This window comes from Oncorhynchus gorbuscha, linkage group LG07, assembly GCF_021184085.1.
Source record: "Oncorhynchus gorbuscha isolate QuinsamMale2020 ecotype Even-year linkage group LG07, OgorEven_v1.0, whole genome shotgun sequence".
In the NCBI taxonomy this organism is placed as follows: Eukaryota; Metazoa; Chordata; class Actinopteri; order Salmoniformes; family Salmonidae; genus Oncorhynchus; species Oncorhynchus gorbuscha.
Window position 1 is genome coordinate 59,847,107 of NC_060179.1, and position 144,179 is coordinate 59,991,285.

The window sequence follows — 144,179 nt, forward strand, 5'->3', positions numbered from 1 at the left end:
TTACTCCTCACACTGACAATATGACTAAAGTATAGCCACACCAGTAGCCATAATCATGTCAAGTAGCTGTAGACAAAAGACTATACACAGAACATTTCCCCCCTCTGATCCATGTATATCCATCTATCCCCTGTGCATGTGAGCATTCAGGGATTTGCAGGGTGAGTCTGGTAGCACTGCTGACAAGTGTGGCCATATAAAGAGTGTCTGAGGAAGACAGCTAAATATAGTCTGGGCCAGACCAACCTGCCTGTCACCACTAAATGCCTTGCACTGTGTCACCTCCAGGATAGTCACTGGATATGCCAGCAAATGTGGACACAAACATAGCCTACTGTAGGCTATGACCTTACCCGCCTTATACAGTAAGAAATATAACTTATCGTAACACCAATTCTCATAGGCAAAAGGGATATTTGAGCTCTGTATGCAGGCACCACAGGCACACAACAGCACAGTCAAGGCATTGGTAGCTTGACAAGACCTAGGGATCTGTCTGGGTTATCACCTGGTTAACAAATAGACGGCTACAGCACACACACAAACAAATACACACACACTTAATCTGGGTTATTCTCGGATCACTTACAGCGTGCGTAAGGAGCTAATCTTCTGTTGTTCTCCAGGTTCAGTTAGATAACCGAGAAGTATCCCTTCTCTCGCCCTCTCTATGCCTCTATCGCGCCGTCCATTCACACAACTCCCCTCTGTGTTTCTGCCGGACCCACTGCTTAGGTGTGGGAGCGGGTTGCTTATAATAGCATGTGGCGGAATCAGCCATTAATACTCCTATGTGGTGCCCATAGGATCTTAGACATGCCACCATGTTGCCAAAACGAATGGGGACAATTGGTGTGTCCCCCCCAATATACTTAAAATAGGACCCTGGTGAACTGGCTGTGGCAAAGCTAGAGATTAATATAAAAAACAGAAGAGGAATTTGACCAACCAGTAGCAATATGTAGTCATTCAGCAGGTTAGGAATAGATTACATAAAGGTTACAAATTAATCCCGCTTACAATAAAGGTTTGTATCTTAAAATGGTTAAATATTTGTAAGTGTATTATCTCTGTCTAACAGAGTTAACACAACAAAATAATGAGCCATGTTTTCAGAATATAACATTTTAAAATGTTATAGACACATTTCATGGGAACGTTGCAAGAACATTTGTTGTCAGGACATTTGTTGTCAGGATGGTCCCAAAGAAACGTTCCCCAACAAAAGATTCTAAAATGGAGTAAATAGCCCCTCCCCCATCAATCTAAACACATACCCCATAATTCCAAAGTAAACAGTTTTTTTTAAATGTTAGCAATAAAAATATAAAATAAATGGAAATATGACATTTACGTAAGTATTCAGGCCCTTTACTCAGTACTTTGTTGAAGTTCCTTTGGCAGCGATTACAGCCTCGAGTCTTCTTGGGTATGGCGCTACAAGCTTGGCACAACTGTATTTGAGGAGTTTCTTCCATTCTTCTCTGTAGATCCTCTCAAGCTCTGTCAGGTTGGATTGAGAGTGTCACTGTACAGCTATTTTCAGGCAAACTGTTATGCAGGTGAGTGAGGACCCAAAAGCAACTTAACAGAAACAGAGTTTATTCGAGTCCAAAACAGAAAACGACAAATCCTGAATCCATAACAGAAATCCTCTAGTCTGTAGAGGGGAAGGACAGGAGAAGCGGCCACAGACTGCAGGTCGCTGGGTCGCAGGCCGTAGCTGACAGAGACACCTGCTCACAAGCAGCATCTGATGAAGGCAAAAACACGACAGGACGGAACAAGAACACAGTACAGCAAACAAGGATCCGACAAGGACAGAAGCGGAAACAGAGGGAGAAATAGGGACTCTAATCAGAGGGCAAAATAGGGGACAGGTGTGAAAGAGTAAACGAGGTAGTTAGGAGAATGAGGAACAGCTGGGAGCAGGAACGGAACGATAGAGAGAGAGAGAGAGAGAGAGAGAGAGAGAGAGAGAGAGAGAGAGAGAGAGAGAGAGAGAGAGAGAGAGAGAGAGAGAGAGAGAGAGAGAGAGAGAGAGAGAGAGAGAGGGAAAGAACCTAATAAGACCAGCAGGGGGAAACGAATAGAAGAGAAAGCACAGGGACAAGACATGACAATCTATGACAAAACATGACACAAACTCCAAGTGGGCTGTCATGTGCATTTTTACTGAGGAATGACTTCCATCTAGCGACTCTACCATAAAGGCATGATTGGTGAAGTGCTGCAGAGATGGTTTTCCTTCTGGAAGGTTCTCCCATCTCCACAGAGTTACTCTGGAACTCAGTCAGAGGGTCACCTCCCTGACCAAGGTCCTTCACCCCTGATTGTGTGTAGATTGATGAGGAAACGTTTAAAATAAAAAAATCAATTTTAGAATAAAGTTGTAATGTAGCAAAATGTGGAAAAAGTCAAGAGGTCTGAATACTTTCCGAATGCACTGTAAATGATTACATTGTGCATGTTAATTTATACAGTAATTATTAACACGTCCTCACCTGGGATTTGAACTCTGAACCCCAGTTCATGACATTCAGATCTTCCTGCTACGCCACCATGTCTGTTAACAGTTAATTTGACCATTCTGTCATCATTGATTTGATTTACTTATTAATATATTACTTATGGAGTAATATAATGAGTTACTATTTTTAAATATTTTAATATTATTCATTTATTTTTCAAATAAACCGTATATTACTTTCAGAAGCATATCTCTACCACCTTGATATATAAATAAAGCCTTGTCTCATGCTAATGGTTTTCATGCTTTAGGCTAACCCTTTTCCCAATAGGCTATCCTAAAGACTATGGCAGTTGTGTTACCCCCGCTTTGAACCTTTTCCTTGTGGAAATGGTCCCATTATTTTGAGTTAATCGAGGAGAAAGAATTGTAGTCAAATACAAACTCTGAAAAAGCATCTGGAGGTTGTGCACAAAGGCACAAAGCTCTTCAACAAAGTTCCAGAAATGCGTAAAAGAGACGAAATCTATACATATTGTGATAATAAACAATATTTCCAAGTGTTCTAATGAAATATCCAGATAAACAATGAAAATGTTGGATAAATGCAATCAAAATGGCAATGACAACCTATTTATAGCTTAGAATGTAAGAGTAGGGTGACTCCCCTAGCGGGTCTCAAACCCAGGCCACCAGCACCAATGATGAACACCCTAACCACTGAACCAATAAGGGCTATCTCTAAGGCATGTGTTTATTGGCCCAGTATAGTTAGGCCCTGTCCAGAAGCATAAACCCTCCTCCCTAGGCACTTGTGTGGATCTGAAACAATTTGATCGGTGTAAGCAATTAGGGTGAGTGCACTTTGAAGTTAATCTCATCTCTGTTGAAAGTACACTTAAGAAAATATCTTATTGATCATAGTGATTCAGGAATATCATTAGACAGTTGTACAGAAAGCCCTTAAATTGCTGAAACAAATAAATAAAATCAATGATTAGAATAGTCCGATTAACTCATATGTGACACGGACATGGTGGCATAACCTTGAAGATTGAAGTACAGTGAATCAAGAGGTTGTGAGCTCAATTCCCAGTTTACTGTATACATGCACAATGTAATCATACACTAACTAACCAAAAGTATGTGGACACTTGCTCATAGAACATCTCATTCCAAAATCATGGCCCGTAATATGGAGTTGGTCCCGCCTTTGCTGCTATAACAGCCTCCACTCTTCTGGGAAGGCTTTCCACTAGATGTTGGAACATTGCGGTGGGGACTTTCTTCCATTCAGCCACAAGAGCATTACTGATGTCAGGCACTGATGTTGGGCCATTAGCCCTGGCTCACAGTCGGTGTTCCAATTCATCCCAAAGATGTTTGATGGGGTTGAGGTCAGGGCTCTGCGCAGGCCAGTCAAGTTCTTCCACACCGATCTCAACCAACCATTTCTTTATGGACCTTGCTTTCTGCACAGGGTCATTGTCATGCTGAAACAGGAAAGGGCCTTCCCAAAATGTTGCCCCAAAGTTGAAAGCATAGAATTGTCTAGAATATCACTGTATGCTGTAGCTTTAAAATGTCTCTTCACTGGAACTAAGGGGCCTAGCCCAAACCATGAAAAGCTGCACACTAATGTCACTGCATGATTGTATCAGGTTTTCTAACGTGTTAGTTTTATCACTGTAGCTATGTTGATTATGATGTTACTTTAGCTAATATGGTGACAATGATATAAGTTCTGTGTAGCGGTTATGATATGGTTTGGCTTGGAAAGTTTTTTTTCGCCTGGTCACATACTGCTGATGAGTTGTACATTAAAGTCCACAAGCGAAAAGAAAAGGTGAGAGGAGGAGAGTGCATAGATGTGAGAAGGAATTACAACGTGGCTGCTATAAAAGTGAACTGTTTGCACGTGATCAGGGGTGTATTCATTCTGCCGATTCTGTTGAAAAACATTGCTTGAAACAGAAGCAAACGGAACAAAACAGGGATAAACATACCTGAATTTGTCCAAACTAAACTCTTGTTTGCAAATGTTGGACTAGTGATTACTCCCTTTATCAGCTAGATGCAGGCAAGAGTGTGCAAGGCTCTATTGCATGTGTCTCTATGTCATCTCAAATTTCTCGACTTGTGTGCACCTACATTGTAAACTTTCATTCATAAGCTAGGTTGTAGCAACCTCATGATGGGTATAGGGAAAATTCAAGTATCATGTAGTAGCCTAAACCCATCACCTTTACATTGAACTGGGTGAATGGAATATGAATGCCATGTTCTTCCTCATCTTAAAAGGCACTGACCGCCACTGGTTTTGAATACATGTTTAATTCCTCAAAAAACATTTGGATCAGCAAAGGGCATTTTCTCGACAGTTTACAAGTGTCACGCCCTGGCCTTAGTATTCTGTGTTTTCGTTAGTATTTTGGTGAGGCCAGGGTGTGACATGGGGATTTATGTGGTTTGTTTTGTCTGGGGTTGTTGGTAGGTATGGGATTGTGGTTAGAGTAGTACTCTAGTTAAGTCTATGGTTGCCTAGAGTGGTTCTCAATCAGAGGCAGGTGTTTATCATTGACTCTGATTGGGAACCATATTTAGGCAGCCATATTCTTTAGATCTCTTGTGGGTGATTGTTCCTGTCTCTGTTGCACCAGATAGGGCTGTTTTGGTTTTGTCACATTTCTTGTTTTGTAGATTGTTCATCTTTATTAAAGATGTTTACAAGTAACCACGCTGCGTTTTGGTCCGCCTCTCTTTCCCCAGAAGAAAACCGTTACAACAAGGTCCAGAGAAGCACATTAGCAGGCCTGTCGTAGTGAATATTTTCTCAGAATGTACTGGTGTTAACAGATAGGCCTACCATCAAAAACATGGCCTTCTCATGAGCTGTTTGTTGTGGATCATCATTCTCCCAAGTGTCCTATAATTAATTTAAAATATATATCACCTTTATTTAACCAGGTAGGCCAGTTGAGAACAAGTTCTCATTTACAACTGTGACCTGGCCAAGACAAAGCAAAGCAGTGCGACAAAAGCAACACAAAGTTACACATGGAATAAACAAACATACCGTCAAACACAATAGAAAAGTCTCTACAGTGTGTGCAAATGAGGTAAGATCAGGGCAGTAAGGCAATAAATAGGCCATAGTGATGAAATAATTACAATTTCGCAATGAAACACTGAAGTAATAGATGTGCAAGTAGAGTTACTGGGGTGCAAAGGAGCAAAAAAAATAACAGTATGGGGAGGAGGTAGATGGATGGGCTATGTACAAGTGCAGTGATCTGTGAGCTGCTCTGATCTGTGAGGTACTTAAAGTTAGAGAGGGAGATACGAGTCTCCAGCTTCAGTGATTTTTGCAATTTGTTCCAGTCATTGACAGCAGAGAACTGGAAAGAAAGGCAGCCAATTGAGGAATTGGACTTTGGGGGTGACCAGTAAAATATACTTGTTGGAGCACGTGCTACTGGTGGGTGCTGCTATGGTGACCAGTGAGCTGAGATAAGGCGGAGCTTTACCTAGCAGAGACTTGTAGATGACCTGGAGCCAGTGGGTTTGGCAGGAATATGAAGCGAGAATAAATAATGCTTCAATGGAACGAGCTTTTGATTGATTGTCAATGTTTTATGGTTGGAGGGACCGGGAAGACAAATTGCTCTGAAAGTCACCCAAATGATAGCTCTAGTTATTGTTCTCCACTCTTTTGTAGTTAGCGTTGTAGTGTGAACAATGCTGTTCACTTGAATTTGAACCATTTTTAAAATCGCTAGAGTTAGGATACGTTAAATGACGTCAACACCTATATCGCGCAAAAAGTTTCAAAATAAAAGTATTCCCTCTACTTGAGCACAATATCACAAATCGTAGTATATTTAGCCTGTTTCAATATGCGTTATTTTGATCTGATCCTAAGCTCTCCTTTTGATGCTATTTTGGTAAGTATTGAGACTTATTGTTGAGTTCTGGTGGTTATTTGTAAATAGGAACTTTGCCAAAGTGGGTAAATTAAATTAAACATACAATCAGTACATGTTAATAAGGGGACAACGAAATGTGTATTAAACAATGTTAAATATGAATGTGTTGAAAAGGAATTAATGATATAAAGTTCAATATTCTTCATTAAATAATATCTGGAATAATATTTGAATTCCCGTTCCACTAGATGGCAGTGTTCCCCATGTTGTTCCCAGTCAGGGGTCTGAGGATTCAAAAACAAAATAGTTTACGCACTTGAAACGCATCCCTGCGTTGGTGGATGTGCTATACATTGTTATAAACAGTTATGTTGCAGTGCTATAAACTGTTATTGTTATTGATTGTTATAGAAACGTAAAAAATTATAAATTATTATTACACTGTTAAAAACAACAGACCTACACTGTGAAGGTCTTTCGTTTTTTCAAATTAATATTTGTGTGGAAAGTTTACATCAACTGGACAGACAGCACATGTACCTGATTTGTGGTCAGAAATGTGGGTTGAAATAAGGGAAGGGTATTGTCTGTATTAACCAGCGATCTGCTATAATACAGGGTATTATGTAAAGTTATAATAATTCAGGTTATTATTCAAAGGTTCTACAGCTGCACCCTCAAGAGCATCCTGATTGGTTGTATCACCACCTGGTATGGCAATTGCTCGGCCTCTGACCGCAAGGCACTACAGAGGGTAGTGCGTACGACCTAGTACATCACCGGGGCCAAGCTTCCTGCCATCCAGGTCCTTTGTACCAGGCGGTGTCAGAGGAAGGCCCTAAAAATTGTCAAAGACTCCAGCCACCCCAGTCAGACTGTTCTCTCTGCTACCGCATGGCAAGCAGTACCGGAGTGCCAAGTCTAGGAGGAGGCATCTAAACAGCTTCTACCCCCAAGCCATAAGACTCCTGAACACCTAATCAAAGGGCTACCCAGACTATTTGCTTGCCCCCCCCCCCTCTTTTACTCTGCTGCTACTCTCTGTTATTATCTAATCAGTCACTTTAATAACTCTACCTACATGTACATATTACCTGGACTAACCAGTGCCCCTGCACATGGATTCTGTACAGGTACCCCCTATATATAGCCTTGCTATTGTTATTTTACTCCTGCTCTTTATTTGTTACTTTTATTTCTTGTTATTTTAAAAAAAATGTAGGTGTTATTGTTTATTTATTTTAACTGCATTTTTGGTTAAGAGCTTGTAAGTAAGCATTTCACAGTAATGTCTACACCTGTTGTATTCGGCGCATGTGACAAATATAATTTGATTTGAATTGACTGACAGTAGGCTATTGGAACAATATGATTTGAAGTGAACAATATGACAGTAGGCTATTGGAACAATATGACAGTAGGCTATTGGAACAATATGACAGTAGTATTGGAACAATATGACAGTAGGCTATTGGAACAATATGACAGTAGGCTATTGGAACAATATGACAGTAGGCTATTGGAACAATATGATAGTGGCTGTTGTAAAAATAAAAAAAAGGCAGTGGTGGCTGTAAGCTTTCTGCCGAAAAAAATACTATTGACGTAAATATGAATGGTATGACACTGGATCCTGTTAGCAGAGTGTCTAAGGATTCCAAATCCCCCCTATAGTTGAGACAACTTCTATATAATTAGCAGTACATTGGCAAAAGCCTTTATATTGCTATAATGACAAAAAATTATAATTGTAGCAGTTGACAGTAGAATTTTATCCAAAAAGATTGAATTACACAAATCTTCATGGCATGACACCAGATATGGTGTTTGAGGATTCCAAATCACCTTCTTTATTGGAGACAGTAGAACATATCTGTATAGTGCTATAATAAGAGGGTTTTGGTAACAGTTGACAGTAGGTTTTCCGCAAAAAAACTATTGAATGACACAAAACTTCCTGGGATGGCACCAGATCCAATTAGCACAGTCTTTGAAAATGTGTATAGTTCCAACAGTACAGGAACAAATACCTGTTTAGTGATGTAAGAGGCTTTAATTGAAAATCACAATTTTTGTCAGTGGTGGAAGTAGCTTTCTGCTGAAAAAAATACCATACTGACGCAAACCTTGATGCTTGATGGTATGACACTGGATCCTATTAGTAGAGTGTCTGAGGATTCCAAATCACCCCTCTTTATTGGAGACAATGTGTAGTTCCAACAGTACAGTAACACATAACTGTATAATGCTGTAATGAAAAGACATGTTTGGTAACAGTAGGTTTTCCTCCAAAAACTATAAATGATGCAGATCTTCCTGGTTTGTAGTCTGAGGATTCCAAATCACCCCACTTTATTGGAGACAACTTGTATATAATTAACAATATGGTAGCAAATAGCTGTATAGTGCTATATCATATTTAGTTTAAATGTGGATATCAATCAAATATATTTTATAAAGCTGTTTACAGTGCTTTACAGATACTCAGACCCCCCCTTCTGCAAGCAATGCAGAAGCACAGTGGCTAAGAAAACTCCCCAGAGGTAAGAACCTAAGAAACCTAGAGAGGACCCAGACGAGGAGGGGTGGCGAAGTTCAACACCTCAGGAGTCAATGTCAGATGGGAGGAGTGTGCTGTTGCCCTGAAAAAAAGTTTCCCTTGAACAGGGAAAATGTGAAAATGTTTTCTTCAAAACATGTTTAAATCATGTTCTGTTAAGAGTTGACAGTAGTTTAAAACCATTAATACTTCCAGCAACAGTGTTGGTATATTTGCATCATTATAATTTATAGTTAAAAAATATATATTAGACAGTAAATCGATTTTTATTAATTGATTTCAATAATACATTGTTCGTTTTTTCAATACGTTTATATTTAAGTCACTTCAAACTTTAATATTTATGATTTAAAAATCAGAAATAAAAGTAAAACAATTACAGGGGACTTTTATTTTGAAATGATGCCGTATGATCACGTGACCGCGATGTCACTCGGTTCACAATGCCCAACAAATCTGTGAGCTCGCGACCTCTACACTGGGAATGATTTCGCCTGAAAATAGGAAGAATATAAACCAGGGGAGCAGCTACCGGAGCTGGTTATCAAAACAAAACCGAAAAGTCGTTGATGCTTCAATGATTCTGCAAGAGGCGCTTTGTCCGTTTACTATGTGTCAACGGGGAGAGAATTTCGCTGAACATTTATATTCTGGACCGTTTTAACCCAAACTAAACAGCTAGGCGAGAGGATTTCCAGCTCGCTAGCTAATTTACTGCTATAGCCAGCGAAGAAGCAGTGGTGGTAGACTTTGCAAAGAGCAATTGCTAGCTACAATCGTAGCTAGCCAGCTCTTGATAGCCAGCTACCTCCACTTTTGAGATTTTCCGTCAAATGGGTGCATGTTATAATGTGCAGTTGCTGTTTTTGCAATTTGCACAATAACGTCAATGATTACAAAAAAACAAGCTAGTGAGTTTGTTAATCGCTTAGCTAACGTTACTCGTTCGGCTTTGTGAATTAAGGGCAGGCCATGGACTGAATAACGCACAAGAATGGTGTCTCGCTATCTTGATGACTAGCAGTCATATATTGGATCATATAAATTGGGTACAACTAAACAATAGAAACCTTGAATTTGTTTTGTGTGTAAAACTCAATACCACTAACGTTAGCTTATATAGTTATTTGGGTCATCATGCGTTGGATTGCTGGGCCCTTGTTCCAAATTGGATGAAAGAAACGCAGAACGGATTATCCAATCGTCAATTTTGAACTAATTTGCATTTACGGTGAACGGAGGCGATATACAATGTCTACAGCGAAAGAGAACCCTTGCAGAAAATTCCAGGCGAACATTTTTAATAAAAGTAAATGTCAGAACTGCTTCAAACCTCGGGAGTTGCATCTCTTGACCGATCAAGATCTGAATCAGGTAAATAATTGTTATTGTGATGATGTAGCCACATTGCAGTTAACATCTTACAAACACCTATGCGACAATGTGACCATTTGGGCGTTTCGAGTTTGCTGTTACTGTCAAATTGTGTAACAGTCGAATTTTGGCAATATTTTAGCCAGCTACCTAGTCAAACTTCCAATTAGTATTCTAAAACCTTTAGAAACTGACTGTCATGTCATGCTGTCTACTTTCCCATCCTCAAGTCTATTAATTGGTAGTGTCTGATTTATAGCTCAGCGTGTGTGTCATTCTGGTTGTGTCCTCATTCAGTGACCATTTGTTGAAGACCGACTCCTTTAGAGATGAACTAATGGCGTGTGTATGTATGTATAATCTCCTGCTTCAGTCTGACAAACTAAGGTGTGGTCTGCTAGGAAGAAAACCAGTGTTTCTCACGATCAACCACTGGTTCAATATGAGGAATCAGCTGTAATAATAATAGGACCCTGGTGTAAAGCCACAAATGACCATTAGATTTGGATAAGGGAGGTTTGACCAGCTTCAGGTTAGGAATAACATTTATTACTGGCAAATAACACCATCCTCCCAAAATGAGGAATCAGCTGACCCATCATGGATCCTGTCCAATTTTTTGGGAGACATTGTCCCGAAACATCCATATGACTGGCAGGCAGGGTCACCAGCTGACTTAAGGGACTGTGCTGCCACCCTCTGATAACTGTGGCCGCAAACAAGAAGATTGTGCCCTCCTGAACGTGACCCCAAATTCAACTTAAGTGCAGGTCTACACAAAGTCCTCACAATCAATCAAATGTATTTTAAAGCCAAAGTGCTGTATAGAAACTCAGCCTATACCCCAAACAGCATGCAATGCAGGTGTAGAAGCATGGTGGCTAGGAAAAATGACAGAGGAAGAAACCTATAATGGAACCAGGCTATGGAGGGGTGTCCAGTCCTCTTCTGGCTGTGCCGGGTGGATATTATAACAGTACAAGGCCAAGATGTTCATAGATGATCAGCAGGGTCAAATAATAATAAATCACAGTGGTCGTAGAGGGTGCAACAGGTCAGCACCTCAGGAGTAAATGTCAGTTGGCTTTTCATAGCCGATCATTTAGAGTATCTCTACCACTCCTGCTGTCTCTAGAGAGTTGAAAACAGCAAGTCTGGGACAGGTAGCACATCCGATGAAATACTGTGTGTACTCAAATCGTATTACAAGTCCCCCTGGTTTCCTTCAGCCAGTGAAGTAGTGAATGAGAGGATTTCTATCTCTGAGATCATTAGCTAGTTTCTGTTGTATCTTATAATTGATCCCATGCGATGAGGTCCAGATGGGCCCTTGAACATGGCTTAAGAACAGCAACGCCAGCAAGCATCCTCTCCTCCACAAAATGTGTGTGATTGGAAAAAGTGTGCATGTGTTTCTCTGCTTGTGTATTAGTGAGAATGTGTGTTTCTCTGCTTGTGTAGTGTATGAGTGAGAGTGTTTGCATTTCTCTGCTTGTGTGTATGACAAGCCTGCTTATGATTACTGCGGGGTTAACCCCTTCAGACCTGGACACCTGAGTCGGGACTAGAATCTTTAAGCGATTACATCACTTCTTTAATCCTCCTGAGACCCAGCCTTGCTCTCTCCCAGGGTCTTTATGACGTCACCAGTGGAACCAGAGATGCTTCTATCCGCTGCTCTATCCATATAGGGCTAGTAATGAGTTCTCATACCAGGGGAGTCTGAGAATTTAAACAATACGCTACAGCTAGCTAGTTTTAATCTCATAAAACAAAACAACCCCTTAAAAATAAGTTTAGCTCAAATCTATCCAAGGAACTAGTCATGACTGACTGCCATTTTGGACAGGAAAATATAAACATGGAAGAATGTAGCCTATCTGCGCTCTCATATTCTGTAATGGCATCCTTAGCACTGAGTGGATGAAATGAAAACAGTAAAGTGGAAATCAGACACTTAACCCAGCCAGGGTGCATCTTAATGCGGTTTGAACACTGCATGGCTCCAAGAGAGGCGCTCATTAGTCTAACTGAATTTGAGCCCTAAATTTAAAGTGAGTTATTCTGTTTAACTCAAACTTTCACACTCTCCGGTCAATCGAGCACGCCTCCAGCATGAATACAACATTGAAAGAGATATGCCTAGCCCACATGGAAAAGTTATCTGAAAGGAAATGAATGTGGCGGAAGAGTATGTTTGATGCTGGTGTATTTAGTTGGTCACGCAGTGTTTCCCCTAGCATTTTTCCAGCAGCGGTGGAGTCAGGCAAGGTTGTTCTAGATCAAAACAGAGTGTAGGTGGTAGCCCATAGGACAATAGTTTCAAAGGTTTTTTTTCTGGATCAAGGCTATTGCTGAGCTACGCTGCTCTGTAGTTCCCGAGGCGTTGGTGAGATAGAGAACCCACTCAGGATAGAAGGTGGAAGGCAGGGAGAGTGGGAGGCAAGGAAATGGTGGAAATACAGACAGAGAGAACAGTTTGGGAGTGATAGTGGGAAGGAGAGTGAACCCAGGGAGAGAGAGGAGGCAGGGGTATGGAAAGATTTGAGGGAGGAGAGGAAGAGCTTGTGAAAGTGCAGGGTTGGGATTGAAACTGGAACAGAGTTTCTCACAGGTTACTCACCAGTGGAGCTCCAAGTTCTCAAATAACATACATAGATATCAATTCCACATGGTCCAAAATGACGTCTTAGACCTATAAGTTCCAGTTCTATCTATACTGAACAAAGATAAACATGCAACAATTTAAAATATTTTACTGAGTTACAGTTCATTTAAGGAAATCAGTTAATTGAAATAAATTCATTAGGCCCTAACCTATGGATTTCACAGTACTGGGAATACAGATATGCATCTGTTGGTCACAGATGCCCTAAAAAAAAAAAGTAGGGGAATGGATCAGAACCAGTCAGTATCTGGTGTGACAACTATACTCCTTGCAATATGGGGCCGTGCATTATCATCTTTGAAACAGGTGATGGAGGCAGATGGAATGACACAGCAATGGGCCTCAGGATCTCGTCATGGTATCTCTGTGCATTCAAATTGCCATCGATAAAATGCAGTTGTGCTCGTTGTCTGTAACTTCTGCCTGCCTATACCATACCCCCACCATGGGGTACTCTGTGTGCAATGACATCAGCAAACCGCTCGTCCACACGATCCCATACACGTGGTCTGCAGTTATGAGGCCAGTTGGACGTACTGCCATATTCTCCAAAACGGTGTCTGATGAGGCTTATGGTAGAGAAATTAACATTCAGTTATCTGGCAAGTCAGCATGCCAACTGCACGCTCCCTCAACTTGAGACATTGTGGCGTTGTGTGACAAAACTGCACATTTTAAAGTGGACTTTTATTGTCCCCAGCACAAGGTGCACCGGTGTAATGCTCATGCTGTTTAATCAGTTTCTTGATATGCCACACCTGTCAGGTGGATGGATTATCTTGGCAAAGGAGAAATGCTCACTAGCAAGGATGTCAACAAATTTGCAAAACATTTGAGAGATATTCTTTGTGTGAATGGAACATTTCAGGGATCTTTAATTTCAGCTCATGTAACAATGGACCAACACTTTACATGTTGCGTTTATATTTTTGTTCAGTGTACAATCAAAGGCTCTGCATTAGTTTTACTTGGCTAGGAGGAGTAAGGTGAACTTTCAGACGGGTCTACCTTACGTTTGAATGGACCTTTTGGCATGACTCCTAAATGAGTGGAGGAGAGAAGAGCGTCCAGGCCTCCCTGGATTGTACTAGGGAGGCAATAAGAGGTTAACGCGTGATAGAGGACGCAATTTTATCTGTCCGATTATGGCATCTGAGAGTATGAGCATCTCCATTTTGAAGTTGTCAATTTTCTTCTACTACTATGAGTTGGTAAACAAACTGAAACAGTGCATACTGCCACTTGGAGTGTGTTGTTTGAACAGGTATGAAGCCAAGGTTGACGATTTACTGCCACCTGAAGTTATGGAATGTTTTCTCACGTGTTTAATTCATTGGTTAATCCCTCCTGATGACCTGGATGGAATGATGTGATCCTCCCTTAACCCATAGGAAGTCCCACCCAGTTTTCTACTTCAACATTGTGAAAGTCCCCAATAGTGCTGCCCATGCTAAAACAGACTTTTGGGCACTAGAGTCCTATCTCTATGGGTTAACCTCACTGCCGGTGGGGTTGGAGGCGGGCTGGAATGGAGGGGGAAGGTAGGTCTGTGGGAGAGAGCTGAGGGGGGAGGGTGAGGTCAAAGGAGGACCACTATAGAGGAAGTGAGGCTTGTGTGTGTGTGGAGGGAGGAAGGGTGCAAGGGTGTGTCCCTCCTCTCCAGGTCTCCTGGCTCCTCAGCCCACCAACATCGCTACAGGCCACAGCTGCTCGCTTACACTGCTTCTCCTTGTGTCTCGCTCATTCTTTCCTGTCCAGCTCTTTCTCTCTTCCTCGCTCTCTCTGGATGTTTTGTAAGAGAAGAATGGAGAAATCAGTTATGCATTATAGCAAGACCTGTGTGATATTTGTTACTTTATTGATAACATTGCCCATATAAGATCTGAGGACCGGAAACATCCATTTTGGATCGTAGCCTAGGCGTAGACTTCAGTGTTGCAGATAATCAGCAATAAGTAAAATAATTAGTCATCATTGTGGCCAAAATGGTAGACTTATCAGATTTCTTAGGACTAGGTCATGGCATGTTCATCTCCTCAGTCACCCAATCACCTGTTAAAAGTAACCAATTAAATGTCTCTATAGGCAGTCAGTCTATGCAAGCGGAAACGAGGCACATAGATTTGACAGACATGCAGGGACACGGGCTAGCTAGTGACAGCCAGGGCCAATACCCACACAGTCTAATAATCGTACACTCCTCTTCCGCACGTTAAGACGCTAGTCTGGATTTTGAGGTAAAGAAGGTAGGAGGGATCTTTTTTTTTTTTTTTTTGCAAAACAGCCCTGACAGCTGCTTCTTCGTAATGTTTAACAGTAAAAGTTAGACCAAGACAAACAAGTTTTAGAGTGCAAAGAGCAGCCATTTTAAACAGCCACCCCTCACCGGGGGAGCTCTGCTCCATGTTTATACATTTCCACATCTTTTGAACTTCTGTGTTTTCATTGGAAACATGCAGGTTTTTGGCTCAAACAACTTCCACGAAGTGAATGTAGGTTTATAAGCAGGCGCTGTTCTCATTCACAAATCTTCATTTAAGTCATTTGAATGCAAGGCAATGGTGTCTATCAAACAATGCTAATTAGGCCAACAGGCTTGCTAGCTGGTTTTGTGGTTTGAAAACTGCCTCATTGGGAGGGTCTATAGGAACATCTGGACCACAAAATGTGCCCTCTCCTTGCTGACTGCTTCCCAACAATTTTAATGATTGTCTAAATCGCTCTGTTTTACAGGCCAAACCTATTTACGGCGGATGGCTGTGCTTGGCCCCCGAGGGAACAGACTTTGACAACCCCATGCAGAGATCCCGGGTAAGAGCAACCATGAGGCGTGCACGCGCTCACATGGAATGGGGGATGGGTTGGTATGTTTGTTCCCTGTTCTTCCATAGCACTGTAGTCGCATGATAAACATTAGACAAACACCATTCCCGGGCAGCAGAACCTCAGTGAGAGGGAGATGGGTGAACTTTGACCAATCGGGATGTTTTAATCCACTTCAAATCCATTTGGGAAGTAAGCTTTGAGGTGTAATGGAAGCGCTTGAAACACAAGCCCTAGCGTAAAATCGAATGGTCAGAGAAATGGGCTCTAGATCTGCATACGAATTGTCCTTTTCATGCCAATTTGCCTGGTGCTATACGTCACGATGATTAGAGCGCACATACGGGTACACATAGTGGCGTGAAGGAGCCGAGCACTCGCTCATGTTCGGATCATGGAATCTATTCAACAAACTGCGCTAAGCCAGGTGGGCCATGGCGCCGAAGAACCTGCGTTATCTTGGGGGCGAGTCCACTGGGGCTGCATCTGCATAACGATGGGTAACTGTGAACATGGGTTTACACCTTTGACGGTTAACACCTCTCAATGCAACTTTCGATTATGCAGAGGTTGTTGCTCTTCAGAAGTTCTCACTGTCAGCCCTAGCAATGTGATAAGGCAGGTTGCCTATTTTGAATGCACTGGGTGAGGTAGGTGACACAGTGATCCCGAGTTAGAGGATAAGGAGAGAGACTTGAGGTTCTGTTTTAGGGAGTCGGTGCTCCGGTTTTATTTCCTCCAATTCAAACTTAATTTCCATTGACTTGTGCTGACAGTAAACGAAAACATTTATAAGCATATTTGATCTTAAACAATTACTTTTCACAATCTGAGCCAGTAGTCAAATGATAAATATAATTTCTCCAAAGCAGTAAAATATTAATTGAAGGTACAAAATGAGATCCTTTCAATATGCAAATATTTCTAACAACATCCTACCGCTAATAAACAACAGTGCATCTTTAAATGCAGATCAATTGAAGAATGTAAATAATATTGCGGGTTACTTACGTTTGGGTATTGGACTCACAGATAACAGAAATGAAAGGATACATGTTGGAGAGGTTTTGTACTAGTGCTTAGATTGTTTGGCACTGAACTAAAAGACAAAGGAACTCAGGTATTTAAGAAGTGAAATTGGTTGCAGGTGTGCTCAGCATAGAGATGTACAAAGGGTCTCTAGTGCCAAAAAGCGTGTTTAACATGGGCAACGCTATTGAGGACTGATTGATACATTGCGATCTCTATACATCTCTATGGCTCAGAGGTGTATGCAGTTAACAAAAAGCACAACTTAATAGAACAGTGAACTAAAAAGTCTTAAGATATAAATAAGAGCCTTTGCTACACTATGGAAACATAATTTCCTATAACATCAGGTTGTATACACTATTATAAACTGGGTGGTTCGAGCCCTGAATGCTGATTGGCTGACAGCCGTGGTATATCAGATCGAACATCACGGATATGACAAAATATGTATTTTTACTACTCTAATTACGTCGGTAACCAGTTTATAATAGCAATACGACACCATGGGGGTTTATAGTATATGGCCAATATACCACGGCTAAGGGCTGTATCCAGGCACTCCGCGTTGCGTCCTGCTTAAGAACAGCCCATGTGGTGGTATATTGGTCATATACCAGGTCCCATCGTGCCTTATTGCTTAAGTATAACACTGGCGTTACAGTTGAAAAGCAGCAATAGAGAGTACCGTAATTTCCGGACTATAAGCCGCTACTTTATTCTCACGCTTTGAACCTCGCGGTTTCTACAATGACGTGGCTAATTTATGGATTTTTCCCACTTTCACAAGATTCATGCCGGCAAAAAACTGAGCACCGGCACATAATGTGACGTAAAATCGAGCGCGCTCAAACTTCCCATCATTCTGATTACGGTAGTAATTATGTCACCCTCATCATGGCAAAGACACTGAGAAATGCATATGATGCAGCTTTCAAGTTGAAGGCGATCGATCTGGCTGTTGGAAAAGGAAAGAGAGCCGCTGCACGGGAGTTTGGCCTTAATGAGTCGATGATAAGATGTTGGAAACAGCAGCGTGAGGAACTGACTCAGGGGCAGCATGAGCTCAGCGGGGTATTTGCCTCCGGATGAAAGTCACGAGAGCGACAATGAAAACGATCCAACATCGGATGAAGCAATTCTGAGGCTATTCAACTCCGACACCGAAGGAGATGACTTCAGTGGTTTCAGTGTACAGGAGGAGGAAGATAGTGACCAAGTTAATTTGTTTCAATGTACCGGTAGGCACATGCGGCTTATAGACATGTGCGGCGTATTTATGTACAAAATACATATTTTTTAAATAATTCAGTGGGTGCGGTTTATATTCAGGTGCGCTTAATAGTCCAGCAATTACGGTACTAGTGTTGTCACGATACCAGATTTTTGACTTCGATACCTGGTTTAGTATCCTAATACTCGATACCAAAACAATAACAAAACAATACCACTGCAAAAAAGAAGCCATATTACCAGGTCACAGAATGGCACTTGATCCAGACAGATAAACTCAGCTACTGCTCTGTTCAATCGTTGGGCATCTTTTGAGTTCAATATCATTACGTTATAAAAAGAATGTACGTCCATATTTTTCAGAGACCACCATGTATCGATTAATTAATCAATTATACAATCAATTTGACTTTGGTATGTTTTTACCATTCTAACATCAACAACATAATGGTAATAATTGTATTTTGAATGGTAAATCTTTATTGATAAACTGGGTAAATCAAGATGTAGCCTAGGCCTATCCACAATACAGGTGAATGCATAATCAGTGTGTGTACGCATTGAGTTATTGAGCTTGTTTTGGCTGATTTCTTTGGGCTACAGATGACAAACAATCTGTTTCCCTTGCAAGGGCTCCCGAGTGGCGCAGCGGTCTTAGGCACTGCATCTCAGTGCTAGAGGTGTCACTACCCTGGTTTGAATCCAGGCTCCATAACAACCGGCCGTGATTGGGAGTCCCATAGGGTGGCGCACAATTAGCCCAGCTTCATCCGGGTTTGGCCGGGTATAGGCCGTCATTGTACATAAGAATTTGTTCTAACTGACTTGGCTGGTTAAATAAAGGTTACATTTATTTTATTGTACTGTTCAACAACATTTTAATAGAAGTAGCTTATTTTATACAAATGTGCTCGGTCTCTAACAGAGTTCACTGATCATCTTTGGGAGAGACGTGAGCGAGCGACCGAGTTAATTAATAACTTATTTGGTGGCACTCAGCTTTGCATTGTAGTTTGCATATTATCACAAACAAAGTATGAGGGTTGTGAATGGATGTTATCTTTAGCTGTCCGCTACCAGCATCTTCTTGCATTGTAAAGTGTTCTAGCATGTATAGACATTTGTTTTACGAACAATAATCGTGTTTAAAAATGTCTACATGCCGTGTCGCATGATGATGTAACATGATACAGCCCAGACTCTCAGTGCACGCGATAATAAGGGCTCTGCTGCTCTGGTAGACAAGCTTGATTGTTGACACTTTTTGACAGGAGTACTGAAGGTAACAAATTCTAGTACCAAACCGTTTTTTAAATGTTCTAGTATCGGAAAAAGTACAGAACATTCGGTATACGGTGCAAGGTTGGCTAAGGTGCAAGGTTGGCTAAGGTGCAAGGTTGGCTAAGGTGCAAGGTTGGCTAAGGTGCAAGGTTGGCTAAGGTGCAAGGTTGGCTAAGGTGCAAGGTTGGCTAAGGTGCAAGGTTGGCTAAGGTGCAAGGTTGGCTAAGGTGCAAGGTTGGCTAAGGTGCAAGGTTGGCTAAGGTGCAAGGTTGGCTAAGGTGCAAGGTTGGCTAAGGTGCAAGGTTGGCTAAGGTGCAAGGTTGGCTAAGGTGCAAGGTTGGCTAAGGTGCAAGGTTGGCTAAGGTGCAAGGTTGGCTAAGGTGCAAGGTTGGCTAAGGTGCAAGGTTGGCTAAGACTAAGTACAGTAATGGATGTTACCGTTTCATCAGGGAGCCACAAAGATGAAGTAAATGTCATCGCTGAATTCATGTCATGGTTGCTATTTCACGCAGCCACAGAATAGAAAGAGGTTAAACAAAATTGGCATTGTTTAAAGTTGAGACGCATCATTCGCGTAAAAAAAAGAAATGGGGTGTTTAAGTATGCCTTCAGGATACTGTAGTAAAGTTGGCCTTGCATAGGCCCTTGAACAAATAATGAGACCAAGGACATCCAAAATCCATCAGATTACGTTTTTAATGAAGCCAGCAACGCAAATAATTAATCTCAGTCATTGACAGTATACAGGTTTTATTGCATGTTGACTAACCAATCACAGTGACATGAGAATAAATCAAGTCATGGTCAGTTTTGTATATTTCGTTCAGGTAAGTTTAGTAGATTGGAGGTCAGAGACCTGGCAGTGTGGTGCCAGGACAACAACCTCTCCCTCAACGTCAGCAAGACAAAGAAGCTGATCGTGGACAAATGCAAATGGATGGCCGAGCGCGCCCCCATTCACATCGACAGGGCTGTAGTGGAGCGAAACCAGAGCTTCAAGCTCCTCGGTGTCCACATCACTAAGGTTCTTTCATGTTCCACACACCAACATAGTCGTGAAGTTCTACAGCTGAACCATTGAGAGCATCTTGACTGGCTGCATCACCGCTTGGTATGGCAACTGTTTGGCATTCAACCGCAAGGCACTACAGAGGGTAGTGCATACTGCACAGTACATTGCTGGGGCCGAGCACCCTGACATCCAGGGCCTGTATACCAGGCAGTGTCAGAGGAAGGCCCAAAAATGTGTCAGACTCCAGCAAACCAGGTCATTGACTGTTCTCTTTGCTAGCGCACGGCAAGTGATACTGATGCACCAAGTCTGGAACCAACAGGACCCTAAGCAGCTTCTGCCCCCAAGCCATAAGACTGCTAAATTGTTATTTAAATAGTTAGTCTGCTTAGCTATTTGGTTATCTGCATTGACCATTTTTGCACTAACTCATATATGTTGCTGCTACTGTTTATTATCTATCCTGTTGCCTAGTCACTTTATGCCTAGTTATATGTACATACAGTTGAATTCAGAAGTTTACATACACTTAGGTTGGAGTCATTAAAACTAATTTTTCAACCACTCCACACATTTCTTGTTAACAAACTATAGTTTTGGCAAGTAGGTTAGGACATCTACTTTGTGCATGACACAAGTAATTCATCCAACAATTATTTACAGACAGATTATTTCACTTATAATTCACTGTATCACAATTCCAGTGGGTCAGAAGTTTACATACACTAAGTTGATTGTGTCTTTAAACAGCTTGGAAAATTCCAGATAATGATGTTATGGCTTAAGAAGCATCATTTGAGTCAATTGAAGGTGTACCTGTGGATGTATTTCAAAGCCTACCTTCAAACTCAGTGCCTCTTTGCTTGACATCATGGGAAAATCTAAAGAAATCAGCCAAGACCTCAGAATATTTTTTTGTAGACCTGCACAAGTCTGGTTCATCCTTGGGAGCATTCTGTACAACAATAGTAAGCAAGTATGAACACCATGGGTCATACTGCTCAGGAAGGAGACGCATTCTGTCTCCTAGAGATTAACGTACTTTGGTGTGAAAAGTTCAAATCAATCCCAGAACAACATCAAAGGACCGTGTGAAGATGTTGGAGGAAACAGGTACAAAAGTATCTATATCCACAGTAAAACGAGTCTTATATCAACATAACCTGAAAGGCTGCTCAGCATGGAAGAAGCCACTGCTCCAAAACCGGCATTAAAAAAGCCAGGCTACGGTTTGCAACTGCACATGGTTTGGTTTGCAACTCCATCCCTGAAGCACGGAGGTGGCAGCATCATGTTGTGGGGGAGCATTACTGCAGGAGGGACTGGTGCACTTCACAAAATAGATGGCATTATGAGGAAAGAAAATTGTGGATATATTGAAGCGACATCTCAAGATATCAGTCAGGAAGCTTGGTCGCAAATGGGTCTTCCAAATGGACAATGACCCCAAGCATTCTTCCAAAGTTGTGGCAAAATGCCCCTGACCTCAATCTTATAGAAAATGTGTGGGCAGAACTGAAAAAGCGTGTGCGAACAAGGAGGCCTACAACCTGACTCCGCTACACCAGCTCTGTCAGGAGGAATGGGCCAAAATTTCACCTAACTTATTGTGGGAAGCTTGTGGAAGGCTACCTGAACAGTTTGACCCAAGTTAAACAATTTAAAGGCAATGCCACCAAATACTAATTGAATGCATGTAAACTTCTGACCCACTGGGAATGTGATGAAAGAAATAAAAGCTTAAATAAATCATTTTCTCTACTGTTTTTCTGACTTCATATTCTTTAAAATAAAGTGGTGATCCTAAATGTCAGGAATTGTGAAAAACAGAGTTTAATTGTATTTGGCTAAGGTGTATGTAGACTTCTGACTTCAACTGTATCTACCTCAATTACCTCCATACCCCTGCACATTGACTCTTTACTGGTACCCAGTGTATATAGCTACGTTACTCATTGTGTATTCATTATTACGTGTTATTACTTTTTTATTATTTCCCTATGTTCTTTCTCTCAGCATTGTTGGGAAGGCCCCTAAGTAAGCATTTCAATGTAAGTCTACACCAGTTGTTTACTAAGCATGTGACAAATACAATTATATTTTCATTTGATTTGATTGATAGCGGCATCGTTCACTTTTGGGAAAACTGGTCTTGCCTCTTGGTAGCTAGTTATCATTAGGTCAAATAATGCAAAATGATATACTAATATGAAAGTGTAATTGTAAACTATAAACCCACCATAGCTTAATTTATGAATGAGGTCCCAGTTGAAGTTGCCTGGTTAAATAAAACCAGGCAACTTCACCTGGGACCTCATTCATAAATATGGTGGGTCAGTTAAGAACAAATTCTTAATTACCATAAAGGCCTACACCTGCCAAGCCCGGATGATGCTAGGCCAATTGTGCGCTGCCCTATGGGACTCCCAATCACGACCGGTTGTGATACAGCATGGATTCGAACCAGGGTCTCTGTAGTGACGCCTCTAGCACTGAGATGCAGTGCTTTAGACAGTGCTTTAGACCGCTGCGCCACTCGGGAGCCCCCAGTCTGGTTGCCGTCTCTATTAGAGGTCGACCAATCAATCGGAATGGCCGATTTCAAGTGTTCATAACAATCGGAAATCATTATTTTTGGGCGCCGATTTGCCATTTTTTATTATTTTTTTATTATTATTATTTTTTTTTTAAATGTAAAAAAAATGCATTTACATTTTTATTTTATTTATTTATTTATTGTAAAAAAAAATTTTTATTTAACTAGGCAAGTCAGTTAAGAACACATTATTAATTTCAATGACTGCCTAGGAACAGTGGGTTAACTGCGTTGTTTAGGGGCAGAAAGACCTTGTCAGCTCGGGGGACCCAATCTTGCAACCTTACAGTTAACTAGTCCAACGCAATAACGACCTGCCTCTCTCTCGTTGCACTCCACAAGGATACTGCCTGTTACGCAAATGCAGTAAGCCAAGGTAAGTTGCGAGCTAGCATTAAACTTATCTTATAAAAAACAAAAAAATCAATCATAATCACTAGTTAACTACACATGGTTGATGATATTACTAGATATTATCTAGCGTGTATATAATCTGACTGAGCATACAAGTATCTTGAGTATCTGACTGAGTGGTGGTAGGCAGAAGCAGGCGCGTAAACATTCAAACAGTACTTTCGTGCGTTTTGCCAGCAGCTCTTCGTTGTGCGTCAAGCATTGATTGCGCTGTTTATGACTTCAAACCTATCAACTCCCGAGATGAGGCTGGTGTAAAATGAAATGGCTGGCTAGTTAGCGCGCGCTAACAGCGTCTCAAACTTCACTCGCTCTGAGCCTTGGGGTGGTTGTTTCCCTTGCTTTGCATGGGTAACGCTGCTTCGATGTGGTGGCTGCTGTCGTTGTGTTGCTGGTTCGAGCCCAGCGAGGAGCGAGGAGAGGGACTGAAGCTATACTGTTACACTGGCAATACTAAAGTGCCTATCAGAACATCCAAAAGTCAAAGGTTAATGAAATACAAATGGTATAGAGGGAAATAGTCCTATAACTACAACCTAAAACTTCTTACCTGGGAATATTGAAGACTCATGTTCAAAGGAACCACCTGCTTTCATATGTTCTCATGTTCTGAGCAAGGAACTGACACGTTAGCTTTCTTACATAGCACATGTTGCACTTTTACGTTCTTCTCCAACACTTTGTTTTTGCATGATTTAAACCAAATTGAACATGTTTCATTATCTACTTGAGGCTAAATTGATTTTATTGATGTATTATATTAAGTTAAAATAAGTGTTAATTCAGTATTGTTGTAATTGTCATTATTACAAATACATAAAAAACAATTTTTAAACCGGCCGATTTAATCGGTATCGGCTTTTTTGGGCTTCCAATAATCGGTATCGGTATCGCCGTTGAAAAATCATAATCGGTCGACCTCTAGTCTCTATTCAGCTATTTCATTTTCTCCTTGTTCTCCATGTCATTTACCAAGAATGACAGTAGTGGCAAGGAGTGTTAGCTAAAACGTCTGGTACCCAGACTACAGGCGGTGGGTTCTCAGATTTATGTTATTGTATCTTTAAGCATCTCTTAGCTATATGTTCACTACACCCTATTAGTCCCAGTTCATAATGGAGCTTAAGTGTTTGTTTGGTTTCAGCCCAATAGCAATGCTCCTCTTTCCCTGCAGAAATTGTATACAATATTAGTTTATAGGCCGTTTCTTAATAGTTTATAAGGAGATCATCAGATTAAGTGTTAACGATGTTCCTCTTTCTCCCAACAGAAATGGCAGCGGCGGTTCTTTGTGCTGTACGAACATGGCTGCCTGCGCTTCGCCCTGGACGAATCGGTAAGGAGCTGTCATATCAGCCATGCTACTTCCACCTCCTCTCTAACAACCTAACAGCACTCCTTAGCTGTGTCTATAATCAGGCTATAGCACTGCCTCTCGTGCCTTATGGCTTCACGCAGAGCCAAGGTGTCTGTAGTGACGCTTCTAGCACTGGGAAGAGTAGTATTTGATATGGTCCGTGAAGGACGGGACGGTATGCTGAATGACCTGGCTGTGTATTCAGTGGTACTTGCTTGGGAAAGAGATGACTGGGAAGCCTGATCTCTGTTAGCTAGCCTTGTGCTGCGAGATGTTACAACTGCCCCACCCGAATGCAGAGTAAACCTCACACTGAAGAAACATGAAAATGTATATGGAGGTGGAGGGAGAGAGAATATAGGATGAAGCAGAGGAACATGGGATGATAGGGATAGAATAATACAGATTGGGAAAGGAAACTGAGGAACAGAGATTAGAGAGAGTCCCTTGCAGCTTATGACATCCCCTTTGTGTGTGTGTGTGTGACTGGGGAATGTGACACGGGTGACCAACCCCACTGGCAGATCAGGCTGGAGATTAGGCTGCTTGTGTGTATACAGAGGCCCACTTAACACTTTGCTCTGCCTGACTGTCAAAGCTGCCATAGCTTCAGTTCCTGGCCTATAGCTTCTAACCTTGACCGTAGCTTTGGGCCTGCTTTATATGTATCAAACCCCAGTTATCAGTTCTCTGCAAAACAAAATTGATGAAGAGGAGAGGATGCTGCTTTTGGCTGCGGAGATGTAGGCCTACGCACTCCGTGGCTGTGTGTTTGTGTCCAGGTGGTTGCTTGGTGCAGATGAGATCGCTGAAATCATAATCATTGTCTTCATGTTGTCATGGATCCCCACGTGATGACAAAGGGAGGAAACATCCTGGTTACGCTTTGTGCATGTATACGTGTGTGTGTGTGTGTGTGTGTGTGTGTGTGTGTGTGTGTGTGTGTGTGTGTGTGTGTGTGTGTGTGTGTGTGTGTGTGTGTGTGTGTGTGTGTGTGTGTGTGTGTGTGTGTGTGTGTGTGTGTGGACTGCTTGCGTGTGTCCATTTCTCCAGTGTGCATTGTGTGCGAATGACACCCATTAGTTCAGTGTTGCACTTTTTTCCTGTCATTGTGAAGCTGGTCGTGATATTTAGACGTGGAGGGCCTCATTGTCTTCGTGCCTTTTCATCTACAGCTCAGGGAACACCCCGGAACGCCACCGGGAAACTGGGTCAGGAAAATGGCCGCTTTGTTGCCGTAACTGTGCGCCTAGGCCCCCCACAATAGGAACGTTTATAAAATTGAGCCTATACAACATTTTGGGAGTTCAGCGTTGATCTCAGTGCACATTATCGTTTACTTAGTTTAAACTTTAGGCGGAGGAGTGGAAATTAAAGTAGATATGATTTGTTTGTTTTTTATTCATCATCAACGTATACATCCTCAGCCTGCTCGGACACCAACCCCTTAAGTTAAAGGCCTACTGTATATAGTAAAGAGAAACAATACCCTGTCTTTTCCCTTGCTTGCCATGTATGCTTACGCAATGCAGAGATACCAGTTTAGATGCAGTAAAGGAGTCAATGGAACGCCTGCCAGATTGGCCCACATTCAACAATCTAACAAAGTGGATATTTGTCAAATCCGTCATGATTTATGTATTGTAACAGGCCCACAATGTGGTTACTTAACTTCTCTAGGGTAGGGGGCAGCATTTGGAATTTTGGATGAAAAGCATGCCCAAATTAAACTGCCTTCTACTCGGGCCCAGAAGATAGGATATGCATATAATTCGTAGATTTGGATAGAAAACTATAAAGTTTCCAAAACTCTTAAAATAATGTCTGTGAGTATAACAGGTGAAAACCTGAGAAAAATCCATTCAGGAAGTATGATTTTTTTGTGAGTAGTTTTCTATTCAATGCCATTACAGTATTCATGGTCTTAGGACTCATATTGCAGTTCCTATGCCTTCCACTCGATGTCAACGGTCTTTAGAAATGGTTTCAGGCTTGTATTCTGAAAAATGAGGGAGTAAGAGCAGTCTGAGTGGACCCTGCCATGTCGCAGAGCTTTTTCATGCACGCGACCAGAGAGAGTGCCTTTCTTATTTACCTTTTATATTGACAACGTTATTGTCCGGTTGAAATATTATAGATAATTTTGGGATAAAAACAACCTGAGGATTGAATATAAACATTGTTTCACATGTTTCTATGAACTTTACGGATACAATTTGGATTTTTTGTCTGCCTGTTGTGACTGCGTTTGAGCCTGTGGATTACTGAAGAAAATGCGAGAACAAAATGGAGGTTTTCGGATATAAAGAGACTATCGAACAAAAGGAACATTTATTGAATAAATGAATGTCTTCTGAGTGCAAACATATGAAGATCATCAAAGGTAAGGGATTCATTTTCTCTATTTCTGACTTAACTTTTCTACTTGGCTGGGTTCTGTTTGTAATGATTTGTCTGCTGGGCTATGTTCTCAAATAATTCTAAGGTATGCTTTTGCCATAAAGCATTTTAAAATCTGACACCGTGGTTGGATTCACAATAAGTTCATCTTTAAACCTATGTTTAATAGTTGTATCTTTTCTGAATTTTTATAATGAGTATTTCTGTATTTGAATTCGGTGCTCTGCAATCTCACTGGATGTTGGCCAGGTGGGACGTTGGCGTACCCTAGAATTAAGTCAGATTTGGGTATATTTGTTTTTTGCTGCATAACATGTAGAAACAAGTTGTCACTTTTTTAAAGTTTAGAAGTGACTGCTAAATGCTAACTCCCATTAAATACTATGTTTAGCATAGTTAGCATACAGTAATCAGTGGTGGTAGTCAGCTGTTTTTAACTGTAATGCATTTGATTGGGAAAGATGACATGAACATGTGTTGGGGTTGACATCCATACTGGCATTTTACTTAGATTTTTACCTCAACATAGTGTGAAATACAGATAAACAATAGCCTAAATGTAGGCTAATTTTGCTGGTGGGCAATGAGGAGACTCGGAATCTTTCTACCATGCTTTTCCATGGCAATTCCATTGTTTTGGTCGAGTTCAATTTACCTTTGCCACATCTATAGCCTTTATCTGGGCCGTATACAGCATATCATAAATACCTCTTTTACATCTCTTTTTTGATGAAGGGATGTTCTCCTCTTTTTGTGTGTGTTGAATTGCTGTAAAAACCACACAATCAGCTCCAAGTGATTTTTATTTAAGAAATCTGTTCCCAAGTATTCCGATGCATAATAGAGACACGTATTCGTATACAAATGTAAGCAAGGTTTGAGGTGGTTATGTTTTAGTCACACATATCTGTTTGGGCTTCTTGCGGTCAATTTGCAGTCTACAAATTATTTGTCATTCTGTTCCGGCCCCTGACCATCCGCACCAAAAACAATTACTCCCATGGCTGAATCTAGTTGTTGATGCCTGGTCTATATGTTAATTTGCATAATTTTGTGGAATTAAATTGCGTTAATCCTCCTGTAGCCTCCTGTAGCCTATCTTATTTATCACATGTGCACAGCATAGAGTGCCTATTTTGAGCAGGATTTCAGGATTTTGAGCAGGATTTCTCCTGAAGCTCCTCAGCTGGTTGCTGCTGGAGTAAAGCATGTTATTTTATATGCCCATTCATTGCAAAACAACTCCAAATGCAGTTGCTTGTTAAAACAGATTTGGTACACGATTAATGAAAACTATTTATTTCTCTGTTAGTTGAAGCGTGCCTCCCATTCACCATAGGCTACAAGTGTAGGCAACAGGCTATTGGCGTGTCATACACCACATTACAATGTGAGCTGGATTTTTTATTTAACCTGTATTTAACTAGGCAAGAACATTATTTACAATGCAAGCCTACCAAGGAACAGTGGGTTAACTGCCTTGTTCAGGGGCAGAACAACAGATTTTTACCTTGTCAGCTCAGGGATTCGATCCAGCAACCTTTCGGTTACTGGCCCAATGCTCTAACAACTAGGCTACCTGCCGCCCCAAAGCTGGAGGTAGTATGCCATTTGAAAATGTAAATTGTTTGAAACCTGAATGTTTTATTTCATGTTATGAGACATCTCATATTTTGCATTAAAGTAGCCTATAGTCAAAATCCGACAATGGAAACATGGAGTCAATTTTATAAAGACTGTGTCAGCCTGCACTGCACCCGTGTGCAACGGGACAAGTGTGCCATGGGACAAGGACATCCCTAACCCAGACAACGCAGCACCAATTGTGTGCCGCCCCATGGGTCTGACCGAGCCTGGACTCTAACCCAGAATACAGCTAGCACTGCGCCACTCGGGAGGCCATAAAGACTTTATAGGCGCGTGAGTTTCAAGTTGGGGAAGCTTACAATTTATCCTTCCATTTCTGTCGATCTGCGTGCCAGTTATGATTTTCATATGCACATTTTCGTGGAACAGTTTATTTTCAATAACAACGTTTTAGTTTCTCAAAATCATTGTCACGTGGTTAATCATAGAAATCTGAATGAAAAATTATACAAATCAAAAAGTTAAAATTCAACTAATGCTAGCACCAGCCTCTGCCATTTGGACACATTGATACACCTTGATCCATTGACAGCTTAAGAAAAGAGCGCATGGAACTCAGCCTATAGGCCAATGCAGCAGTACGCCTATAACTTCCATTGTCAACTAAGTAAAAATAAGCTACATAAAGCTAACAAATAAAAACAGTTGAAAATATTATGAAAATGCAGGCTATTTCAATCTCATTCATCTCTCTGCTCAGGCTGTCTGCTCTCATGGGGAGTATATCAAAATAGACAATCAAAGGGCCAACAATTCACACAATGAATGCTCAAGAATTGGCGGGAGACGGCTGAGCCATTCTGGAGAGAGAGACTCTCTTCCTGTACCTTCGCCACTCACCCGTCCCCTTCTTCTTGTTTCAACATTTTCAATTATACTCCACATACTTCACACACATTTGAGATGCTTTTCACAGACAAGCACAACTCAATAATCAGCTAGGCCTATTCTGGGGTAGAATGAATGAATTTCCTCTCGGTACTGGACTTCCTATATGTGCAGGCGCTTGCACCAATATTCTTTATGGGCCTAGTCATAGAACTACATATAAAATCCTTATTCATTCAATAGGATCTCTGTGGGCAAAGTCTAAAGATTTGTCATTTAACTTTCCAAATGTATGACCTTTTTATTGTGGCATAAAACCAACCAGTCATGTTTTCATCTGATTGTGCAACAATCCCTTCAAAGGGCAACTTTACGAGGCAGTGGTGAATGGAAAGAGACACCTGTTGCACTAAACACAAATTGTAATGATATTTGGCGATAATTTATGCGTCCACTGCTATCTGCGGAGGTCTGGGTGTCGGCCAATCATCTATGCCTTGGCCAAATGTCAGTGTTTTCGTCATAACCATTTAAGCCCACTCACTCATTTTTCATGCCTCTGACATGCGGTAATGATAAATAGTGGTCGAATAGCCTTCAGTTTTCTTGACATTTTGTTTAAATATTGTGATAGGCTCATATTTTACTGGTACGGGGTACTCCGACTATGTATTTTGCCAGGATGCCGTACCAGACCGCATTACCCTACTTTAACCCCTGAGCTTATTTATACTACCACAAATTGCAGGCTTCCCAAGTAGGCAAAGGCCTACAAGCTTGTGATTTGAAACAATCCACAGCTATTTTTAAAAATAAGCTAATGATCCTCGATTCCTCTGCGGCTAAGTCATGCTTTCTAATGAAGTATTTTGAATGATTAAATGTATTTCTGTATTTCTCCTTCCGTGGCCTCCAACTGCTCTTAAATGCAATTAAAACTAAATGCATGCACTTCAACCGATCGCTGCCCGCACTTCCAGCATCACTACTCTGGACGGTTCTGTCTTAGAATATGTGGACAACTACAAATACCTAGGTGTCTGGTTAGAATGTGAACTCTCCTTCCAGACTCACATTAAGCATCTCCAATCCAAAATTACATTTAGAATCGGCTTCCTATTTCGCAACAACGCCTTCTTCACTCATGCTGCCAAGCATACCTTCGTAAAACTGACTATCCTACCGATCCTCGACTTCGGCGATGTCAATTACAAACTAGCCTCCAACACTCTACTCAGCAAATTGGATGCAGTCTATCACAGTGCCATCTGTTTTGTCACCAAAGCCCCATATATTACCCACCATTGCGACCTGTACGCTCTCGTTGGCTGGCCCTCGTTGGCTTCATACTCGTCGTCAAACCCACTGGCTCCAGCTCATCTACAAGTTTTTGCTAGGTAAAGCCCTTGACTTATCTCAGCTCACTGCTCACCATAGCAACACCCACCCGTAGCACGCGCTCCAGCAGGTATATCTCACTGGTCACCCCCAAAGCCAATTCCTCCTTTGGCTGCCCCACCTTCCAGTTCTCTGCTGCCAATGACTGGAACAAACTACAAAAATCACTAAAGTTGGAGACTCATATCTCCCTCACTAGCTTTAAGCACCAGCTGACCGAGCAGCTCACAGATCACTGCACCTGTACATAGCCCATCTGTAAATAGCCCATCCAACTATCTCATCCCCATACTGTATTTATTTATCTTGCTTCTTTGCACCCCAGTATCTCTACTTGCACATTCATCTTCTGCACATCTTTCACTCCAGTGTTTTATTGGTATATTGTAGTTACTTCGCCACCATGGCCTATGTATTCTCTTACCCCCCCCCCCACACACACTGTATATAGACTTTTTCTACTGTAATATTGACTGTATGTTTTATTCCATGTGTAACTCTGTTGTTGTATCTTGGCCAGGTCTCAGTTCTAAATGAAAACTTGTTCTCAACTAGCCTACCCGGTGAAATAAAATTCAAAAAATATAGACAGGTGTAATTATTTAATTTTGGCAAATGTTTGAACATGTATTTTTTATTGGCTGCATCATTATGAGTTGCTTGTTCTGTTACCATAATCAAAATGTGATCTATGTCATATTAGTCCAGGAAATGTTTCTAATGGCCGTTACATTAAAATCTTCCTGGTCACGGTGCCACATTTTTGGAATCCGGAATCCCTGGATGGTGCGTAATTTCTGGATGGTGTGGATTTTAGACACTGAGGAAGTTTTTGATTGACATTAGGCTATTAGCTAGCTAGGCACATTTTAGGTTAGTTGTAATGTGCCTGAGAGAATATGAAGCTCAGCCCTGATTCTCCCCTGGGCTGATGGACCGTCTACTGCTCTACCCCATAAAATACCCAATATGGACTGCTGTGGCCCTTCTCTTTCTCAGAGTGGTTGTTACTATTAGTAATTCCTGTGCTCTTGGCCAGCTGAAGAGGCCAGAGTTAGGCAACCCGGCCAAACCCACAGGGGTAGAATGGCTGGAAGTCACACCGGTGAAAACATCAACAATGACCAGAGCAACCTGATGAAGCTTTGTAAATATGAAGCTATCTCACATGATACTAGATACATTGATCTTAATGATCTACCGATGTCATGATTCATTGAGCAGGTTGTTTGTTGCTATGGAACCATGACGTGCGTAGTACGTCGATTGGAGGGCCAAATTTCCCCGGAATAGTGTATTTTTCTTTTGCATCTGATACATGATATAAGCTAAATAATTACAACAGGGTTGAAAAATAAGAGCTTTTGTGTGACTCGCATAAAGCCGAGGCAACTTTCAGGGAAGATTTCACTCATGATGTTTAATGCGAGTGGGCAATTGCCATTTTAGAACTGAACTATTTTAGCCCATGATGAGATGGACTGAGAAGGAGATGCTCAGAGGTCGAGGCTCTACACAGCATTCCTCTGATATGCCCATATTTGGTGAAGAGCAGCGGGCTCCCAGTAACTAACAGGCTAGAGAAACAGAGAGAACAGTAGACCCCAAAACCACATGAAAATGCCAGATATGCCCCAGACCCAAACATTCCACATACACACAGCCTGCCACTACAAGTAATCATATCTAATGTAGCATAATGTAATTTTACTACATCAGACAGGATTGGACGTGTTGTACATTTGAGAGTAGGAGAGGGAGTAGGAGAGGGAGAAGGTGAGAGGCTGAGAAGGAGAGGGAGAAGGTGAGAGGCTGAGAAGGAGAGTAGGAGAGAGGTGAGAGGCTGAGAAGGAGTAGGAGAGGGAAGGTGAGAGACTGAGAAGGTGAGAGACTGAGAAGGAGAGCAGGAGAGACTGAGAAGGAGAGCAGGAGAGACTGAGAAGGAGAGAGACTGAGAAGGAGAGTAGGAGAGAGAGAGAAGGTGAGAGACTGAGAAGGAGAGTAGGAGAGAGAAGGTGAGAGACTGAGAAGGTGAGAGACTGAGAAGGTGAGAGACTGAGAAGGTGAGAGACTGAGAAGGTGAGAGACTGAGAAGGTGAGAGACTGAGAAGGAGAGAGACTGAGAAGGAGAGAGACTGAGAAGGAGAGTAGGAGAGAGAGAGCTAAATGACTTAAATGTAAATGTAAAGGGAGAGAAGGTGAGAGACTGAGTAGGAGAGGGAGAAGGTGAGAGACTGAGAAGGAGAGTAGAAGAAGAAGGTGAGAGACTGAGGAGAAGAGAAGGAGAGAGAGAAGGTGAGAGACTGAGGAGGAGAGTAGGAGAGCGAGAAGGTGAGAGACTGAGGAGGAGAGTAGGAGAGAGAGAAGGTGAGAGACTGAGAAGGAGAGTAGGAGAGAGAGAGAAGGTGAGAGACTGAGAAGGAGAGATGGTGAGAGACTGAGAAGGAGAGATGGTGAGAGACTGAGAAGGAGAGTAGGAGAGGGAGAAGGTGAGAGACTGAGAAGGTGAGTAGGAGAGAGAGATGGTGAGAGACTGAGAAGGTGAGTAGGAGAGGGAGAAGGTGAGAGACTGAGAAGGAGAGTAGAAGAGGGAGAAGGTGAGAGACTGAGGAGGAGAGTAGGAGAGAGAGAAGGTGAGAGACTGAGGAGGAGAGTAGGAGAGAGAGAAGGTGAGAGACAGGAGAGTAGGAGAGGGAGAACGTGAGTAGGAGAGAGAGCTGGTGAGAGACTGAGAAGGAGAGTAGAAGAGGGAGAAGGTGAGAGACTGAGAAGGAGAGTAGGAGAGGGAGAAGGTGAGAGACTGAGAAGGAAAGTAAGGAGAGGGAGAACGTGAGTAGGAGAGAGAGATGGTGAGAGACAGGAGTAGAAGAGGGAGAAGGTGAGAGACTGAGAAGGAGAGTAGAAGAGGGAGAAGGTGAGAGACTGAGAAGGAGAGTAGGAGAGGGAGAAGGTGAGTAGGAGAGAGAGAAGGTGAGAGACTGAGAAGGAGGCAAGAGAGACGGAATCTGAGAGACTGAAACGTGAAGGTTTGAGTGTTTCTCAAACACTGAGTCGTGGACCGACACCGGTCCCTGAGATGTTGCCGCTGACCAGTCCCTTGGGTAGTTGACTGACACCAGTTGGGCAGTTCTCAAATGCTAGTTTTAATCTAAGCGGACCTCCCAAGAAGGAGGACTACAGCTCTTCAGTCTCTGAGGAGAACCTGGGCCGGAGGGTCAATGACTGGGAGGATAGGGACAGGAAACGGGGTCATTCAGTTTTCTCCACAGCCTACATGGTTCTGTTTTGATGCAGCACAGAGTGAAGCGGCATGTCGAGGCACATGCCGTATAAAACAGCAGCTTGCTGCTTCCCATTCACCCCTGAGCAGAACAGGTGCTGGTTTCTTACACTACTTGCCACCGGTCCGGGCAATAAAACATCCCCAGAAAAATGTATCAATTATGGAGTGGGTGTGCTCTACCTAATTCTAATGCTGGCTCTGCGAGTCTCACTCTGACACCATTTTTGGAATGATATGATGAAGCCCAGTCATCAAATCATTTTGGCTGGCACTGGCAGATGGAGAAAGAAGTTGTACTTCATCAGCATTGAACTAGTGGGAATGCCCAATTTTCCCCTAAAATCTCAATACTCCCCTTGACAGTTTGTTCATTGTGAGGATAAAGACCTGCTCGATTAAAAATGTTTCCTAGATTTATTAGTAGTTTTATTGCCTCTTTGTGTGTCCTGTTCGTAGAAACTGTGAACTGAGTCAGAGAGACAGTCTGTGAGAAAGTTGTTAGCGATAATAATACCCCCCTGTGCAGCTAAATATAGCTGGCCCCATAGGAGGACAATGGGAGGATATGGGATTGGATCTGGAGTGGAGAAATCAAACCCACTACAACACATGGACTATCTCAAATGCCACCTTATTTCCCTATATAGTGCACTACATTTTATCCACAGTGCTCTGGTCAAAAGTAATGCACTATATAAGGAATAGGGTGGCATTTTGGAGAGAGAGGATGAATGGCAGTGTTGTCAGATGGAGGAGTCTTTGTGTCGATGCCAGTATCAGATCAGACGACGTATACATACTCAAAGAACACAGCCACTGGACTGGACTGGCCCCCTTTCTCTCGCTCTCTCTCTCGATGTGGGTTGGACATGCCCTGGCCTTAACCTGATCCTAGATCTGTAGCTATCTTCCCCCAACCCTAACCACAACCATTTGAGGGGAACAAGGGAAAAGTGTGTAATACCTTCATGCTCTCTCCTTCACAAAGATAGAAAGGTGCATCTTTTATGAGACAGATTCCCCTCCTACCCCCCTTTCCCTCTCTCCCCCCTCTCGCCGTACAGTAGACTAGCTTGCTCCAGTCTGTACTCTAAGTTTCTCTGAGTGTGACCCAGTGTAATTGCCATATTTGGAAGCCCTCATGGTTTACTGGCAGCTTGCATTAAAACAGGATCCATGTGAATGGCCTTAAAAGGAGCTAAGGAGAGAAACAGCACCTGTTTTACATCTGCAGCCAGAGTACAGTTCAGTCTGGGCCTGATAACAACAGTACAGGAATCTCACTGAACTAGAGACCATGCTGGGGTTCAGGGGGAATTCTAGACGGTAGAGGGGCAATAGGGAGTTTGGGAGAAACCGTGATAAATTGTGCCTTTCCAAAGGCAAACATGCATCTATATGCAGAATCACATGCGTTAGCAGTAGCACACGCGTACACACAAACGTATTTACTCCAGCCTCCCAGGGATGTCACCTCCTCCATTCACTCCACTGGACCTGAATGGATTTCCCCCGTTGTCCCGGCAACCCATCGATAACGGATACGTGACCTTATAGACCTTACAAGCATTTCGCTACACTCGCATTAACATCTGTTAACCATGTGTATTTGATAGTAGGGGCTGTATACGTGTGTCTGTGAGAAAGAGTGAAGGAAGGATGGAGGATGAAAAACAGACATTGTGATATCTATCCACCTGATATATAGCAGTTCCGGGTAGAAGTTTCCCTTAGGCTCAGACGGAGATCTAGGTCCCCGTGCCCCTTCAGCACTGTGGCTGTTGAAAGAGACTAATCAGACTAGTATACTTCCCAGTTTGCTACAAGGCAATCACTTCATCATTCTACTGATTGTTGTCCTGTTCTACTGGTATTTACCCTTGTATACAGTCTGTGTCATGTCAGGTTTGGCCGTTACTTGTGCCTGAATGTTGTTTCTCTGTTATTTCCCCTCTAGCCGAGCACGCTGCCCCAGGGCACGGTAAATATGAACCTGTGTGCTGACGTCATTGACGCAGAGCCCAAGACGGGCCAGAAGAACGCTCTCTGTATCATCACTCCTGAACAGGAGTACTTTATACGAGGGGAGAACAAAGAGATCATCAATGGGTAAACACGTGTGTGTGTGTGTGTGTGTGTGTGTGTGTGTGTGTGTGTGTGTGTGTGTGTGTGTGTGTGTGTGTGTGTGTGTGTGTGTGTGTGTGTGTGTGTGTGTGTGTGTGTGTGTGTGTGTGTGTGTGTGTGTGTGTGTTTACGTGTGTGTGTTTACGTGTGTGTGTGTGTGTTCTCTATGCCGTCACTATCATTCTGTTCTCGCTCTTTCCCAGGTGGACTGAACAGCTGGTGGTGTATCCCAGGACCAATAAGCAGAACCAGAAGAAGAAACGCAAGGTGGAGCCCACCACTTCTCAGGAACCAGGACCAGCAAAGGTGGCGGTGACGGGCTCAGGAATCCCCGAGGCGGGCTCAGAGAAGGTTCAAGACTCCAGCTCCATCATCTGGCAGGAGGAGCTGAGCCAGAGAGAGGCTGAGGGTGCGGCCGTGTGGCCTTCTGCTGACCTGCCCTTGCTGGGCTCACCACCACCCTCTACAGGTATGGAGGAACCACAGCACATCTAGCCCCATAGTCCTCATCTTTAGTGTAGTATATGAGTCCTTCTATAAACTAGGGTACCGGTGAGAATGGCCTACTCTGTACAACTTGTTAGAACTGTTGATAAATCAAATCCAATTTTATTTATATAGCCCTTCGTACATCAGCTGATATCTCAAAGTGCTGTACAGAAACCCAGCCTAAAACCCCAAACAGCAAGCAATGCAGGTGTAGAAGCACGGTGGCTAGGAAAAACTCCCTAGAAAGGCCAAAACCTAGGAAGAAACCTAGAGAGGAACCAGGCTATGTGGGGTGGCCAGTCCTCTTCTGGCTGTGCCGGGTGGAGATTATAACAGAACATGGCCAAGATGTTCAAATGTTCATAAATGACCAGCATGGTCGAATAATAATAAGGCAGAACAGTTGAAACTGGAGCAGCAGCACAGTCAGGTGGACTGGATAAGTCATTGATAATAACCTGCCACATATGTTAATGGCATTACATTAAGATATAAGGGGGGACATAGCTACAGTGCACTTCGTAATTATTGGTACAGTGAAGCATTTTTTAAATGTTGTTAGTCATTGTTTCATTTCAAATACAATGATGTTAAAGTGCAGAATGTCAGCTTTAATTTGAGGGTATTTTCATCCATATCGGGTGAACGGTCTAGAATTTTTTTTTGTATATAGTCCCCCTGCTTTAGGGGACCAAAAGTATTGGGATAAATTCACTTAAATGCATATTCAACTAGTAAACTTTTATATGATATAACGACAACTTACACTGCCATAAATGCAAGGACGGAAAAGTAATGTTTTAGGTCACACGATTTTGGACATCTGTCAAGACACCAACCATGATAATGGGTTAAGCATAGATTTTAAATCAACTCGTGAATTGTATTGAGTGCCCTCTGAAATGATTGGGGAACATTTGTTGGATGCATTTGCTGTTTGTTTTGGTTGTTTTTCCAGATAATTTTGTGCCCAATAGAAATGAATGCTAAATGATGTATTGTTTCATTTTGGAGTCACTTTTATTGTAAATTAGAATATATGTTTCTAAACACTTCTAAATTACTACTGTGAGTAGCATTTTTGAGTTGCTTGTATACTTCTATAGTTTAAGTCAGAAACTGTACAAATTGTTCGCAATTCACTCATTAATGTAAGCTTTCTGCCCATATCAGATATGTCTATGTCCTGAGAAATGTTTTTGTTGCTTACAACCTCATGGTAATCACATTAGCCTACGTTAGCTCTACCGTCCCACGGGGGGACACCGATCACGTAGAGGTGGAAAAGTACCTGAGAGTCCTTGAATTTGACTTGCCAATGTCTGTATGAACCCTGCTTAAAGAATGTATAGGTGGATTTAGGGGCCTATTTGCATATATTCCGCTAAGTATACATGTGGAACTACATAAAACCTTTTTTTTTTCTTCCCCAAACCATTTTGAAGTTATCCCAATGTCACACATTGGCCCCATTATTTATAGAAAGACCCATATATGGCAATCTGATAGGATTGTAATGGTGTTAGCAAGCTACACAGCTGTAAAATATTATAACATAATTTAGAGATGGTAAGAGTTTTCTACTGTTCTCATCTATCCTTCACCATCTTTGACCCTCCACCCCCTCCCTCTTCCAGGTGACTGTGGTTCCGTGGGTCGGGGCTCAGATGCCGGCTCAGTCAACGGTGACGAGGTGGACCGTAGCGGCCTCCCTCTCCACGGCTCAGTCCCGCTCCCCCACCACGACCTCCTGTCTCCCACGGGCTCCTGCTCCAGCCTGGGTGGGGTGCCCCGCTGCCTCTCCCCGGTCCCCAGTGACCCTTTCCCCTCCGGCAGCTCCCTGCTGTCCAACGGCTCCCACATCAGTGGCTCTGTTAGCTCGCTGGACTCTGACGCCAGCGGCAGCACGGTGACCAGCACAGAGAGCCACCCGGCGGGGCGGTTAGGGCTAAGCCACGGCGGGCACAATGATATGCCACGGTCCAGGAGGCTGGAGGCCGAGGCCAGGAAGGCAGAGAAGAGGAGTCGAGTGAGGAGTCCTGGTGAGGAGAAAGAGGCCGTGTTCAGTCCCGAAAGGAGGTCAGTCTAATGAGAATAAAAGAAGGTTCCAGACTTCAGTCACCGTTTCTTACCTAGGATATATTTATCAAGGTAAAGCCTTAGCTGTTAATCAGGTACTTGTATAGGCTGGTAAACCAGGTTAGTGAACTCTGCTGTCTGACTGCCAGGTTACAGACCAGCAGGCACTCTGGCCTGGAAGGACATCAGTAGAGATTCCAATGATGCAGCAACGCACACGGTCTCTGCTTCTAAACACACTTGCACAGATACACACACACAGCCTTGTGATGCACACACACCCCCAACGAAGCTGCGTCAAAACACACACCAAGAGGAAAAGGCTGTGTTTGGTGAAATCCAAACAGTGTGAAATCGATGAATCTCTGTGTTCCATAGTTCCGTTATACTTCTCATAGGAGTTATGTATGTACAGTTGATTCCCTGTCTTAGGTCAGTTAAGATCACCACTTTATTTTAAGAATGTGAAATGTCAGAATAATATTAGAGAATTATTTATTTCAGCTTTTATTTCTTTCATCACACTAGTGGGTCAGACGTTTACATATACTCAATTAGTTTTTCGTAGCATTACCTTTAAATTGTTTAACTTGGGTCAAACAAGTTGGGTGAATTTTGTCCCATTTCTCCTGACAGAGCTGGTGTAACTGAGTCAGGTTTGTAGGCCTCCTTGCTCGCACAAGCTTTTTCAGTTCTGCCCACAAATGTTCTATAGGATTGAGGTCAGGGCTTTGTGATGGCCATTCCAATACCTTGACTTTGTTGACCTTAAGCCATTTTGCCACAACTTTGGAAGTATGCTTGGGGTCATTGTCCATTTGCGACCATGTTTTAACTTCCTGACTGATGTCTTGAGATGTTGCTTCAATATATTCACATACTGTTCTTTCCTCATGATGCCATCTATTTTGTGAAGTGCACCAGTCCTTCCTGCAGTAAAGCACCCCCACAACATGATGCTGCCACCCCGTGCTTCAGGGATGGTGTTCTTCGGCTTGCAAGCATCCCCCCTTTTCCTCCAAACATAACGATGGTCATTATGGCCAAACAGTTCTATTTTTGTTTCATCAGACCAGAGGGCATTTCTCCAAAAAGTACGATCTTTGTCCCCATGTGCAGTTGCAAACCGTAGTCTGGCTTTTTTATAGTGGTTTTGGAGCAATGGCTTCTTCCTTGCTGAGCAGCCTTTCAGGTTATGTCGATATAGGACTTGTTTTATTGTGGATATAGATACCTTTGTACCTGTTTACTCCAGCATCTCCACAAGTTCCTTTGCTGTTGTTTTGTGATTGATTTGCACTTTTCGTACCAAAGTAAGTTAATCTCTAGGAGACAGAACGCGTCTCCTTCCTGAGTGGTATAATGGCTGTGTGGTCCCATGGTGTTTATGCTTACTATTGTTTGTACAGATGAACGTGGTACCTTCAGACATTTGAGAAATTGCTGCCAAGGATGAACCAGACTTGTGGTCGTCTATAATAGTTTTTCTGAAGTCTTTGCTGATTTCTTTTGATTTTCCCATGATGTCAAGCAAAGAATCACTGACTGTGAAGGTAGGCCTTGAAATACATCCACAGGTACACCTCCAATTGACTCAAATGGTGTCAATTAGCCTATACGAAGCTTCTAAAGCCATGACACAGTTTCTGGAATTTTCCAAGCTGTTTAAAAGCACAGTCAACTTAGTGTATGTAAAGTTCTGACCCACTGGAATTGTGATACAGTGAATTATAAGTGAAATAATCTGTCTGCAAACAATTTTTGCTAAAAATAAAATACAGAAATACTCATTATAAAAATTCAGAAAATATACAACTATTTTACATTGGTTTAAAGATGAACTTCTTGTGAATAGAACCACTGTGTCAGATTTAAAAAATGCTTTACGGCGAAAGCAGACCGTACGATTATTTGAGAACATCGCCCAGCAGACAAATCATTACAAACAGTAACTGGCCAAGTAGAAACGTTACACAAGTCAGAAATGGAGATAGAATTAATCCCTTTGATGATCTTCATATGGTGGCACTCTGAAGACATTCATTTATTCAATAAATGTTCCTTTTGTTCGATATAGTCTCTCTTTATATCCGAAAACCTTGTTCGCATTTTCTTCAGTAATCCACAGGCTCAAACGCAGTCACAACAGGCAGACAAAAAAGTAAAGTTCATATAAACATGTCAAACTATGTTTATATTCAATCCTCTGGTTGTTTTTAGCCTAAATAATCTATAATATTTCAACCGGACAATAACGTTGTCGATATAAAAGGTAAACAAGAAATGCACACTCTCGGTCGCGCGCATGAAAAAGCTCTGTGACACGGCTGGGTCCACTCATTCAGACTGCTCTTACGCCCTCATTTTTCAGAATACAAGCCTGAAACCATTTCTAAAGACTGTTGACATCTAGTGGAAGGCATAGGAACTGCAATTTGAGTCCTAGGTCAATGGATACTGTAATGACACCTATCTTCTGGGCCTGAGTAGAAAGCTGTTTAAGTTGGGTATGCTTTTCATCCAAAATTCCAAAGGCTGCCCCCTACCCTAGAGAAGTTAACAAGAAATGTGTGGAGTGGTTGAAAACAAGTTTTAATGACTCCAACCTTAGTGTTTATAAACTTCTGACTTCAACTGTAATAATTACCTTTCCCTGTGTTTTTCCCCCTGTGGTTTTTCAGCATAAACACACTGAATAAACAGGCTTTGTACTTTCCATTTGCCCATCATCCACTCCTGACTCTTCTAGGAAAGGGTCAAGAGGTTAAGCAGACACACCCACACCACACCCACCTCATCCCCTCATCCAAAACCAGGCCTGAGAGGAAGAGCTTAACGAGAGAGCAAGGAAGAGATCAGGAATGTCCAGTAGACTGATAAAAATTGGTCAATTTTGTTTCATTTCGGAACACTGCCATTCTGGACTCCAGCAGCCAACTAGCACTCTATTCCAGAGTTATTGCACACAAATACAAACACACACACACACACTGCCACTCTGCTCCTTCACTGGCTGGTGGGGTGCAAACAGTCATGTAACTGAAAATACCTCTCGTCCTCTCTTTCTCGCCATTTCTTCCTTTCTCTCTCTCCCACACTCGTTGCCTTGTAAGGAAGCCAGCTACCGCCGAGGATTCCCCTAATAAGGGCACAGTAAAAAAAGAAATATATATATATATATATTTCCAAGCGACTCTCGCTCCTCATAAACCGAGGGTAGAAAGGAAGACGTAAGGGAGAAATACGTCGAGGCTGCCGGTGTATCTATCGTTTCACTGCATGTCTGTGCTGTGTGTTTACAGAAGATGGAACAGAACGGTTGGGGTGACAGTCACAAGAGTATGAGCCTAAACTATCCTTCTCAAATTCATCATGTCTGTTACTCATGTTTCATGTAGCGGTGTATTGTAATGTTCACCTATAAATGTGAATTATGCAACGTTTACCCCCCCAACCACACACACACACACACACACACACACACACACACACACACACACACACACACACACACACACACACACACACACACACACACACACACACACACACACACACACACACACACACACACACACACACGCACAAGAAAACTACAGTATACAATAAAGTTAATCTATTTTCTCCACCTGAGAAGGAAGTCTTTTTTTTGCCATACCCAAAACCATTTTTTTTTTTAATCCACAAAAAAAAGTTAAACTAAAGGCCTCTGACCTCGAGCCTTCACCGCTGACCTTTAACCTTGTTCCATATGTGTTCTAGTCGATCTGGGGTGATAGAGAAGCTGGAGGCATTGGAGCTGGAGAATGCAGAGAGGATGGAAGTGGAGGAGGCTGGGAGGACTGGAGCCAGACGGGGCCGCAGCGAACACAGACGCTTCCACAAAGAGGTACAACTACAGCACTGTGTGTATGTGTGGTACAGAGACCCCCTTTAAACCCATTCAGTTGAACTTGATCTTAAAGAGGTAGGTCTAGGGCACAAATAATAATAATAATCAATCATTTTGCTCTTTATTTAACCATCTTACTTATAAAACCTTATTTGTTCATCCAAAATTGTGAATAACTCACCACAGATTAATGAGAAGGGTGTGCTTGAAAGGAGGCACAGAACTCTGCAATGTTGGGTTGTATTGGAGAGAAAGTCAGTCTTAAATAATTTTCCACACAGTCTGTGGCTGTATTTAGTTTTCATTCTAGTGAGGGCTGAGGATCCGCTCATGTAGTTACATCAGTGTCTTAACATCTCGATTTGCCAAGGCAGGATACTCTGAGCGCAGCCCAATTCAGAAATCTGGCAGTGGCTTCTGATTTAAATTCAATTTTCACAAAACTGCTTTTTGCAATTTCGATGATGCTCTCTTGTTCAGATATCGGTAAGTGGACTGGAGGCAGGGAATGAAAGGTATAATGAATCCAGTTGTTTGTGTCATCTGTTTCAGGAAAGTACCTGCGTAATTGCGCATCCAACTCACTCAGGTGCTTCGCTATATCACATTTGACATTGTCCGTAAGCTTGAGTTCATTTTCACACAAAAATCATACCATGATGGAAAGACCTGTGTGTTGTCCTTTTTAATGCAGACAGAGAGGAGCTCCAACTTCTTAATCATAGGCTCAATTTTGTCCCGCACATTGAATATAGTTGCGGAGAGTCCCTGTAATGCTTGATTGATCTTTCAGGCGAGAAAAAACATCACCAAGGTAGGCCAGTCGTGTGAGAAACTCGTCGTCAGACAAGTGCAAGTTATGTTCAGTAAAGAGAACTTGTCTCTCAATTTAAAAAAAAAACTGTGTCAATACTTTGTCCCTTGATAACCAGCGTACTTCTGTATGTTGTAAAAGTGTTACATGGTTGCTGCCCATATCATTGCATAGTGCAGAAAATACACGAGAGTTCTGGGGCCTTGCTTTAACAGTTAACCAATTTCACTGTAGTGTCCAATATGTCTTTCAAGCTGTCAGGCATTCCCTTGGTAGCAAGAGCCTTTCGGTGGATGCTACAGTGTACCCAAGTGGCGTCGGGAGCAACTGCTTGCATGCGCATTACCACTCCACTATGTCTCCCTGTCATGGCTTTTGCGCCATCAGTACAAATACCAGCACATCTTGACTACCAAAGTCCATTCGAGGTCACAAAGCTGTCCAGTACTTTAAAAATATATTGTCCTGTTTCCAGTGGTTTGCAGAAGAGGATGTCTTCCATAATTGACACCCCCCCCCCCCCTCCATAAACATAATGGACATATATCAGGAGCTGTGTCAGGCCCGCCTCGTCTGTTGACTCATCCAGCTGTAACGCGTAGAATTCACTGTCTTGTATGCGAAGCAGTAATTGTTTTAAAACATCTCCTGCCATGTCACTGATGTGTCGTGAAACAGTGTTGTTTGATGAAGGCATTGTCTGTATAGTTTTTGGGGGCCTTTCCCCCAGCATTGTTCCAGCCATATCCACGGCAGCAGGAATAATTAAGTCCTCCACAATAGTATGGGGCTTGCCTGTCCTAGCCACTCGGTAGCTCACCATATAAGACGCTTCTAGCCTCTTCTTATTAATGGTATCTGTTGCTTTTATACATGTCTTACTACTCGAAAGTCGTCTCAATTCTCACTCAAACTCCTGTGGCTTATTTTTCAAATTGCAATGTTTTGTTTCTAAATGTCTGCACAAGAGTGAAGGTTTCATCGAGTTGTGAGATAATACCTTTGGGCATAAATCACACTGGCTGAGGAAAGGCACTTGTCCCAATATAAGTGAACCCCAAATCAATGTAGTTCTATTCATATTTGCGCCTCTTCGATGGTCCAACGTCCCTGTCTGTTTCAGTGCTTTCCCGGGTAAGGGGGCAGTAGCTCTTCGGCTACATCAGATTCACAACTGTCAGTGTCCGTGCTAGCTGGGCTAACAACAAATGTAGAATTACTGATGCTAGCATTGGATGTGCTCGTGGAAGCAGAACAACTTGTGTCGTCGACAGGTGCCGGTATAGTACTGCTGATTGTAGCAGTACTACCAGTAGAGCTGGTATGTGTCTCTATGGAAGCAGACTAACTTGTCGTTGACAGGTGCCGGTGTAGTACTGCTGATTGTAGCAGTACTACCAGTAGAGCAGGTATGTGTCTCTATGGACATGGGCCTTACTTTCTTTAACCATTTATCAATTTTTGAGCAAACAGAATGAGCAGCAGCTACGTTTGGCTACATACGGACTGTTAGTGGAATTCCCACGAGAGAGTAACGGTTAATGTGATTGGATGTTAATTATTTGACTAGGCTTCCTGTATTTGACATTGTGTTATTTCGCTGAACACTAGTTGGTTGAATTTTATTTTTGGTAGTGAAATGAGGCTACTCGGGAGAAAAAAATACTCACCCAAATGTATAGCTCCGTTGGAAAATATAAATTAACTCTTTGAAAATGTGAAGAAAAAATTTAAATTTTAAATAAATAAAACATGTGAATCCCATTTTTATCTGGCGCTCAGCCCAGTCAAAACTGTTCGCTGCTCTGGCCCCCCCAATGGTGGAACAAACTCCCTCACGACGCCAGGACAGCGGAGTCAATCACCACCTTCCGGAGACACCTGAAACCCCACCTCTTTAAGGAATACCTAGGATAGGATAAATAATCCCTCTCACCCCCCCCCCCCCCCTTTAAGATTTAGATGCACTATTGTAAAGTGACTGTTCCACTGGATGTCATAAGGTGAATGCACCATTTTGTAAGAGCGTCTGCTAAATGACTTAAATGTAAATGTAATGTAATGCTTTGCAGGAACAGGAACACCTGCTCTACATTAATCATTTGGAAACAAATATTTAGAAAAGGAGTACTTTGACCAAATATCCAAAATGTATTTTCTGAACATTGTCACCAAGTTAACCCAAACTATTTACTGTATTAAATTGCCCATTGTTCTATAATAAAGATAACCTTTCACATTGAACAGCACTGTTCTTTGTTTACACTCTTTTGGCATCGTTAGATAATTCACATTGGAACACACGCAACTGTGGCCATGTGCTAAAGCAGTAAGGAAGTGCTTAAAAAACAAACAAAAAGATTTCAACAATATCAAATGTATTTATATATTTATATAGCCCTTCGTACATCAGCTGATATCTCAAAGTGCTGTACAGCCTAAAACCCCAAACAGTAAGAAATGCAGGTGTAGAAGCACAGTGGCTAGGAAAAACTCCCTAGAAAGTCCAAAACCTAGGACGAAACCTAGAAAGGAACCAGGCTATGATGGGTGGCCAGTCCTCTTCTGGCTGTGCCGGTTGGAGATTATAACAGAAGATGGCCAAGATGTTCAAATGTTCATAAATGACCAGCATGGTCAAATAATAATAATCACAGTAGTTGTCGAGGGTGCAGCAAGTCAGCACCTCGGGAGTAAATGTCAGTTGGCTTTTCATAGCCGATCATTAAGAGTATCTCTATCACTCCTGTCTGTAGAGAGTTGAAAACAGCAGGTCTGGGACAGGTAGCACGTCCGGGGAAGAGGTCAGGATTCCATAGCCGCAGGCAGAACAGTTGAAACTGGAGCAGCAGCACGGCCAGGTGGACCGGGGACAGCAAGGAGTTATCATGCCAGGTAGTCCTGAGTCATGGTCCTAGGGTCTTCAGAGCGAAAGAGAATTAGAGAGAGCATACTTAAATTCACACAGGACACCTGTGTGTGATTTCCTGCAAGACAGGAATGTCAGTGTTCTGCCATGGCCAGCGAAGAGCCTGGATCTCAATCCCATTGAGCACGTCTGGGACCTGGGATCGGAGGGTGAGGGCTAGGGCCATTCCCCCCAGAAATGTCTGGGAACTTGCAGGTGTCTTGGTGGAAGTGTGGGGTAACATCCCACAGCAAGAACTGGCAAATCTGGTGCAGTCCATGAGGAGGAGATGCACTGCAGTTCTTAATGCAGCTGGTGGCCACACCAGATACTGACTTTGATTTTGACCCCCCCTTTGTTCAGGGACACATTATTCAATTTGTTCAGTTTATTTCTCAGTTGTTGAATCTTGTTATGTTCATACAAATATTTAGTTTATATACTGTATTGTATTCTATACCACACCACTGACTGTTAAACAGCCATCCAGCACATCAGAGGCTGCTGCCTATAGACAGATTAGGAGTCACTGGCAACTTTAAGGAAATAAAACACTAGCCACTTTAATAATGTCTCCATATCTTTCATTACTCATCTCATATGTATATATTCTATTCTATGCCACTTCTATGCCATTCTATTCTATGCCACTTAGTCCAATGCCGCTTTGACATATACAGTGGGGAGAACAAGTATTTGATACACTGCCGATTTTGCAGGTTTTCCCTACTTACAAAGCATGTAGTCTGTAATTTTTATCACTGGTACACTTCAACTGTGAGAGACGGAATCTAAAACAAAAATCCAGAAAATCACATTGTATTGAAGTGTACCTATGATAAAAATGACAGACCTCTACATGCTTTGTAAGTAGGAAAACCTGCGAGTCCATATCTGGCCATAGGAAATGTCCATGTGTGATATTGTGAGTTATTCCATTATCATACAGTACGTCTAAATGCCACAGCTGGATTCAGAATTTGTCAGGATGTGGTGCAAATCCACAAAACTCCAAATCTGCATTGGGAATGGTCTGTATTCTCTAGAATATATATGTAAAAAAGGGGTAATGTAAAGATATCCACTGATATGGACCCTTTCCACCCAGTGAAACCTCCCTGGTCTTTGTCGTTGAACGTGTGCTTGGAATTCACTTCTCGAGTAACGGACCTTACACGTAATTGTATGTGTGGGGTTATTCAAAAACACCTATTAGTGAACACTGAATGAGTCCATGCAACTTATTATGCGATTTGTTGAGACACATTTTTGACTCCTGAACTTTACATGATTTGCCATAACAACGGGGTTACATGGCATTTCGGCTTTAAATTTCTAAAATGTTCTAACAAATTCCACTTTGATATTATGGGGTAATGTGTGTCGATCAGTGACACAAAATCCCAATTTAGTTTTAAATTCAGGCTGTAACGTAACAAAATGTGTAAGTAAGGAGTTGTGAATACTTAATGAAAGGCACTGTATATTGTCCATACTGTCTATACACACACTGTATATTGTCCATACTGTCTATACACACCTTGTATTTGTATCCCGGATATTTCTTCATCCCCGTGTTTCTTTTTTTTTTTGTTATTTTTGAAAAATAATTAGTGTATTAGTGTTGTACTGTTACATTTATTGCACTGCTCGGGCTAGAAACATGCATTTCACTGCTGCTGCTTTAACATGTGTGTACGTGACAAATACAGTTTGATTTGAAATGACACAGCACTGGATCTCTAAAATAGGAGCTTTGTTAGATTCTGTGAGCTGTCGCACATGAAGCAGACTTTTTCTGTCTCGTGTGTGTAATATATATATATATATTTTTTTTTTCTCTCTGTGTCTGTCTGTGTGTCCTTCTTTTGGTTAGAGGTCAAAGGATCTGGAGAGTGTGCTGTATTCATTTCCAGTTTCCATTATGTGGCTGGATTCCCGTGATGATACTAACTTCCCTTTCCCACTCTGCCCTTGCCGGGACAAAACGCCTCTGTTGTAGGACCAACAACAGAAAGACCTCAAAGAGAGAGACTGTGCCCAAAATGTTCCTCCAAAAGGTGTCCCGGGCCAAAGAGCCCCCAGAAGAGAGCTGTTTTTATGACCAGTTTGTCCTGTCTGTGTTGTCAAGCACAAGGGCACTTTCAGTAAACATCATCCCACCTGCACTTACACACACTCTCTCAATTCAAGGGCTTTATTGGCATGGGAAACGTGTATGTTAACATTGCCAAAGCAAGTGAGGTAGATAATAAACAAAAGTAAAATAAACAATACAAAAATGAACAGTAAACATTACACTCACAGAGGTTCCAAATGAATAAAGACATTTCAAATGTCATATGTATATATACACAGTATTGTAACGATGTGCAAATAGTGAAAGTACAAAAGGGAAAATGAATAAGCATAAATATGTGTTGTATTTACAATGGTGTCTGTTCTTCACTGGTTGCCCTTTTCTTGTGGCAACAGGTCACAAACCGTGCTGCTGTGAGGGCACACTGGTATTTCACCTAGTAGATATGAGAGTTTATCAAAATTGGGTTTGTTTTCGAATTCTTTGTGGATCTGTGTAATCTAATATTGTCACTTATTTGGCAGGAGGCTAAGAAGTGCAGCTCAGTTTCCACCTCATTTTGTGGGCAGTGTGCACATAGCCTATCTTCTCTTGAGAGCCAGGTCTGCCTACGGTGGCCTTTCTCAATAGCAAGGCTATGCTCACTGAGTCTGTACATAGTCAAAGCTTTCCTTAAGTTTAGGTCAGTCACTGTGGTCAGGTATTCTGCCACCGTGTACTCTGTTTAGGGCCAAGTAGCATTCTAGTTTACTGTTCTTTTTGTTAATTCTCTCCGATGTGTTAAGTAATTATCTTTTTGTTTTCTCATGATTTGGTTGGGTCTAATTGTGTTGCTGTCCGGGGTCTCTGCGGGGTGTGTTTGTCTCCTCTCCTTTTATATCTCTACTGTTCTCTCCCTCTCATCTCCGTTTCTATCTCTACTGTTCTCTCCCTCTCATCTCCGTTTCTATCTCTACTGTTCTCTCTCCTCCGTTTCTGTCTCGTCTGTTCTCTCTCTCTCTCCTCTCAGTTTCTGTCTACTGTTCTCTCTCTCTCCTCTCAGTTTCTGTCTATTGTTCTCTCTCTCCTCTCCTATCTGTTTCTATCTCTACAGTTCTCTCCCTCTCATCTCCGTTTCTATCTCTACTGTTCTCTCTCCTCTCCGTTTCTGTCTCGTCTGTTCTCTCTCTCTCTCCTCTCAGTTTCTGTCTACTGTTCTCTCTCTCCTCTCCTCTCTGTTTCTATCGCTACTGTTCTCTCCCTCTCCTCTCCGTTTCTGTCTCTACTGTTCTCTCTCCTCTCCGTTTCTGTCTCGTCTGTTCTCTCTCTCTCTCCTCTGTTTCTGTCTACTGTTCTCTCTCTCCTCTCCTCTCTGTTTCTATCGCTACTGTTCTCTCCCTCTCCTCTCTGTTTCTATCGCTACTGTTCTCTCCCTCTCCTCTCTGTTTCTATCGCTACTGTTCTCTCCCTCTCCTCTCTGTTTCTATCGCTACTGTTCTCTCCCTCTCATCTCCTCTCTGTTTCTATCGCTACTGTTCTCTCCCTCTCATCTCCTCTCTGTTTCTATCTCTACTGTTCTCTCTCCTCTCCGTTTCTGTCTCGTCTGTTCTCTCTCTCATCTCCTCTCAGTTTCTGTCTATTGTTCTCTCTCTCATCTCCTCTCTGTTTCTATCGCTACTGTTCTCTCCCTCTCCTCTCCGTTTCTGTCTCGTCTGTTCTCTCTCTCTCTCCTCTGTTTCTGTCTACTGTTCTCTCTCTCCTCTCCTCTCTGTTTCTATCGCTACTGTTCTCTCCCTCTCCTCTCTGTTTCTATCGCTACTGTTCTCTCCCTCTCATCTCCTCTCTGTTTCTATCGCTACTGTTCTCTCCCTCTCATCTCCTCTCTGTTTCTATCGCTACTGTTCTCTCCCTCCTCTCCTCTCTGTTTCTATCGCTACTGTTCTCTCCCTCTCATCTCCTCTCTGTTTCTATCGCTACTGTTCTCTCCCTCTCATCTCCTCTCTGTTTCTATCGCTACTGTTCTCTCCCTCTCATCTCCTCTCTGTTTCTATCGCTACTGTTCTCTCTCTCCTCTCCTCTCTGTTTCTATCGCTACTGTTCTCTCTCTCCTCTCCTCTCTGTTTCTATCGCTACTGTTCTCTCTCTCCTCTCCTCTCTGTTTCTATCGCTACTGTTCTCTCTCTCCTCTCCTCTCTGTTTCTATCTCTACTGTTCTTTCTCTCTCGTTCTTTCTGAAACACACTGCTCCTGGATGAGGCTTGTTTTCTCCTGCATCAGAGCATTGTCTTTGTTTCCATTCTCTGGTTCAGTGAAAGGCTGTTGGGTTCAGTTCCATGTTAGAAAATGTGTGATTCTGTTAAAAAAAAAAACTTGTTCTTGTGACAGAGCAGAGAGATGTTAGCACATGTTAAACTGTTCACATGGGAGGATTGTTCTTCTCATAAAAACAAATTGCATACCACAGAAATGAAGGCTACAATATGTTTGGTAGGTAGACTGTTCTGTAAAAGTGTGAGGGAAAACTGGGAGAAAGGGAATTGGGCTCATGACACGAGCTATTTTGACACACGGCTTCTGTAGTATTGACGTCATGTTGTGTGTTTCAGGAGCAGAGACATGACCTGGGCCAGAGTCTGGACTTCCCCTCCACTCTGCCCCCTCAGAGACGAGCTAAGTCCCTGGACCGCAGGACCACCGAGTCTGTCATGACCGTTAGTCCCTTTTTTCTCTCTTCTGTCGTTCCGTCTTACTACGTTACCTCTCAGGGTGTGCCTACTCAAACACACACCAGGGAGGGTTTGAAACGGAAAACATTGTAATCAGTGAGCGTTGTTTACCTAAGGTGTGTGTGCGTGTTCTTGTATGTGTGGGCTAAGCTGAAGGAGCTTTCTCTCCAAGACCAGACAACACCACAATAGTTCTGCTGTTCTCCTAAAGCTGCGGGGTTAGAGGTCATCAGCAACGCCAGGACTTTAGCCCGGCTGAGTTGATTTAGGGCTCTTATCCAGAGCGACTTACAAATTGGTGGGGTCACTTAACAATAGTGTGGGGGTGGGGTGAGTTACTTAACCTAGTGCATCTAAAACTTAGGGTTGGGTAACATTGTGGGTATAAGGGTTGGGTAACAGGGTTAAGAGTATTTGGGTTGAGAAAGGGCCCAGCAGGCCTTAGCTAGTGTAAATGTTATGATAATGAGCCACTGTGTCCTATTAAAGCACTAAACATTTTAAACACGTGGTACTGGAGTTTTTGGCTAGAACATCATGTCGTTACAGCAGCTTTGGTTGGGAAATTATACTCCTGGCTTGGTTGTAGTAATGAATGAATGAACCCATATTGGTACACAGAGTGCCTTTTGTTGGTTCAATGAAATTATCCATCAAGGGATTGTTATAGTTTCATAAACTGATTATCGATTAGTCTGCACCTCGTGGACTTTGACGAAGTCATTAGGTATTTTGGGGGTTCTTTTACTTCCTACTTTTTTGGGGCTGTATTTGTGACCAGGGCTTTTATGACTGGGATGTTAGATGATTATACTGTAAACTAACGGACAGTCAAGGGCACTGTGGTGGGTGATGTGGTTAGGACATACTGTTTCAGAGCAGGTTGGTTGGTGTCCTGGATGTCCTAATGCAGTCCTCCATGCTACAGGGGGCAGCACAGTCTCCTCTCCTGTCCAGGTTATCTTCTTGCTACTCATGTGTTCGGCCATGGCCCCTAGGCCTCTGTGTGTCGGCACCCATTCTGGTGTGTGTGTGTGTGTGTGTGTGTGTGTGTGTGTGTGTGTGTGTGTGTGTGTGTGTGTGTGTGTGTGTGTGTGTGTGTGTGTGTGTGTGTGTGTGTGTGTGTGTGTGTGTGTGTGTGTGTGTGTCACAAACCAGCACTGCTTCCCCAGGGCACTTTGTGTGTTTTCTTCCACTGTGTGAAAACACAACAGACATGAACTGTTTTATTGGACTTGTACAGAAGGCTCTGTGATGCTGAATGGAGTAGGTACACATTTCCCCTAACCACTGGTCCAGGGACAGTTTTATTATTGTATCCTCCTAATGTATATGGTAAGATTGGTGGTAAGGTAATCTGATCCTAGATATGTGATCAGGGGAAACTCCTACCTCGCGCAGAACCAGCATGTGGAGGATGTTTTCCTGCTCTTTCTCAGACATCAAGTTTTGTTTTGAAGGTTGACCAAAGTTAACTGAAGGGACTTTTTGAACCTTACAAATGTTTGCGATAGTCATTACAAATTTTCTAAATTGTCTAAATATGTTACCATCTTAAGTAACAAAGTGCAGAAAATGTAGCATGTTGGATTTAAAATGCTTCTGTCAGCTATGTACTCTAGTCGCTTAGTCGGGTTAATTCATACTTTTCTTTCAGCTGTGGGTGCCTGTAAGTATGACCTGTTAAAATGATGGAGTCCTAAGTGGAACCGAGAGAGGCTGTGGTTTTTAAAAGGCTGCAAGTTTAGTATCTGTGTGTTTCAGCATCTCTTGGTTCATCTTGCATGATCTTACTGTGTGGGTTCACTAGACTGCCACTAGACCACAGGTTGATTTAATTGGCATTTTTAAAGAGGTTACATTTTGTGTTCTGCTTTTAGGGATGGTGTGTAATAATGCTGAGAATATTTGTTTCTCATTCCAGCCTGACTTGCTGAACTTCAAGAAAGGTTGGATGGTGAAGCTGGATGAGCAAGGACATGTAAGCAAGAAATACAACCTAGGAACTTCACCAGAACAACTGATGTTGCTTTTCTACTGTTTCAGGGAAATTTAAACGCTTGAAGAAATAACATTTATTGATGCCATGAGATTTGAAAATGGCACTTTTTTGTTTGGTGAGTTTATCAAAGTAGGCAGTCAGTTGAAGTTCAAGCGGTTGTCTGAACATTCACCTAGAACATACCAGAATGTCTGTAGCATTCTATGGCCTTTTAGTACCATGAGCCAGCCAGGCTTTGATGGCACAGCTTCAACGGGTGAAAGTTGAAAGGGTAATGTGGTGCTTCTCTTTTTACAGCTGTGTTTATTGTGTAGACTGATGCTCCAACGCTATATTATACGGTCTAAATTAACATTAAGCTTTCATAGAAATCGTTACTTTTCAGAGGGTTACCAACATCACTTCAGTCTCCTCTGCTGTCATAGGGGTTTGTTCTGGTCTTTCTCTTTGCTGTGTGTATTGCACACAGAAGCCATGTCATTACTCTATTTTTCTTAGTTTCTGGCACTAAATGTATGTTTTTTGCTCCGTCTACAGCAGTAACAGAACAGTTTCTGTATTCCCAGTGAACTCTGTGACCTGTGTTCCCTCTCTCCTTTTGTGAACAGTGGAAGAAGTATTGGTTCGTACTGACAGACCACAGCCTCGGATACTACAAGGACTCCATTGCTGAAGAGGTGACCTATTTTTCAATCCACCTAGACTGGTCATTCGTCCTAGTTTTAACTGTGACCACCAACAGCAGCAATGGCAGTAGTAGTTATCTTTAAAGAGATGGAATACATGTTTGCCAATACAGTTTTGGTTTCCTATTGATATCTTCGTAAGTACCCAGTTAAAAAATGTATATTCTCCAACTCCCAACTCCTGCAGTGCCGATAAGAGTCTATTCTGTCTTCCTGATTTTGTTTTCATCATCTGTTATGTTGCTGTATTGCAGGCTTCAGATCTGGATGGGGAAATAGACCTGTCTACGTGTTATAATGTCACTGAATACCAGGCTCAACGCAACTACGGCTTCCAGATACATGTAAGCCCCAATCCCTCGTGTACAACCTCCGATTATCTTTATGTAATAACAATGATTTGCATTTATGTATTCACTTTTTTAAATTATTATTTAAAAGCTCTTCAATGTAGGGATGTAACACACCCCTTTTACTATCACCCAAATAGTGCAGCAGTTAATAGCACAGTTTGAATCTAACGCCCCAACTGTCCTCTTCAGACCCAGGAGGGAATGCACACCCTGTCGGCCATGACTGCAGGCATAAGGAGGAACTGGATCCAGGCTGTCATGAAAAATGTCAGACCCTCCACTGCTCCGGATGTGGCAAGCAACCACGGCTCCTTCTCCCCACTGGAGGGACTGGTTCGGCCCGACGTGACCCAGGACTCCCTTTCCTCTGAAGCCTCGTCCATGGAGCGGGAGCCAGGGCCAGGCCCCAAGAAAAGTCGGGCCCGCGAGCGCCGGCGAGAGGGCCGTTCCAAGACCTTCGACTGGGCCGAGTTCCGACCCATCGCCCAGGCTCTGGCTCAGCAGCGGGCCCAGGAGGCCGAGCCCCTGCAGACTGACCTAGGAGACCCCGATCGGAGCCAGAGGCGGGAAGAACGAAGGAGGAGGTATGAGTCTGTGACTAGTTCCTCCGTGGACCAACCAGCAGGCTCCGAGGTTGGGAGAATGGACTATGAGAGTGGGGGAGGGAGTGAAGGCAGCCCTGGGGGTGAGAGTGGGGGTCCCCCCTCCCTGGAGAGGCAGCAGAAGGTGGAGGAGGAGATCGAGCAGCACTGGCAGCAGGTGGAGCAGACACCCATCAGGGATGAGAGGAGGGTACCTCTGCCCTCGACACTGCAGACCAGGGAGACGGCCGAGCTGGAGAAACTGCTGGAGAGCTACAAGAAAGGGGTGAATATGGGTTTTGTGTACATGTGTATGTGAGTGCGCATGTGGTTCACTTGAACCGAGATCAATGCAATGTAAAAGATTGGGTTCTTGATCAGTGCTCTCCTTGTTTCCTCATTTTCACCCTGTCTGTTCTGTGGTGCCTCTCACAGGTAGAAGAGCTGAAGCTGCAGTTGGAGAGCTGTCACCAGCAGCTGGTCAACTCCAACCAGCACAAACACAATCTGGAGGTCCAGCTGAAGACTGCTCTGGAGAGAGAGCAGCACGTCCGCACCGGATATATCTCCCCGGTAAGCCCCACAGCTCTAACTGCTTCTTCTTCTCCTCCACCTCCTCATCCTCAGAGCTGTTTTAGTCTCTAGAGGCAGTCGTGTTGAGTTCATACCTGAGCTACGATTTCATCAACTCAAAGTACAGATTGAACTGTGCATTCTTCTTCCATTTCATAACCTCCTTTGCATGTTGTATTTTTATTGTGAGAAAACATCACTGACTGACATCAAAGCTACAAACCAGCTCCAGAGTGTGCCTTTGCATGAGTCCGTTCATTGCATGTGAGGAGAAACATGAAGGTCTTGTTTTTCTGACTCCTTTTTACAGCTTCTTCTGGTTCTTCATCTCCTCTTGCTGTTGTTTTTTAGATGCAGGACAGATGTCATGAACTCATGCTAGTGTATTGAACGTGATGCATTCAATGAATGATTAACATTAGACGGATACGTTTCCTTATCAACGTTCCTGTAATGGTGTAAATGGCATGAATGCATTAGGCCACTAGACTTCAACAGTACAGCCATAGTTGTTGAAATGATGACTTTTGGCTCAGAACTGTATAAAACCTTTTCGGCTTGTCTCATTATGAATTGTTTTGCATGCATTTCATATTTTATTAACCACTGTCCGACCATCCAGTTTTCTTTTAACTGATGTGTGAGCCATACCATTATGCAGGTGTTAGTTGTCTATTGGATTTTGCGTGTGTGTGTCTGTATGAGGGGAAAAAGAGAGAGCGAGAGAGGTGATAATCTATCCGTATGGTGGGTGAATTGCTGCTTTTTGAATTCCTCACCACATATTGACATTTTTTTTTTGATAGTTTGTGTAACAATCAAAATTAGATTCAGTTAAAAGGGGACTGAAATGTTTGAGTTGATGGCTATGATGTTTCGAGAGGGAGAGAGGGAATGTAGGCAATTTATGCTGACCTTTGCGTTTTTGCTGAAGCCTTCAAAACTGGTCATTGACATCCTCATAAGAAAGGAAAATAATACATTTCCTGTTCATGTTGTGGGTTTTACTGGAACCATACATTGTACCTGCATTGTTACATTTGCAATTACGCAATGTGATGCAATTTAATGAGTGCCTTTTGAGAAATGTTTCTGTTTTTGTGAAAGACACGAAGAGTTCAGAAAAAGGAGATTTCAAGAACGTTGTTTATTCCTAGGACCTGGTATGCCACTCATCTCTAAGTAAACCACCTAGCACTAATTTTGCATTACTTACCCCATGAAATAACTCTTAACCATTTAATGTGCATGCTCTTTTGTGATTCACTAACCGTGGCCATTAAATCTCTTTCCATTGCTCGAATTCCAATAATTTAGCCAAATGATAGAAGCTGGACTCTACCTCTGTAATGTTTTTAATCATTAGGTGGAGAGCCTCATTATGTTTAGTTACATAATTTTGTAGTCAAAATTATAATTATTATGATTTCATAATGTTTAATTTCTATGGATCCAGAGTGAAATAATCGATGGATTACCTAAAATAATTTAGCTAGCCTTTTTCACCCCGCTGTGTGTGTTAACCAACTGTCTGGTCCCCTTTTCCAAGCTGGATCTCCCTTTGGTTCTGGAGGCTGATATCGAGCCCCAGACGAAGAGGCCAGAACTGGTTCATTCACAAGCTCAGAGCTTAGCAAGGAAGTACCAGGAGACCAAAGAGCTCCTTCAGCTACAAGAACTGAAAAAGCGCAATATGCAGGCACAGCTTGGACTCTCGCTTTCTCACCTCTCCATCAAGGAACCTTACCTTCCCGACCCCCAAACAGCCCTTCTGAACAGCCTGCCTCCATCAAAGCCACCCGTCGAAAAGACCGTCAGCTTTTTGATCAAAGATAGTGCAGACGTTATTCAAGAGTTAGAGGACTTGATCTCAGGAAAGCTCCTGACTCTAAAGGGACTGGATAGATTGCTAGGATCTCACAGTGAATTCAGTCTGGAGGGTAGTCAGGATATAGGAGAAAGGGGTAGCTGCGAGAGGCTCTTGCAGAGCTGGAAGTATCAGCAGGAGGTAGAGAACGAGATTATGAGGAAGAGCTTGGCCAGGGCGGGCGAAAGCATCCACAATTACGAATCACGACTCCTGACCATGGAAGACATGCTGGGAAGGGTTCAGAAGCAGAAGGTGGAGAGCCTGAAGAGCTCTTATGGACCGCTGTGTCAAAATGAAGAGCACTCTGAAAGCCACGAGATCACAATCAGGACTTTGTCCCAGAGGGTCGAACTTCTAACGAGCGAAAATGGAGCGCTGCACCAGCGCTATCAGGAGATAGTGAACCAACTAACTGAGGCAGACAGGGAGATAGATAGGCTTAAAGCTGAGCTAATCAACCTGCAAGGCGGGAAACAGCACCTACTGGTCCTAGAGGAGCTGAACGGAGTTAGGGCCAGACTAGCGGAGAGCGAAGCCCACGCTATCGACAGGGAGTTCTATGAGCGTGAGCTGAATGAGAAGTCTGTGAAGCTTCATGAGGCGCTGGTCACCTTGGAGGTGCTAGGAAACAGCCTGAATGACACGGAGAGAAGACTGCAGCTGAAAGAGGCCACTCTCAAAGGTCTGGGATTCCAAATGGCCAAGGAAGTTGACGATGAGCCCCCTAAGGAGAAACTCAAAGAGCAGCTGGAGGCCACAGAGGCCAAGCTCTTAGAAAAGGAAGCGCTCCTTCAGTCCACACAGCATCTTTGTAGAGAACTTCAAGCTCAGACGGTTGAACTTAAAACTAGAAACCAGGAATCTGAGAGACTCCAGAGTCAGAAACTTGTAGAGGCAGAGAATGAGATTAGGATGTTGCGAGCAAAGTTAGAGGTAGAGGCAAAGTCAGCTCGGGGGGAACAAGAAGTGAATGTTAGTGAAGAGATGATGCAGACAAGTGAGAGGCAGGTAGTAGACGAAAGTGTTATAAAGCAATTAGTAGGTGGGGTAAAGATGAAGTCTGAGGCCCTTAGGCAGGTATTAGAGGTGTTAGCGAAGGTAGATATTAGTGTGGACAAAACACTAATTGATATGAAAAGCACTTTACATATCACAGACTGCCTTGGGTCCTTTGAAGAGGAGCCGGATGAAGTAAGTCAGAGAGTAATGAAAAGGTTGGTATTCGAGGCAGAGTTCTGTAGTCGTCTGTTAAGTGCTGTAGAGGTTAACCCAGGCGAGACAGAAGGTGAAAGTGCATGTAGTTTTGAAAGGCATGTGGCAGAGCGTATGGTAGCTGAGAAGAGCATGTTGCTGTTGATGAACAGAATTTGTCCTCGACCAAAGATGGAAGTTGATAATGAGATGACTGTGGCTGCACAGACCATGGAAGCAGACCTTTTGAATTGGTCCAGCTGGCTTGATAACGACACCAACACTCTCATTTTGAAAGATTTAACAGAGGCATTGCAAGATAAGGTGTTTTTATTGAACCTAATTGCCTCCACCATTGAGACGTCCACTAATGACAGGCTCCTGTCCTTGGTCCTAGCTAGCTTTGATTCCAGCAAACTAAAGAAACAATGGTCTGAGCACCTTGAAGACGCCGCCACAGAAGCCCACATGTCCTATCTCATAAGCAGGCTGAAGTTCCAACACAAGAAAGAGCTGAAAGAAACCATGCTTGAAAAACGTCCGATTGGCAACTCCGACTGTGCCAACTGCTCTCAACTGAGAGAACTGAACCGAGATCTACAATCCAAAATGGTGGATATACAGAATTATCTGTCCAGCCTTGAAAGTCCTATGAGTGAAGATACTAGACAAATAACACACATTCAGATCGAAGGAGAGCCCATTGACTCCCTGGACAAGGCCATTCAGCTACAGGACATGGTGGCCAAGCACAAGCTGGAGCTGCGGGAGATCAAGGACGTCTACGCACAGGAAACAGAAAAGCTGAGACAGGAAGTGGCAAAGGTGGCCGAGATATTGCGTCTAGAACGTGAAGAGAACGTGAAGGAGATCGACTCTCTGACTGTCTGCATGGAGAACCTGAAGAAGAAACAGGAGATGGAGAGGAGTGTTCTGCTGGAGAAGCTCCACCACCAGATGGATGTCACTCCAGGAGGAAGCTATCTCACTGGGGCAGAGGATGGGAAGATGTCCCCTGAGACCTCCACAACCTCCGCCCTCAAGAAGCAAATCCAGGATCTGGTGGCCCAGGTCTCAAACATGACGGAAGAGATGAAGCGGAGGGAGCGCCAGGGCGACGCAGCTACCCTCCGGCTGAAATACGACAAAGACCTGGAGAATCTGAAGGTGGAAGCCATTCCTTGTACTTGCTGTTCCTCCGTCCGTGATGCCTTCTGTCTCCTTGTGGCAACCCCCACCCTACCCGACCCCTTCCGACCTGCCCTTACCCCCCTTTCCCCTCGAACCCTGCTCTGCTCACTCTGCTTTCCTTTTCTTTGTAAAACAGTATCATCCAATGTTGCATGGTTGACTAATTCACTGTTCAGTGCATGTGGTTGTTGACACTAGTTTTGTGCTGAGGAACCCATTTTGTTTCACAGGAAAAGGTTAGTTAACTAGAACTCCCAGACCTAGGGCAACTGGAACATTGTTAATGTGGGAGGCAACCCATCTGCCTAGAGAGACTTACCAGAACCTGTCAGACAGTAACATGAAAGTCAAGCTGACAGAATTGATTTTTTAAGTCATGTTATATAGTGTCTATTAGCATATTTTCACATCCAATGCTAAATTTCCCCTTATCATACCATAAAGTATAGTTGCTGATGAAATGAGTTCCTCAGAAGGCACAGTTTGATGTGCTTGATTACAGATTCCTTTCTTCAATAGGCGTTGTATATTAGAAGTGTCAAAGACAAATGGTTGAACCCCTTTTAAAGCTGTCTAACTATTGAGTTATCTTCAATAGACACATGATTTGGGTAATGAGGTGGATATATTGCTTTTTTTCTTGAGGATGAAATCAGCTGCATTTGAAGATGCATGGGGCTTACCTTTTTGTCTTTGATGTTGTGATGTTGCTTTAACTGGCTATAAACGTTCAACTTTTCCCCTCCTGACTTGCTGATTTAACAATTCATGGTAATTGACAGGCATTCAAAAACATTGTCGAATACTTGAAGCTTAGACTAATTACTTTTTTAGAAAAGTGATGCTTAGAAGGAAGAAATGTAAAGCAAGATCAAATCGCAACTGAAAAGTTTACTAACCACAAGTCATTCCCTGATGATCATCTACCCAGAATCTTGGGTACTGTATGTAAACGTATAGTTACCCAGATGTTTCCATATGTCGTAGACCCAATGTTTGAATATATTTTGACTACAGAGTATTTCCAGGTAAAAATGTTTTCCTCCATTGTCATGGTCTCTCTAGATCACATTATGTTGTAGATGTGTATTAGAATTACACAAGTAATTTATGATCAGGCTCCAGCTGTACAGTCATGGCCAAAAGTTTTGAGAATGACACAAATATTTAATTTCCACAACGTCTGCTGCTTCAGTGTCTTTAGATAGTAACATCTGACAAAACTATGGAATACTGAAGTATTATTACAAGCATTTCATAAGTGTCAAAGGCTTTTATTGACAAGTATATGAAGTTGATGCAAAGCGTCAATATTTGCAGTGTTGACCCTTCTCTTTCAAAACCCCTGCAATCCGCCCTGGCATGCTGTCAATTAACGTCTGGGCCACATCCTGACTGATGGCAGTCCATTCTTGCATAATCAATGCTTGGAGTTTGTCAGAATTTGTGGGGATTGACCACAAGTTCTCAATGAGATTAAGGTCTGGGGAGTTTCCTGGCCATGGACCCAAAATATCAATGTTTTGTTCCCCGAGCCACTTAGATATCACTTTTGCCTTATGGCAAGGTGCTCCATCATGCTGGAAAAGGCATTGTTCGTCACCAAACTGTTCCTGGATGGTTGGTAGAAGTTGCTCTCGGATGATGTGTTTGTACCATTCTTTATTCACGGCTGTGTTCTTAGGCAAAATTGTGAGTGAGCCCACTCCCTTGGCTGAGAAGCAACCCCACACATGAATGGCCTCAGGATGCTTTACTGTTGGCGTGACACAGGACTGAAGGTAGCGCTCACCTTGTCTTCTCAAGGCAAGCTTTTTTCCAGATGCCCCAAACAATCAGAAAGGGGATTCATCAGAGAAAATGACTTTACCCCAGTCCTCAGCAGTCCAATCCCTGTACCTTTTGCAGAATATCAGTCTGTCCCTGTTTTTCCTGGAGTGCAGATACACTCACACGTGCCTGCTGCCATTCCTGAGCAAGCTCTGTACTGGTGGTGCCCCAATCCCGCAACTGAATCAACTATAGGAGACTGTCCTGACGCTTGCTGCACTTTCTTGGGCGCCCTGAAGCCTTCTTCACAACAATTGAACCGCTTTCCTTGAAGTTCTTGATGATCTGAGAAATGGTTGATTTAGGTGCAGTCTTACTGGCAGCAATATCCTTGCCTGTGAAGCCCTTTTTGTGCAAAGCAATGATGACGGCACGTGTTTCCTTGCAGGTAGCCATGGTTGACAGAGGAAGAACAATGGTTCCAAGCACCACCCTCCTTTTGAAGCTTGCAGTCTGTTATTCAAATTCAATCAGCATGACAGAGTGATCTCCAGCCTTGTCCTCATCAACACTCACACCTGTGTTAGCAAGAGAATCATTGACATGATGTCAGCTGGTCCTTTTGTGGCAGGGCTGAAATGCGGTGGAAATGTTTCGGGGGGATTCAGTTCATTTGCATGACAAAGAGGGACTTTGCAATTAATTGCAATTCATCTGATCACTCTTTATAACATTCTGGAGTATATGAAAATTGCCATCATACAAACTGAGGCAGCAGACTTTGTGACACAAATATACATTTTCATTCTCAAAACTTTAGGCCACGACTGTATATGAATAGTTTTAAGAGCTGTTGTTTTCTGCATGTGTTTATTAGTCTTGAATAGAGTTTCTAAGCAGATGGCATGGGTTGTAAACCTCAGGAAAGAAACATGCATGTAACTTCCAAAATAAAGGAAACACTTAAGTAAATTAGAGATACAATGTATTTTGAAAGCAGGTGCTTCCACACAGGTGTGGTTATTGAGTTAATTAAGCATTTAACATGGGGTCATGTATAAAATGCCCAGTTGCCCATTATTTCGGCTAGCATGACTGTAAGAAGAGATCTGTCACTTTGAAAGAAGCTTCTCAATAACCAGATCTCAACCCAATTTAATCTTAATGGAGATTCTGGAGTGGCGTCTAAGACGGCGTTTTTCACCACCATCAACAAACTATGGAATTTCTCATGAAAGAATGGTATTGCATTCCTCCAATAGAGTTCCAGAATCTATGTCAATGTACACTGAAGCTGTTCTGTAAGCTCGTGGTGTTCCAACAACCTATTAAGACACTTGTTGAGACTGTTGGTGTTTCCTTTATTTTGGCAGTTACATGCAGATCTTCGAGTCATGTTTACGACACAGTTGGATGCACAGATGACATGAAATGCAAGACATGCTATTCCATGTATTTTGTTGCTGCTGGTGATATCATCTTTGTATTGTTGTTGTGTATAGGGGTGGACAGGTGGTAGCCAGGTATTTGTGCAGTAGCAGTGCTCTTCCTGGTCATAGATGGCTGCTGTGTGTGCAGGACAGGTTTCATCCCTTGAACAGCACATTCCCACAGTTAGACCCACACTTTGTTTGCAAATTTCTCAATAGTGTAGTTGTATACTATACACCAGCCACCCCATTAAACAGGAAATGGTCCACACACACACACTAAACAAAGGGCACGTGTTGCTTGTTGTGAAGTCACAACAGGAAGTGTCCCCATACAGTTAGTCGGAAGTTTACATACACCTTAGCCAAGTACATTTAAACTTAGTTCTTCACAATTCCTGACAATTAATCCAAGTAACAATTCCCTGTTTTAGGTTAGTTAGGATCACCAATTTATTTTAAGAATGTGAAATGTCAGAATAATAGTAGTGATTTATTTCAGCTTTTATTTCTTTCATAACATTCCCAGTGGATCAGAAGTTTACACACACTCAATTAGTATTTGGTAGCATTGCCTTTATATTGTTTAACGTGGGTCTAACGTTTTGGGTAGCCTTCCACAAGCTTCCCACAATAAGTTGGTTGAATTTTGACCCATTACTCCTGACAGAGCTGATGTAACGGAATCAGGTTTGTAGGCCTCCTTGCTCGCACAAGCTTTTTCAGTTCTGCCCACAAATTTTCTATAGGATTGAGGTCAGGGCTTTGGGATGGCCATTCCAATACCTTGACTTTGTTGTCCTTAAGCCATTTTGCCACAACTTTGGAAGCATGCTTGGGGTCATTGTCCATTTGGAAGACCCATTTGCGACCAAGCTTCAGCTTCCTGACTGATGTCTTGAGATGTTGCTTCAATTTGCATCAATTTTATGAAGTGCACCAGTCCCTCCTGCAGCAAAGCACCCCACAACATGATGCTGCCACCCCCGTGCTTCATGGTTGGGATGGTGTTCTTCGGCTTTCATCAGACCAGAGGACATTTCTCCAAAAAGTATGATCTTTGTCCTCATGTGCAGTTGCAAACCGCAGTCTGGCTTTTTTGGGCAGTTTTAGAGCAGTGGTTTCTTCCTTGCTGAGTGGCCTGTCAGGTTGTCGATATGGGACCCGTTTTACTGTGGATATAGATACTTTTGTACATGTTTCCTCCATCTTCACAGGGTCGTTTCCTGTTCTGTGATTGATTTGCACTTTTCGCACCAAAGTACGTTCATCTCATGTCTAGGAGACAGAACGCGTCTCCTTCCTGAGCAGTATGATGGCTGCTTGGTCCCATGGTGTTTATACTTGCATACTATTGTTTGTACAGATGAACGTGGTACCTTCAGGCGTTTGGAAATTGCTCCCAAGGATGCATCAGACTTGTGGAGGTCTACAATTCTTTTTCTGGGGTCTTGGCTGATTTATTTAAATTTTCCCATGATGTCAAGCAAAGACGCACTGAGTTTGAAGGTAGACCTTGAAATACATCCACAGGTACACCCCCAATTGACTCAAATTATGTCAATTAGCCTATCAGAAGCTTCTAAAGCCATGACATCATTTCCTGGAATTGTCCAAGCTGTTTAAAGGCACAGTCAACTTAGTGTATGTACACTTCTGACCCACTGGAATTGTGATTCAGTGAATTATAAGTGAAATAATCTGTCTGTAAACAATTGTTGGACAAATTACTTGTCATGCACAAAGTAGATGTCCAGCCGACTTGCCAAAACTGTGGGTTGTTAACAAGAAATTTGTGGAGTGGTTTAAAAACTAGTTTTAATGATCCCACACAATCTAAGTGTATGTAAACTTCTGACTTCAACTGTATATCCAGCCAGGAAGTTGGCTCACTCTCAGTCTCTCAGTTCGTTCCCATCTGGGCCAGTTTCCCGAGCACTGGGGACTTATCCTTGTGAAAACAGACTTTGGCTAGAGAGGGAGCATAGGACAGCACCGTTGACTGAGTACTCGGATTAGCAGTGCTGAATAGAGGACGGAAGTAGGTTTTGGGTCGAGCTGGTCGGAAGGCTATTCAAATCCCCTCTTGTGGAAACATGCACTGTAATTATAATAGCATTGTGAATGGCTCTCTCTAAAGCCGTGTTGATCAGGATTACCCCCCCTCCTATCCCCAGCCTCCTTTCTCTATATCAAGGTTTCCCAAACTCAGTCCTGGGACCTCCCCATGGGGCACGTTTCGGCTTTTGTCCTAGCACTACACAACTGATTCAAATACTCAACTCATCATCAAGCTTTGATTATTTGAATCCGCTGTGTAGTGCTAGGGGGGGGGGAAATACAAATATGCACCCAGGTAGGGCTGAGGGATAAGGTCTAAAACTCATATCAATTTTCTCAACTTATGGCCGATTCACGATATACAGTACCAGTCAAATGTTTGGACACAGCTACTAATTTCAGAGTTTTTCTTTATTTTTTTAAACTATTTTCTACTTTGTAGAATAGTAGTGAAACTATGAAATAACACATGGAATCATGTCGTAACCAAAGAAGTGTTTAACAAATCTAAATATATTTTATATTTGAGATTCTTCAAATTAGCCACCCTTTGCCTTGACAGCTTTGCACACTATTGGTGTTCTCTCAACCAGCTTAATGATGTAGTCACCTGGAATGCAATTCAATTAACAGGTGTGCCTTGTTAAAAGTTCATTTGTGGAATTTCTTTCCTCCTTTATGCGTTTGAGCCAGTCAGTTGTGTTGTGACTGTAGGGGTGGTATACAGAAGATAGCCCTATTTGGAAAAAGACAAACTCCATATTATCCAGAACCTAGGCTGAATATATACCATCCACAACCATAACATACACTTATAATTTAATTATTTTATCAAAAATAGTTGTACCTGTTTTTTGTCACTTTAAATGTAACCAGAACCATGCATAATGCACATTCACTAATAATGTAGCAGGCATTATAGAAAATGAACACCTCAAGCCCAAGCACTTGGATCAAACTATAATTTCACAAGCTCTGAATTCAAGGCCAAAAAGTTGAATTGTTATTAACACAACCTTCTGTCTTTCACCAACTGTTTGAAAAGCATGCTAGCCTGTCCATATGGTTCAGATGCTGAAATCAAGTGGCCTAACTTTTTTTCAGAATGAGAATGAGTTGCCAGTTCCTTATATATTTGTTTTAGACTTATTGCACATTTATAAAACACAGACTAAACAGCTAGTATAACAATCTTTATTTGATTTCAAGGCTGCTAGCGATATGTGGTACTGAGCATTACATTTCCAGAATTAATGTTCATTGGTACATAAGTTTTAGTAGTATCTGTTCTTCTCGACATTTGAGGAGTTGAAACAAACAAGGTATGGTTCCAAAGTTTATCTTCTCTATTACAGTAAAATAATGTCTCCGTGTTACGAGCTGAAACCATTTGTCAGAGAGGAAGAAGTGATCTCTGATCTTTGTTGTTGTGAGTGGAAAGGGGAGGGGCTTGGGACAAAGAAGCAAACCTGGAGGTTTCACTCTCGACAAAATCTGTCCAAAATAAACCCTATGTGCTTATTTTGATCCTAAGCTTGTCGCCTGCCTTCCCGCCTTTGGGCCAACAACTCCCATTGTTTGGGGTGGATTTTATAGTTCTATACAGATCTCTGTTGTAATGGGAAGGTGCACAGAAGGAGCGAACGAGACCAAAACAACAACATGAGAACACGCGGACATAAACGCAAAAAAAACGAGAAATACAAAAAAACTTCATTCTGCAATACAGGCATTTGGAATATCGAGCAAAAGCATACATTAGAATTAATCAAATGACTTCGATATATCGTCCAGCCCTACACCCGGTGGGGCCCCGGGACCAAGTTTGGGGTTAACTCTGGTTTATACTACTGAAAGGCAATCCACAGACAGGCTGGCCCTGCCACATCACAATGACAACACATCAGATTCCACTGTCTGTCCTCACAGAATCAGCCTATTATCCATTGTTTTGTTTGGTCTCATCTTAACCTCCTACATTCTATTTTGTTCAATGGTAAAAGAAAATAGGTTTTTCAAATTATAGACCTTTACATTTGAGTAATTTAGCAGACACTCTTATGCAGAGTGACTTACAGGAGCAATTAGGGTTAAGTGCCTTGCTCAAGGGCACAGAAGCAGATTTTTCACCTTGTCAGCTCGGGGTTTCAAAACAGCAACCTTTCGGTTACTGGCCCAACGGTCTTCACCGCAAGGTTACCCGCCGCCCTGGACCGCAAACAATATCACACTAGACATTAACTACATTTGTAATAGGTGTTTTATTTGCAAGTGTCCCAGAGTTTACTTAGCTAAAAACCTGGCAAGTGGTTGAATACCTTTACTGTTGCAGGGATAATTAGGCTACAGAACACAGCCTTCTCAATCACATGACATTCTCGCTGCCTAAGCATTCCTTTAACATATTGTGTATTCTGTGATTTTCTTAACACTTTGTACCATATGCTTATGTTGCTCATGGCTAAATGTGCAGTAGCTTGCTCGGTGTTAGTCATCAGTGATCAGTGTCAATGAATGGATGGTCAGCAATGGTTGATGCTAGGGCCAGGAGTGTTTCCTGAACTGGACCAGATCTGGATCAGAGTTGATTGGCTTTCACTAGATCCAGAGTTTGACTTGTCCAGGAAAACATTTTATGGCCCTCTATACACTATAACTAGGGTCAAGAGTTTTTCATAGTCATGGCACATGGTCTGACAGGAAAAACTCTTGGCCCTAGCTTATGGTTGCATGTGGACTCACTTTTCCCACATTACCCTCCATTAATAGGCCACCTGTGAGAGGGGCTTTACTGCCATGGAGGATTCCCACCAGAAGGTGATCGACGAGCTGCAGAGGAAACACCAGAGAGAGCTGGAAAACCTACACGAGGAAAAGGAGAGGCTGCTAGCCGAGGAGACTGCCGCTACCATAGCAGGTCAGTAGTAATTACGATAGCTATCAGAATTAGCACCTTAGTAATCATATTGCTAGCAGTAGCATCAGGCTAACATTAAGTATTTTGTTATCTTGTGTTTGCAAACCCATAATTGTGAGTTATGGGCTCTGCTTTAAAATTGTGGATTTTTTCTTTGGGCTCTGCTTTAAAATAGTGGATTTTTCTTTCAAACACAGTTACCACTTTTTTTTTGGCATAGACTGTTCTTTCTGTTACTGCACGGCAAGCAGTACCGGAGCGCCAAGTCAAGGTCCAAAAGGCTCCAGCTGGCCACCCAGACTATTTACATTTACACTATTGCTACTCGCTGTTTATTATCTATGCATAGTCACTTTACCCCTACCTACATGTATAAATTAGCTGTACCCCTGCACATTGACTCTGTACCGGTACCGGTACCGCCTGTATGTACAGTACAGTGGTTTGCGAAAGTATTCACCCCCCTTGGCATTTTTCCTATTTTATTGCCTTACAACCTGGAATTCAAATATATTTTTGGGGGGAAGGTTTAGATCATTTGATTTACACAACATGCCTACCACTGAAGATGCAAAATATGTTTTATTTTGAAACAAATAACAAAGACAAAGAAACAGAACTTGAGCGTGCGTAACTATTCACCTCCCCAAAGTCCATACTTTGTAGAGCCACCTAATGCAGCAATTACAGCTGCAAGTCACTTGGGATATGACTCTATGCTTGGCACATCTAGCCACTGGGAATTTTGCCCATCAAGTTGGATGGGTTCTGCTGGTGTACTGCAAACTTTAGGTCATACCACAGATTCTCAGTTGGATTGAGGTCTGGGCTTTGACTGGGCCATTCCAAGACATGTCAATGTTTCCCCTTAAACCACTCAAGTGTTGCTTTAGCAGTATACTTAGGGTCAATGTCCTGCTGGAAGGTGAACCTCTGTTCCAGTCTCAAATATCTGGAAGACTGAAACATGTTTCCCTCAAGAATTTCCCTATATTTAGCACCATCCATCATTCCTTCAATTCTGACCGGTTTCCCAGTCCCTGCCGATGGAAAAACTCTGGGGGCGATGAGAGGTGTTGGGTTTGCGCCAGGCATAGTGTTTTCCTTGATGGCAAAAAAGCTCAATTTTAGTCTCATCTGACCAGAGTACCTTCTTCCAAATGTTTGGGGAGTCTCGCACATGCCTTTTGGCAAACACCAAATGTGTTTTCTGATTTTTTTTCTTTAAGCAATGGCTTTTTTTGGGCTACTCTTCCGTAAAGCCCAGCTCCGTGGAGTGTACGGCTTAAAGTGGTTCTATGGACAGATACTCCAATCTCCACTGTGGAGCTTTGCAGCTCCTTCAGAGTTATCTTTGGTCTCTTTGTTCCCTCTCTGATTGATGCCCTCCTTGCCTGGTCTGTGAGTTTTGGTGGGCGGCCCTCTCTTGGCAGGTTTGTTGTGGTGCCATATTCTTTCAATTTTTTAATTATGGATTTAATTAATGGTGCTCCGTGGGATGTTCAAAGTTTCTTATATTCTTTTATAACCCAACCCTGATCTGTACTTTTCCACAACTTTGTCCCTGACCTGTTTGGAGAGCTCCTTGGGCTTCATGGTGCTGCTTGCTTGGTGGTGCCCCTTGCTTAGTGGTATTGCAGACTCTGGGGCCTTTCAGAACAGGTGTATATATACTGAGATCATGTAACAGATCATGTGACGGACCGTGTGACGGACCGTGTGACGGACCGTGTGACGGACCGTGTGACGGACCGTGTGACGGACCGTGTGACGGACCGTGTGACGGACCGTGTGACGGATCGTGTGACGGATCGTGTGACGGATCGTGTGACAGATCGTGTGACAGATCGTGTGACATTTAGACTGCACACATGTGGACTTTATTTAACTAATTATGTGACTTCTGAAGATAATTGGTTGCACCAGATTTTTATTTAGGGGCAACATATACATATGTACGTACCACTTTTCCATTATTATTTTTTTCATTTTTATAAAAAAAGTTTTAAAAATTATCTTTGGCAATTTGGACTCTTGTGTATGTCCATTACATGAAATCCAAATAAATATCAATTTAAATTACAGTTTGTAATGCAACGAAATAGGAAAAATGCCAAGGGGGATGAATACTTTTGCAAGGCACTGTAGCCTTCTTACTGTTATTTATTGTTACTTTTCATTACATTCTTTGCTTTTGTTTATTTAGTAAATATTTTCTTAACTCTATTTCTTGAAATGCATTGTTGGATAATTATGGGCTTGTAAGTAAGCATTTCACTATAATGTCTACACCTGTTGTGTTGGGCGCATGTGACAAATACAATTTGATTTGATTTCGTTTTTTTAGTTAGCAGATGGTCCAGCTATGCCAGAGCTCTCCCCCAATAACAACGTTCTTTGTTTGTTGCCCCAGCGATCGAGGCGATGAAGAACGCACACCGGTCGGAGCTGGAGAAGGAGCTGGACAAGGCCCGCAAGTCCAACAGCAACACAGAGAACGCAGACATAGAGGAGATATGCAGGCAGCACGAGTAAGTTAAGATATCATGTCATGTAGGGCTGGAAAAAACAATACTATGTTATCACGATACTTTGGTGCCGATACGATATGTATTGTGATTCTCACAATTCTTTATGTATTGTGATTTTATTGCGGTTCGATGTAAAAGTGCAGAAAACGTATTTTCCGCCCTATTTTAAAAGAATGGAGAAAAGGCTTTGAAGAAAATATACTGGAGTTTTGGTGCAGGTACAGCCAACTAGCGCTAAAATAATATTGCAATATTGTCAAAATGATACAATATATCGTCAAAAATAATATCCCGATATGTTTTTTTCCCTCATCGGTACTATCATTTCCCCTCAGTACCACAAGCACATTACCATCGCCAAGACCATATTATCTTCAAGTTATCATATCCCTTAAGTACCACAAGCATATTATATACAGTACACAATGCAAAGACACTCCAAGATCATACAATCTTGAACTCTCAATAAGCAGATCAAGTCTCAGGTCTTCATTTAGAGTCAAGACTCAAATTTTCAGTCAAGACTTGAGTCAATATTTACAATGTTTACTGATTTTCTTCAGTCAAAACTACTGTCTCAAGTCCCCATCGCTCCCGAATAACTGCCTTAACCTTTAGCATACAGCCAGGTCCAAAATGATTGCCACCCTTGGTAAAAAAAAAGGACTGTATAAAATATATAATACAAGTACTGAGCTATTATTGTATGCAACAACAAAAAATTGACCAATTATATTATTTGAAACTAATACAATTTCTCAGATTTAAAAAAATTAACCAGTAATCATTTATTTTTTCAAAAAGATATGGGTCAAAGTTATTGGCATCCGTTTTAAATACCTCTCTTTGTGAGGATAACGGCATGATCCTTTTTCTAACGTGTTTTATGAGTTTTGAGAACACATCGGAGGGGTTTTAGACCATTTTAGACCATATCCTTCCTCTGCACTTATGGACTGCCCTTTTCAATTCAATCCATGTGGCCGGATGTGATACAGCCTGGATTCGAACCAGGGACTGTAGCGACACCTCTTGCACTGAGACCTCTGCACCACTCAGGAGCCCTGGTCCAACAATGTCAAAGATCGGCCTCCCAAGTGGCGCAGCGGTCTAAGGCACTGCATCGCAGTGCAAGAGGCACTACAGACCCGGATTCGATCCCAGGCGGTGTCAAAGCCAGCCGTGACCGGGAGAACCATTGGCCCAGCGTCATCCAGGTTAGGGGAGGGTTTGGCTGGCCGGGATTTCCTTGTCCTTTGCGCTCTAGCGACTCTTGCGGCGGGCCGTGCGCCTGCAAGCTGTCTACGGTCGCCAGCTGGACGGTGTTACCGCTGACACATTGGTGCGGTTTGCTTCCGGGTTAAGGGAGCAATAGTGTGTCAAGAAGCAGTGCGGCTTGGCAGGGTCGTGTTTCAGAGGATGCATGGCTCTCAACCGTTGCCTCTCCCGAGTCCATAGAGGAGTTGCAGCGACGGGACAAGACTGTAACTACAAATTTGGATATCACGAAAATTTGTTTACAAAAATTTATTCCATCAAATATCCACCACCATATTTTACAGTAGGTATGGGGTTCTTTTCTGCTTATGCATCCTTATTTCGGCATCAAAACCACCACTGGTGTGCCTGACCAATGAGCTCTATGTTCATGTCATTTGACCATAGCGCTAAAAATAGTTAACATTCGTTTTTTTATATTTAAAAAAATATATATATGGGGAATACTGGCAAGAAAGTGGTATAAATGGGACTGCAAATATTACTGCTGATCTCCTCAAATTAAATCAGCTGATCAATCATTTCAATTGGCCTGAGTCTCTGAGCCTATACAGATTGACGAGAGTTGTAGCATAGGCAGCGCAACAAGATTACAATTTACATAAATGTTCAATTTACATTAGCAAAGGAATGTCATGTGCCGAGAGAGGGTTCGGGGCCTGCAGTTAGAATTTACTGTAAATATCCCACTATAGCCTCTAGCCAGTACACATAACAAACTATTCAGCTATGCAAGCAAGTTTCCATCTTAATCATATTACACCCTTGAATAATGCAATCACACCACATTATACTCTTGAATAATGCAACAATTCACAAGCATGTGCAGACAATTAAAGGGTTTATTTTCTCGTCCATTCACTCATAACATTTTAGTTTCAAGGCAAAAGCATAGTTACTGCTAGCTAGCTAGGTAAAGCTAACAACCTGCTTCATCAAGTAACGTTAGCCCATCAAAAATGAGTAATTACCCCTCTAACACGGATGTAAAAGTAAAGTAGACCTACCTTACACCCATTAGAACAAACCAGGCATCGTTTTTATTAATATCTTGCAAGTCCTTACGTGTGGTAAAAGCAAATACTGACTGAAAACGTGGGTAATTCACTGGGGAGTTGAGATCAGCTGTTTTACATGGCTCAGCGCAGCCATGTAAAACATTGATCTGTTGTTATGATTTTTACTGTCGGAGTGTTGGGCTCCACAAGACAATTTTGTTTGTACTGCCCTGCTTGGAGGGGAGGGAAACTGTCGGGTGCTACTTCCAGACGTAGTGGTCGAGACATGAGAAATTGCCATTTCGATACCTTTCGACAATCTCCTATTTTCGTCAATGGCTCTGTTCATTATGAAGAGGTCTCTGAGTTTATACGTGTTGGGCTGATAATTAGTTGTGATGACGTGTGAAGGCATTTCTCCTCGCCTGCCCAATCTGCAAAGGTCATGATATCACATGACACATAGTTCACCTCAGTCACAGGTGTAACTGCAGATATCCTGTCATTGCATTTAAGCAGCAAAACAGCATTGGGGGGGAAAAGTTGTCCATCTGTCAAAATGGGGATAATCAAGATAAATAACTGAATTTTGCAATGCCGTCTTTTTCGTTCAAGTTCAAACCCAACCCAGAGCCATGGGAATGAAGGGTTGGGCAAAGCCCGTATGTGAATGTGACTGTCTGTGCCTTGCCAGCTGTAACTAGGGCAACCTTAAACTGCGGTGGCGGCTAGTGATCTTGCCAAGGCTGGAATTGCAGACAGACACATTTCCAGTTCTGTCGGGCCAAGGGCGTATCATCAGTCTGTCACGTGTTTTTTAAGGAACTGATTAGGAGCAGTCTGGCTCGGTCTGTCTAGACTCTAGATACATTGAAGCACCACTCTAGTGTCTGGCCAGAACTAAAATATGAAGGAAGGAGTTTTTGTAATTTCCCCCTTCCGAACCTGGCTCCTTACAAGGCTTTCCCCTACCCACCCTACAAAATGAAGGAGTTTTCTATGCTCTGTGCTACTATTTCCTTTGGTCAGCTATTATGAGGGAAAAGAGAGCTCAGCATGGTCTTTGGTTGAGTTTCCTGAGTGTTGCAAATATAATGGTATGGTATTGATTGGGTGAGTGTTATGCCTTGTATGGTCTGACTTACCGAGTGTTTTCCTGTGTTCACTCTCCATTCCCCCCCGTATTGCAGAGAGGAGCTGTGTTCATTCCAAAGGGAGATTGAGGTGCTGTCAGAGCAGTACTCTCAGAAGTGTCTGGAGAACGCCCACCTGGCCCAGGCCCTGGAGGCTGAGAGACAGGCCCTCAGACAGTGTCAGAGGGAGAACCAGGAGCTCAACGCACACAACCAGGTGCACACACACACACACCCAGGCACACACACACCCTGATAATAGTCCTCACACTTACCATGACACCTAATGTGCCTTGTGTCTGTAGGAGCTGAACAACCGTCTAGCTGCAGAGATCACTAAGATGCGCTCTATGGCCACTGAAGACGGGGGTGGAGACGCCTGCAACATTACACATGGGAAGGAACTGTACGAGCTAGAGGTAAGCTCCTCTCCAGGTGAACCCAAGACTCTTCCTATTTGTCAAAAGGGTACAGTTCTTTATGCACAGCTGAAATTTGCCACGGAATCTTAGTTTTCCTCTTCCTTGCCAGGTGATGTTGAGGGTGAAGGAGTCGGAGGTCCAGTATCTGAAACAGGAGATCAACTCTCTGAAGGATGAACTCCAGGTCGCCCAAAGAGTAAGTCCCGAGACCCAAGTTATCTACAACTGCTTTTTATAGTTTTTCAATGTATTTTATACTATTTTCTCGTTTTTTTAATGCAGAGTTTGTATTCTTCCCCCAACCACCCTAAACTATGTATCCTTCGTCCCGCCAGGATAAGAAGTATGCAACGGACAAGTACAAGGACATCTACACAGAGCTGAGCATCGTGAAGGCCAAAGCAGAGCGAGACCTGGGGAGGCTCAGAGAGCAGCTGCAGCTGGCCCACGAGGCACTGGGGGAACCCTCACTGGAGGAGGTGGAGAGGGCAGGAGGATACGGTAGGAATATAGAATACTTTATATCCTTCTACTCCATATGTTTGCTATAAATGACACCCTATTCCCTACATAGTGTACTTACATAGGGAATAGGGTAACATTTGGGACACGTACTGTTGCCCTGAACACTGACCATTTTTCTCCTTACACATAGCACTATTACCTCTGAGCGTTCAACCTTTTGATTGGTTGGTGGTTGTTTTGGTCATGACCAATGTGCCACAATGCCTCAATTTTAATTTGGTCTCTGAATTTACGTAAGAAATTATCTAATGTCAAATATAGTCCAGACTGTCTCCAACCGGCAACACACTGACCCCCTTTCAACAAGCAGCCAGAGAAGTCTATTTATAATAATAATGGTGTATATATTATATTATATTAAGTCTATTTATTACAGTAGCGTCTATAGTATACAGTTCAGAAGCTGCAAGTAGCCCCTTTTTCCAAATGACTTGTCGTTAAAGAAGCTGTCTGATATCTCATCAGATATCATGAAGTCCAAAAGCAACCCTGACATTCTCAAGATGGCGGCTGCTGCCGCAAAACGCTCAGAGCGCACCATGAGGTCAAAGGTACGTCTTCTAAACACCTGAGTAAAACATCTTAAATTGATTTACACTGTAGAGGAGAAGTTTCCCGCAGCTGAAGGTTGTATATGGAGACCGTTCAGTTGGAGCCAAGTGCCATTGACCTGTGACACACTGCCACCTTCTGGTTAACTACTGCATTGCACTGCAACTTTTTACTTCCCCAGCATGTGAATGTACTTTATTGGGAGGGTTATTGGGCCTATGAGGATGCAGCAGTTTTGTTATATTACTCCTTGAAACAATCCCTTTGTGCATCTATTTCAGTGTGGGTTAGACTGGTTCTATCAGATGTAGAAAAAAGTGTACCAACACGTGTCAGGAAACCTGGTAAGTGTGGTGAGGTGTGTTTCACCTCTTACTCTCACATGCCGGTGTGTTTCCCCCTTCTGTCCTCAGTCTGTGGCTCGTGACATGCCCTGGGACAGCTAGGGCTGCCTGAGGACCTATAGGCCTACCCTTCTCCTTTAGGTAATTTACCCAACCAGACTACAACGAACAGGATGCCAAAATCACACATCGTTAGTGGGTTTGAATGGGATCACCTTTTTTATTTTACATTTGCTGCCATTGGGACCTTACAGAGAAATATCACTTTAACCAAGGAGAGAAATGAGTGCACGTCTCTGTGTGGATCATTGATGATACTCCTCTCTGTTTGCATCAATCTGCTTCCTCAATGATTCAGTCCTGTCCACTTTAAAGTCACAATCAAACCTGGCCATGGTCATTAACAGTTTTTTTTGTTTTTTTTTGTCTCTGTTTCTCTCTCTGTCTCCAGAGTCTTAAGGAAGGTCTGACGGCCGAGCAGCGACTCCATCTGTTTGACAAAGACACAAAGGAGTTCTGACAGTCGCCTGCGTTGAACCGCTCCAACCACCCTGCTGCATGTTTAGAGCGCCCACTATATTTTAGCTAGGGAATGACTTATTTAGAAACACACTGGTCACCACACACATCGTATATTCAAAAAAACATGGTATGAAGATAGAATTTTATGTCTCTGCTCAACATTCCATGCACTTCAGTTACTGTGACATTTTGTTTGTTTTTTGTTTCCAGCGCCATGTCTTACTGTAAATACTCTGAACAGTTTTTAATGAAGCATCTATCATGCAGACACTAAAAAAAAGATGGCTGTGTAAGCTACTGTTTTAACTCCTTAGTCTGTGTGAATAGCCGAAGGAATAAGTGTAATGTTGTAATGGCTAAACACAACTACATAATGACGGAATAATTACTTGCATATTGATGGAATAATTACTTGCGTAAGCAAACCGTAGGAACAATCCTGCCTTCAGGCCTGCGTATTATGCTAGGTGAGGTCATGTTAATGCTTCTTTCCACCCCCTTATCATTTCAGCACAGATTAATGTCTGGCTCAGTAAACAAGCTATGGAAAGAAAATGTTTGCCTGCATCATTGTACAAGTAAACTATCTGCTACGTTGGATGTTGCTCCTCCATTGTCTGAGTTGTTGGCTTGTATATGATTAATATTAACATCATAGAATATGTTTTCTGAAACAGGACCATTTTTAAATTACCCCTGGAAGGTGACTGCTGAATAAATACATTATGGATGGGATTTGCTGATTATACTATAAATATATACATTTATATAATTGTTTTCCTTCTCTGTAATCTTATTGGTCCAGCTGTATGGGAGGATTTGGTTTGTATGTAGTCTTGTTCAGTGGCAATCTCTTTGTATTTATTTAAATGTTTTTGGATTATTGTCTCACATGGCATTCCCTCTGTACTCTACTATTGTAAATATACAGCCAATGTACACCAACTGACAACAGGTTTATTAGCAATAAATATTTTTGCACCCTGTCTTTTCATTGTTTTCATCTACTACGCTGTATTACTTATTTTCCAAACTGATTAAACTAACCAGCATTATTTAGTATTAGTATGTAGTTACATTACATTGATCATCTAGACTTTGCTCAGTTCAGATGTGAGAGTACTGCAATCATATACTACTGTAAGGTTTCCTATCAATAACTTATGCATTTGGAAAGTATTCAGACATTTACTTTTTCCACATTGTGTTACGTTACAGCCATTATTCTCAAACGGATTACATGTATTTTTTACCTCAATCTACGCATAATACACCATAATGACAAAGCGGAAAAAAAGGTTGTTTGAAATGTTTGCACAATTATAAAAAATAAAATACATTATGTATTCAGACCCTTTGCTATGAGACTCGATATTGAGCTGAGGTGCATCCTGTTTCCGTTGATCATCCTTGATGTTTCTACCTGGGGTAAATTCAATTGATTGGACATGAGTTGGAAAGGCATACACCTGTCTATATAAGGTCCCATAGGTGACAGTGTGTCAGAGCAAAAACCAAGCCACGAGATCGAAGGAAATGTCCATAGGGCTCTGGGACAGGATTGTGTCGAGGCACAGATCTGTCTGCAGCATTGAAGGTCCCCAAGAACACAGTGGCCTCCATCATTCTTAAATGGAAGAAGTTTGGAATCACCAAGACTCTTCCTAGGGCTGGCTGCCCAACCAAACAGCAATTTGGGGAGAAAGGCGTTGGTCAGGAAGGTGACCAAGAACCCGAGGGTCACTCTGACAGAGTTCCTCTGTGAAGATGGGAAAACCTTCCAGAAGGACAACCATCTCTGCAGCACTCCACAAATCGGGCCTTTATGGTAGTGTGGCCAGATGGAAGCCACTCCTCAGTAAAAGGCACATGACCGCCCACTTGGAGTTTGTCAAAAGGCACCTAAAGACTCAGACCATGAGAAACAAAATGATCTGGTCTGATGAAACCAAGATTGAACTCTGGGCTGAATGCCAAATGTCACGTCTGGAGGAAACTTGGCACCATCCCTATGGTGAAGCATAGTGGTAGTGGCATCATGCTGTGGGGATGTTTTTCAGAGGCAGGGACTGGGAGACTAGTCAGGATCGAGGGACAGATGAACGGAGTAAAGTACAGAGATCCTTGATTAAAAACCTGCTCCAGAGCGCTCAGGACCTCTGACTTGGGCAAAGGTTCACCTTTCTTACAGGACAACGACCCTAAGTGTAACCGATGTGAAATGGCTACCTAGTTAGCGAGGTGTGCGCTAATAGCATTTCAATCAGTGACGTCACTCGCTCTGAGACCTTGAGTAGTTGTTCCCCTTGCTCTGCAAGGATCGCGGCTTTTGTGGAGCGATGGGTAACGATGCTTCGAGGGTGGCTGTTGTCGATGTGTTCCTGGTTCGAGCCCAGGTAGGGGCAACGAGAGGGACGGAAGCTATACTGTTACATAAGCACAATGCACAACACAGGGGTGGCTTCGGGACAAGTCTTGAATGTCCTTGAATGGCCCGACCAGAGCCCGGACTTGAACCCAATCGAACATCTCTGGAGAGACCTGAAAATAGCTGTTCAGCGACAGTCACGATAGAACCTGACAGAGCTTGAGAGGATCTGAAGAGAAGAATGGGAGAAACTCCCCAAATACAGGTGTGCCGAGCTTCTAGCGTCATACCCAAGAAGACTCGAGGCTGCCAAAGGTGCTTCAACAAAGTACTGTGTAAAGGGTCTAAATACATGTAAATATGATATTTCAGTTTTTATTTGTAATACATTTCTTAACATGTTTTAGCTTTGTCTTTATGGAGTATTGTGTATAGATTGATGGGGGGAAAAACAGGTCAATCAATTTTAGAATACAGCTGTAACGAAATGTAGAAGAAGTCAAGGGGTCTGAATATTTTCCGAAAGCACTGTATATATGTGGACACCCCTTCAAATTTGTGTATTCGGCTATTTCAGCCACACCCGTCGCCGACAGGTGTATACAATCGAGCACACAGCCATGCAATCTCCATAGAAAACATTGGTAGTAGAATGGCGTTACTGAAGAGCTCAGTAATCACTCCAGTCAAACTCCACACAACATTCATGTCTTGAACGCTGCCCGCTTTCCTACCTTCCCATAATGCTTCACTGTGTTCGCCAGCTGACAAATGCTGTTCTTTAAGTGCAGCTCACGCGCTGAGAGTAGCAAAGTAGCTACTAACAGCCAGGGATTTTTTTCTTTTTCTTTTCTTTTCTTTTATCCCGTTTACAAAAGTGGATTTTTTTAAAGATATAGTTTGGCGTTTTATGGTACTAGCAGATGGGGTCTTGAACGAGATGTTGGGTGGGACTCACTGTTGAATTTGACGTTTCTAAAGCCCCCCCACTCCTTCCCGTTTGGGTAAGTTTCATTCTCCGGCAGCGCAGTATGCTCGCTCTTTTGTTTCATATGAAAGGCCTAGCAAGTTAGCTTAGCAAATTAGCTTAGCAAGTTAGCTAACCACGAATAAATCAACGAGGGTAGTTAGCTAGCTATATTCGCTAGATACATCACTTCGCCGTTATGTGCGGGGAGATCGATCCCCAAAGCTGAGTGGCACTATATCCAGCAAATGTTAATGTTATGATAGCCACCAGCCATCCACCCATTGTTTCACAATAAGCTAACGTTGCCATATAATTTACAAATTAACTTGTCATGTCAGATCCAGAGCAGAGCATTAGCTAGCTGCAGTTTGTGGTACGCGGCTAACTATCTAACTTTGGCGTAGTACATCGCGAACTGGCTACATTTGATAACCAGAACAGCACTACTGTTTACGAAGTGAACGTGTCATGTATGGTTCATGTAATAACTAGCGAAGTAGCTAGCTGTTCTTGTAGTGGCACGATCATCCTTCACATTTGGCTGAGTGAAGACACACACATGTAGGTAATCCAGGACTAATAGCTCTCGCCTGTCAACTGTCATTCCAGTTCCAGTGAGTGTAGCTAACTAACTAGCTAAACATACGTTCTGTTCGTTTGTAAGAGGGCAGAGGGTTTCGAAGCCAGCTGTCAACTTGTTACTTTCTCTTAACACTAACTATATTTTGGTGCATTTCTAGCAAACACTTCTGATTTGACCACTTTTTCCAGGTCAGCTTGGTCACTACACGCTAGTGTGCAATTTGGTTGTTCAGTATTTGCTTTGGTTGTTCAGTAACTCGTGGGACACTAACAGTGATCTTCAACAGTACGGGAAACTGAACTTTGACAGCCAACGGAAACGTTAGCTAACCTTTTAGTGTTTAGGTCTAACTTCTGTGTTGTAATTTTGAACACTGAACGTTTGCACTTCGGAGATTTTACTGAAGATGGGCACATTTAACTGTCTAGTTAGCAAATTATCTAATCTATTTGATATAGCTAGTTAGTTGTTGATAAGTTACTATGTAGCTAACGTTAGCTAGCTAGAAAGATAGACAACGAAAGTTAAAATCCACTGCTGGCAAATGTGCTTCTAGATGATGGAACTTAGCCTGGAGACCCGACGTTGAATTGCGTTGGATTGAACGTCGAGCATAAATGAGGGTTTGGATCAGGAAAGTTTCCTCTCATTAACGTTCTCTACAAGCCAGAACCTTGATTAACATGATATGTTAACTTTACCGGTTGTCTGTGCGATTGGTCCTTTTGGAGGTAGGATTGTGAATCAATATATCCCCAAGAAAGTGTAATTACATCAACTTTTCAAGTGCTGGTAGTGCATTCAGATTTATCACCTGAACTATATAAACATGTGCATGAGCTCGAAGTATGCATGCGCTTTGAAAAGTTGACATAATTATACTTTACTGTGGATATTGTCTCCTATTCCTACCTGCAAAAGGACCAACCGCATGGACAACTGGTAAATTAAGTGAAAAATATCTTTTTATTTAACATTTTGGCTTGTAGGGTTGTAAAGAGGAAACTTTCTTGATCCAAACTCTCATTTATGCCGGACGTAGAATTCAAAGATATTCATTGTCATGTTTCCAGGCTAGATGGAACTCAATCTTGACCTATATCCAATCATGTTCCCACTGAGGTCAGCAAAAATAAATACAATGTCAACATTTCTGTATTTCTGCTCAATTTCAGATGCTATGGAGCAACCACCGGGGGACTCTGATTTACAGCCCCAAGACCTCTCCTCCACCCGTAGCCTCCCTGCTGCCATAGACCTGACCACGAAAGGTGAGGTTTGCCTCGTTAAAGCCAACTCCATGGAGGCCCTGCAGGTGGTCAAGTCTCCAAGCTGGTACCCAGGCTCTGGGAGCAGCAAGGGACTCTCCTTCCCAGAAACTGACCCCAACCACAAGCTTCAACTAGGAGACCAGATCCAGCCGAACGATGCCTTCTCAAACACTACAGTCACCCTCTCTTATGTAAGCAGGTCTCATATATTTTCCACTCATGACTCTCTCTCTCACCATTCCTCTCTCTATGGCGTACCGTCAATCAGCAAGTTCTCAACAATGGATGGCTACCTGCAGCAGATGGACAGGCCTCTGGGCTTAGCGCCCCAGTCTGAAATGTTTGACTCTATGCCTCCAGCCCAGGTGATGGCTGAGAATGTGGCAGGGGTGTGTCTGATGCAGCAGTGTCATGAAATCAACAGCAGTCGAGTTGACAGTAATGGAAGCGTGGAGAAATACAATCCTCATCAGAGAGCGAGTTCAATCGAACACAGTCTTTCTCAGGACACAGACGACAATTCAGGACTGCAGAATGGCAGGAGTAGCAGCAGCAGCTGGTCTAATTCTGCAATATGTATTGATTCCTCTCCAGAGCCTCTCATTACAGACATGGTGGAGGAAGGACAGAGGGCTGACTCAGAGGTTCTCTTTTTCATCTCATCTAGAACGGAGGAGCCTGTCCACATCCAGGACAGCATGAGTCCCAGGGACCTGTGTTCTCATAGTAGGGAGTATATCAGTCCTCTGGGGGACACTGTCTCTCCCTCCATCTTACTGGATGATGTACAGAATGTGTTCATTCTGCCTCAGGCCTCCTGCTCACCCAGCTTTGAAAATGATGGTGATAATGCACCAATGTCAGATACCAGCAAGGACTACCAGCAGCCAGGACATAAACCCAAGGCAGATTCAGAGCCTATTGTTGACTTGACAGAAGACAAGAGCACTCTCCCAGAGGTTTTAGAAAAGAAACCAAATGAGACGACTGCTTCTCACTTGAATGGTAATGCAAAGGCAGAGCAGAGGACTTTTGAGAGGAAACAACTTCCCCCTCGCTCTGGCAGGGGAACAAGGTTAGAGGCCATAGTGATGAACATAAACCCTAACTGGTATAAAGTATCCACTAAGAAGCCCAAGGCCTCAAAGACCCAAACCCAGCCTCTGACAAATCCCCAGACTCAGAGCAGTCCATCTAAAGCCGATGTTAGTCCTAACAAACAGACCTCATCTGTAGGGAAGATGAACGTCCAGAATAAAGCAGCATCTAGCTCAGAGGGAGAGACTAAAGTAAAGGCAGCCGCAACGAAAGGCCGTCTGGAGAGCATTAACAGGAACACAGACAGTTGTAAAGAGTCTACGTCAGATTCTGAACACACCCGTTTTTCCAAATATCCACACAACCACAGTACATCTCCAAAAACCTCCAGCCCACCCTTTGCAGATCCTGAGCCCTCTGAGGTGGATGTACTGACTGTATCACCGCCACTTAAAACATCTCCAAAAAGCCCTGGGAAGCATAAAGTGAAGACTGCATGCAGGGAAGCATCTTCTCCCACAGCTAAAACAGCGAAGGTGACCCCTGCTCCCAAGAAGAAACAGAAGAAACCCAGACTGGGCAAGTCTTCCGCTATGTTCTCCCCTCAGGAGCCTGAGATAAAACTGAAATATGTCAACTACAAGGAGGAGAAGAGGGATATGAGGAGGGACACTTTCTCTCCTTTCATCCACATGGGCCTTAAACCCTCCTCCACCTTCCCTGCCAACTGCACTGTCATCAACTACCCTGAGGAGGAGAAGCCCAGGCAGAAGAAGGGTCAGGGGCAACAGCAGGCTGAAGGCTCAGGGTCTGGGGGTTTCATCCCTGGGGCTGTACCCTCCACCTCCTGCCTCCAGCTGGGCCGCATCTCCACCCATAGCCAATACCACAGCTCCCTGGTCTGCTGCCTCTGTAGAGGCTCGGCTAACGCCATGGACCTGGGGGACCTCCACGGGCCCTACTACCCTGAGGGAAACAGACCCAGCGCTAAACTCCCTACTAGGACCCCAGGCCTCAAAGAAGAGGAGGATTTCAGTGACTCTGACTCGTCCTGCAGCATGAGAGGCCGGGGCAGAAAGTGTGCTCGGCCCCCGGGGGTCCCCTGGCCCCACAAACCAGGTCCACGGTTGAACCAAGAGGGCCTGCTGGGGAGGTGGACTAGCAACAGTGACCCTTCAGGCAGCCCTGCAGCAAAGAGGGCCAGGATTGAGAATGGGGCTGAGGTTAAATCTGAGGCTGCAGTAGAGGACTGGTACAGCCCCCCTGTGGTGCCTCTAGACCAGTGTGAGTACTGGCTCCACGAGGACTGTAGCATCTGGTCTGCAGGTGTGTTCCTGGTGAAGGGGAGGGTCTACGGTCTGGAAGAGGCGGTCAAGGTGGGTCAGGAGACGGTAAGTTTAAGTCTTGCAGCCCAGGAATAGATGTGCCTCTGTTTAATTGAGTCTCTGATTTATGATTGGGGTGTATACGTTGTATTCGGACCCCTAGACCTTTTCCACATTTAGTTACATTACAGCCTTATTCTAAAATGGATTACATTGTTTTTTCCCCCTCTAATCTACACACAATACCAAATAATGATGCAGTACTTTGTTGAAGCACCTTTAGCAGCGATTAAAGCCTCGAGTCTTCTTGGGTATGACGCTATAAGCTTGGCACACCTGTATTTCCTGCGTTTCACCCATTCTACTCTGCTGATCATTTCAAGCTCTGTCAGGTTGGATGGGGCCGTCGCTGCACAGCTATTTTCAGGTCTCGAGAGTTGTTCGGGTTCATGTCCAGGCTTTGGCTGGGCCACTCAAGGACATTGATACTTGTTCCGAAGCCACTCCTGCTTTGTCTTGGCAGGTTTTCATCAAGGATCTCTCTGTACTTTGCTCCATTAATCTTTCCCTGACTAGTCTCCCAGTCCCTGCTGCTGAAAAACATCCCCACAGCATGATGCTGCCGCCACCATGCTTCATCGTGGTGCCAGGTTTCTTACAGATATGACGCTTGGTATTCAGGCCAAAGAGTTTAATCTTGGTTTCATCAGACCAGAGAATCTTGTTTCTCATCGTCAGAGTCCTTTAGGGTCCTTTTGGCAATTTCCAAGCAGGCTGTCGTGTGCCTTTTACTGAAGAGTGGCTTCCGTCTGGCCACTCTACCATTACATTTATTTTTTTATTTTTTATGTACTTAACCTTTTATTTAACTAGACAATTCCGTTAAGAACAAATTCGTATTTACAATGACGGCCTACCAGGGAACAGTGGGTTAACTGCCTTGTTTGGGGGCAGAACAACACATTTTTACCTTGTCAGCTTGGGGATTTGATCCATCAACTTTTCGGTTACTGGCCCAACGCTCTAACCGCTAGGCTACCTGCTGCCCCAGACTGGTGGCGTGCTGCAGAGATGGATGTCTTTCTGGAAGGTTCTCCCATCTCCACAGATGAACTGTGGAGCTCTATCACCGTGACCATCGGGTTCTTGGTTACCTCCTGACCAAGGCCCTTCTCTGATTGCTCAGATTGGCTGGGCGGCCAGCTCTAGGAAGAGTCTTGGTGGATCCGAACTTCTTCCATTTAAGAATGATGGCCATTGTGTTCTTGGGGGGCCTTCAATGCTGCAGACATGTTTCTGGTACCCTTTCCCAGATCTGTGCCCCGACACAATCCTGTCTCTTAGATCTACGGACAATTCCTTCGACTTCATGGCTTGGTTTTTGCACTGACATGCACTGTAAACTGTGGGACCTTTTATATAGACAGGTGTGTGTGCCTTTCCAAATCATGTCCAATCAATTGAATTCACCACAGGTGGACTCCAATCAGGTTGTAGAAACATCTCAAGGATGATCAATGGAAATAGGATGGCACTGATCTCAATTTTGTCATTATGGGGTATTGCGTGTAGCTTGATGGGGAAAATGTATTTAATCCATTTTAGACTGAGGCTGTAACGTAACAAAATGTAGAAAAGGTCAAGGGATTTGAATACTTTGACTGCACTAGTGTTCTTTATCTCCCATAGGGAATATGTCTGTTTTAGACATATTTTTACAATTGGACTTTTACCATGTTTTTGTAGAAGTGTGTAATAGTATCAGACTTCTGTTTAGCAATGTAAAAATATTATAGCAGCTTGTATTTTGGTCAACCAACACAACCAATTAATTATATTTAGTGTTTTCAGACATGTTCTCGCTGCCATAACCCGGGTGCCATGTTGGGCTGCTTCTTCAAAGGATGCCTCAACAAGTATCACTACAGGTGTTCTCTACAGTCAGGTGAGTCTCCCCCTCTTTGTCCCCATCCCTAGCTTGGGATCTTCTGCTTAGTAATGGGCCCAGTTCCAATACTTGTGCCAAAGAAGGGAGGAGGGAAGGATGGCATTTGGAAGCATCTCAACCAGGCATCCAGGACTAGGGAGTATACTGGGTCTTCACATAAGTCTGCCATGATTCTAATGCAGGATTGTGTGTATAGTGACTCCCTGCTGTGTTGACCCCTATTAGTTCTCCAGCCTGTCACTAGCTGCTACCACATCTGACTGATGGCGCCGAGTTCTCCTAGTAAACATTACCAAGCCTAGTCTAGCAGCCGAGACACGGGTATATTCATCGGGAAGCAAACGGGCTGAAATGGGAAGTGACCTGAATTTGTCCAATAAGAAACGCTTGTTTTCGTCTTTTCGTTGCAAAACGTTTTGCCACAAAGAGCGTTAGACTACAGAGGACCTGCTGTCTGTTGCGTGCCGAGGCATTCAAATGGGACTTGGTTGCAGTCAGACCAAAAGTTTGAGCCACCTCAGTGACTGATAATATTTGTCGTCTTTTCTGAGATGTGATTTATCATAATGTTGCTTTATATCTGTATCTTCTTCAGACATCCAGCAACGTTCCCTGATTTGTCTGTTTTGTGTGCCGAATGCCATGTTCCACAGTCTGGTAGAGGGGTGTTTCAGTTGAAGGTTAGGCCTAATACTGTGGTTCAATAACAGTATGGGCACCCCAGCTCCACGGACGTGCCCTGTATGTTCTGTAAATGGCTGTTCTAAGCGGAGGTGTGTGTTGCAAGCTCTCTCTGTTACAACCTATCCCTATCTGTAGCCTGTTGGTGTGAGTGGGAGCTGGTTCGGCTGCTGTTTGCTATTGAGCCATCTGATGAATCACTGTCTTTATTGATCCAAGCATTCTTCTCCCCACAGACTGTGTCCTCAATGAAGAGAACTTCTCCATGAAATGCACCAAGCACAAGGTATGGATGGTTGATTAATTAAAGTGACTGCTAGGTTTGATCCTTACTAAACCGATCTCTCTCTCTCTCTCTCTCTCTCTCTCTCTCTCGTTGTCAGTGATTTCAGTCTCACTGTATTGTACAAATATTGTCTTTGTGGAAGAGTTGAAGCTGGCATGAAGCCAACAATTTATCAATCCTCCATTTTATGATTTACTGTACATCGCTAAAATGAAGTATGGCTTCAGTTCAGCATTGACTTACAGCCTGAATTGTAAATGGATGAAATAGTTTTGTTTCCTCACCCTTATATACACAGTAACCCACAGTGAAAACAACATGTTTTCGAGTAAATACTTTGTAGAAGCCCCTCTGGCAGTGATTACAGCTGTGAGTCTTTCTGGGTAAATCTGTAAGAGCTTTCCACACCTGGATTGTGCATCATTTGACCATTTTTATTATTTTCTAAATTCTTCAAGCTCTTTCAAATTGCTTGTTGATAATTGCTAGATAAATCTATGGCAAGAACTGAAAATGGTTAAGGCGATTTAAGTCAAAACTGTAAGTCGACCACTCAGGAAAGTTGACTGTCTTCTTGGTAAACAACTCCTTGTTTTAGGTTATTCCCAATCTGGCCCTCATAACATCATGGCCACCTCATCATCTCCAGCTTCCAATTGGCTCATTCATTCCCCCTCTTCTCCCCCGTAACTATTCCCCAGGCCGTTGCTGTAAATGTTCTGAGTCAATCTTACCTGGTAAAATAAGGGTTAGATAATGTATTGTCCTGTTGAATGGTGAATTAATCTCCCAGTGTTTCGTGGAAAGCAGACTGAACCAGCTTTTCCTCTATAGTTTTTTCTGAGCTTAGCTCCATTTATGTTTATTTGTATGAAAACCCTTCCAGTGTTTAACGAATACAAGCATACCCATAACATGACGCAGCCACCCCTATGCTTGACCAATATGGAGAGTGGCACTCAGTAATGTGTTCATGAATTTGGCCAAAACATAGCACTTCTGTATTCAGGCCTATTTGTTGTGCAGCATTACTTTTTAATGCCTTGTTGCATACAGGATGTGTATGTTTTGGAATATAAATGTGTATACTGTACAGGCTTCCTCCTTTTCACTCTGTCAATTCAGAAAGTTTTGTGGAGTAACTACAATGTTGTTGGTCCATCCTCAGTTTCCTCCTATCACAGCCATTAAACTCTGTAAATGTTATAAAGTCGCCATTGGCCTCATGGTGAAATCCCTGAGCAGTTTCCTTCCTCTCCGGCAACTGAGTTAGAAGGACACATGATCCTTTCTGGTGTAGTGATACACCATTCATAGTGTAATTAAAAACTTCACCATGCTCAAAAATATATTCAATGTCAGGTAAAAACATTTTTTTTACCCATCTACCAATGGGTATCCTTCTCAAGCCATTGGAAAACCTACCTGTTCTTTGTGGTTGAGTCGTCTACGGTTGATATTCACAGCTCGATAGAATTATCTGTAAGGTCACTCAATGTGTGGGGTACAGAGATGAGGTAGTCATTGCAATTTAGTATGTGACTTGTTAAGCACATTTGTACTCCTGAACTTATTTAGGCTTGCCATAACAAAGGGGTTGAATACTTTGATTCAAGACATTTCAGCTTTCTGTTTTTAATTCATTGGTAAAAAAATATGTTTTTAATAAATACACGTTTATATTATGTGACATAAAATCTCAATCCATTTTTAAATTCAGTCTGTAATACAACAAAATGTGGAAAAAGTAAAGGGGTGTGAATACTTTCTGGAGGCCCTGTACACAGTCCCTGAAAAACCAGAAGGGAATGAACATTGGGATTAGATTTCTCCAGCCCTTAGCCACTGCTAGTATTGTACAGTACACTGATCTACTTTCAGTGTTATATTTTTTATTTTCACTGGGATTTTGTGTGTACGCGTTCCTCCCCAGAACAAGTCATTCAAAGGCCCTCCTGGGAACAGAAGAGATGACAGGTGACACAACCAGGACACAGACTACACATGGTCAGTGGTTCTGTTACGTTATACACAACAGCACCACCTCTCTTCTGGTCTTTGTCCCCACGAAATTCAGCATTACTGACCCGTTTGCGCGAGTCACACATTATTGTAACATTCTTTAATAACAATGATGGTAGTGGGGCATTTCTGTGTATATCCAAATCATGAAGTGCTAAATGTTTAAATATCTTTGTTTGGAAACACTTCTTTAAAAAAAAATTGAATTTCTTCCGTTCCAGGATGTTCCGCAGGGTTTCTCCTATGAGCCCGGTAACCATGGTGACCCTGGAACGCTGTCCTCTGATTTGAAAGCTGGCTTGCTACTCCTGCTACTTGTTCTGTTGCCTTCAAGTGATACACTGCGCTGCACAGACTATGCAGAAGACCATGGCTGTCCTAATGTCCTGTTACCTCTGTCCTTCTCATGGGACTGGACAGGTTACGGAGGCTGCTAGATGGGCCAATGACTGAACAGAGGAGTCACCGCTTGGCCCAAAGCCAAGGTTACCATTAGAAGAGAGATGTGTTCACCTCTCTTACAGTGGCGTGCTAAACATGTGCTATTGCCTTCTAATTATTTATTAGGAAAAAGGATTCTCCCCTTTTTTTATTTGAAATGTTGACAATAAAATTGGAGATATTTAATTTTGTAAGATTTGTAAGTATGTGATTTATATATTGCCTATTTATTTTTTGGGAATCTTGTTGCTTTTGTTTTTACTTTGCAATTGACCTGGAGGTGTTTGTTATTGAAGGCCCTTTGGGTCGTGTTATTTGACGGGTCAAATAGGGTTATTTAACCTGTGTTTTTGACATGCAATGACCCGAACAGACTTCCATACTTTGTGTCTTAAGTTATTAGTAAGAACCCATGCTAAAGATTCCACTTGGTAGAGGAAGTGATGGTCGAATAGGGGTTGTGTGGAGACAGTGCAGCATGGTCTCGTATTTAGATCAAACACGAGTTTCTCTACAGAACCATTTCTGATTACAATACAGGTACTTGATAATATCTTTTCATAAAGACCATACTTTGCTACGAGACTGACAGGTTTATTCTTATGTGATGAAAACGATACCGGTTTTAGTTCTGATTTACAGTGGGCGGAAGTAGGCAAGGTGTACATTTCAACTGATTTTACTTTGCCCTATGTTTTGTCAGCACATTTGTATAGTGGATATGAAGAATTGAGGGAACTGTAGCTTGTGTGTATTGTTCATTCATCCTGTGACTGTACTTCCTCTAAAGAGGATGGAAGTCGCTGAAAGCACTTTGGAGTGGCACTTGCCATGGCTGCAGTATGATCTCCAAAGCGGACTCACCCTGGCCTGTAGCATCTAATTCAGGCACTGCCCCACATAGTTGTTGGTATCGTCAGTAGAGAGAACTTGTTCATCTGTTTTCATTCCATTGACACCATTCCTGTATTTATCTCACAGCTGTCTGGGACTGAAGTGATTGGTCCACACCTTCATTACCGGTCATCTGATCTGCTTTCCTCTTCTGATTTTTTGTTTTTACTGAGACACAATTGATTTATTTCTCTTCTAGAATTACATTTCCAATGAGAATGCAAGCCAATACTCACAATACTTTACACATGCATTATTTGTTTGAACATGGGCACATACTAGGACCATTCAACTGTCACATGATGTAAACTGACTTGATTTTAGATGACCTCTGTTGTCTGTAGAATTCCAACAAGTATAGGCAGAAGCGCTACAGTCAGTCTAGTTTCTAACCATCGACCACATTTTGGGCTTTACATCAACCTTTACCAAGTAGCTGTTGATTTGGTCAGAATGGTCATCTTCAACCTTCTCCATTCACCTGTTTGTCTGAAGTCTAACCCTGAGCTGAACTCTCCTAAAGCCTTATCACTGCTACTAGACCTCTAGATTGTCCTACTCATTTTCACCGACTTTTTTGCAAAGACAAATCAGTGTGTGTCCAGTACATTGCCTTTCTGTTGGACATCCACACCACTAACCAGGGCAGCTCGAATGTAAAACAAGCAGGTCTGATAGACTGTACATTTAGAGATGTCACTGTGGTCGGTTGTGCTGCCTGGTGGTTAGTTTCTGTGTGTACTTTTCCGTAGAGGCAGTGCTGTTCTGAGACCTGTGAAGTCTGTACAGGGAGACCGAACAGTGGTGACGGTGAATGTTACAGCAGGCCGCTCCCCGGGAGAGGATTCCTCACACAGCAGGAGACACACGTGTGTGTCTGTACCAATATCCACATTAGTATAGCACCTAGAATGAAGCAATGTATTGGGCATGCATTCTAAGTGGTATGGCTATTGGAATGTAGCTAGCTACACATAAAAACCTCTTCTTACCTCCATATCTGGTTATATTGTGCCATCTGTCGTTTTTTATTTTTTGTATGTATTGCAGTGAAACCGAATTTGTCATACTTTGCAAAATGAGCGCCAAACGCTCTGCTGTTCCTCATTGTCACAGCTGCTTTATTTAATCAAACTTATGCATTGTACCAGATGGGGCATTTGGATTGTTATTTTCATGGTTGTAAAAATGGGTTTGGTTTGTAATATTGTTTTCATGTCTAAATCTCAGGGCTGGGTCTCAATTATTCAAATGATTTGTGTTTTTGATTTGACCTAAGAAATGTTATCACACATTGACTGGAGCAATGCTAACAGTAGCAGGATATTGATCATCACAGTAGAGGTGATGTGTTGGCCACTATAACCTTTTCTTTACAGTCTACTGGTTAAACCTGTTCTTGATACATTTAGTTGTCAGTTGTGTTATGGGTAACATTTGACAAGGCTGCCAGTGTCACTTCTCTTTCCCTCTTTATTTTAAGGTGATTTTACAGGTGTTATTTTGTACTGTGTGGGTTTACCCCTGGCTAACAGAGCTAGATGTAACTGTAAAATAAACATTTTGTTGCACCCCCTTTTTTTGTGTGTGTGACGGCCTCATGATTTTAATAGTTATAGAGTATAGACAACCAACTGTTCAAACTTGACATTTTCTTAAACTTCCCATAGAACATGAATCTTCATATTATTGCAAACACACTGCTAGTGCAGAGATGCTGTAACATGGTACTGTTGCAGTTGCTAAATGGCCTGTGTTGTGATCTGATGTAATAGCTAGAAATGTAAGAAGAGCATGTCCGTATCTCCTGCAGAATACTGGGACATCTGAGTCCAGGGAACAAACTCACACCGCCATTCATTCCAACCACAGTTTTAATTTTTTTGTTGACTAAATCAGAGCTTACAGGGAAGACGGTTGTATTGCAAAGACATACTCAGACATGAGTTCTTGCGCTGTGTTGCCCTACTCACTAAAACACCACAAATCATGATGCCGCATCAATATGTCACTACAGACAGACAGGAACTCCAATACACAAGTTGCAACACATTACATCATGATAGCTTTGCAGAAACCTCTTTGTCTAACTCATCTATTGGCTACAGCTATGGTCTGCTACCCAGGTTTTAGCCTTAGATTTGAATGATTAGTTTAATCAGGTGTGTTAGTGTTGGGCTAGAATAAAAGCCTGCACACCTAGCGAGTCCCCAGGACTCACTCGGCTTGGTGACCGCTAGCCTCTAGAGAAACAACTCCAGCCCTGTGCATCGGGACTGGAAGTAAGGTCATAGGTTGTCACAAGGTGTAGTAATCTCACTGCCCAAGACACTGATGAAAGGTCAGTGGAGTTTTTTAACCCTTATGGATAAGTTGAGGATTTGGGGAGGGTAAGCTGATCCTAAATCTCTGCCTGAAGCCAACTTCTACCCGGAGCATGATTGAACAATACTTCAACTAGCTACAAACCTTATTGAACAGTTCATTGTTGGAAGATGTCAAACCACAGAGAGAAAATAACTTTACTGACTTTTACATGACATTCATACACCCAATTATGAAGAACAGAATACTACAGCTTGTGACAGCAAACATTTTTTTTTAGATTTTTTTTTTTAACAATTGTTTTCCAGCACATAAAGATTTATGGAAATATGTCTGGAAATCACAACACACATTTTATTTTTTAAATCTTATTTCTGACTTTAAAATGACCAATTCATTACTCTTGTGATGTTTTGCTTGGCAAGAAAGTGAGAAATCCTCTCCAGATGTCCCTTGCAACTTCTCAACACTTGGCAATTTAGAAGCTACACACTTCATCAAAAATGCATTATTTTGAGAACTACAGTATCTAAACTATTCTAGAAAATCTAGGATTCCCAGTCTCTGTAACTTAGCTCTAGATCCTAGTTCTTTCTGGTGAGATGAAAACACAACATCAACAGCATACAAACACAACATTGAATAAAAATGAACTATTATTGTTTTGTCTGGTATTGAGCCCTAAGATGTCTCAAGAGGTAATAAGACCAATATTTGCTTCAGGACATAATGCAATAAATTGTGCTACAGCTAAATTCCACATTACAACAATCTTGACATAACTTTTTGTAAAGCCAGTTAAAATGATTCATAAAGATATGTTTTAGTTACTCATCATGCAATTGTTTTAAGATGTGACTGTGTACTCCACTGTATTTTTCAGCTTGAATTTAAAATGCTAAATAATTATCAAAATCCAAACAATAGTCTATTCATCAGCATTAATACATTAAAAAAGAATCAAATAAATTGATTAAAATGTGTAAAAATGAAGTAGATATGTGTGTGTTAAGGTGCAGGGATAAAGTGTTGGAAATCATTTAGAGCGATCTGTCATCTTGGCTTGCTGTGGCAGAATAAAGTTAAATACATGAATCTAAATGGTCCCACTTTATTTGGATCGTCCCATATAGATGATCTACAGATGGTCATACTATCAACAAACTCTATGTTGATAAGCAACTGCTTGCTAAGTTTGCGCTTAGGGTTATGTTTAAAATAAGGGTTAGGATAAGGGTTAAGGTTAAGGCTAGGGTTAGTGGATAGCAAGGTTGGGGTCTATCTATTTGAATTCCAGGCAATTCAGAAAGTAAACCAAATTCCAATTCCAAATGAAAAGCATTGAAGAGAATTAGAATTTCAGTCTACTTCCTGAATTGACTGGAATTGAAATGGAATTGACCCCGACCCTGATGGATAGTTAGTTGAAATGTTGACAGGTATTGTCTACATCGACAAACCACCTACTTGGGACTATCACCAACTTAATGCCTTTCACTTCTCCATCTGGTGGCTTTGAATGATCCAATATTAATGTGTAGCACATCATCGGACTAAATCTAAATCATAAAATGGAGAGAGAATACGCCATGCAAAAAAAAATACTATCAAACACAGTAATTTTCAAGATCCAGCTGTTCAAAATGTGTTGCAGAAGACCATGTAGAGATTTGGCACTAGTGTCCAAAAACCTTTACCAAAATGAGTCTAACACAAAACACCTCAAGCTAATCTGGTTATTTGGGATTTAAATAAATAAAGTAAATCTTAAGGCAAAATAAAAATCCGCCTAATCATATTTCCAATCCATACACATGGAACATACATACATACATACATACATACTGTACACACACACATACATACTGTACACACACACATACATACATACTGTACACACATACATACATACATACACACATACATACATACATACATACATACATACATACATACATACATACATACATACATACATACATACATACATACATACATACATACATACATACATACATACATACATACATACTGTACACACACACATACATACATACTGTACACACACATACATACATACTGTACACACACACATACATACATACTGTACACACACACATACATACATACTGTACACACACACATACATACTTAGTACCAGAGTTCACATCGCATTACAGTAAACATCAAAACTGCTGTTAATTTTGATGATATTCTTTCATTGAAGAACATTTTACAAATAATTTCTATCAGCTAAAAACCCTAATCAAAAGAACATCTCTTCATCTTTTGGCTTTTTCATAAATGGTTCCACCATGCCAGTTCTGAAGCTCTTTTTTCTCAATTCACCTTCGACTTCAGTCTTTTTGGGGGAAATATATTGCTTTAAGAAATACATTTTGGTTTTCTTCTGATACTGTTTGAATACCAGCATTTCAGATCACAATGTGTTTTTCAACCTCTCTTTCCGTGTCTTGTCTGTCAGTCTTGGTTTGTTGGTTGGCTGGTTGATCGTTCAGTATGTTGTTCATTGAGTCTTTGCAGTCTCTATAAAGACTTGCCATTTCTGTAGAATGACTTGATCACTGGATCACTGACTGAATCATTTTACACTAAGACCCCAACCGGAATCATCAGGAATGTCTTGAGTTCATCCCTTTTTATTTGGCAGAATGTTCATTCATTCATTAAATGTCCTTGCATTTGACCCTGTTCTCGATTTTTTTGTGTGTGATGATAATAATGTATAGTTATAGTATAGTATGTGTCTGAGTATACATAGTATGTATGAAAGTGTGTGAATATTTGTATACAGTGCATTCAGAAAGTATTCAGACCCCTTTACTTTTTCCACATTTTGTTATGTTACAGCCTTATTCTAAAATGGATTTTTTTTTTCCCCCTCACCAATCTACACACGGTACCCGTTAACGACGAAGCGAAAACAGGTTTTTACCTGTTTACATAAGTGTTCATGAGACTCAAAATTGAGCTCAGATGCATCCTGTTTCCATTGATCATCCTTGATGTTTCTACAACCTGATTGGAGTCCACCTGTGGTAAATTCAATTGATTGGACATGATTTGGAATGACACACACCTGTCTATATAAGGTCCCACAGATGACAGTGCATGTCAGAGCAAAAAGAAAGCCATGAGGTCGAAGGCATTGTCCGTAGAGCGCCGCGACAGGATTGTGTCGAGGCACAGGTCTGGGAAAGTTTCCCAAGAACACAGTGGCCTCCATCATTCTTAAATGGTAGAAGTATGGAATCATCAAGACTCTTCCTAGAGCTGGCCCCCGGCCAAAATGAGCAATCGGGGAAGAAGGGCCTTGGTCAGGGAGGTGACCAAAAACCCGATGGTCACTCTGACAGAGCTCCAGAGTTCCTCTGTGGAGATGGGAGAATCTTCCAGATGAACAACTATCTCTGCAGCACTCTGCAGCACAGTCAGGCCTTTATGGTAGAGTGGCCAGACGGAAGCCACTCCAGTTTGCCAAGAGGCACCTAAAGGACTCTGACCATGAAAAACAAGATTCTCTGATCTGACGAAAGCAAGATTGAACTCTTTGGCCTGAATGCCAAGCGTCACATCTGGAGGAAACCTGACACCATCCCAACTGTGAAGCATCATGGGGGCAGCATCATACTGTGGGAATGTTTTTACACGGCAGAAACTGGGAGACTTGTCAGGATCAAGGGAAAGATGAACGGAGCAAAGTACAAAGATCCTTGATGAAAACCTACTCCAGAGCCCTTAGGACCTCAGACTGGGGTGACGGTTCACCTTCCGAAAGGACAACGACCCAAAGCACACAGCCAAGACAACGCAGGAGTGGCTTCGGGACAGGTCTCTGAATGTCCTTTAGTTAACCATACACAAGGTAGTTAGTCTACCTGCCCTACTGGCTGCTGGCCAAATGAGCTAAAGTTCTTGATTCAAGTTACTAAGATAAATAAAACGTCTCAAATTAGCACTTTTGCGTTAACGTCTTTTGAGGTATTTTCTGAACAGCTTCTCACTTTTTTGTTAATCCAGTTTTCAGTTCAACCACACACTTTTAACAAACTAATTTGTGGTGCCCAAATGAAAAATGAAGAAGATCCTTGATGAAAACGGAAGCCACTCCAGTTTGCCAAGAGGCACCTAAAGGACTCTGACCATGAAAAACAAGATTCTCTGATCTGATGAAAGCAAGATTGAACTCTTTGGCCTGAATGCCAAGCGTCACATCTGGAGGAAACCTGACACCATCCCAACTGTGAAGCATCATGGGGGCAGCATCATACTGTGGGAATGTTTTTACGCGGCAGAAACTGGGAGACTTGTCAGGATCAAGGGAAAGATGAACGGAGCAAAGTACAAAGATCCTTGATGAAAACCTGCTCCAGTGCCCTTTGAACCCCAGACTGGGGTGACGGTTCACCTTCCAAAAAGACAACGACCCTAAGCACATGTAACAGTATAATTTTAAACCGTCCCCTCGCCCATACCCGGGCGCGAACCAGGGACCTTCTGCACACAACGACAACAGTCACCCTCGAAGCATCGTTACCCATCGCTCCACAAAAGCCGCGGCCCTTGCAGAGCAAGGGGAACTACTACTTCAAGGTCTCAGAGCAAGTGACGCTAGCCGTTTCACATCCGTTACACACACAGCTAAGACAATGCAGGACTTGAACCCGATCGAACATCTCTGGAGACCTGAAAATAGCTGTGCAGCGATGCTCCCCATCCAACCTGACAGCGTTTGAGAGGATCTGCAGAGAAGAATGGGAGAAACTCTCCAAATACAGGTGTGCCAAGCTTGTAGCGTCATACCCAAGAAGACTCGAGCCTGTAACAAAGTACTGAGTAAAGGGTCTAACTAATTATGTAAATGTGATATTTCATTTTTTCATTTTTAATACATTTCCCCAAAATTTCCAAAACAGTTTTTTTGCTTTGTCATTATGGGGTATTGTGCGTAGATTGATGAGGGAAAAAACTATTGAATCAATTTTAGAATAAGGCTCTAATGTAACAAAATTTGGAAAAAGTAAAGGGGTCTGAATACTTTCCGAATGTATGCATGTATGGATATGTGTGTGTATATGAGTGTAGGTGTCTGTACGTGTGTATGTGTACTGTATGCAGTATTTCAGTCCTTCTCAGGCCCGTCTCGCATATACATCTCTCAGACACAGATCTCAATAGGTGTAGCCACCAGCATGCGCCCTGAGGGCTGGTTGTTGTTGCTGATGCTGTCTCTGGGCATGCGTTCATAGCTGTTAGTAGAGGATACGGAGCTGGTGGTGGAAACAGACACAAAATGGTGTCCTCCACCTGATTCCATCATCCCTGCCTTTGTCCCCACAGATACAGGAGACAGAGGAGAGAGAGGAGACAGAGTCTGCTGTTTCATCCTCTCCACCAGCATGTCTTCATCGTCCTCCCCAGACGAGGACGACGTGCTCCTCCCTTCCCCCTCCACCCTCACCCCTCCTCCTCCTCCTCCTCTCTCCCTCTCTCTCTCTCCACCCCCTCCTCCATTCCCGTTGCTGTCTCCCTCCACCCTCACCCCTCCTCCTCTCTCCCTCTCTCTCTCTCCACCCCCTCCTCCGTTCCCGTTGCTGTCTCCATCCAGCATCCAGCTGTGGCTGAAGTAGCCAAACACCTCTTTGACAGAGCAGCGTCGGTCCTGCTCCACAGAGAGGAGCCTGCGGAACATGCGGAGGGCCTGCTCTGTGAAGCGGCGCCACTGCGAGGGTACGGTGCCCGTGCGGCGCCTCTGCCAGCGTGTGAACTCCTGGTAGAAGGAGTCAGAGGGCAGGGCCTTCTCCCAGGGGAAGTTACCGGTCAGCATGCAGAAGAGGAGGACGCCAAAGGCCCACACATCCGTGCTGTAGTCCACGCAGAAGCCCTCGTGGCGAGACGTGTCGCACAGCTCCGGAGCCGTGTACGGGATGGTACCGCTCACCTAGGAGGAGAGGAAGAAATAGTATTTGTTTATTGACGAGGAAGATTTCATTCTTTATTTAAGTTGGCTCCCATGAGGCCCGGTCTCTTTTATGACATACTTGGTGTTTTCTGCATCTCAAACGACACCCTATTACCCATACAGTTCGCTACATTTGTCTTTTTAAATAAAGTTGCATGTGATTTGACCCACTCACACGTTTGACCGGCGAGCCAGCACGGCGTGTCATGCCAAAGTCGGACAATTTGACCTTGCGGCACTCGCGGTCGAAGATGAGGATGTTCTCAGGCTTGATGTCTCGGTGCACCAACTTCTTACAGTGAAGGTAGTCCAGGGCGATGGCAACCTGGTGCACACAGCGCTTAGCGACGGTCTCCGGGAGACCAACCTGAATGGAGAGGGGAGGAGGTTAGAAAACAATATAAACCTCAAAGATGTTTGTAATAACAACCGCTATAAACGTGTTATGACACACTGGAACCTGGAACAATACAGTGCCACTGACACGGCCTGCAACGGAAACATGCGGTCTCTCCTTCACTGCAGCCGAGGTGAGTAAGACATTTAAACGTGTTAACCCTCGCAAGGCTGCAGGCCCAGACGGCATCCCCAGCCGCGCCCTCAGAGCATGCGCAGACCAGCTGGCCGGTGTGTTTACGGACATATTCAATCAATCCCTATACCAGTCTGCTGTTCCCACATGCTTCAAGAGGGCCACCATTGTTCCTGTTCCCAAGAAAGCTAAGGTAACTGAGCTAAACGACTACCGCCCCGTAGCACTCACTTCCGTCATCATGAAGTGCTTTGAGAGACTAGTCAAGGACCATATCACCTCCACCCTACCTGACACCCTAGACCCACTCCAATTTGCTTACCGCCCAAATAGGTCCACAGACGATGCAATCTCAACCACACTGCACACTGCCCTAACCCACCTGGACAAGAGGAATACCTATGTGAGAATGCTGTTCATCGACTACAGCTCGGCATTCAACACCATAGTACCCTCCAAGCTCGTCATCAAGCTCGAGACCCTGGGTCTCGACCCCGCCCTGTGCAACTGGGTACTGGACTTCCTGATGGGCCGCCCCCAGGTGGTGAGGGTAGGCAACAACATCTCCTCCCCGCTGATCCTCAACACGGGGGCCCCACAAGGGTGCGTTCTGAGCCCTCTCCTGTACTCCCTGTTCACCCACGACTGCGTGGCCACGCACGCCTCCAACTCAATCATCAAGTTTGCGGACGACACAACAGTGGTAGGCTTGATTACCAACAACGACGAGACGGAGACGGCCTACAGGGAGGAGGAGGTGAGGGCCCTCTGAGTGTGGTGTCAGGAAAATAACCTCACACTCAACGTCAACAAAACTAAGGAGATGATTGTGGACTTCGGGAAACAGCAGAGGGAACACCCCCCCTATCCACATCGATGGAACAGTAGTGGAGAGGGTAGCTGGTTTTAAGTTCCTCGGCATACACATCACAGACAAACTGAATTGGTCCACTCACACTGACAGCGTCGTGAAGAAGGCGCAGCAGCGCCTATTCAACCTCAGGAGGCTGAAGAAATTCGGCTTGTCATCAAAAGCACTCACAAACTTCTACAGATGCACAATCGAGAGCATCCTGGCGGGCTGTATCACCGCCTGGTACGGCAACTGCTCCGCCCTCAACCGTAAGGCTCTCCAGAGGGTAGTGAGGACTGCACAACGCATCACCGGGGGCAAACTACCTGCCCTCCAGGACACCTACTCCACCCGTTGTTACAGGAAGGCCATAAAGATCATCAAGGACATCAACCACCCGAACCACTGCCTGTTCACCCCGCTATCATCCAGAAGGCGAGGTCAGTACAGGTGCATCAAAGCTGGGACAGAGAGACTGAAAAACAGCTTCTATCTCAAGGCCATCAGACTGTTAAACAGCCACCACTAACACTGAGTGGCTGCTGCCAACACACTGTCATTGACACTGACCCAACTCCAGCCATTTTAATAATGGGAATTGATGGGAAATGATGTAAATATATCACTAGCCACTTTAAACTATGCTACCTTATATAATGTTACTTACCCTACATTATTCATCTCATATGCATATGTATATACTGTACTCTACATCATCGACTGCATCCTTATGTAATACATGTATCACTAGCCACTTTAACTATGCCACTTTGTTTACTTTGTCTACACACTCATCTCATATGTATATACTGTACTCGATACCATCTACTGTATGCTGCTCTGTACCATCACTCATTCATATATCCTTATGTACATGTTCCTTATCCCCTTACACTGTGTATAAGACAGTAGTTTTGGAATTGTTAGTTAGATTACTTGTTGGTTATCACTGCATTGTCGGAACTAGAAGCACAAGCATTTCGCTACACTCGCATTAACATCTGCTAACCATGTGAATGTGACAAATAAAATTTGATTTGATTTGAACATTACGGACAATGTGACAAAGGCTGTTATAAACTGTCCTTGAACATTATTAAGAGCCAATTCATGTTTACAACAAAACATCCCTTTATTTCTGCCTCTGTGTACCTGTGGAGGGATGATGTCGAAGAGATCCCCGGACAGGGCATACTCCTGGGCAAACACGTAGTAGTCGTCAGTCTCGAAGGCGATCCCAAACATGTTAATGATGAAGGGACAGGGGGACAGGTAGAGAGAGATGCTGTACTCCCTCAGGAACGACTTCAGCTTGGTCGTCTTCTTCCTCAGGAACTTCAGGGCCATCTTGGTGCCTGAGGGGATAACAACATGTGAGAGATGAGGCCTCCCAGGTAGCGCAGTGGTCTAGGGCACTGCATCACAGCGCTAGCTGTGCCAACAGAGACTCTGGGTTCGCGCCCAGGCTCTGTTGCAGCCGGCCGCGACTGGGAGGTCCGTGGGGCGACACACAATTGGCCTAGCGTCATCCGGGTTAGGGAGGGTTTGGCCGGTAGGGATATCCTTGTCTCATCGCGCACCAGCGACTCCTTAGTAAGGTAGGTGACAGGTGCACGGTGTTTCCTCCGACACGTTGGTGCGGCTGGCTTCCGGGTTGGATGCGCGCTGTGTTAAGAAGCAGTGCGGCTTGTGTTTTGGAGGACGCATGACTTTCGACCTTCGTCTCTCCCGAGCCCGTACGGGAGTTGTAGCGATCAAACAAGATAGTAACTACTAATAATTGGATACTACGAAATTGGGGAGAAAAAACCCCACAAAAAACATGTGAGAGGTGAATGACTGTAATAGTTGATCACGCTATATGTAATCCTGGATATTTATGATCTGTAGATTAATGGACCAGTGAATGATCCTGTTAAATGTGTGTATCCTCAAGATCAAAGTGTGTGTGTGTGTGCCCGCGTGTGTGTCCTCCTCACCTCTGATCTTGTGTATGACCAGGTCTACCTTGCCGTAGGTGCCCTTGCCTAGCTCCCTGATGACATCATAGTACTTGTTGATCTCTAGCATCTCCAGGTTCTGGGCTGCAATCAGCTGCAGTTCCTCCAGAATGTCCATGTTGCCACGGGAACCCAGCGGAGAAGAACTCATACTGGGGACCAGGTCAGAGGGTGTACTGGGGGATAGGGTTAAGGGACGGACAGGAACAGGTGACGGGTTTAGGGGACTGACACACGGGCAGGGCTGGAGAGGTGGCTAACGGCTTGTATCACTGAAGAGGAGAGATTGAAACAGGCATAAATAGAAACAGGCAGACATTTTGTTAGTGGAAAACACATCAAAAGACATTAACAGTTTATAAATCTTGTTTTTGTTTCTCTTGTATGTCCAATAAAGAAATATCGAACAAGATATAGAAAACGTACTGATGTACACAACCACACACCAGCCTAACTCCATCCTACCGCAGTGTGATCATTCTCTCAGAATAATATTATTTTCTGAACACAGTGTAAACCATCCAGGTGCAGAACACTGACCTATTCCTCAGACTATAGATTCACACACACGCGAGACACACACGCGAGACACACACGCGAGACACACACGAGAGACACACACGAGACACACACACGAGAGACACACACGCGAGACACACACGCGAGACACACACGCGAGACAAACACGCGAGACACACACGCGAGACAAACACGCGAGACACACACGCGAGACACACACGCGAGAGACACACACGAGACACACACACGAGAGACAAACACACACACTTTGAATGACATGAAACAAGTTGGCTCTGTTTAGACACTCCAGGCTTTATGTTTAATTCACTCTGGTTAACACAAAACACTAGGAACATGCCCTCACACACGCGAGGACAAACACGCGAGACATTCAGCTCTATACACAATATGAAGACACATTTGAGACACACAAGACACATCTCTCGGACATACAGCTCTATTACAAACAGTGTTGAACAGAACCACGCGAGACAAACACGTAGACACATCTCTTTAGACACACACGCGAGAGACACAGAGACACACACACGAGAGACACACACGTCCTAGACACACACGCGAGACACACACGACAAGACACACACGGACACACACGTGAGACAAACACGCGTGTGACACACACGTGAGACTACACGTGAGTGTCACACGTGCGTGACACACACGTGTGTGTCTGTGAGTGTCACACGCGAGACAAACACGTGAGACACACACGAGTGTCAGTGCAAACATGTATGTGTGACACACACGCGAGTGTCAGTGCGTGAGACACACATGTGACACACACACGAGAGACACACACGTCTATGTGAGACACACACGCGTGACACACACGTATTTGACACACACGCGAGAGACACACACGTGACATGTATTTGTGTGATGTGTATGTCGACACACACTGTACTTTTATAGAGACACACAAGTGAGACACACACGCTGGAGACAAACACGCGAGACACACACGACAGAGACAAACACCAGACAAAAGCACGACAAGGAGACACAGGAGACACACACGCGAACATACTGCGAGACACACACGCGAGACACACACGCGAGACACACGCTGGGTTGACAAACACGGAGAGGATGCACACAAAGTTCTGGGACACTTTAAACGTCCAGAGACACAAGAGACACCACCTCACCAGCTGACACCACTGCAGACAAACACTGTCAGACACACCGAGACACACACGCGAGACACACACACTTTGAATGACATGAAACAAGTTGGCTCTGTTTATGGAAACTCCAGGCTTTATGTTTAATTCCTCTGGTTAACACAAAACACTATGGAACATGCCCTCCCTTTATTTGGACAGTGAAGCTCAAATGTTTCATTCAGCTCTATACTCCAATATGAAGGTGCATTTGGACTATTACAATACTGTCATCTCTCGGACATAAGATCTATTACTGTCAGTGTTGAATCAGAACCACTACGTCTCTCTCACACGTACCATCTCTTTAAGCCTGGAGGAGGGTTTCTGGAACAGTACAGTACTCTCAACTCAACTTGTCCTAGCACTGCGTTGGCAGCTAGGACAAATGTTTCCAGGTACACGTGTGAGTGTCAGTGCGTGTGCGTGTGCATGTATGTGTGTGTCTATGTGAGTGTCAGTGCGTGTGCATGTAGGTGTGTGTCTGTGAGTGTCAGTGCGTGTGCAAGTATGTGTGTGTCTATGTGAGTGTCAGTGCGTGTGCATGTATGTGTGTGTCTATGTGAGTGTCAGTGCGTGTGCATGTATGTGTGTGTCTATGTGAGTGTCAGCGCGTGTGCATGTATTTGTGTGTCTATGTGAGTGTCAGTGCGTGTGCATGTATTTGTGTGTCTATGTGAGTGTCAGTGCGTGTGCATGTATTTGTGTGTCTATGTGAGTGTCAGTGCGTGTGCATGTATTTGTGTGTCTATGTGTATGTCGGTATCTCTGCCCTGCTGTACTTTTATAGAAGCAGCAGCACAAGTGTCAGCCTCATAGCTGGATGAGTCATCAGCTTAGTGACAATGACAGCTATTTGATGCCCACACTAAAAGCACGACAAGGATGCCAGGATCCACCAATTTAAATATTCTGGGACAATTGCACTACTAAAACCACCTAGTGGGCAGATGTGACACCACCTGTACTGGGTTGGACAAAGAGGAAAGGATGCTCCAAAAAGTTCTGGGACACTTTAAAGTCCATGGAGAATAAGAGCACCTCCTCCCAGCTGCCCACTGCACTGAGGCTAGGAAACACTGTCACCACCGATAAATCTACGATAATCGAGAATTTCAAAAGCATTTCTCTACGGCTGGCCATGCTTTCCACCTGGCTACCCCTACCCCGGTCAACAGCTCTGCACCCCCCACAGCAACTTGCCCAAGCCTCCCCCATTTCTCCTTCACCCAAATCCAGATAGCTGATGTTCTGAAAGAGCTGCAAAATCTAGACCCCTAAAATCAGCTGGGCTAGACAATCTGGACCCTCTCTTTCTAAAACTATCCGCCGCAATTGTTGCAACCCCTATTACTAGCCTCTCTTTCTTATCGCCTGACACCCCCAAAGATTGGAAAGCTGCAGCGGTCATCCCCCTCTTCAAAGGAGGAGACACTCTAGACCCAAACTGTTACAGACATATATCTATCCTACCCGGCCTTTCTAAAGCTTTCGAAAGCCAAGTTAACAAACAGATCGCCGACCATTTCGAATCCCACTGTACCTTCTCTGCTATGCAATCTGGTTTCTGAGCTGGTAATGGGTGCACCTCTGCCACACTCACGGTCCTAAATAATATCATAACCGCCATCGACAAAAGACAGTACTGTACAGCCGTATTCATCGACCTGGCCAAGGCTTTCAACTCTGTCAATCACCACATTCTTATCGGCAGACTCAAAAGCCTTGGTTTCTCAAATGACTGCCTCGCCTGGTTCACCAACTACTTCTCAGACAGAGTTCAGTGTGTCAAATCGGAGGGCCTGTTGTCCGGACCTCTGGCAGTCTCTATGGGGGTGCAACAGGATTAAATTCTCAGGCCGACTCTTTTCTCTGTATACATGAATGATGTTGCTCTTGCGGCTGGTGATTCTCTGATCCACCTCTACGCAGACGACACCATTCTGTATACTTCTGGCCCTTCTTTGGACACTGTATTAACTAACCTCCAGACGAGTTTCAATGCCACACAACTCTCCTTGCATGACCTCCAACTGCTCTTAAATGCAAGTAAAATGCATGCTCTTCAACCGATCGCTGCCCGCACCCGCCTGCCCGACTAGCATCACTACTCTGGATGGTTCTGACTTAGAACATGTGCACAACTACAAATACCTAAGTGTCTGGTTAGACTGTAAACTCTCCTTCCAGACTAATATTAAGCATCTCCAATCCAAAATTACATCTAGAATCGGCTTCCTATTTCGCAACAAAGCATCCTTCACTCATGCTGCCAAACATACCCTTATAAAACTGACTATCCTACCGATCCTCAACTTTGGCGATGACATTTACAAACTAGCCTCCAACACTCTACTCAGCAAATTGGATGCAGTCTATCACAGTGCCATCCGTTTCGTCACCAAAGCCCCATATACTACCCACCACTGCGGATGCATATCACAGTGCCATGCGTTTCGTCACCAAAGCACCATATACTACCCAACACTGCGACCTGTATGCTCTCGTTGGCTGGCCCTCGCTACATATTCGTTGCCAAACCCAATCAAGTATTTGCTAGATAAAGCCCCGCCTTATCTCATCTCACTGGTCACCATAGCAGCACCTACCCGTAGCACGTGCTCCAGCAGATATATTTCACTGGTCACCCCCAAAGCCAATTCCTCTTTGGCTGCCTTTCCTTCCAGTTTTCTGCTGCCAATGACTGTAATGAATTGCAAAAATCCCTGAAGCTGGAGACTCATGTCTCCCTCACTAACTTTAGGCACCAGCTATCAGAGCAGCTTACAGATCATTGCACCTGTACATAGCCCATCTGTAAATAGCCCACCCAACTGCTCTGCTTCATCTTGGCCATGTCGCAGTTGTAAATGAGAACTTGTTCTCAACTGGCCTACCTGGTTAAATAAACGTTTAAAAAACACAAAAAAGTCTCGGTGCACCAACAGTGTTACATTAGTACAGAGACCAGCATCTCAACATTCAGTTGGACAGCAGCTTTTGCACTGGATTGGGTGGCACTTGGCAGCTCTGGCTGTGAATGGCTGAGCACCCAGGACGTTTTGGATGAGAGGAAGTCTGCAATAGCCATCTGTCTGTCTGTGGCATCAGTAAAATGTTTACTGGTGTTTTTTGTTTCTATGGCAATGGCATGTTATTAATTATTTTGTATATCCACTGCACCAAGGTGGCGGAAATGGTCTTTACCCTCCCCTACCCCCTTCTCTGTCATTCTCCCTCTTCTTCTACCATCTCTTTCAGAGGTTAGTTAGAAGCCGATTTCCAGATTGCTGTTCTGCAACAGCCAAGACAAAGCTGACAGGCTAAGTTAGCTGAGGCAAACACACCAGAATCACAATGTTATTCCTCCAACGTTCTAACAACCTCAACAAAAGTACTGCTCTGCTCTGCTGCTGTTAAGCCACTAGCTCTCTTATGAAGCCTTTCAACAGATTGTAATTTGCCTGATGCTGGACCATTATGGAAGCAGCTGTAACAAAATACATTAAAGATGTTTTTTTACTGTATTGTTAAGAGGCAGCCATTTTGCCGGTCCACTCGAATAAATGAAATCAATCAGAATTGAAGATGAAAGATGACCTTCCTCTATTCAAAAGAGAGCACTGGAGACAAACACACATAGTCTGTAGTGTACAACCCTTCCGGATTGTTTGGTGGAAACGCACTGATTATTTTCTACGGCATGTAATCTAACAACAAAATATATTAGCATTATTTGCATCTCTCTCTCTTTAATCACCTGATCCTTTCCTTGCCTTACGAGGCTGGCAGCTTTTCAGCAACACACAGCTGGAACCGAGAGAAAGAGAGAGAGGGAGGGAGGGAGAGAGAGAGAAGAGAGGGAGGGAGGGAGAGAGAGAACACAGATAGTGGTTTTCACCTCCTGCTTTGACCACAGGGGTGTGAAGAGCTTCAGGTACAACAGGTACTGTACCACGCCAGCTCATTTCACGCACGTGACTTATACTCTGACTCATCATGGATCTGTGTGTGTGTGTCATCATAAGCCCCTTTGATCAGCTGGGCTTGGCCTAGATCTGCATGCGGGCCACACACAACAGACACACATGCACAGACAAACTGTTGCTGGCCAAAATGACCGGGAGAAAAAAAATCCCCAAAATACATTTGACCGTCATGCTTATCGTCCACAAGTTAATTTGCATAATTTTGTGGAATTAAATTGCCGTGTGTGTATATTCGTTCGTCCTCATGTAGCCCATTTTATTTATCACATTTCTCCAGTTGCTCCTCAGCTGGTTGCTGATGGAGTAGCCTAAAAGATGTTATTTTATAGGCCAATTCATTTTGCAACAATTCTAAAAGCAATTGTGTTAAAAACAGCTACTAGTTGTAGTTCTCAACTGGTAGGCCAAATTGAAGCGTGCCTCCCATTCACCATAGGCTACACGTGCAGGCAACAGGGCGACATTCCAACACTTTACAATGTGACCTGGAGGCAGAATCCATTTTGAAAACGTACTTAATTGTTTGAAACCTAAATGTTTTACTTGATTTATATGAGGCATGTGTTACCTTGCTTCAACGTAGTGTACAGTCAAAATCCGACCATTGAAAACATGGAGGCAATTATTTTATAGACTTTATAGGCGGCAGGTGAGGTTCAAGTTTGGGGAAGCTTACAATGTATCCTTCCCTACAATTTCTACCGATCTGCGTGCCAGTTAGAATTTTCACATGCACATTTTCGTGGAAGAGTTTAATTTCAATAATAACGTTTGAGTTTCACTTGTAAAATGATCAAACCTAAAAGTTTAAATGAAATGAACGCTGGAGGACCAGCCACTGCCATATGGACACAATCCCATTGATCCACTGTGATCCATTGGCGGCTTTATAAATGAAGTCAATCCATTGTCAACTAAGTAAAAATTGGCTACATGAAGCCGACAAAATTAAAACAGTAGGAAATATTATTAAAATGCTGTTTATTTCAATCGGATTCATCTCTCTACTCAGCCTGACTGCTGTAATGGGGAATTGGTCAAAAATAAACTATCAAAGGGCAAACAATTCACACAAACGAACAATGAATGTGCAAGAATTGTCGAGAGACAGCTGAGCCATTCTGGAGAGAGACTTGCCTCGATCTTCACAACTCACCCCTCCCCTTCTTCTTGTCTCAACATTTTAAATAACACTCAAAAAACATTATCTTCACACATATTTTAGATGCTTTTCCCCGGCACCTGCAACTCAATAATCAGCTAGGCCTATTGCCACTCCCACTGACCCAATTGTGGGCTTCCTATGTACTGTAAATAGGCATTGGCCTGTGAACTTATGATTTTGTTTTAAAGAAGCAAATGATCCTCGATTCCTCTGCGGCTAAGTCATGCTTTCTGGTGAGGTATTTTGAATGATTTAATAATAATGGTTTAATTATATACTTTTGGAACATTTATTTCAATGAACTTCCATATAGGACCCACCACTACGCCATTTCTCCTCTGTTCTATTAGTTTTCATATCAACTTTATTCTGTTGCCCAGAAGCCAAAGGCACAATCCTAGTCATATTAGCAACCCATCCTAGTTGTTGATCATTAGATTCCCCCCTTTCTAAATTCCTAATGGATATTTTAATCGATGTCACAGGTGTGATGTTTAGAATGTTTTTTAGAACATTTTTTTATTGCATTTTGGCAAATGTTTGAAAATTACGATTTATTGTCTGCTTCATTACAGGAGTTGCTTGTTCTGTTAAAATGAATTAATATTATCGATACACTGCCGATTTTGCAGGTCTTCCTACTTACAAAGCATGTACAGGTCTGTAATTTTTATCATAGGTACACTTCAAATGTGAGAGATGGAATCTAAAAGAGATTGCGTCCTACGCTTGGATTGCGTCCTACCTGACAGGTCGCTCCTACCAGGTGGCGTGGCGAGAATCTGTCTCCTCACCACGCGCTCTCACCACTGGTGTCCCCCAGGGCTCTGTTCTAGGCCCTCTCCTATTCTCGCTATACACCAAGTCACTTGGCTCTGTCATAACCTCACATGGTCTCTCCTATCATTGCTATGCAGACGACACACAATTAATCTTCTCCTTTCCCCCTTCTGATGACCAGGTGGCGAATCGCATCTCTGCATGTCTGGCAGACATATCAGTGTGGATGACGGATCACCACCTCAAGCTGAACTTCGGCAAGACGGAGCTGCTCTTCCTCCCGGGGAAGGACTGCCCGTTCCATGATCTCGCCATCACGGTTGACAACTCCATTGTGTCCTCCTCCCAGAGCGCTAAGAACCTTGGCGTGATCCTGGACAACAAACTGTCGTTCTCAACTAACATCAAGGCGGTGGCCCGTTCCTGTAGGTTCATGCTCTACAACATCCGCAGAGTACGACCCTGCCTCACACAGGAAGCGGCGCAGGTCCTAATCCAGGCACTTGTCATCTCCCGTCTGGATTACTGCAACTCGCTGTTGGCTGGGCTCCCTGCCTGTGCCATTAAACCCCTACAACTCATCCAGAACGCCGCAGCCCGTCTAGTGTTCAACCTTCCCAAGTTCTCTCACGTCACCCCGCTCCTCCGCTCTCTCCACTGGCTTCCAGTTGAAGCTCGCATCCGCTACAAGACCATGGTGCTTGCCTACGGAGCTGTGAGGGGAACGGCACCTCAGTACCTCCAGGCTCTGATCAGGCCCTACACCCAAATAAGGGCACTGCGTTCATCCACCTCTGGCCTGCTCGCCTCCCTACCACTGAGGAAGTACAGTTCCCGCTCAGCTCAGTCAAAACTGTTCGCTGCTCTGGCTCCCCAATGGTGGAACAAACTCCCTCATGACGCCAGGACAGCAGAGTCAATCACCACATTCCGGAGACACCTGAAACCCCACCTCTTTAAGGAATACCTAGGATAGGATAAAGTAATCCTTCTCACCCCCCTTAAAATATTTAGATGCACTATTGTAAAGTGGTTGTTCCACTGGATGTCATAAGGTGAATGCACCAATTTGTAAGTCGCTCTGGATAAGAGCGTCTGCTAAATGACGTAAATGTAAATGTAAATGTAAAACAAAAAATCCAGAAAATCACAATGTATGATTTTTAAGTAATGAATTTGCATTTTATTGCATGACATAAGTATTTGATCACCTACCAACCAGTAAGAATTCCGGCTCTCACAGACCGGTTAGTTTTTCTTTAAGAAGCCCTCCTGTTCTACACTCATTACCTGTATTAACTGCACCTGTTTTAACTAGTTATCTGTATAAAAGACACCTGTCCACACACCCAATCAAACAGACTCCAACCTCTCCACAATGGCCAAGAACAGACAGCTGTGTAAGGACATCAGGGATAAAATTGTAGACCTGCACAAGGCTGGGATGGGCTACAGGACAATAGGCAAGCAGCTTGGTGAGAAGGCAAGAACTGTTGGCGCAATTATTAGAAAATGGATGAAGTTCAAGATGACGGTCAAACACCCTCGGTCTGGGGCTCCATGCAAGCTCTCACCTCGTGGGGCATCAATGATCATGAGGAAGGTGAGGGATCAGCCCAGAACTACACGGCAGGACCTGGTCAATGACCTGAAGAGTGCTGGGACCACAGTCTCAAAGAAAACACACTGCGCCGTCATGGATTAAAATCCTGCAGCGCACGCAAGGTCCCCCTGCTCAAGCCAGCGCACGTCCAGGCCCGTCTGAAGTTTGCCAATGACCATCTGGATGATCCAGAAGAGGAATGGGAAAAGGTAATGTGGTCTGATGATACAAAGATAGAGCTTTGTTTGGAGGAAGAAGAATGATGAGTACAACCCCAAGAACACCATCCCAACCATGAAACATGGAGGCGGAAACATCATTCTTTGGGGATGCTTTTCTGCAAAGGGGACAGGACGACTGCACCATATTGAAGGGAGGACGGATGGGGCCATGTATCGCGAGATCTTGGCCAACAACCTCCTTCCCTTTGTAAGAGCATTTAAGATGGGTCGTGGCTGTGTCTTCCAGCATGACAACGACCCGAAACACACAGCCAGGGCAACTAAGGAGTGGCTCCGTAAGAAGCATCTCAAGGTCCTGGAGTGGCCTAGCCAGTCTCCAGATCTGAACCCAATAGAAGATTTTTGGAGGGAGCTGAAAGTCCGTATTGCCCAGCGACAGCCCACGAAACCTGAAGGATCTGGAGAAGGTCTGTATGGAGGAGTGGGCCAAAATCCCTGCTGCAGTGTGTGCAAACCTGGTCAAGAACTACAGGAAACGTATGGTCTCTGTAATTGCAAACAAAGGTTTCTGTACCAAATATTAAGTTCTGCTTTTCTGATGTAGCAAATACTTTTGTCTTCCAATAAAATGCAAATGAATTACTTATAAATCATACAATGTGATTTTCTGGATTTTTCTGGATTTAGATTCAGTCTCTCACAGTTGAAGTGTACCTATGATAAAATTTGCAGACCTCAACATGCTTTGTAAGTAGGAAAACCTGCCAAATCGGCAGTGTATCAAATACTTGTTCTCCCCACTGTATATATATAAATATACATACATACATACACATTACCGGTCCGAAATTTTAGAACAGCTACTCATTCAAGGGTTGTTCTTTATATTTACTATTTTCTACACCGTAGAATAATAGTGAAGACATCAACACTATGAAATAACACATACGGAATCATGTAGTAACCAAAAAAGTGTTAAACAAATCCAAATATAAATAATAATATTTGAGATTCTTCAAATAGCCAGCCTTTGCCTTGATGACAACTTTTGACAGGTAGTGTATATATCTTCTTAAAATATATTTTCCTTTATTTCCTGCACGCCTACCGCCCCCCTAATTGGAGTAAAGTAATGGTTTCCACTTCCGGCTGATTTTTTTTAATTTAACCTTTATTTAACTAGGTAAGTCAGTTAAGAACAAATTCTTATTCACAATGTTGGCCTACCACCCCAGGCCAAACCCTAACCCAAACGATGCCAATTGTGCGCCACCCTATGGTGGTAAATCACGGCCGGTTGTGATACAGCCTGGAATCGAACCAGGGTCTGTAGTGACGCCGTATACACACTATATACATTTTACAGACACAATCTATTTTACAATAGTTATATTTTGTTTGTTTTTAGTCCTGGCCTTCCTATATTTCTGATATCCAGTTTGATTTAAATGTGATTTCTGTTATTCTCAGCACCGTGGGATGACGCTCTAATTGGTTTATGCACCCAATGCATATGGGTCCAGTACATTTTTCCAATGGCCGGTAAATTAAAATCTTTATCAAATAGCTCAGCTCAGTATTTGTATGATTTATTTTATACAGTCTTTTTAGCTCAATAACCTAATAATTTTGGACTCCACTGTAGGTCTGCGTAAAGGACACCCATTCTATGTCAGGCATAATCATTTCTATTGGGACAGCATTCTCAGGAGCTGCATCATGTTGAGCTCTGCATGGTGCAGCTGTAGCCTAGGCCTACGACTCTGTCCTCACACTTCCCTTCCCCTCTGGCCCTGACTTGGAGGTCAGTTCTGATCGGTTCTCTTTCAATTATTCATTTTGATATCTCATGTGGGATTCGCTAGGATCACCTACTCTCGGATCTCTTCTGCACAAAGAGTATTACTCTCTCGTGCTCCTCAAATCGACTGGATCCATGTTTCCCTGATGAACTATTCACAAGTGAACCGTGAAGGATATCGCTGCCGCGCGTAGCTCTTCAGACCCTGTCGAGAGGTTGAGTACTAACTGGAAAGCTTTTGTTTAATGTAGAAATTCCTTTCAAACCTCTCAGTCGCCATTGGTAACTAGCTTCACGGCTAGCTATTGAGACTCGGTTAGCCCACGCTGCAAGCTAACCTCACTAGCATACTCTACGTAGAACATGGTAGCATTTCTATCTACCTTCTTTTGTCTGGTTTAATCTACGTTCGCCCATTGTGTTAACTAGTCTGACCGTCTCAGCCTCACGGCTCCTTCGGTCGTGGAAGCACACTATCTAAAGGCTAACTCTGCCCCCAAGTGGGTTCCTTCAGCCAGCACTGAGCTAGCCATGTCCCTTCACCACGAGGTAGTTGCTAGCTAGCTAAAGCCCCAACGCCCCCAAGCGTGTAAAGCATTCTACTGTGCTAATTATTGCTATCTGTTAGCCGCAAGGCTTCTAACTAGCAATCTTATTACGCTGTTTACACAAGCTACTATTTGTTAGCCACAAGGAGCAAGGTTTAACTAACTAACTAGCCAACACCAACTACATGTTGTTCTTACAGCAGGCGTTGCTCTGTCGCCCTATCAAGCCTTGTTCCTCACAATGGCCAATGCTATTCCATCCCAGGATGAGCCGAGCCAAGCACTCAGACCCCCATGTTGCGGTTTCATCATTGCCGGGAAAGATTCCCACCCTCAATGCATCAATTGCTTGGGTAAGGAATATGTCCAAGAGGCACTTGAGGACCGTGAGTCCAGTAAGAACTGCTAAATGTTGACAAGGGCAGGTCTGAAAAGGAGGCTTAAACGTGCTTCTATCTGGGTAGTACCCTCGCCACTGAGAAAACATCAAGAGCTGAGGCTCAGCTCCCTACAACCGTGCCTAGTTGAGGGTGAGGCCATGGAGCCTGGACTCCCTCCCCTCACTGTCTGACGACATACTGTCAGGCAAAGGTGAGTTGAGAATAACGATGGGATTAATCTATAATAATAATACTCACGGAAATCTTCAAGAAAACTCAGGAGGTGGGGGCTGACGACCCCGTTCTCTCGCCCTTTTAATTCCGCAGGCCTGGTGGCCCAGAGAGCAATGGAGCTGCTTCTGGTCAGCCATTACAACCCTGCTTACAACCAGTCCTGGCAGATATCGTCATGCAGGCTTTATACCCATGTGAACGAAGCAATTCTCCATTCTCATCCGGATGCATTAGACCTCGGGGCTTAGCTGGTAAGAAAAAAATATTCAAATCTAAAGAGTGCCAGCCCCTTATGCAAACTCTCTGTTTTAGAGTTATTGGACTTTTTTGGCTATGTACAAAGGGCCTCTAAGGTGCAGGGTTGAGTAACCAGGTGGTAGCCGGCTAGTGATGGCCTTGAGATAGAAGCTGTTTTTCAATCTCTCGGTCCCAGCTTTGATGCATCTGTACTGACCTCACCTTCTGGATGATAACCGGGTGAACGGGCAGTGGCTCGGGTGGTTGTTGTCCTTGATTATCTTTTTGGCCTTCCTGTGATATCAGGTGCTGTAGGTGTCCTGGAGGGCAGGCCGTGTGCCCCCGGGGATGCGTTGGGCAGACCAAACCACCCTCTGGAGAGCCCTGCGGTTGCGGGTGGTGCAGTTGCCGTACCAGGCGGTGATACAGTCCGACAGGATAATCTCAATTGTGCATCTGTAAAGGTTTGTGAGGGTCTTAGGGGCCAAGACAAATTTCTTCACCCTCCTGAGGTTGAAGAGGCGCTGATGTACCTTCTTCACCACACTGTCTGTGTGGGTGAACCATTTCAGATTGTCAGTGATGTGCACATAGAGGAACTTGAAGCTTTTCACCTTCTCCACTGCTGTCTCGTTGATGTGGATATGGGCATGCTCCTTTTGTGTCCAGTATGAAGGGAGTTAGATAGTTTCAGGTGCAAATCCTAACTGGCATTAGCAATTACACTAGCGCTAGTTAGCAACTTCCTTCAATAGGAGAAAAATGTTATCCACGAGTTCCTCTGAATTTGGGTAAGTAGATAAATGTCCTTATTGCCAAAATCCGTAAGTATCCCTTTAAGCACAATAGACATGTCCCAGGACCAGATAAAGGCTTAGAGGCTGTGCATAAGCTAAGCGCCCTCCTTATCTTCTTCCTTCTTTTTTTTACTACAAAACATAGAAATGCGCCATTTTCACATATGTTGATATTGGGGTGGTGTTGTAGATGATGAATACGAAGTTTTAAAAATATATCAATCAAATAAAAAGGCCTTTCCCTTAATAAAATTAGTTTCTGATAGCTTGACGGACCCTGAGCACCCTGGCCGCCTGCTGCAACAACCCGGCCAGAAGCGGCTATGCTGGTGTCCCTTGTAGGCCTAGCCATAGGCCTATGCTATATCTATGACTATGTCTGTCTTGGACAACTGCAAGTGATGAGAACAAGTGACCGTCAGAGAGAGAGGGAGAAATAGGGAGAAAGCTGACGACGAGATAGAAACTGGAAAACAATCAATATGATGTAAAGTGACTGTCATTGCGCGCGAGAGAGAGCACTTGAGCGATGGAATTCATTTACATACGCGTTTGCCTAGCCTAGAACAAATGAAGATAACCACATTGCGAAGAGGCAACACATATCAATTGGCGGATATAATGGACTATGTTATGCACTACACATACCTGGCATGATCCAGGTACACTTTTACGCAAACCCATAAAACATCCGAAGACATCCCATCCAGTACGGAGGACGGCAATAAATCATCAGCACAGAAATACAAATGCAACAGCATTGTTTCAAATGACTGACACCTTGCAGCAGAAGTCTCATTTCGTGCCAGGCAAATGCGCACTACCCATTCGGCAGCAACAGTGGAGGATTCTACAATGTTTAGATAATTCAATATCAGTTACTTCTCATTCTGCAATAGGCTACTCACCATTTAATATACGAGGGCTCTGAAGTCTGCCCAGTCACGCCAGATAAATAACAAATCGTGAGGATGATAGCACATAGCCAAGCAGTTTAATATAACAATTTATCTTCTCCGTCTGCATTCAAATGTACCTTATCGTGCTGTTGACACCCGGTCTAGCGGTAAATTCGCATTGCTCAGCTGACCGCTAGCACTTTCGCAAGCTTCTCTAGCTCCAGTCCTATTGTCTCCGCATCGCTCCTGGATGAGAGGATCAGAGAGGAGGTTCCAGCCCCTTTTCCGCCTCAACCAATAGCAGCGGAGAATCGGTAGACGCGCACCCTGCTTGCAAGCCTGGACCGGAGCTACGGTCCTCGCTGTCTCCGTACAGATTAGCGAGTTAAACTCAGAAAGGAAAGGTAGGAATGAGACGTGAATTTATCGGTTGACGGTTGTTGAAGAGTTTGGGAGGGCTATGGCATTATAGGGATTCAAGTCATGGAAAGTGATGGGCTACATCTCAAAATTAGTAATTGGTCATTTTATTGCAGGACTATGATGGACATTGTTTCATATTACCACTATGATCAGCACAATTGGAACTGTTTGGATGCATGACAGTCTTGTAACAAACAGTGGCTTCCTCTCCATCATCTTAGTTTGGGCTAATAACTGATCTGAAAACAGGAGAATGTTCACTACAGTAGGACTTTGCTATCACCTGTCCAGTTCTTTCAGATCACTGAAGATGAAGGAAGAGAGAATACATCTTAGACTACCGCACCTGGTGCATTAAACTGTCACTGTGAGGCGTGAGAAGGACTAGTTATTAGACCTAGTAACATATCATTACCATCTCTGATGTGGTGTTACCAACAGGTTGCATCACAAGAACAGATAGAGATGGGAGAATGCCAGCAGTGCTATCTAGATACCATAACATTACACTCCCTCATACCACAGCGTTACATTCCACAGAGAAATACACACAAGACAGGGAAGATACAAGCCTATAAAAATACTGCAATGGCTAAGTGTGTGTATGTATGCATGTATGCATTTGTCCTGTCAATGGTCTGTTCATTATTATACAGTAATTACAGAGGAACGGTGTGAGTCGTGTGTGGAGCCTGTCTGGTCTGGCAGCCTGCTCTGTTTCTGCGTGGTTTATCTTCACACACACACTCATCATAATCACTTAATCCTCTGGTACAGAGGCCTCTTAACTATTCTGTTCCTACAGGGTCTGGATGTCACAAACCAACAAAGTCTGCTGAAAAGAGCAATGAGGAGTGTGTGTGTATCTGCGTCACAACGCAGTGCTAGCATTTTGTGAGGCGCGGCACCCAGACTCAGAGCCTATGATTACTTTCCAAAGATCAGAGAAATGAAATGGTACAAAATAAATTAGACTATTTTTGCTACCATATTACCGGGAAAGATGTTTTATTTTTCAACGGAATGATAAAACAAATCTAACATCAACAGTTGTTCAGTATTTTCATTTTTTGGGGGGGCTGAGACAAAAAGAAAAGATTCTGTTTGAATCAAACACCTTATCTCGGTTTCAAAACTGTATATCTTAACTCACAGTCCAGTATGACGTTACAATATAACTGGCTGAATACCAGGGAATGTCCTGACTGTCAACCTGCTTGGGACGGAGAACTGGGCATAAACCTAATATTTCATAAGTGTATGTTCACTTACATCAGACCAGTCAAGATTAAACACATCTTCAAACTATAAAAGGTTCTTAAACGAAAATCTGTGCATTTAAAAGGTTGTTTAAAAGGCAGCACAAATCCATATAAAACATTAGTTACCAGTAAAAGTCTTCTCTGCAGTCCTTCTGACTATAGTGCAATAGCTATAACATAGAAACCCGACCCCTCTCTTACACAAGAGGTAGATAAAAACAGCGTGCATGATAAAATAAACAGTTAATAAACTAAAGGAAGCAACTTTTTTCAACAAACATCAACACAAATGTTACCATAGATAAGACACACTCAGGAAATAAATGTGTTGTTTCAGCTGGTATTCGTCTTGTCATTCACTAGGGAACTAGTATTAATAAAGTAAGTATTTTTTATGCTATTACATTTAACAAATTCAACAAAAGTGGTATCTACATTATGGTATCAAATGGTATGTTCCACAGACCTGAATCCAAATGTTACTGGAGGGACAGTAAGACACATTCAGGAAGAAAGACAAACTTGTCTTCGTGCAAAATGGCACCCTATTCCTTATATAGTGCACTTCTAATGGCTAGGGCACTTTATAGGGAATAGGGTGCCCCATCGTCTCTCCTAGACAAAGAGGAAGAGCTCCAGGTCTTTAGCATGGAGGTGTTGGGCCAGGTTCTGTATACGACACAGACGGACCTTTTCGGAGTCGCCCGCGTTGTACACCCTGAACACGTGATACCGCTCCTTCTCCCTCAGAGCAAAGTCCAGCTCGTTGGCCGAGAGGTGGATGAACGCTCTGTCCTTCTTCACCGTTGACTTCACCTCCACAAACACCTCTCTCACTACCATCCCTCGCTTCTTCTCTTGTTTCTCCTCTTTCTCCTCCCCTGACTCCCCCTCCTGAGTGAGGTTGAAAATTAGTTTGAAGTCATAGGGCTGGCCACTCTCTCCGCACTGGTTGTACCAGGTGACTAGGCAGGGCCCCCCGGGGGCCTGGCTGTCTCTCCAGTGACAGAGGAAGGAGAAGACCAGCTTCTCGCCCCACTCCCCGATGGCCACTGTGTCCCTCTGATCATCAGAAAACAGCACCTACAGAACACACATAGAAATACACCTTTTAAAAAGGTGCACTTGGCAATAGGACTTCCTGCTTATAGAAAGGACGAACCTCTTACTGTGCTTATAAATCATCATATGTGTGTGATCAGTCACTCACCGTGGAAGGTCTCTGGCATTCAAGCTGCAGGTCCTCCAGGAGGGCCTGAGGATGCAAAGGTTTAGCCCAAACAGGTGAGTCCAGGGCCAGGGGAGGACGCTGGCTAGCCCCCTGGAACATACTGGATACCACCCCCTCTGGAATGGTGGTACTGAAGCTGGGAGAGGGGGAAGGAGGTCAGTACAGGTGCATAATTACTTCACCCCCACCTACATGTACAGATTACCTCAACTCAAAAGCCTGTAACCCTGCACACTGACTCGGTACCGGTGCCCCCTGTATATAACCTCAATATTGTTCTTCTTATTGTTACTTTATTATTATTACTTTTTATTTTTGTCTACTTGGTAAATATCTGGAGTGGTGTGAAGCTCGCCACCATTGGACTCTGGAGCATTGGAAACGCGTTCTCTGGAGTGATGAATCACGCTTCCCTATCTGGCAATGCGATGGACTAATCTGGGTTTGGCGGATGCCAGGAAAACGCTACCTTCCCCAACGCATAGTGCCAACTGTAAAGTTTGGTGGATGAGGAATAATGGTCTGGGGCTGTTTTTCATGGTTCAGGCCCCTTAGAACTTGACTGGCCTGCACAGAGCCCTGACCTCAACCCCATCGAACACCTTTGGAATGAATTGGAACACAGATTGCGAGCCAGGTCTAACGTCCCAACATCAGTGCCCGACCTCACTGGAAGCAAGTCCCTTCAGAAATGTTCCAACATCTAGTGGAATGCCTTCCCAAAAGAGTGGAGGCTGTTATAGCAGCAAAAAGGGGGACCAACTACATATGAAAGCCCATGATTTTGGAATGACGAACAGGACTCCACATACGTTTGGTCATGTAGTGTTGCAAGTAACATTTAAAAGATGCCATATAATGGACTACTGCAAAAAAACTAAATGATCAGAGTGTACAAGCTGCAGCCAGGGGATGGGTCTTACGGTTGCTGGTTGTGTCCACTGGTCTTGTCTGGTCTGTGCTGGTCTGGGCCTCTGGCAGCGTGCTGGCCAGACTCTCTACCTGCCACAGCTTTGTCTGCGTTCTGCTCTGCTTCCACTGCTGCATCCTGACTGGGCTCTGTGTGTAGCAAAACAACCAGGAGAGGAGAGAATTACAATACTGTTCCATACGGCTTACAAGCATATGATCAAATGTATCAATCGACAAATCAACCAATCACCTAATCATATACCATCATAAACACCTAAATAAACTCCATAATAAGGACAAAGAGGGTCTGACCTATGGTACCCAGGTGGCTGGGATGGTCCTCCGCTGTGCCATCGCGGGGGCTCTGACTCTGGACACCCTCTCTCCCTGCATCCATCTCCCTCTCTGGGTCTTTCTCTCTGGGGCTGTGGTTGGAGATGGAGCTGGGGCTATAGCTGGGGCTGTCTTTGGGTTCAGCCGGAGGGGGCCACATCTTCAACACCGCCTCCACTGGTCCTGCTGTCTGCTGGCGCTCTGAGAGGATACGATCATACAGGATTACGGGTACACACTATATTCACACAGAAACACACACACAGAGACAACTCAGAGTACCTGTGCGACTGGCTGCTGTGTTGGAGAGGGAGGCGCGGGGAGGCCAACACATTAGGGTCTGCTCTCCATCCTCCTGCCCAGGACGGAAGTCATCTTCTGGGGTTGAGACAACCGGTGATGCCACTGGAATTGGAGGAGAGGAGTTCTAACTAGGAATGTCTGCAGTTTACTTCCATATCTTCAGTCATTATATTCCGATGAGTGTAGTCACATTGGTCAGTGCAAGACACACTACCTGGTATTGGCTGTACAGGTAGTACAGGTTGAGGGACCTCCCATGCCTCCTCCTCACTGGGAAGTTCTCCTGGGCACTCCTTCTGAAGAAACCTCTTTAGAGTTGCATTGTCCGGCAGTGATGTCATCAGACCACTCAGGAAGTGCACCAGCTCCTTCCTGTGACTGCTCTCGAAGCTGAAGAGCTTCACCAGCTCTCTGAAGAAACACACAGTCAGGAGTTATTTACCAACACACTCACATACCCACCTGCGCACACACACAAACATACACATGCGCGCACACACCTGCAGATGTCGAGCCTGGCTGAGAGGTGGTCTTTCTGGATGTAGAGTTCCTTGTTGTCCTTCAGTAGACATATGACATCCTCCATCTCTACCACGGGATCCTCCTCATCACTCACAGACAGCAGGTACCGCGTGTACAACATACCTACCTGCACACAAACACAGGTTCTGAGTTGAGGTTCCTACCAGTTTAAAAGGTGTGGTTCTCAGCTAAAGTGAGGTTCTAATGTAAGGTTCTAAGGCTCTAATATGAGTTTCTCAGATTAGGTTCCACAGAAAGGTACTAATGTGAGTTCTAAGGTGAGGTTGTACTATACCTGTCCATAGGTGAGCTGTCTGATGGTCTGCCTGATGTTGTTCTTCTTTAGTTCCCAGTAGAGTTCTTGCAGGTCCTCGTGGTGGTAGAGGAACCTCTGGATATAGGGAACCACAGACTGCACAAGGCGCTGCATGGAGGGGCAGGGTCTGTAGTTCTCTGTCTGTGCCTCAGTACTGACACATTGGGACAGGAAGCGTACACCACAGATCTCCAGGAACAGAATCCTATCTTCCTCACTGAACCACCCTGCACTGAGAGACCAACCTGGGGAGAGAGAAGGAGAGCGGAGAAAGGAGTGTCATATATACAGATCCACAGCTTCTCCATGTACTTTCCCTATTAAGTCACAATGTTGACGTTTGCAGCGTTATGTCCAGTACCTTGGGATGGTCCAGTCTTGGTCCTGGGTGCAGGCCTCTTCTCTGGGAGGGGCAGGTTGAGCAGACACACCTGTTTGTGAGCCTTAAAGATCTTCTCCAGCTCTTTGCTGTCTGGTATCATGGGTCTGTGGGCTAGAGTCACCCAGCTGTTGTCCTTAGTGGGGAACACCCTCTTATCCAGCAACATCCCTGAATATCAGAGGACAATAAGAATGTACATGTTACTAAAACCAGTCCAATAAGGAACTAAAGTGTGTGTGTGTGTTGTTCCTCACCCTTCAGTGTAGAACAGTATCTCGGGTTGATGCTTAGGTTTTGCTCCTGTTCTCCCTGTCCAGGGGTTTTACACTTGTCAGCTGAAGAGAGACAGACACAGAGAGATCGTTATTTCGACAGGAAATAACAGACACAACAGAGAGTTATTTAAACTGGGTTCAGGTAGAAGGACATTATATAACTTCCATGAAAGGACCGTGACTCAGGAGAGGGAGAGGGACTCACCCAGCCTGGCGTAGAGTTTGGACACATCTCGGAGTACATCTACAGTAGGTAGAGGACAGGAGTTACACACCAGCTCCAGTAGAACCACATACTGCAGCATGGATGGGGTGAGCTCCACCTTTAACAACTACAGTAAGAAAACACAACACAGTGTTGTTTAAGAAAATATACTCAAAGGAGAAAGAAAAGCATCAAATTGGTGTGTCATCTAAACCCACCCCAACCGACGAACAATATATCTCTGTTTTGAAACATTTTGGTGATATGGTATACATTGAGTATACCAAACATTAGGAACTCCTGATATTGATTTGATCCCCCCCTCCCCTACCCCCTCTCAGAACAGCCTCAATTCGTCAGGGCATGTACTCTACAATGTGTCGAAAGCGTTCCACAGGAATGTTGGCTCATGTTGACTCAAATGCTGTCCACTGTTGTGTCAAGTTGGCTGGATGTCCTTTGGGTGGTGGACCAGTCTCGATACACACGGGAACCTGTTGAGCGTGAAAAACCCAGCAGCGTTGCAGTTCTAGACACAAACTGGTGCACCTGGCACCTACTACCATACCCTGTTCAAAGGCACTTAAATATTTTGCCTTGCCCATTCACACTCTGAATGGCACACCTACACAATCCATGTCTCATTTGTCTCCAGGCTTAAAAATCCTAAAGAGGATTCACTTGGTCAGTCTGTCATGGAAAAAGCAGGTGTTCTTAATGTTTTGTATACTAGTATTTCTAGTTGTCTAGTCAATATGAATCATCCAGAGTCTTGATATTACATACAGTCTATAAATAGACCACATGTACAATACATTTCCATGTCAGCTGAGAACTCTGGACAGTGAATTTATAAGATGATATCAAATCTGTCATCTGAAAATGAAAAAGGCACATATACGGTTCTTTGGTTGAAGTGCCATATATATTAAAAGGTATGACATATCAATAATCCCTGGGTTAAACCAGGAGTTTGAGTGGATCAATACCCGATGGAAGAGGTCCTTCATGTCATCCAGTTTGCTGTAGAAGGGGGCCAGGACTCTGGGTTCCTGTACCGTACTGTCAGCCCCGCGGGTCAGCTCCCGGTAGCGGACAAACATCTCGGTGGGGTCGCTCCAACACACCTCCTTCAGGTGGTAGAACCTACCGGAACACCAGTCTCCGTTCCTGGAGGGACACGACCAACACACACATGGGTTAGAGGTCAGGGCTGTGGTATACCTGTTGTATTCGCTGAACATGGCTGGTGTGTTACATGGGAGGGGTTAGAGGTGAGAGGTCACGGGTTGGGGTTAGGGAGGTGACCTACCTGTTGTACTCTATGAAGACGGCCGGTGTGTGTTGGAACAGCTCCTTGAGGTTGGTCTGAGAACAGTTCTTGTGCAGGAATGAGTACACACTGTGGACATGCTGCACAGTCGAGCTAAACTCTGACCCCTCCTCTTCCTGCTTCTCCTGCCCCTCTGGACCACTGGCTGAGGATGTTTTTACACACCACTTCTTCAGGTAGCCAATCAGCTCCTCCACATTGACGCTGTTCTTCATTCCTACAGAAAAAAGAGGAGCCGGATTAAGGACGCCTCTGTAATTTGTAGTTTTTGTTGTTGTAGTCCTTACACTCTGACACTTTCTTACCTAGAGTCCTGGTGAACTCGCTGGGGGTCATGTCAATATAGCTGACGTGAGTCCCCAGTAGATTGTGCACCTCAGGTGAGTACAGGTAGACTGAGTTAGGACACAGATACTCCGCCTTTCTCCCTCCCTCTGCACCTGCCTGCAGACAATAGGCCGGCACCCAGGGAAGGCAGGACAGGAAATGGAAAAAGGAGGACTTGGTGCTCTTGATTAGCCGGCCCTCGCTGTCAATCACCTGGGCTGTCAGATACTGAGAGTACCGGTCACTGATAAAAGTAGAAGGAGATAGGGAGAGAGAAATAACTAAATAAGTATGCTATAATCAGAATCGGAATGAATGAATCCAGTAGTTGTTTAGAGGCTAACTGGATAATGTGAATTAACAAATATTTGAAAGAGATGAGTGCAATGTGATAATGCTCAGTATCACATCCCAATATGACTCAGTAGACATGGATGGTATGAGAAGACCATCACTACTAGCTAAAGTAGCTTCAACTCCACAGGCCTACATTATTTACCAGCAGCATACCACCCAGCATCCCACTGCTGGCTTGCTTATGAAACTAAGCAGGGTTGGTCCTGGTCAGTCCCTGGATGAGAGAACAGATGCTGCTGGAAGTGATGTTGGTGGGCCAGTAGGAAGCCCTCTTTCTTCTGGTCTAAAAAAATATCCCAATGCCCCAGGACACTGCCCTGTCTAGGGTGCAGTCTTTCCGATGGGACATTAAACAGGTGCCCTGACTCTCAGAGGTCATTAAAGATCCAATGGCACTTATCGTATGAGATGGGGTGTTTACCCCGGTGTCCTGGCTAAATTCCCATGCTGTCCGTCATCGCCATCTTACAATTGGCTCATTCATCCCCCTCCTCTCCCCTGTAACCATTCCCCAGGTTGTTGCTGTAAATGAGAATGTGTTCAGTCAACTTACCTGGTCAAATAATGTTAAAATAAATAAATTAGAGTATTAAACCATGACAATTCAGTTCTGTCCACTCCTTTAAATGTGCATGCAATTCTCTTCATTAAATAGAGCACTTCCACTTCCTACCCTGCTAACCTGGATTTTCAATTATTATAAGGAAGCACACAGACACAAGAATGAGGAGATAGGAGTGAGGATACAAGTGAGTAATCTTCAGACTGAGAACAAGACCAGATAGATCTCCCAAAACTTAACTCCCCCAAACACAGCAGGGATTGGGCTGGATTAGGGCGTCTCGGTGGTAGACTGCAGGGATTATAATCTAGGAGTGTGGAGGCCTGTAAACCCAGCTCCTCAAAAGAGGACTCAATAATCCAGTGAGTTGTCGGGGGAGTGTGGGTTATCATATTGTATAAGAGTGTGTGAACATATTCGTCATACTTTGGGTGAGTGCAGAGGTTTGTGTGTGTGTATGTATTAGAGGTCGACCGATTATGATTTTCAACGCCGATACCGATTAAAATCGGCCGATTTTCATATATATATAATATCTATAAATAATAACTACAATTACAACAATGAACAACTGAATGAACAATGAACACTTATTTAAACGTAATATAACACAAATAAAATCAATTTAGTCACAAATAAATAATGTTCAATTTGGTTTAAACAGTGCAAGAACACAGTGTTGGAGAAGTAAAAGTGCAATATGTGCCATGTAAAAAAGCTAACATTTAAGATCCATGCTCAGAACATGAGAACATATGAAAGCTGGTGGTTCCTTTTAACATGAGTCTTCAATATTCCCAGGTAAGACGTTTTAGGTTGTAGTTATTATAGGAATTAAGACGCATTGACTATTTCTCTCTATACCATTTGTATTTCAAATACCTTTTACTATTGGACATTCTTATAGGCACTTTAGTATTGCCAGCCTAATCTCGGGAGTTGATAGGCTTGAAGTCATAAACAGCGCTGTGCTTCAAGCATTGCGAAGAGCTGCTGGCAAACGCAGGAAAGTGCTGTTTGAATGAATGCTTACGAGCATACTGCTGCCTACCACTGCTCTATCAAATCATAGACTTAATTATAATATAATAAACACACAGAAATACAAGCCTTAGGTCATTAATATGGTAAAATCCGGAAACTATCATTTCAAAAACAAAACTTTTATTCTTTCAGTGAAATATGGAACCATTCCGTATTTTATCAAACGGGTGGCATCCCTAATTCTGAATATTGCTGTTACATTGCACAACCTTCAATGTTATGTCATAATTATGTACAATTCTGGCAAATTAATTACGGTCTTTGTTACGAAGACCTTTGTTCACACAGTTCGCAACGAGCCAGGCGGCCCAAACTGCTGCATATACCCTGACTCTGCAAGAGAAGTGACACAATTTCCCTAGTTAATATTGTCTGCTAACATTAATTTATTTTAACTAAATATGCAGGGTTAAAAAATTTACTTGTGTATTGATTTTAAGAAAGGCATTGATGTTTATGGTTAGGTACATTGGTGCAAGGCTTGTGCTTTTTTCGCAAATGCGCTTTTGTTAAATCATCACCCATTTGGCGAAGTTGAAGTAGGTTCTGATTCGATGATAAATTAACGGGCACCACATTGATTATATTCAACGCAGGACAAGCTAGTTAACCTAGTAAAATTATCAATCAACCATGTGCAGTTAACTAGTGATTATGTGAAGATTGATTGTTTTTTATAAGATAAGTTTGAAGCTAGCTAGCAACTTATCTTGGCTCCTTGCAGCCACCAGGTCCTTTTGATTCTGCACTCACGTAACAGGTGGTCAAGCCTGCCACGCAGTCTCCTTGTATATCGCAATGTAAGCGGCCATAATCGGCGTCCAAAAAGACCGATCACCGATTATTATGAAAACTTGAAATCAGCACTTATTAATGAGCCATTAATCGGTCGACCTCTAGTATGTATATATGGTGTGTAGACAGTGGAGGAGAGGAGTTGGTTACCCAGTGTCCCAGTTGGTCTCCAGTAGCTCCAGCAGTGCTTGTCTCTGCTCCATGAGGACAGGGGCAGGCAGCTGCGCCGTGACCAGAGAGAGGAGCTCCTCACAGGGGTAGTCATCCAGCACACACCCCTCCTCTGGTCCTCCGGCCCTGCCTGCTCTACATGGCCACAACTTACTCTCCACCGCCCAGAGACTGGAGGCCTGGGAGAGAGGGGAGGATGAAGGGAAGGGGGGATGGTAAGGAGAGAGTAGAACAATGACAGGGGATAGAGGGAAAGAGGAAAAAGTCCATCTCAAATGTGTGGACCTGTGAGTGACTCAGCCAAAACATTGCATTAGTAGAAATCAACTCTTCTCAGGGTAGAATTTACACTGCAGGTTAGGAGAATTAACGTTGCCGGCTAGGATAATTAACATTGCCGGTTAGGAGAATTAGATTAAGGTTAGGGAAAGGGTTAGCTAAAATGCTAAAACTGTCCCCAACGCGAACATATCTAGCTACAACCAGGTCTGCCATGAGAACAGTCTGGGTTTTCACTAACGCGATGCTGCCCAAAACCGAGGAGGTGAAATCAAATCGTATTGGTCGCGTACACATATTTTGCAGATGTTATCGCAGGTGCAGTGAAATGCTTTTGTTTCTAGCTCCAACAGAGCAGTAATGCCTAACAATACACATAAATCCCTGCCACAAAAAAATATTAAGAATACTGTAAAAATTAGCCCCCCCAAAATAAAAAAAATACTGCAAAGTTCTCTAGGAGCTAGAGTCAGGTAGGCCATGTTTGTCGGTGCCATCTTGGTAGATAGTTGTGTTTGGGAGGCCGGGTTGTACTTAAGACAACATAATTCAATTGATTTCAGACATCACATAAGAGTGATGAAGCCTTCAAATAACTCAGTCGAATACCAATGACAATCCCTTTCCTCACCATGGTCTAAAATAGACCTTATTAATCCATCTCTGATGTGACATACCCCGGTCTTAAAGAGTTGTTCACCTCAAGTCACCTCTGCGATAAGTATGGGAAGATTAGTCATGCCTGGGAAACAGTCCTATGTTATGTTGATCTCTAAGGCAGGGACGGGCTGGGACAAACGTGTGACACCAAATCAGTTGCCCATCCCTGCTCGAGGACATTCATAAGAAGACTTTAGCCTTAGTCACTAGTCATTGCTGCTGATCATGATGGTATCCTATTCATATTATACTTTTGGCCAGAGCACTACGTGTGGAATCTGTTTATCATCCATAGGCTAATCTAGCCTTAGCCAGTCAGTGTGTGCGTTTGTGAATGTGTTTCTCATACTTTGGGTGTGTGCAGACAGCGGAGGAGAGGAGTTGGTTACCCAGTGGATAGAGCATAAACAGTGTAATGTTTATGGTCTATCCTGTTGCCTAGTCATTTATCCCTACCTATAAGCACACATCTCTCTCTTTCCTAAGTAAGCATTTCACTGTTAGTCTACACCTGTTGCTTATGAAGCATGTGAAAAATACAATTTGATTTGAAACAGGAACTCTGATGCACAAGTAAATACCACACAGAGTTTATGGTGGATTCTAACCGTCTCAAAGTCACCAGTCAATACTGTGTCTGATAAAACAGATCAAAGCATTTTAACTTCTACATCCTCTGTTTATATGGGTCAAACATACATATGCCTGTTCCCATCCTCCCTCCTCACCAGCTCTTTAGAAGTTAGAGTGCGTCTCTCTTTCCTCAGTATGAGTCTCTCTCTGACTCCCAGCCTAATGAACAGATCTCTCCATCCCTCCACGTCTCCATCTGTCTCCACATAACAACCACTCAGCAACACCCAGTCCACACCTGGAGAAAGGGAGAAAAAGACAGCGAGAGAAAGAGAGAGAGAGAGAAAGAGATAATGAGTGATGTGTAGCTTTAGCTTATGGACTAATGAGATTGTAAATTCAGCCAAGCGGGGGAGCAGAAATTGAGGAAGAGTACAGAGAAAGAGGCTCGTGGTTAGGAACAGGATGAACAGAGGAAAGTGAGTGAGAAAGAAGTGGTTAGTCTCACTCTTCTCTTTCCTTTAGAGGGAGGTCAAGCGTGCAGATCCACTCTGTTACATAACTAATGACACACACAGCTCCCCTCTTCACAGCATTTCATGCCTTCTTTACCCCTCACAATTGAGGCTGCTATACACACACACGCACAAACTCTCTCACAAAGGGGGTTGCTAAACACACACACACACTCCAGTGCACTGTCCAAATTTCACCAGACGACGTGGACCAAGCCATGTTTGTTCTGGGGACAGTCACAAAGGACAAGGTTTACTTCTGGGAACAATATCCCATTGTAGTTAGTCATGCAGAATTTGGGCCAGTTCAACAGTTCTCTACAAACAAGTCTCTACAAACACTTTCCTTAACTGCTAGCTGACTAGTATTTATTTATAAATGATAACATTTTGAGAATTCTATAGTGATGACCTAATAATTACAGTGTGTGTGTACCAGGTAGTTTGTTGGGCAGGTCCATATTGCCGTAGTGTGTAGAGAAGTGTACTTTGTGGTCAGCAGGGAAGAGCAGTCCCCTTGTGGTCAGTACCGGTACTACAGTGTCTGGGTGAGTGTACTCCTGAGGGGAGGAGTGCTGCTTGATGAACACTAGGTAGCTCACCACTGCCTCCACCGGCTTGGACTGGAGAAGAGAGAGAGCGAGACAGAGAGGGGGAGGGAGAGATGGAGAGAGGGGGAGGGAGAGATGGAGAGAGCGAGGTCATGAGCAGATGAGCTCCTGCATTTTTCAGCATGTTTTAAATAAAAGATAGATTTAGAGTTAGATAAACTTAGATGTTTCTGGCAGGGACACATTCAGGATGATACCCTCTACAACATAACCTTCACTCCATATCAAAACTCCAAACCTACAACCTGATTTTGGATGGAATTACCTTCATACCACCAAGGATTTTTATTCCCAAGCTAAACAGCAAATGCTCTGACAAACAAACAGAAACCTGAAAACACCATCCAACCTGGAACTGAGTGAGAAATGTCTAGTCTGAAGCTATCATTTATTTTCAAAAGGCAAGAAAATACATGATATATGATATATTTACTTTATAAGGACTGAATGCTAAGTGAAGGCACACAGCTGCATGTGAGCTCTCACATTTTTCAACATGTTTTGTTTTTACAATAAGATTGTTTTGTACTTTGTTAAACTTTGTTTTTCGGCAGGGATATACAGGGTGTTACCTTTCACAGCATAAACTTCGCTCCAGATCAAAATTTCTTGTTCAGCCTCCCGTGGCACTGACTGACTCTATTGGTCACAAAGACTATTATAACCACCTCTGGCCGACTTTTCCAGGTGTGATTACGACCTCTGAGGCTTTAGAGCTTGAGGTAGATACCTCATACAAGTACTTGGGAGTATGGCTAGACAGTGCACTGTCCTTCTCTCAGCACATATGAAAGCTGCAGGCTAAAGTTAAATCTAGACTTGGTTTCCTCTATCGTAATCGCTCCCCTTTCACCCCAGCTGCCAAACTAACCCTGATTCAGATGACCATCCTACCCATGCTAGATTATGGAAACTTAGTTTATAGATCAGCATGTAAGGGTGCGCTCGAGCAGCTAGATGTTCTTTACCATTCGACCATCAGATTTGCCACCAATGCTCCTTATAGGACACATCACTGCACTCTATACTCCTCTGTAAACTGGTCATCTCTGTGTACCCGTAGCAAGACCCACTGGTTGATGCTCATTTATAAAACCCTCTTTGGCCTCACTCCCCCCATCGGAGATATCTACTGCAGCCCTCACCCTCCACATACAACACCCGTTCTGCCAGTCACAATCTGTTAAAGGTCCCCAAAGCACAGGGTCGCTCCTCTTTTCAGTTCGCTGCAGCTAGGGACTGGAACGAGCTGCATCTAACACTCAAACTGGACAGTTTTCATTCAAATCCTCAATCATGGACACTCTTACTGACAGTTGTGGCTGCTTTGCATGATGCATTGTTGTCTCTACCTTCTTGCCCTTTGTGCTGTTGTCTGTGCCCAATAATGTTTGTACCCTGTTTTGTGCTGCTACCTACCATGTTGTGCCTCTGCCATGTTGTTTTTCTACCATGTTGTTGTCATGTTGTGTTGCTACCGTGCTGTGTTGTCATATGTTGCTGCCGTGCTGTGTTGTCATATGTTGCTGCCATGCTGTGTTGTCATATGTTGCTGTCATGCTTTGTTGTCATGTTGTGTTGCTACCATGCTGTGTTTTCATATGTTGCTGCCATGCTGTGTTGTCATGTGCTGCTGTCATGCTGTGTTGTCATGTGCTGCTGTCATGCTGTGTTGCTACCATGCCATGTTGTCGTCTTAGGTCTCTCTATATGTAGTGTTGAGTTGTCTCTCTTGTCATGATGCGTGTTTTGTCCTATATTTTAATTTAATTTATAAAAATATTTTATCCCAGTCCCCATCCCCGCAGGAGGCCTTTTGCCTTTTGGGAGGCCGTCATTGTAAATAATAAATTTGTTCTTAACTGACTTACCTAGTTAAATAACTAAAAAACAATTAAAGAGGAAGGGATAGTGGATGAGAAGATGCTCTTTGTGCACTTAAGAACAAATATATAAATTAATTATCAATTTATATAGAACAATGGATGTGTGTGTGTGTTACCTTCCATGTGTTGTTCTTCAGGGCAGGGTATATGTGATTCTCAAGCAGTTGCTGTGGCTCTAGCTCGTGGACTCCCAGCCTCCTGAGCAGCTCTCGGATCTGCTGGCTCTCCAGTGGTTCCACACAGGAAAGCAGAGACGGGTGGACCACACACACATCCCTGTACAGTGCTCCATATACACCTAGAGGAGAGGAGGGAGAGAGTTGAACTATATCAAACATAGGTTCAAAATGGTGATGCAGAAGAAACGGCTTAATTAAGAAGCAGTAGCACTCTTAATGAGTAGAGGCACCAAACAAGTTTAGAGGAAGAAGACTTACATCACAGCATGGAAGTGTATTATTTATAGACACTCTTAAAGTATGGCCGGGACAATACCAGTATCGCAATCTTTTTTTCTTGGCAAAAATTAAAACACGAAGCAGCCCAAACTCTTTGGTCCTTGAGTTGTATGTATGTAAAATATTGTGTGCTATAGCTTGGAAAATAAATAAATGTGACTCTGAATGACGACATAATGATGTTTGTTTCCAACATTAGGGCTGTTTTCCTAAAGATGTTAAACCCGTTTTGTTTTGTTTCCTTGCTGCGATACTAACAAGTATGGCGATACTGGTATCGTCCTAGCCCTGCTCTGAAGCTGCATTTGGGTTATTTTTGTCAATGTGCTGTCCATGTGATACCACCTCTGTGTGTGTGCGTAAGGACATGTGGGGAAGAGAAAACACCACTCTTGATGTCAAGCTCTCAAGCCCTTACAGGGGGGTGAGTAAGTCTGATGGAACAATCTGATTCAGCTTCTATTTTCAAACCTACTACCACAAATATCTCTTACAGTTACAACCCTGGCTATACCACCAGCTGGTTATGTTCTGGGTAGACTTTGAAAAAATATTTAAGAATTGTCTATTTTCCCAAGTGAACTACACTGAACAAAAATATAAAACACAACATGTAAAGTGTTGGTCCCATGTTTAATTCGGTGAAATAAAAGATCCCAGAAATGTTTCCATAAGCATAAAAAGTATTTTTCTAAAATGTTGCCATGTTACCTGTGTTGCTGTGATTCTTGGTCTCAGTCATGGGGAAGAAGACTCCCTCTCCGCTGAGTGCCACCATGCGCCCGTCAGCCAGTGGGATTATGGGTAGATCTCTGAGGGTGGTCAGGATAGAGTCTGTCTCTCCGTAGCCCTGCTCCAACGCACGGAAGTTACACACCAACAACCTGGCCAGATGACGCAGGCCTGAGTCTGATACACAGAGACGGAGATAGAGAGGGGGTTTGCGTCCATCACAAAGAAACATAAACAACGCACGCGCGCGCACACACACACACACACACACACACACACACACACACACACACACACACACACACACACACACACACACACACACACACACACACACACACACACACACACACACACACACACACACCACCCTCCCCTCACCTGAGTTGACACCATCTCCCTGCAACAGCTCCTTGGCCATGGCGGTTGTTACTGTGGTGACGTCACTCCCCCTCAGGCGTCGTACTCCCAGGTGAGTGAGCAGGGATAGGGGCGGGACTGGCAGCAGGCCCGGATGCAGATAGGACAGAGACAGGTGTCTGTTAAGCTCCTCTCCACCGATCACGTCGCAAATGACCGGGTCCTGACACACAGCGACCTGGGAGGGTAGCTTGTAGACCACAGAACCATCTGGAGAGGAGAGAAGAGGAGAGAAGAGACAGGAGTCAGTTATGCGCCGAATACAACAGGTGTAGACCTTAACCAACAACACCGTTTTAAGAAAAATAAGAGTTAAGAAAATATTTACTAAATAAACTAAATATAAAGTTGACTTACGGATAGAGATAGAAGCATGGAGAACGAGAGAGACAGAAAGAGGGGTACAGAGGTAGGGTACCTGTGTTGAGTGTGGGTAGGAAGGCCTTTCCCTTGAGCAACTGTATAATCTGCCCGGCGACAGGCTTGAAGAAGTCGAGCACCTCGTCAGGCAGAGGGACAAACTGCAGGAAATTACATAAGCCCTTCAGCCCACTGAACTCTGGGTGATCCTGGAGAGAAGAGGTGAGAAGATGAGACTGGTCAGAAACACGACAGGACCACAACGTGCAGAGCAGTAGTAAATGATTTTGATCATCATCTCCCTCCGTTCTCTTACACTGAAGACGTCCATGGCGTGTAAGAACAGTTGGGGGATCTCAGAACGGAGCCACTGGTTCCATGAGCTATCTCTGTCCACATCCTCACGAGAAGAAGGAATGTCAAAGTCACCTGGTGTGAAAGAGGGAAAAAAACAGATTGAAAAGTATTTGGAAGGCATGGTACGAATTTGTAAGGTATTACTGAAAAGGTGCATTTTAAATGGCCAATTTGGGTGAACCTTGAGGAGAGCACCAGCGCGTGTGTGTGTGTGTGTAACCTTGGATGATGAAGCGGAAGCCGAAGCTTCGGAGAGGCAGGAAGGCGAAGACAGGCTGCTTTTTGGGCGGGGCTTGGATGTCACTTCCTGTGAGGTCATCACCCAGCTGGAAGGCCAGGGCAAGCTCAGTGGACTCCACTTCATCTTTGATCTAATGGGGAAACATATCACTGTAACACCATGATCATCATTACATTTGTCACTTACTAATAGTTCCTTTTCACCTCCCTTCTTCAAAATAATCACTGATCTGTCTTCAATTGATCTGTGAAGGCCGTAGAGCCTTGCTTTTACCCTTCTCATGAAGCTAGATTAGTAAGCCCTCATGGACGAGAGGAAAGGAAAGTACTCAAACACAGGAAATCACCAGGCAGTCACTGAGATAAGTGCTCTGTTTTGCCACTGATCAGAGGACAACTCCCACAGAGAGACGAGAGAATACCTGAAAAAGATTTGAGTTTGAACATTGACTATAAACAGCCTTTCAATATGCACTGTCACAATGGGAACCCCATTAAAATTAGGCTCACTGGTTTTGATAAAGCATGTAACATCTGTGAGTCTATTCATTCTCTGATGTGTCTCTACTGTTGCATAGCCTCACTGCAGGTAACTGGCAGCTGGCTCTCTGAGGGGAGAGAGGGTGGAGGGATAAAGAAGAGAGAGAGAGGGAGGGGGGGAGCAAGAGGGAGAGAAATAAAGAGGGAGAGAGAGGAAGAGGGGAAGAGAGAGAGACAGAGATAAAGAGAGGGATGGGGGAGAAGGGAAGCCAGACTGAAAAAAGGCAATTCTATCAGACACATCAACAAAACATGTCTGTGCCTGGTCTTTCATGTCAAATATTTCTCCCAGCAGTGGAAATTAATTCACTACACCTTCCTAATGAGAGAGCCTACATGTTTGACAGAGAGCAGAAGAAGCTTTCCGTCTCAGCGGTGCAGACAGAGGAACACTTACATAACACACACACACACAGACGAGGAGATGAGAGGATCATTGTGTGTGTGTGTGTGTGTGTTACCTTGGTGGGGTGCAGTGTGTGTTTGACCACCAGCCAGCGTTCTGTTCCCTCAGTGTGTTCCACCTCCAGGACGCTGTGACTAAGGTCTCTACGCGTCATGGTAACCATCCGCTTCTCAGCCTGGCCAGGAAAACACAGAGAGAGAGAGAGAGATAAGTCAGATGTCAGCAAACAACAGTCCAGTCTGAAGTCAACTCCTTGCCTCTACCGCTCGGTGTTTGTACATTGGAAGCAATATGGTGGAAGCTCCTCTAAGCCTATTGAAAGGTGTGGTGGAGCCATGACCTTTGTGTGTGTGTTACCTGGTTGTAGATGGTGATAGATCGTAGGCGATGTAGGAAGAGCAGCAGAGAGGGGTGGACATCGTGGAACAGGTTTCTGGTCTGGTAGCACTCTGAGCGCAGCGGCAGACAGATCTTAGTGGTCCAGCTGACAGAACACAAACATTCAACATTGATGTGACTGCCTCTACATAGTAAATTACAGAGTATAGACGGTTCTGCTCGCCTGAGTTAGAGAGTTATCTATATTTTTCATAGCTGTCTATTTACCACCATAAACCAATGTTGGCACTAAGAACGCACTCAACAAGCTGTATAGGGCCATAAGCAAAAAATAAAATTCTCACCCAGAGTTGCCGCTCCTAGTGGCCGGTGATTTTAATGCAGGAAAACGGAAATCCATTTTACTAAGCATGTTATCGGTGCAACAGAGACATAAAATAAAATAAAAACTCTACATCCCCTCTACTCCACACACAGAAACTCATACAAAGCTATCCCTCCATGTGTCAAATCTGACCATAACTCTATCCTCTCTATTCCTGCTTGCAGACAAAAACTCTAACAGGAAGTACCAGTGACGCGAGCAATACGGAAGTGGTCCGATGAAGTGGATGCTAACCTACAGAACTGTTTTGCTAGCATGCTTATTAGCAAGACAGGAAAATTGTCTGATTCACACACTTATCAAGAGAACATCCCTGGTCATCCCTACTGCCTCTGACCTGGTAGACTCACTCAACACATGCTTCGTTTGTAAATTATGTCTGAGCATGCTAGAGCATGCCCCTGTCTATCTGTTTGGTTTGGTTTGCTTTATACAGACTGGAATATGTTCCGGGATTCATCCGATGGCACTGAAGAGTTAACCACCTTAGTAACAGGCTTTAATAGGTGCATCAACGACATCGTCCCCACAGTGACCGTACGAACATATCCCAACCAGAAGCCATGGGTTAAAGGCAAACTACGCACTGAGCTAAAGGCTAGAGCTGCCGCTTCCAAGGAGCAAGACGCTAATCTGGACGCTTAAAAGATATCCCGCTACGCCCTCTGACAAATCATCAAACAGGTAAAGCGTCAATAAAGGAGCAAGATCGAATCCTACTACACCGGCTCTGACGCTCGTTGGGTGTGGCAGGGCTCGCAAACTAACCGTGACTAGAAAGGAAAATCCAGCCGCGAGCCGTCCAGTGATTCAAGCCTATCAGATAAATAAATGCCTTTTATGTTCATTTGGAAGCAAAGAAAACTGAACCATGCGTGAGAGTAGGGCTGTTACGGTAACCGTATTACCGCCACACCAGCATGACCACAGTCAAATTCCACGTGACCGTTGAGTCAAGGTAACTGGGCTTCTCCAAAACTGTGATGCTGCTGACGGTCATTAGTAGCCTAACAAAATTTGCTAACTGCCAATGGCCTCGCTAATAGCCTGGTACTCAGCTCTCTATTGTCTCTCTAATCACTCTGACATCAATACAAATCAAATCGAAAATCAAATCAAACACTTCATGAGAGCCCATAAACCCATGTTGAGCAAAATTTCTATAGGCTATGCATTTGATTGAGAAAACAAGTTTTGAAAAACCTGTATTTGCTTTGTCATTATGAGGTATTGTGTATATATGTTTATTTAATCAATTTTAGAACAAGGCTGTAACGAAACAAAATGTGGAAACAGTCAACGGGTCTGAATACTTTCTGAATGCACTGCAGATTTCAGTCAGAACTGTAACTCGGCCACTCAGGAACTCGTCTTGGTAAGCAGCTACATTCGGCCTTGTGTTTTAGGTTATTGTCCTGCTGAAAGGTGAATGTGACATCAAATCTGGGAAAAAGTGATGTCGTGTGAATACTTTGAAGGCACTGTATACTTTTTAGTATATGTAAAGACAAGATTCAATTGAGAATAGCATGATGGGTGAGAATATTATCACTTGTGAATGATGCCCATCGTGTGCAGTCTAAGGCAAGAAACAACGCATGCCTTTTTTCCTTGACTTTTTCAAATCATAGTCACATGCAACATGTTGCCTAGCCCAAAGGCCTATATGTTTTGATAAGGTTTGTTTCGCAACTAAAGTGGCCAAATAACTCCAAAACATAGCCCATAGGCCTATGATCCATAGCCTACAGGGCCTAGCGAGCCAGGCAATTAGGCAATGACTGGCCACTATTTAAAAAAGGATCCCAGCTTTCTCGTGGTGCTATATTTATTGGTCAATTCTTAAAATGAAGCTATTCAAGTGCAGGCTGCAGATGACTTTTTGTGAGCCATTCTAAATAAAAAACGATTTCACACATATTAGTAGGTTTTATGTAAAGACCAGATTAAATTGAGAATATTTGATGGGGTGAGAATATTATCAAGCGCTTGTCAAATTGGGAATGGGACTGATGAAGTGTGTGCAGCCTGCGCAAGAAAAAGAGCAGAAGTCATGCCTTTCATGAGACTTTTATCAAATCATCAGTCGCTTCAAGCAGCTTTAGAATGTTTTTTATTTTTTTTATTCACAACACAGCCTAACGTTTGAGTCACAAATAAAGTTGCATAAATTACTCTCAATTAAGCACAAAATAGCCACATGTGCACTGACATTCTTGCGCTGGAGTCTACCCACACACTCGCTGGAGTCTACCCACACTTGCACACACTGCGACACACAAACATACGCGGAGCACACACACGTTGACGCCGCACACACAGACTCACTTTCACATACTCTGCTGCTAGTTTATTCTCTATCCTGATTGCCTACTTTTACCCCTACCTACATGTACACATTACCTCAACTACCTCGTACCACAGCACATTGACTCAGTGCCGGTGCTTCATGTAGAAAGCCTCGTTACTGTTATTTTATTGTGTGCAGGGAACAATAAAAGCCCACTCTAAAATGTGCACATTTTCCTAACTTTGACTCTGCATTGGAAGCAACTCGTAAATAAGAATTTCACAGTAATGTCTACACCTGTTGTATTAAGCTCACATGACAAATCAAATTAAACTTTACTACTAGACACACCTGGTGTAGGTATGTGTTGTCACTCAGGTGGGTGTGTTTTACCTGGTTTTAGATGATGTCATTAGACTCACCTGGTGCGTGTGTGTTGTTGGCCAGGTGTGTGTGTAGTTAGTTTGTTGTACGTTAGCGATGACACCACTAACCTGGTGTGTGTCTCGTCAGCCAGGTGTGTGAGAGATGCCACCACTAACCTGGTATGTGTGTGGTTGGCCAGGTGTGTGTTGAGAGGTCTCTCGTCGTCGACCCAGTGTGGCAGGATGTATCCCATGGGGCCACTGGTCTTGTCGAAGCACAGATGGAATCCGTTAGAGTGGATCTCAGGACAGTCAGTCACCTTGAACACGGATTTAAAACCTATTCCCTTCTGACCTAAGGAAGGAGAAAGACATGGAGAAACCGTTGAGAAAATACTTTTGGTGCACCTCAGATCTGGTCTTAGATTGGTTACCAATAGGGTTTCAAACTCATTTAGCTGTTACCTATGTATCCGTATTTGTGTTTGCCCTTGGTGCTGCGGCCCACGTCACAGATGGCCCGGATGTTTTTCTCCTGGAAGCCTGTCTCGTTGTTTAGGACAGTCACACAGTCTTTCTCCACAACAAAGGCCAGCGCAGGGACAGGACCCCCCTCTGTCGGGTAACTGTTATCATCAGCATTCTGTGAATAGCACAATGAAGAAAGCACATTCTAAGTGCATTGCATACAGTAGATCTCAAAAGTAGATCTGGATGAGCTCAGGCAGAGAGAGAGAGAGCGAGAGGGATAAAGGGATAAACAAGAGAGGAGAGGGGGAGAGAGACCGAGAGAGAAACGAAAGCGAGAGAGGGAGACAGAGGAGAGAGTCAAGTCACCTGTATGAGTTCCAGTACAAAGTGTGTGTCTTTGCTGTAGAGTTCAGTGGACAGCCGGTCCAGACTGCGCCCCAGCCTCTCCTGGTGAACAGTCATCAACCTCTGACCCTCCTCATTTAGCTCTACTCCAATGCCAAACTCACTCTTCCTGTAACAGACAGCATTGTGAAACCAGGTTAGTGTTTCTATTCATGCAATGTATCATTTTATGCATTAGGCAGTATAAAGACAAACCTGATGTCATCAATTATGTCCTTGTGGCAATCCACTCTGCTCTCTGATTGGCTATCAGCGTTGTCGGCTTTCTCAGGCTCAGCCAATGACTTCCCTTCCTTCCAGGCTTCATCTCTGTCTCTCTCGGTGTGTGTGTCTCCGAGTGTCTCAGAGGTTAGCTCATATAACTCATCATCATCTTCATCACAGTCCTCTGAAGGATGAAGATCTGTTAGAAATCTGACTGTATTTTGACTACTAGGGTTGTGACAAATGTAACATGTATCTTAACGTTTAAACCAGGGGCTGGAACCAAAATATATATTTTTAGTTTTGTTCTGAATAGAACCACTATTTTTTTTGTTTCGTTCAACAGTTCCGACCAGTAAAATAAAGTTTTGAACCAGTATGAACCCAAAAAAGTAGCGGTTTGCATCGTTTCTTTCTGTTCCTTTTTCCAACCTGTGAAATCAACAGATTTTTTTTTTTTTTTTACATTTAGCTTATTAATACCCCCCTAGAGTGGATGTCAACGCCCCAGTGGAAATCTAATTAGAGATCCACTGCATCCAACAATGTCGCACTTCCGCATCTGCGATGAAAGGTGACAGAGCTAGAGCGGTGTTTGTCAGACAATGAGACATCTGCGATGAAAGGTGACAGAGCTAGAGCGGTGTTTGTCAGACCATGAGACATCTGGGGTGAAAGGTGACAGAGCTAGAGCGGTGTTTGTCAGACCAGAAGACATCTGGGGTGAAAGGTGACAGAGCTAGAGCGGTGTTTGTCAGACCATGAGACATCTCGAAAATCAGTCTTCTAACAAAATCGCCTGTAGCATCTAAATGGTTTGGCCTAGAAACTATACTGAACAAAAATAAACGCAACATATATACATTTAAAAGATTTTACTGAGTTACAGTTCATATAAGGAAATCAGTCAATTTAAATAAATTCATTAGGCCCTAATCTCACTTTGACATTATGGGGTATTGTAAGTATATTGATGAGCAAAATGTTTTATTTAATACAGTTTAGAGTAAGGCTGTAACGTAACAAAATGTGGGAAAAGTCAAGGGCTCTGAATACTTTCTGATTGCACTGTATGAGCAAGAACTGTCGAAAGCACATGACCTACCAAGTGTCAGCAAAAGAAGAAAAACTACAAGCCGATTGAGGAAGCTCCTACAGAAGTTAGTGAAAAGGCATTAGTGACATACGCAATTGCCATTTAATGGAGTTCCACACTTTATATAGATTTATCAAGCCACTTGGATCGAAGCAGCGCTGCCGACGAAGAAGACCATGAGTTGCCTCCCAAGTGGCACAGCAGTCTAAGGCACTGCAACGCAGTGCTCTATGAGCCAAGTAAAGCCCCACCCCAACTGCAGGCCAGGCGCCTGCAAGCTGACCTCGGTCGTCAGGTGAACAATGTTTCCCCCGACACATTGGTGCGGTTGGCTTCTGGGTTAAGCGGGCGGGTGTTAAGAAGCGTGGTTTGGCGGGTCATGTTTCGGAGAACGCATGACTCGACCTTCGCATCCCGAGCCAGTTGGGGAGTTGCAGCGATGAGACAAGATCGAAATTGGGGAGGAAAAGGGGGTAAAAAAAAAAAGTCAGCATCTTGTGTGACCACCATTTGTCTCATGCAGGGCGACATATCCTTCGCATAGTTGATCAGGCTGTTGATTGTGGCCTGTGGAATGTTGTCCCACTCCTCTTCAATGGCTGTGCAATGTTGCTGGAAATTGGCGGGAACTGTAACACACTGTCGTACACGTCGATTAATTAAGGCCGATTTCATGTTTTCATAATGATCGGTAATCGGCCTTTTTTGGACACCGATTACATTACACTCCACGAGGAGACTGCGGGGCAGGCTGACCACCTGTTACGCGAGTGCAAACAAGGAGCCAAGGTAAGTTGCTAACTAGCATTAAACTTACCTTATAAAAAACAACCAATCTTCACATAATCACTAGTTAACTACACATGGTTGATGATTTTACTAGTTTTATTAGCTTGTCCTGCATTGCAAATAATCAATGTTAATTTACCATCGAATCACAGCCTACTTCACCAAACGGGTGCCGATATAACGAGCGCATTCGCGAAAAAAGCACCGTCGTTGCACCAATGTACCTAACCATAAACTTCAATGCCTTTCTTAAAATCAATACACAAGTATATATTTTTTAATCTGCATATTTAGTTAAAAGAAATGAATGTAAGCAGGCAATATTAACTATGGAAATTGTGTCACTTCTCTTGCGTTCTGTGCAAGCAGAGTCAGGGTATATGCAACAGTTTGGGCCGCCTGGCTTGTTGCGAACTGTGTGAAGACCATTTCTTCCTAACAAAGACCGTAATTAATTTGCCAGAATTTGACATAATTATGACATAACATGTAACAGCAATATTTAGACTTGGATGCCACCCGTTTGATAAAATACGGAACGGTTCCGTATTTCACTGATAGAATAAACGTTTTGTTTTTTCCCGAAATGAGAGTTTGCAGATTTGACCATATTAATGACCTAAGGCTCGCATTTCTGTGTGTTTATTTTATTATAGTTAAGCCTATGATTTGATATTTGGTAGGCAGCAGCAGGCTCGTAAGCATTCATTCAAACAGCACTTTTCTGCGTTTGCCAGCAGCTCCCCGCAATGCTTGAAGCACAGCGCTGTTTATGACTTCAAGCCTATCAACTCCCGAGATTAGGCTGGCAATACTATAGTGCCCATAAGAATGTCCAATAGTCAAATGTATATGAAATACTCCTATAATTCCTATAATAACTACAACCTAAAACTTCTTAACTGGGAATATTGAAGACTCATGTTAAAAGGAACCACCAGCTTTCATATGTTCTCATGTTCTGAGCAAGGAACTTAAATGTTAGCTTTTTTACATGGCACATATTGCACTTACTTTCTTCTCCAACACTGTTCTTGCATTATTTAAACCAATTTGAACATGTTTCATTATTTATTTCAGGCTAAATTGATTTTATTGATGTATTATATTAAGTTAAAATAAGTGTTCGTTCAATATTGTTGTAATTGTCATTATTACAAATACATTTTTATTTATTTATTTTAAAAAATTGGCTGATTAAATCGGTATCAAGTTTTTTTTGGGGGTCCTCCAATAATCGGTATTGGTGTTGAAAAATCATAATCGGTCGACCTCTAATATCCATGGCAAAAATAAACTGGAAAGATGCATATCTCTTCCTACTAACGTTACAGCATTGTTGAATTAGGTATTTGTACATTTTTTTAAATCCCTTTAAGATGATGATCGGAGCCTGTTTGGAGTAGTTTTGTGATAATTGCACTACAATTTTTATTTTTTTGTAAATAATAATAATAATCATTTCGGTTAGGGATTTTCTAAAACTCACCTGCGTGCTGTAGCTGAGTGGGATGGGAAGAGTCAGAGCTGTAGTCCTCTGGGAACTCCTCATCCTCACTGAGAGTCTGAGAGAGACTTCTGCTCACAGAATCCACAGGAGCAGGCTGGAGATAGGATAAGAAAGAGCGAAGGGGGAAGATTTTTTACAAAGCAAAAAAGTGGAGCTTTACACTGTATAAAAACAAAACAGCAACAGATAAAAAACAATGGACAATATTCAATTCATGAATGTACATTTTAAATATAAACTGAATTGACCCCATCACTTATGGTAATCTCCCCTGTTCTGACCTTGGTCTGGTCAGCTGGTGGTGTTTGGGCCTGGTTCTGGCTCTGGTTTAGGTCCTGGTTCTGTGGTGGGCTGAGCTTGGTGTGGTAGTCCTTGACCCAGTCTGTGATGCCAAGCACGATGCCCAGCTGGTGCAGACAGTTGAGGTGGTGCAGGTTGGACCGGGCTGTAGACAGCAGCACCGCTTTAGACTTGGCCTGGCCACCCAGCACCCGAGAGAAGGGCTCCAGAAACACCTGAAAGGAGGGGGATGGAGAGAGGTTATACAGGTCCAAATTGATTACAGAATTTCTTTCCACTCATGACTGGTTTTGAATATGAACTGTAGGGCTCCCTTTTGGGCCATGGTCAAAAGTAATACAATACAAAAGGAATAGGGTGCCATTTCAGACAATCTGTGACTTGAACGCTGACCTGTTGCAGCAGGGCCCGGCAGGTTCTGGTGGGGATGCGGATCAGACAGTCCAGGAGGAAGAGAGCCACAGAGCTGAAACACGACCCGTCCTCCTCAGCCTGTGACAGATCTGAAGAAACATCTTATAAATTATTTATATATATATAAAATATTCTTATTGGACTTCTGTTCACAACCACCCTCACACAGACTTTACAGAGATCCTAGGGCACAATACAACTTTTGTCCGATTGCGATTTATCCCCAAAATCTGTTCTCACTTTTCCTTTTTCAAGGTTTACGTTTTTTCAAAATGTTTTCAGGTTTTGCTCTCAATTTTAGGGCTAGACATTCGGGGCTGCCGCTGGCCCGACAACATCTGCTGAGCACACCGGGCCAGTTAATCAAGCTTTCATATGGCCGTATATTTGTATTTAATCCTTTACGTTTGACACTCAAACTTGTTATCAACCTGCATCCGGTTTACAAGCGGAGTCAAGAATGTCAAAGCCTTCCCTCTCTGTCTCGAGTGAGCCCCGCCTCAGTACGTTCTAGATACTCGCGCCATAGTCGTCATCAATTCAGAGTTGAACACAGGCACGCGCATTCCAAAATCACAGGATAAAAGTCCCCAACTGCTTTTCAGTCTTTTTTAAAATATCAGACATCCTACACAGCAACGTCTTTATTAGCAAAAAAAGGTT

The 144,179-nt window shown here is 43.4% G+C and overlaps 5 protein-coding genes across 16 annotated transcripts in view; 2 read left to right on the top strand and 3 right to left on the bottom strand.

The window, feature by feature from the left end:
- The window catches only part of dhrs7cb (dehydrogenase/reductase (SDR family) member 7Cb), a 3,865-nt gene extending 3,118 nt beyond the window's left edge, over window positions 1-747 (bottom strand). The window contains exon 1 of the mRNA XM_046356990.1: window positions 590-747. The gene's annotated coding sequence lies outside the window, so the exon portion shown is untranslated. The remainder of the gene's footprint in view (window positions 1-589) is intronic.
- An 8,646-nt stretch (window positions 748-9,393) lies between these two features.
- LOC124040125 (myosin phosphatase Rho interacting protein) lies at window positions 9,394-77,306 on the top strand. Of its 4 annotated transcripts, none has more exons than XM_046356993.1 (23): window positions 9,394-10,330; window positions 15,732-15,809; window positions 24,657-24,722; window positions 36,257-36,408; window positions 36,627-36,892; window positions 38,550-38,991; window positions 42,754-42,880; window positions 51,271-51,375; window positions 53,315-53,371; window positions 54,001-54,069; window positions 54,333-54,422; window positions 54,621-55,298; window positions 55,448-55,585; window positions 57,135-59,813; window positions 67,868-68,015; window positions 70,429-70,546; window positions 74,013-74,172; window positions 74,261-74,374; window positions 74,487-74,573; window positions 74,713-74,878; window positions 75,368-75,453; window positions 75,736-75,798; window positions 76,250-77,306. In XM_046356993.1, exons 1-22 carry the CDS (start codon window positions 10,208-10,210, stop codon window positions 75,763-75,765), a joined length of 5,979 nt encoding a protein of 1,992 aa, XP_046212949.1. In that variant the 5' UTR covers window positions 9,394-10,207; the 3' UTR covers window positions 75,766-75,798; window positions 76,250-77,306. The 4 variants fall into 4 exon arrangements, with proteins under 4 accessions (XP_046212949.1, XP_046212948.1, XP_046212947.1 ...); XM_046356992.1 differs by lacking the exon at window positions 75,736-75,798 and adding an exon at window positions 75,868-75,939; XM_046356991.1 differs by lacking the exon at window positions 75,736-75,798.
- A 2,074-nt stretch (window positions 77,307-79,380) lies between these two features.
- On the top strand, window positions 79,381-91,723 carry si:dkey-94l16.4 (transcription factor 20). Of its 3 annotated transcripts, none has more exons than XM_046356997.1 (6): window positions 79,381-79,692; window positions 81,417-83,926; window positions 85,727-85,820; window positions 86,741-86,790; window positions 88,724-88,767; window positions 89,034-91,723. In XM_046356997.1, exons 2-6 carry the CDS (start codon window positions 81,422-81,424, stop codon window positions 89,101-89,103), a joined length of 2,763 nt encoding a protein of 920 aa, XP_046212953.1. In that variant the 5' UTR covers window positions 79,381-79,692; window positions 81,417-81,421; the 3' UTR covers window positions 89,104-91,723. The 3 variants fall into 3 exon arrangements, with proteins under 3 accessions (XP_046212953.1, XP_046212951.1, XP_046212954.1); XM_046356995.1 differs by having other exon boundaries at window positions 79,383-79,692; window positions 81,417-83,941; XM_046356998.1 differs by having other exon boundaries at window positions 79,384-79,692; window positions 81,417-83,941; window positions 88,724-88,797.
- A 5,770-nt stretch (window positions 91,724-97,493) lies between these two features.
- On the bottom strand, window positions 97,494-116,372 carry LOC124039295 (serine/threonine-protein kinase SBK1-like). The gene is made up of 6 exons (XM_046355236.1): window positions 116,168-116,372; window positions 101,820-102,112; window positions 100,993-101,195; window positions 98,631-98,822; window positions 98,068-98,434; window positions 97,494-97,935 (listed from the first exon to the last, which is right to left on the bottom strand). The coding sequence occupies exons 2-6, from the start codon at window positions 101,989-101,991 to the stop codon at window positions 97,652-97,654; spliced, it is 1,218 nt and encodes a 405-aa protein (XP_046211192.1). The 5' UTR covers window positions 101,992-102,112; window positions 116,168-116,372; the 3' UTR covers window positions 97,494-97,651.
- A 1,200-nt stretch (window positions 116,373-117,572) lies between these two features.
- Window positions 117,573-144,179, bottom strand: part of wu:fj29h11 (protein NO VEIN) — a 54,822-nt gene continuing 28,215 nt past the window's right edge. For all 7 annotated transcript variants that reach the window (XM_046356999.1, XM_046357001.1, XM_046357000.1 and 4 more), the window contains 32 exons: window positions 143,496-143,605; window positions 143,084-143,317; window positions 142,782-142,896; window positions 139,399-139,591; window positions 139,165-139,312; window positions 138,793-138,970; window positions 138,505-138,682; window positions 135,306-135,432; window positions 135,004-135,123; window positions 133,983-134,133; window positions 133,722-133,834; window positions 133,464-133,614; window positions 133,007-133,255; window positions 132,605-132,802; window positions 131,552-131,733; window positions 129,375-129,561; window positions 128,579-128,721; window positions 126,891-127,090; window positions 123,961-124,226; window positions 123,635-123,872; window positions 123,312-123,492; window positions 122,323-122,449; window positions 122,097-122,177; window positions 121,822-122,010; window positions 121,440-121,705; window positions 121,123-121,271; window positions 120,837-121,033; window positions 120,602-120,724; window positions 120,299-120,520; window positions 119,998-120,133; window positions 119,054-119,210; window positions 117,573-118,926 (listed from right to left, as the gene is read on the bottom strand). In XM_046356999.1, the coding sequence (XP_046212955.1) occupies window positions 118,459-118,926; window positions 119,054-119,210; window positions 119,998-120,133; window positions 120,299-120,520; window positions 120,602-120,724; window positions 120,837-121,033; window positions 121,123-121,271; window positions 121,440-121,705; window positions 121,822-122,010; window positions 122,097-122,177; window positions 122,323-122,449; window positions 123,312-123,492; window positions 123,635-123,872; window positions 123,961-124,226; window positions 126,891-127,090; window positions 128,579-128,721; window positions 129,375-129,561; window positions 131,552-131,733; window positions 132,605-132,802; window positions 133,007-133,255; window positions 133,464-133,614; window positions 133,722-133,834; window positions 133,983-134,133; window positions 135,004-135,123; window positions 135,306-135,432; window positions 138,505-138,682; window positions 138,793-138,970; window positions 139,165-139,312; window positions 139,399-139,591; window positions 142,782-142,896; window positions 143,084-143,317; window positions 143,496-143,605 (5,777 nt within the window). In that variant the 3' untranslated portion in view covers window positions 117,573-118,458. The remainder of the gene's footprint in view (window positions 118,927-119,053; window positions 119,211-119,997; window positions 120,134-120,298; window positions 120,521-120,601; window positions 120,725-120,836; window positions 121,034-121,122; window positions 121,272-121,439; window positions 121,706-121,821; window positions 122,011-122,096; window positions 122,178-122,322; window positions 122,450-123,311; window positions 123,493-123,634; window positions 123,873-123,960; window positions 124,227-126,890; window positions 127,091-128,578; window positions 128,722-129,374; window positions 129,562-131,551; window positions 131,734-132,604; window positions 132,803-133,006; window positions 133,256-133,463; window positions 133,615-133,721; window positions 133,835-133,982; window positions 134,134-135,003; window positions 135,124-135,305; window positions 135,433-138,504; window positions 138,683-138,792; window positions 138,971-139,164; window positions 139,313-139,398; window positions 139,592-142,781; window positions 142,897-143,083; window positions 143,318-143,495; window positions 143,606-144,179) is intronic.

Coding starts and splice junctions, on each gene's coding strand:
- LOC124039295 (XM_046355236.1), bottom strand. CDS start 101,991: ATGAGTTCTTCTCCGCTGGGTTCCCGTGGCAACATGGACATTCTGGAG. Junction 101,196..101,819: donor GGTCATACACAAGATCAGAG/GTGAGGAGGACA, acceptor TTATCCCCTCAG/GCACCAAGATGGCCCTGAAG. Junction 98,435..98,630: donor CTGGCTCGCCGGTCAAACGT/GTGAGTGGGTCA, acceptor CTCTCCTCCTAG/GTGAGCGGTACCATCCCGTA.
- si:dkey-94l16.4 (XM_046356995.1), top strand. CDS start 81,422: ATGGAGCAACCACCGGGGGACTCTGATTTACAGCCCCAAGACCTCTCC. Junction 83,942..85,726: donor TCAAGGTGGGTCAGGAGACG/GTAAGTTTAAGT, acceptor TAGTGTTTTCAG/ACATGTTCTCGCTGCCATAA. Junction 88,768..89,033: donor GGGAACAGAAGAGATGACAG/GTGACACAACCA, acceptor CTTCCGTTCCAG/GATGTTCCGCAGGGTTTCTC.
- LOC124040125 (XM_046356991.1), top strand. CDS start 10,208: ATGTCTACAGCGAAAGAGAACCCTTGCAGAAAATTCCAGGCGAACATT. Junction 10,331..15,731: donor CCGATCAAGATCTGAATCAG/GTAAATAATTGT, acceptor TCTGTTTTACAG/GCCAAACCTATTTACGGCGG. Junction 42,881..51,270: donor ACAGACGCTTCCACAAAGAG/GTACAACTACAG, acceptor TGTGTGTTTCAG/GAGCAGAGACATGACCTGGG.